Source organism: Adiantum capillus-veneris, chromosome 21, assembly GCF_014529385.1.
Source record: "Adiantum capillus-veneris isolate H3 chromosome 21, ASM1452938v2, whole genome shotgun sequence".
In the NCBI taxonomy this organism is placed as follows: Eukaryota; Viridiplantae; Streptophyta; class Polypodiopsida; order Polypodiales; family Pteridaceae; genus Adiantum; species Adiantum capillus-veneris.
The window spans coordinates 8,960,912-9,105,090 of record NC_140951.1 but is presented as its reverse complement, the minus strand read 5'-3'; the positions used below and the strand labels follow the sequence as shown (position 1 = coordinate 9,105,090).

General features: G+C 42.8%; 1 protein-coding gene across 1 annotated transcript; it reads right to left on the bottom strand.

Annotated features, from left to right (window-relative positions):
* Positions 1-79,501: 79,501 nt before the first annotated feature.
* On the bottom strand, positions 79,502-133,297 carry LOC147430514 (mediator of RNA polymerase II transcription subunit 4-like). Its single transcript, XM_086493136.1, has 2 exons — positions 132,285-133,297; positions 79,502-79,854 (listed from the first exon to the last, which is right to left on the bottom strand). The coding sequence occupies exon 1, from the start codon at positions 133,189-133,191 to the stop codon at positions 132,310-132,312; it is 882 nt and encodes a 293-aa protein (XP_086349262.1). The 5' UTR covers positions 133,192-133,297; the 3' UTR covers positions 79,502-79,854; positions 132,285-132,309.
* Positions 133,298-144,179: the final 10,882 nt, after the last annotated feature.

Here is a 144,179-nt window from a genome sequence, read left to right as displayed (position 1 = left end):
GCATGATGGCGCTGGCACTGTGATAAAGAGAGCCCTTACACATGAACAACTCAAGAGTAATGGAGTTGTTCTTAGGCAAGCTGCAGACATGGTTGCATTTTTTACGAGAACAATGTCCAATGCTGCATGCAGCTCTTATGCACAATCCACTAAAGCAGGTCCTACTATAAACAGGAAATTTTGGCTAGTAAAAGAGACAGAAGTGGACAGGTCTAATCTATGGGGTTGTGAGAGAGTACCAGGATCTCAATCACTCCATTGCATTTCAGGCTTTTGTCGTCATGATCCTACTCAATTAAGGACCAGGCGGCTTTCTTGTTTTTGTGATGCTTGCATGAAGGGCCATTAGAGGACTTGTTCCAGCAAATCATATGCAGGCAAGTTGACACATAAGGCATTGAAACCACTCTCTGAGGTAGCAGAAGAGACTGAGGTACCAGAAGATGAAGCTGCAATGTTTGAGGGATCCCAGGATATGCTGAGTGAGTATCTCATTGAAGGTGATAACTTTGCAGTCAATGCAGACGCTGGCAACGCAGAAGGTGTAGAGTTCTTTCTTTTGAGATGTACAAAGAGAAAGTGGATGACAGATTGCATCTTAAGAGATAAGTGGAAAAACAAATGTGATAAAAACACTTATGTTGCCACAGGGTGTTATTATCAACAGCAAGAGGGGGACCCAAATCACTACACTCTACTTGATGATAGGGGAGTTACTAACCTGTACTCTCACCTTGTTCGGGCAATCAAGTTTGACATGCCTTTGGTAGATGCTACCTCAAAGACATATTATTTATCTCCGGAACTACATGAAACCATTTACAATGCCATGCCCTATGAAGCAGCATGATACCTATTTAACATGCTTATATTATGTTCTATATAGCCTTCACCATTCAGTACCTCCTTACACATGTCCATTGTGCTATGTATCACATAGCACACGACCACACAGAGCACATAGCATAGAATCACAGACATTTCAGATAATGAGGTTACTATTGTGAACATGTTGCACCTTGAAAAAATTTAGCCAAGATATTTGTCGGAAACGATTGGGAAGAAAAAATTATCAAGAGCATCGCATTCACTTTCTTGATGAATCTCAGGTAAACATGTCTCATTCTTACAATCATCTCACTCTTATGAATAGCTACCCATTGGGTGTTATGGAGTTGTGTACATGCTACTATATGTGATATGTAGCCAAGTAATGTGTCAAGATAGTCCATTATCTCTACCTAGGCTATTATGTGTGCTATATTGTACAAGTGTGTGTAATAATAGCCCAATGTCCCTGTCTATTCTATAAAAGGACTCTATTGTAGTAAGATAGCAACATGTGTGCTATACAGTAAAAGTGTGTGTATCACATAGCACAATGTTCCTGTCTATGATATGATGTGTGGTATGTGAAAGAGCTATATTACATATTGAGAGCACTATGTGTGCCATATAGCGTAAGTGTGTGTAATAAGAGGCCAATCTCCCTATCTATGCCATTATGTCATAGTATTTCTTGCAGTATGAGTGCTATATAGCATAACTATGTGTAATAATAGCCCGATGGTCCTGTCTATGCTATTATGTGTGCCATGTAGCAGGACTCTATCAGAGTATGATAACATCATATCAGCAAAATAAAATTACATCATATCACCAAAATAAAATTACATCATTCAATCATTAAGTTTAGAGAACTTTGAACAGGTCAGTTTTTTGTATAGTAATCGCAAGTACATTCAGTGCACAAAATGTTGTATACATGATTCCATAACCACAATCAACCTTCCTTACATACTTCTCGTTGACTTCTATAGTGGCTGATGACACGAGCAGACACACTGTCTGAAGGATTTTCAAACTGGTTCATCTTTGCATAAGCATTAGGGTTGGGTGAGACTATCCACTTGACTAACCAAGGGAACAATGTGCTAACCAGGTAAATTGGGGACTGACAAATATCTGGTGGTTCAAATGAAGTAGGACAGACACAAGTCCCGAGAGGGTTGAGCAGACACTTGTAGAGTGTGTCATCCACCACCAGTGTATTATCAGAGTTGAACTTAGGATGGTGCTTCCAAAAGTCTTTCAAACACTTGAAAAATATGGGCTTTGCGTTATCTCTACATGGAGGGATCCCAAGAACTTCATTTAGATTGAAGCTCGCCTCTCTACACCCCTCTTGACCGATAATATCGAGTAAATGTTGTTTGTTCGGCCTAGGAAAGCATGCACTCAAAGCAAGTGCTAGATTGTCCTGGGTCATGCAGCTCCATAGTGCAACTTGTGCTCTTTGCAGCAGTGCATGCAAAAAGATTGATGCATTGGGCCTGACCACATATTCAAATTGCATATTTCCTGTAGCATTTGGCGCAGTGACTACATGATACCTTGATCTTGCCCAATCAGGAATACTGCTGTAGAAGGATACCTTATACCTCCTTATGAGAAGCCCATTCACATCCAGTATGATGCATAAATATTCCCTTCTCTTCTTGTCCTCAAAAGACGCAGGAGGCAGTACAACAATTTGTACTGGCATTACCACAAGACACGGACTCTCTTGCCTCTCATATTCATGTCCATTTTTGGCCTCTTTATCAACATTCTTTGTACTTGCCTCATCTGTATCTGTAGTAGTCGCTCGACCCATAGGGACCTTTGGACTTTTACCTTTGGTATTCCCAACAGTGGGATCTGTACAAGACTCAGTTGTATCATGTGCAACTACCTCTTTCGTGTCCACAACAGCCATGAAATGTTCTCCCATTGCCTCTCCCAATTGAGCTGCTCTGTCAGTGGGCACCTCTACGCCTTTCCCTGCCTCATTGTTTTGCTCTATACATGCCTCAGTTGTATTATGTGTATTTGCCTCTTTCATGTCCATAGCAGCCACAAGAACTTCTCCCATTGCCTCTCCCGATTGAACTGCTCTGTCGTATGCCTCAGCTGTGTCGGCAGAAGCCGCGACATCACCGTTACCCATTGCTGATCGAGCCTATTCCAGGTACTCTCTTAGTGAGGTCCTCCTAACCCAAGCCTCCCATATCTTCAACAGCGGCATCTGTACCCTTTGCCTCCTCTGCATCAACAATGTCATCAACTGCATCACTTGGACAGACCACCTGGGCTTGAGTTGTGACATCACTTGCACCCACTGCCTCACGTGTTCCAGCTTCTCTCTCAATGAGGACCTCCTCACCCATGCCTCTGGTATCCTCAACAGTGGCATCTGTACCCGTAGGCACAACTGCATCAAGAAGGGCATCCATGACATCATGAACAATACTTTCTGTTTCACCATCATTAACATTGCCATCAGCAGCAGCATCTATGCTAGCATCAACTTCCATAGCATCCACAATGTCATTTTTGCAAGCATCAACTACCGTAGCATCAGCAATGGCATCTGTGCAGGCATCAATTGTGGTAGCATCATCAATGGCATCTGTGCCAGATTCAACAGTGGCATCTGTACCCATAGCCACAACTGCATCAAGAAGGGAATCTATGACAGCATGAACAATACTTTCTGTTCCACCATCATTAACATTGCCATCAACAGCAACCTCTGTGTGAGCATCAACTTCCATAGCATCCACAATGTCATTTGTGCAGGCATCAACTACCGTAGCATCAACAATGGCATCTGTGCAAGCATCAACTGTGGTAGCATCATCAATGGCATATGTGCCAGATTCAACAGTGGCATCTATACCCATAGCCACAACTACATCAAGAAGGGCATCTATGACAGCATGAACAATACTTTCTGTTCCACCATCATTAACATTGCCATCAGCAGCAGAATCTATGCGAGCATCAACTTCCATAGCATCCACAATGTCATTTGTGCAGGCCTCAACTAGCGTAGCATCAGCAATGGCATCTGTGCAGGCATCAACTACCATAGCATCATCAATGGCATCTGTGCCAGATTCAACTGTGGTGGGGGTGGGTAATGTACCCTTTTCAAGTTTAGCACGGTCAACATCTGTATGCACATCATCATGCACAACCTGCACATCAACTGCATTAGGCACATTTGGAACAAATTCAACAGTACTAGTAGGTGTGCAGGGATCAACTGTATCAAAAGACTCTTTTTTTTTTGCCTGTAACCCCCCTGGAAGATGTAGTACCCCCTCTTGGATTCTTCACAGGATAAGACTGAGCCAGTGAACCTACAGACCCCTCAACTGTATCAAAAGACACTTTTTTTTTGCTTGTAACCCCCCTGGAAGTTGTAGCACCCCTTCTTGGATTCTTCACAGGATAAGACTGAGCTAGTGAACCTACAGACCCCTCATCTAGAAACCCTGAAGAGCGCGTGCGTCTCATGCAAGTTCCTCTTTTTTCAGCTTCTTGATTATCTACGACAAGAGAAAGTAGAAACATATTACTAAACATGTACAGAAAATAAATCAAATAGTTTGCAACTACTCAATGCAAAGAATTAAGAGACATATCACTAACAAATTCCAACACTTGATTCATCAATGAGCATGGATACAATAGGGGTGCAATGGATTGCACATGCCTTCTAAAGACATCTTCTAATTGCATGAAGTTAAAAAAAAAACACACTCATTGCTTTGCATTTGGTTTCTTTCTCTTCCTAAATGAATCAAGAGGTATATCCATTGTGGGACTTCCACCTAAGTTCTTGGGAGTCGATTTCTTGCGCTTTGGTGCTGGCTTCTTCCCCGCTGGAGGGGGTGTTGCTTTCACTGCATCTGCAACTGCCTCATCTGATGCATCATCTCTAGTGTCCACACTTGGTGATGCTTTGGCACTCAACGGAGAACGCAACAGCCTTCTTGGAGTTAGTTGTTGCCTAGGTGATTTGATTGCAGAAGACTTTGCCATCAAGATGTCTTCAACTACTCCACGTACTGCATCCCCTACCGCAGACTCCGCTTCAAGGGCTGGCTGCATCCCGCGGGTAGAATCCGCTTCAAGGCCTGGCTGCATCCCTGGGGTAATCAGGACATTCTTCCTTGTGGAATGCATCGTCTTGTTGGAGCAAGCATGCGATGATTGTTCTACAAAGCAAGCTATTTACAAAGTCTCACTTGGAGTATCCCAAAATACACACATAAATACTGATTTTGGTACCTACCAGTGGCCTGCGTAGAGACTCTCTCTGTTTTTTTCCTCAATGATTCTTGTATACAGGTCTCTACTACAATGTCTGTACCTGCAAATGATTTCATTAAATGCAAGAGTTTAAACTACCAATGGAAAGTGGGCTTGCAATAGTAGTAGTAAATAATTGACACAGTGACTACCTGCACTTGATTCTTTCATCTCACTCTTCACCTTCAGACCAATCATATGCTTAGCTCTAGGGGGAACAGACATGTTGCAATCTAGTGCAACACAATAGCCATAGACACTACATACATGCGCAAAGCATAGCATATGGTACACATGGGTGCAAGGCAGGGAGAATACATCCAAGCTTCTGGCATCGAACGGGAATCCACATCCTACACAATGGTAGAACCCATTAAGTGCCACCTCGCTAATGCTCTACTTAAGTCCACAGGAGGAAAAGGCTTCATCAAACTGGATCCCACGTTATGTGAAGTCCTCTCCATGGTAACACAAAATTTAAAGTGCTCTGATTCCTATGCTATGTTGGTCTCTACTTCTGCAAGTAGTGCCTGTGAAACAAAGAAGACAACACATCTAATTTAAGTCTCAATAACCCAACAAAAGCAGATTGCTGAAAAGAATATGCAGCGTGAATCTTATCCCTTATTTGCAATACCACATATAAGACAAGCACTTACTCTATATGCTATAAACACAAGCTTGATGTGGTATATGATATGCACTGTGCTATATAGCACATAGCACAGTCCAAGTATAATGTGTTATAAGTGCTACATAGAGTATGCACTGTAGATCATAGCAGAGAGACTTTTTAAAATACCAGATATAGTCCAAACATTTTCTCTATATGCTATATAGCACAAGCTTGTTGGGTATATGATATATATGCAGTGGGCTATATGAGACATAGCACATAGCATATAGCACAAATATTGTGCTATGTAGCACATATCACAATTAGAGATGTGCTATGTAGCACATAGCAAAAATAGAGATTGTGTTGTATAGCACAATTCACTGTTCCACACACTCCAGGGCTATATTGTGAACATATAACACTCAAAATGTGCTATTTAGCACATAGCACATAAAAAGATTGTGCTATGTAGCACATATCAATATTTAACACACACTTCAGGGCTATACTGTGAGCATATAGCATACAAGTATGCTATATAGCACATATTACACATGTCCATTGTGCTATGTATCACATAGCACATAGCCACACAAAGCACATATCATAGAATCACACACATTCCAATAGATAAGGGTACTATTGTGAACATGTTGCACCTAGATTGAACTATAAAGCACATAGCACATAACCACACATAGCATATAACCACCCACTCCATGAAGATGATGTCTATGTTGTGACCATATAGCACATAGCATATAATCACCCACTCCATGAAGATGATGGCTATGTTGTGGCCATATAGCACATATTTTGTGCTATATAGCACATAGCAGAAATAGAATATGCTCATACAGTACATAACCATACAATCCATAACACTCTAACCACATAACCACATGGAAGTGAACCACATACTCCAAAACAAAGTGAAGCACATGTAGGAGGGTATGTACCTTTGCTTTAGCCACATTGGCTTCTAATTCAGCAACGTTCTCTCTAGTAGTACTCGAGAACTGTCCAATCAAATCAATCAGGCGTTGTCGAGCTACAGGGTCTTGCACGCAATCAATCTCCGTTTGCAACTTTATGGCCAAAGTGTTTGAGCTTTGAGCACCCTCAGCCCTATGCAATTCTCTGACTTGATCCTCTACCTGGTTCTTTGCACCCTCAAGTCTTGACTTATAGTCTTGCAATCTGCCCTCTACAATATTCTTCATTTCTGCAAGTGCCCTGCTATCCTCCTCTGCCAATTGTACCAGGCATCCTCCTGTAGGCACGCTTGACAATGGTACAGACGTACCTTCTGTTTTCAATGATGATCTGGTAGAGGCAGCAGTGGTTTTGGAACCTCTCCCTCTACCACTCATCTGCTCTTCCCACCTCTTGATCTTGTTTTGCAAGTTGTGTCTTTCTTCTGAGGCTCTCATTGCCCTCTTTGCAAAGATAGCCCAAGAAATTTGATTTTTGCCAGATTCACTGCAGTTTTCCAATGCAAAGGCCTTTGCAAATTGAGTTCCTACTTCATACATGAGGGGACCCTCCTGGTAGACATCCCAGTGTCTCCACACAAGCTTTTGTAAGAACTCCGACCGAGCATGGTATGCCTTCACTTTCTTCTGGCTACTCGGAACAGGATTTGGGCATATAAAGACAGCTTCCCAGTCCTCTTGAGAGATGTCATTGTTTCCTGTCAAGCTATGCGGATCAACTCCCTCCAATGTCAATCCACGCTCCATATGAAATTCCTTGGCAAGACGACAAAACTTCGTATGCAGAGGTGGTTCAATGTTCCTTACTAGAGTACTGCTTGCTTGAATCGGATGCTTTGAGGAAGGTGCCATGATGCAGTCTCAAGTGATATACCTGCACATCATCCAATGAACTCATGAGACGTGGTGTGCCCTCGCTTATCATCCCTGCTAAAAAGAAACAAGAACTTCATGGGCCTGCTCTTGTAAGCAGGGCATTCAAGGTGATGTGCTATGGGATTTGCCCCAAGATTGCATGCAGCTTGTGGACTAGCAAATTATCTCGGGAGCTCGCCTCTTGTTGCAAATGAGCAAGGTGTGGCACTCATGCAGCTCCAAATGCAGCTTAATGTAGCTAAATGATCCCTGGTGGGGGGCGCGTGCTCAAGCAGTAGAGAGTGTACATGTTCAATGGGAGAGACATACCTCGAAGAGAAGAGGGCGGTTACTGCAATCGTCCTTGAAGCAGCCAAGCTTGCACAGTAGAAGCTCTAAGCACAGTAGACCTTGAGCACGCGCCCACGAGAGAGAGAGAGAGAGAGAGAGAGAGAGAGAGAGAGAGAGAGAGAGAGAGAGAGAGAGAGAGAGAGAGAGAGAGAGAGGCGGGGGGTCGGGGGGCACGGTGTTTGAAACTGCCAACTACTCATGAAACAAAGTGGGTGTGTGAAGGCTGAATTTTTTAGTAAAACATTTTTTAGAATATAAATTTGGACGTCTGAAATATGGCACCAGTGACCACACCCCCAATGTCATGCTATGATATTTAATTATATCACATATATAGCTTTCCACCTATTCATGCTTTCACCCTATAATCTTGAGGTATTGATAGCCATTTTTTGACTCTCCGTAATTGCCATAGTGAGTTACCTCACCCTACCAAAATCACCTAAACACTGTGGCTATTCTTACCTTTCACTGTACATAGGCGTGTGTGAGTTAGGAAATTTTTCTCATATCTCCTTAAAACCCTCAGCTAGCTAGTACATTGGGCTAGTTGAGCCAAAAAAATAAAAAAATAAAAATAAAAATATATTATGGCCCATTTGTGTGTAAATATATCATTGTATATAGGGCCTAGATATAAGGAGTTTTCATAATTATTTTGGTATTTATATTTCTACCTAGGTGTGCGTTATTTGCCTATGTATGCTATGTGCATTGACTCACCATTACCACAATTTTCTTACCATTTTGCATACTCTTTATTCCATTAAAAATTATCTTCACACAAGCTTTTCTTATTTTTGGTGTGAATACACTCCAAGGAAAAACCTCAAAAATACTTTCCACCATCATTCATTGCCTTTCACTAAATTCCTATTTCTTACAGGTATTATTTCTTACCTCTTGTAAATAAATATACATCAATAAAACAAATGAGGGCCCTCCTCATTTGATTCCCTATATTTTTATATATTTATAGCCCACACTATTCTACATTCCATAAATTGTTTATATATACTAGCCTGTTTTTTCCCATCATATCCATGTATTATATTTGTGCATAATCCACAACCATGCACATTTTCAAACCCCTAGGAATCAATTATGTCATGATCTCATGCAAGGAGGGACTCACCTTTGGAGCCATATGCAAATTCAACAAAAGGGAGGCCACTAAAGACTTTTTTGTGAAGAAAAAACAGGTATTTTGGTGGGATTTTTAATATCCATCTCCATTTCGAATTTGAAGTGGTGGTCAAATCCAAAAATGTGGAACAAGAGCTGCATAATCACCTCAAAAAATTTGGTGATTTTTGGAGCAACCACAAGTGAGCTAGGATTTTTTGAGTGGACCCCTGTCTGCCCACTTTTCTCACAAGTAGCCCATAGTTGGTACACACACTCATTCCTCTCAATCCCTCACTCAAACCTACACCTTTCATGGTTTCTCTCACCTTCTTCACCATTAACCTCCCCTCTTACTCCCATAGCTCTCATATGAGCTCCACATGTACATACACCATCTCTATGCCTCTCTCTATTACTTCCAAAGTACAATTCCATCTTACCCCTTCTCTATATACATAAAATTTAGGTTGTAAACCATGCTTAACCTCTGAAAATTGAGAAATCTCATCAACCAAATTTCCATTTTCATCGCGAAAATCAACCTTGACGGCGGTAGCATAAAGAAGAGAAGAAGAAGAAGATGATCGATAGTCATTTTGGGAACCTACACAAGTAAGTATTTCTTCAAGCTTCACCATCACAAGGATTTCCTCACTTCATTCAACCATCTTACTTCAATCATCCACCCCATTCTACCCATTGTAAATATATCATTAACTTTCTAGTGATTACTAACACTAACCACTAACATACTAACACAAAATAGCGGTTGACCTAACCATAAAAGACACCTAACCTCAAGACATGTGCATAGTAACTCTCTCTCTCTCTCTCTCCCTCTCTCTCTCTCTCTCTCTCTCTCTCTCTCTCTCTCTCTCTCTCTCTCTCTCTCTCTCTCTCTCCTTTCTTTAAAATCTACTTTCACCTATCTACCATCAATAATGCTCTCTTTTGAGCCCACATCAATGACTCAAGCAGACAAAGAAGGCCCGCAATGCTTTGATATTCAAAAAAAATCATAATCCTCATTTGTTAGCTTGTAAATTAGGATTTTCAAATAATCTTAATGAGGGTCTCCAACCTATAAATAGGCCCCTCTCTTTCTTGTAAAACAACCTCCAAGATCTCACATAGCACCCCAACACTCTATGCGTGAGGAGAGATTTAGGTATAGCAACCACTTTGTGAGCTTCACTTTTGGTGTAAGAGAAGCTTTCAAGCTACACATTTCAAGTGAGAGAGCGTGAGTTCAAGAATCTCAAAACCACTGTTGTATATGCTCCTCCATCATCAATAAATTGAGGTTTGGTGGATCAAAGGCGTGATTCGACGTTCAAATCTTCGTCCTTCCATTTATGCAATACGGTTTGGTGAATTCAAGGTGACTTGTGTATTTTGAGTTTCTATCGGTTGATCTTGTTTTAGAAAGTGTTTTAGTGTGTTTTTCATTGCCAATTTTGTGTCCATTGTAAGAGGGTATTGTGGTGAGAGGTCTCCCACACCCTAAGACAGTGTGTGTGTGTTGGCAATGTTTAGTATTCACTAAGCATTGAGTGAGTTTTGTACAAGCTCTACGATAGCATCATAACGAACCATATCCATTTTCAAGTCACAAATAAGGTATTACGCAAGATCCATTCCTCTCTCTCTCTTCCCTTTGCTTTAGCTCTCTCTGGGTCCATTTTGTGGGTGTCTTGGTGTGAGGTTGCTTGTGTGTGTTTTGTAGCACATCTTCTTGGTTGCCAAAATCTCTCTTGCATCCTAGTTCGCATACCATAACTAGGTGGTGCTCCTATCTTGTTTGGGTTTGGCTGTAGGTTTGTTGTTGTGTTTGTGCTTGTGGTTGCCCCAGCCCCAATTGAGCAGCACAGGAGCCTTGAGGGGTGTTTAGAGGCCGCCTCTCTTGTTGCCCGCCCCGGACCGCCTCAGTATGTTGAATTCCTCACTGGAATTTTGTTGCAAAAATCCATTGGCATCGGCTTCGACTACACAGAAGTGGGTGCGGTGGCTTCCTTGCTGGGTTGCTCGAACCCGCTTGAGAGAGTATATTCACTTGATGAATGTGTGCCTTTGTGGTATTCACCCTTAACCAAATTGGATTGGCCAAATGATATAGACCTTGGATGTCCAAGATGTGAAAAAAGAATGATGGTGATGGTAGACTCGTCTGCTGTAGAGTAGCATGAGGTCAAAAAGGTGACGTTGTGTCACTCCCATGATCATGCAACAGAGTTGAGTTTGCCTCCTCTTGGCACTATGAAATTAGTAAGCCCACCCGCGATGGGTTTTGACAAGGTCAAAATTTGGCTCTCTCCCCGTCTAAGCGACCTTGCCCATGGCCGTACCATTCCTGCATACGGTTGGCCTTGGCCCCCTTCTCCACGGTTTGCATGCTCATGCAGTTCATGCACAAGAAAATTAGAAGCAAATAGACCACTTTCCCTCCTTTCCCCAAAATCAAGGATCAAAGCCTAGCTCTAATACGAGTGTAAAGCCCAAGGAACTTCCATGAGGTTTCATCCGCCCTACCATCCTTTAAATAGGCCCTTGGTCATTCATATTTAGAAACCCCTATCCCTGATAAAATAGTAAAATGTATTAGAGAGGATCAATTTTCATAAGTCTTATTCTTTTTTTTATAGCAAAACTCAAAATTGTGAGTTAGTTATATTGAACAGCCCAAATAATTACAAGGTCTTGTCATGCTCTTGTTGAGCCATGACATCATCCAGGGACTATAATTACATCGGCTATCTGGGTAGCCACTCCTACCAACCCGCCCCCTCCTCCTTGGTACACAAGATCCATAATCTTGTCCTTCTGAGATCTTTTATTTATCGATGGTAGAAATTTTCCCCCGTCCTAGGCATTCCATCTGGTGACAACAAGGCACAAGTTGTCCTAAACCAATCCTCCAAGTGTTTCTTGCGCTCGAACGTCCATATGAGCACTTTGCTTTCTTGAATAATTTTTGCAAAGCTTACCACCTCAAAACCTCCTTCAAACACACGGCAGTTCCTTGTCTTCCATACATTATAAAAGAAGAAGTATCTGACGATTTGAGTGCTGGCGAGGAGGGTAGGACTACCTGAACTCTTACCTCCAAGGAAATAGGTCAGTCTGTTACCATATACATGTGGGAGTGATGTGTGTGAACACACTAGGACCACCGGGGCATTTTTTCCCTCTTTAGGAGGTTTTTTCCCCCGTGCATTGTATATACGCCCATCACTCTAGGGCTATCTATCTTTCCATTGCACACTAAGTAACACACTCTCTATTTTGTGCCTTGAGCTTCCTTCATGTTCTCCAAGCTGTGTGGGTTTCTCTGCAACCCTAATTCCAACAATTGGTATCAGAGCAGGTCACGTCCTCCCGGGCTTAGTCGCCAGCTTCTCCAACACACGCCTGCTCACTTTCTCTGATTTCAGTGAGCTTTGGCGAGCGTTCGTAGGTCGACAAATATTTTGGGAAAACTCGAAGAGCTTGGTCTGCTCAGAATTTTGATTTGGGCTCATTTCAGCCTCCGTTTCCACTACAAGCAGTACTGCATAGGCTATTTCGTCATTTTGTGCAAAATTTCTGTCAGTGTCATTTTCTACATAACAGGTGCCTTGTAGTCTTCTACGGTTTGTGCTATATAGCACAGGTTTTTCTCGCTCCGTTTCTCCTATTTTCGGGCAGTTTTCACATCAGGTGCAGCATTTACCATGGCTGACAACAACAACACAGATGTGTTCAAGATGTTTGCTGCTGAGGACAGGTTGGATGGGGACAACTACCCTATGTGGGCTTATATGATGCAACATGTTCTTGTGTCAAAGGGTGTCTGGAACATTGTGCAGGGCATTGATGTACGTCCTGGTTCTGAGGATGTAGGCGATGTTGAGGATGTTGTAGGTCTTGCTGCAACGATTGCTGCTGTTAGAGTTGTTTTGCCTACGGCAGAACAAGCTCGTTGGGATGTAAAGGATGCACAGGCTCATGCATTGATTGCGTTGTCTGTGAAGCACACCATTGTTCCTCACATCCGTTCAGCAAAATCTGCAAAACAGGCTTGGGATATTCTAGCAGGTCTTTATGCAAGCCGCAATGAGGCTAAAATTGCTTTGCTGCGTAAAGAGCTGGAGTCGAAGATTATGCATGATGAAGATGATATGGACACTTTCCTTGCTAGTGTCAAGGATATCAATGAGAAACTCATTTCTACAGGTGAAGTCATTTCAAACAGTTCCCTAGTGCAGACTGTTCTTGATGCCTTACCAGATTCTTACCAGTCTTTTGCTAGTACTTGGAGACTTATGACCCAAGGAAATCCTGAAGTTGTCAAGTTTGATGCATTATGCACATTGCTGTTGCAAGAGTCACTTTCTAGAAAAAACAGGACTAGGCAGCGTACAGTTGAACAGGCTTTTATTGCTTCTCAAAGAAAGGGTGGTAACAGCAATGCAGCCACTTCTTATGGTTCTGCTGCGAGTGGCAAAAATATTGTTCCTAATGTTTCTGCTGGCAACACTTCGTCTGGAAATTCTGGTGATAAGGGCAAAAAGAAGATGCGTTGCCATTATTGTAAAGCTAATGATCACTTGATCAAGTCGTGTCCTAAGTTGAAGGCCAAAGAGGCTAAGAAGAAAGAGGGTGGTTCCACTGCAAATGTTGGTTCCACTACAAATGCAGCCATTGTTGATTCTTCTGTGAAGGGAGACTGTAATGCTGATGTTGATGTAGAATGGGCTTTTAGCGCAGAGTGCACTTACAATCCTGTTGTTCATGATGCATGCTTGTCAGTTGCTGCAGATTCACATGTGTGGTATTTCGACAGTGGTGCTACAAAGCACATTACCTCACATCGTGAATTGTTTACCTCTCTCGAGTCAGTCCCTCATGGGAATTCAGTCACTTGTGCCAACAACTCCTCTTATCCAGTTCAGGGAGTTGGGAATATTGTGCTCACTGCTGCTAATGGCAGTTCCTTCACACTTGTTGATGCACTTTATATACCTGGGATCAAGAAGAATCTCTTGTCTGTATCCGCACTTGCTAGACTTGGACTTGTAGTCAAATTTGTGGATGACAGATGTACAGTTCATGATCTCAGTTTCGGTGATGAAATTGTTGCATCTGGGCTCAGTGTGCCGTGGGTTGTATAAGCTCACTTTGTATGACAAGTGTGGACAAAATTTTGCAAATCTTGTTGCAGATTCAAGGGCTATTTCAGATGCAAAACTTTGGCATGCACGTTTTGGTCATCTGAATTTTGCCAGTTTGCTGCGTTTGCAGAAATCTGATATGGTTGCTTCTTTGCCGCCTCTTGAAGCACTTGTCAAATATGTTTGTGAAGGCTGTATTTTGGGTAAGATGCAGCGTTCTAAATTTCCAAAGGATGGTTCAGTTCGGGCCACATGCAGGTTGCAGCTTGTGCATAGTGATGTTTGTGGGCCCATGCAAACTCCGTCCTTGGGCAATTACCTGTACTTCGTGACTTTCATTGATGACTACTCCAGGCATGCATGGGTATTTCCGCTTAAAGAGAAGTCTGAAGTTTTCATGTGCTTCAAACAATTTTTGGCTATGGCTGAAAATGTCTCTAAATGTACTATGGGTACCCTCCGTTCCGATCGAGGGGGGGAGTATATGTCTCATGAATTTAATGCATTTCTGGCTAGTCGTGGGATAAAACACCAATGTACAGTGCCTTATACACCTCAGCAAAATGGTGTTGCTGAGAGGAAAAACAGGTCACTAACGGAAATGGCACGATTTATGGTCAAAAGTCAAGCTTTACGGCATTCTTTTTGGCTTAAGACCATCATGTGTGCCACTTATGTACTTAACAGGTGTCCTACGAAAGCTTTGCAATCTATTACTCCATATGAAGCATCGCATGATAGAAAGCCTTCTATTGAGCACATGCATGTTTTTGGTTGTTTGGCATATGCTTTGGTGCCACAAGTGCAGCGCAGAAAATTGGATGATAAGGCTGTCAAATGTATTTTTGTTGGTTACAGTGCTGAAAGCAAAGGTTACAGGTTGTATCATCCGCAAATAAAACTTATTCTGGTTTCTTGGGATGTAGTGTTTGTGGAAGATTCTGTTCAGCCCTTGCTGTCATGTACTACAGACAGTAATGTAAGCTCACAGGACATTTATGACACTTTGTTGCCTCTTTTCAGTGGTGGAAATACGCATGTAAGTTCCAATGAGGCAAATGTAAAGCCTATGGGGGTTTTTGAAAATGTTTTAGAACAGCCTATTACTAATGCAGATGTACATGATGTACTTGATGAGGAAAGGGCTGAAAATGAGCAGGCTAGAGGTATGCCAAAATGGCTGGTGCACACTTTGCGTGACAGTAAATTGGATGCACCTTTGTCTAGTCGTACTCGTTCAGGCTCTCGCCATGCATCAGATTGTTATGCTTTGGCTGTGTCTAGTTTACATGATGTTGAGGAGCCTTTGTCTTTTGATGAAGCACAGAATTCAGAAAATTTGATGGCTGCCATGCAATCAGAATATGATGCACTTATAGAGAATGACACATGGACTTTATGTGATTTGCGTCCTGGCAAAAAGGCCATTGGTACGAAGTGGGTTTACAAGTTGAAACGCAAGCCGGATGGTGAGATCGATCGCCATAAGGCTCGACTTGTTGCAAAGGGTTATGCACAGCAAAAAGACATAGATTATGAAGAGATTTTTGCTCCCACTTGTCGTATGACTACTGTGCGTTTTCTATGTGCATTGGCAGCTCATTTTGGTTGGGATGTACATCAATCAGGCATTGTTACTGCTTTCTTGAATGGTGACATATTTGAGGAAGTTTATGTAACGCAGCCTCGCGGTTTTGTCATAAAAGGACAAGAGGACAAAGTGTGCAGATGTAAGAAGGCTTTGTATTCTCATTGTGGTTCTTTATATATGTTGATGATTTGCTGATCACTGGACCAAATGAGAGACATATTTCTGAATTTAAGGCTGATTTGAATGCTACTTTCAAGATGAAAGATTTGGGGCTGTTGCATCATTATTTGGGCATACAGTTTAAGCAATGTGATGGTGGTATTGCCTTGTGTCAGAAAAGTTACATAGAGACATTGCTATGTAAGTTTGGACTTGAGTATTGCAAACCTATTGCCACTCCCATGGAAACAGGTTTGAAATTGAGTCTACATGATGTTGGCGATCGTGCTGATGTCACTCTTTACCAAACTGTTGTTGGCTGCCTCATTTATGTATGCAACACGAGGCTGGATATTCAGTTTGCAGTCTCACAAGTCAGTAGATTTATGCATAGCCCAGGGTCTAAGCATTGGCAGGCTGTCAAGAGGATTTTCCACTACCTTAGTGGCACTTTACATCTTGGCTTGTTTTATCCCAAGGGGGGATCATTGCCGCCAGACTTACATGCTTTTTCGGACTCCAATTGGGTTGGTTGTTTTGACACGCGACTTTCCACAAGTGGTTTTTGTTTCATGCTTGGCAGTTCATGTATATCATGGTTGAGCAAGAAGCAACCTATTGTGGCCACTTTGAGTTGTGAGGCTGAGTACAGGGCAGTCTAAACAGCTACGGTTGAGTGTGTATGGCTCAGACGCCTTATGGCTGATTTGGGTGTTGGACAGGACACTGCCAACACTATCTACACTGATAGTCAGAGCGCATTGGCAGTTGCAAGGAACCGAGTTTTTCATGCTCGTACAAAGCACATTGAGGTGCATTACCACTATGTCAGGGAGAGGCTCTCAGCAGGAGAGATCAGCTTGGCTTATGTGCCGACACAGGACAACCTTGCAGATCTTTTCACAAAGGCATTGTCTCGTGAGAAGCTTGAAGCTTTTCGCAAAGCTTTGGGCTTACTCCCCTTTGTGGATTGATCCTGTCCTCAGGGCATGGCACTTCCCTTTACTCATGTGCCAGCTCTCGTTCACCGCATCACTCCAGGGGGGATTTGTTACCATATACATGTGGGAGTGATGTGTGTGAACACACTAGGACTGCCGGGGCATTTTTTCCCTCTTTAGGATGTTTTTTCCCCCATGCATTGTATATACGTCCATCACTCTAGGGCTATCTATCTTTCCATTGCACACTAAGTAACACACTCTCTATTGTGTGCCTTGAGCTTCCTTCATCTTCTCCAAGCTGTGTGTGTTTCTCTGCAACCCTAATTCCAACACAGTCTTGAAAAACTAATTTTCCTTTTTTTTTGAACCCACTTGCATGTTTTCACTGCGAGGCCTTTGATAGTTGGGCAGTCCATGAATAGGTGGGCCAGATCTTCACTAGCCATCTTGCACCCCAAGCATCGATCTGACCCAATCCCTCTCTCCTGAATCTTCACCTCCATCGGAAGAGCACCCCAAATTACCTTCCATAAAAATACCTTCATGTGTTGTGGAACCTTTGGCTTCCATATGTTCTCCATTAATTGCTCCCACCTTTCCTCCGGCCATTGCTTTTTCCATAGCTTGTTAAGGGGGCTAGACCAATTCTTCTTATGCATCATTGTCTGATAAATGCTTTTAGGATGGGGTTTCCATAAGAGACTGCTTCTGGGCCATTTCCAAGCATTCCAGTCAAACTCCAAATCATAGATTGGCATCACTAAATTTTCAATCTCTTTCATCACTCTGTGGACAAGCAAGACCTCCAAGCTACTAAGTTGGTACTGGGTAACTAGAAGGTCAATGGTTTTCCAGCTCTTGTTACACTGTCCTAGAAGTGGCCAAGTCGCTTCAAACCCTTATTATTCAGTTTCCTGGCTGTCTCAATCCAATAGGGAGTTTGTGGCGAATCTACAACTTTGTAAAGCCAAGGGGACCAATGCAAAATGGAGTTATTGAAGTATCTGACTTCTTCCTCCCACTTTAAGACTCCTACTGCTCTATTGCATTTTCTTATCAATTCTCTTGAGCTGCCCCCAAGTCTTAAGGTAGACCACGCCGGGGCTAACAGTCTGTCATGAACCTCCATCCCTCTCCACTTTCCACCATTCGAGTCAAGTTTAGCTGCTTCTATCATATCTCTGACCATGACAACCCGAACTTGATCCTGTTTAGCCAAGAAAACAACAAAATTGGTGCAACAAGCTTCTGTGTGGGCCATAGGGTTGAGAATTCCGAGGCCTCCTTGATTCACCGGTTGAGCAGCTAATTCTCAATGGGGCCATTTCCATGGTCTGGAGGATTTCGTGTTGTTTTTCCATGAAAACCTTTTTATTGGTTTTAAGAACTCTTTCTAGTGACATTTAGCCATCTTGAGAAGCGGGCTAGTGAAGGCAATATAAGGAATGATAAAGGAATTCATCACTTTTATCCAACTTGGGAATGGGAGAAGAGCATATTCCCACCTACTCATTTTTGTTTTGATTTCATATGTATTATTCTAAACAAAGTAACTTAACAAGGCAATGACATTTTTTAAAATCACTTTTGGTACAACGTACTTGTAATCCATTTTGTTTTGTTGGCCCAAAGTTCTGATCTCTCTCTTTTAACTATGTCAATTTGTTTCGTATTGTCCATCAATTTTTATGTTACATACACTGTACACAATTCTCATATATGGTTAAAAAAGACAAAAAGCAATAAATATTTGAGTTGATAATGTAGAATGATTATAAACTGATTGCTTGAATTATTACAACAATAGAAGTAAATGGCTTTACAACTCACCATGTTGAGTGAGATATGTCAAATATCGCTCAAAGGAAATTCATTAGAGCCAAGTGATGCATAGTTAGAAGATGTAGTAAAAGAAGTGTTGAGGTTGGTTGTGGTAGCTACAACGTCTTCTTTTGCAAGAGGACCAAACTTTTCATTGTAATTTGCGAGCTTTCTTTGAGCTAGTGTAAGCTCTCTTCTAGTGGTATTAAGCTATGTCTCAAGCTTTAACAATCTCAATTGAAATCTTGTAGGAGTTTCACCTTGGCTTGCTAGATCAACTCCATGGATTTACATCTCCACAATGACTTCATGCTCCTCTCTACTTAGGATTATTAGATGCTTTCACGATGGAGGGGGGCTTTTCTTGTTCTGTGTTGAAACCTTGTCCACAATGTGGCCAAGTCCAATGCCCATGTTAGGAAGCTTATCATCCCAACTCACCCTTTTGCCCAGTATGAAATGTAGTTAGCATTGCTGAATGAAGTACATAGAAATTTTCTTATTGTTGGAGACAACTCATTGTTGATGAATAAATCATTAGAGAAGAACCCTCACCAAGGCCACATGTTGCACATGAGAGAGCTTCACTGGTGGATTTCCCTTTGCATGGCCACTTTTTTGAAGAGAGTATTTCAAACAAAATAGTTTGGATACAATTCTTTGTAATGTTGGTGACTCAAGGGCTCACCCTCCAGTATTGATTCATCCTCTTGGATGTTGGCAATAGCTGATAAGTCCGTTCGACCACAAAACCAAATTTAGCATAAGTAAAATCAATGATAAAGTTTAAGCAAGTTGAATTGTCAAATCAATATACAAACAATGATGTAAATGTAACTTAAACCAACTTTAATAATATAATGAAAATTGTTAAACCAACTTTGAAAATTGAGCAATCATCATTATCAATATAATGATAACTGTTAAACCAACTTTGAAATTGAGCAAGTTGAAATTGTCAAATCAATATACAGACAATTATGTAAATGTCACTTAAACCAACTCTAATAAATAAACACAAAGTAATCAAAATTTTAACCCGAAGAGGACATTTGTATTGATGATGTGATACTTAAATTAAATTTAAATTAACAACATAATTTCAACCCAAAAAAGGACTTTATATTCATTCATATTTCGATTGGGGACAAATCAAAAGCTAAAGGTCGATTTTGCAAATTTCTATCTTTGCCTAAATCTAGGGTTTTATGTATTTATTAAAAAAAGGCTCTCTACTTCAGTGGATCAGCTGGCTCTCACATGCAATTAAGTATGCGCTTCAGAACCCAACACAGCGAATATACTTAAGGGTGGTGGAGATGCACTTGGGGGATAGCCTAAGGGTGGTCTCAAATGTGATTGTTTTGACATTACAAAGATAGATTTGTAAGCTTTGGAAATGTCTTTGTAGATGAATCTTATTTGAGACCGATAATTTCTTATGAAGTTGAGCAACAAGGTCTTTCTTACTTGGAATAACAAGCCCTTCTAGCTACTCCATATAAATTTCTTCATTTAAATCACCATTCAAAAAAGTAGCTCGCACGTCCATTTGGTGAGTCTCTTAATCAAACTGAGCAACAAATGCCAATAAGACCCGAATACTAGTAACATAAATAGCTAGTGAAAAGGTCTCTTGATAATCATCACCAACAATTTGAGAATAACCTTTGGCAACTAAATGTATCTTGAATTTGTCAAAAGATCCATCTCCTTTGAATTTTTTTCTTGTACGCCCACTTATATTTAATATTTGTATGATTCTAAAGCAATTTGGTCAGTATCCGTGTACCTTTAGAGATAAGATAATCGTACTTTGCTTCCATAGCCTCTTGTCGTTGATCCTTTTGTGGACAATAGGTAGCTTTAGTATAGGTGATATGATATTCAAAAGTAGAGAGAGCATTATCAATGATATCTTCATCATAAACATGAGAAGAACCATGATTAAAATCAATAGGTGGATCATCAAAACTATCAATATCATCATTGGTAATATTACAAATTTATGACTATTAGCTGAAAAGTTGATGTTTAGAAAGAGTTTCATCATCCTAAAACAACGAAAAATCTTGAAGTAAAGATTTAGTATCATTAATATCATCCATGGACCATGTATGTAAAGACTAGGGGAGACTAGAGCCCTGGAATCCACCCCCCAACCTCCCACTATATAGGCCAAGCTCCTAGCCCCTTTGCCCTAGCTAGATTCCCTTTCCACATTGCCTAGTCCGGCCCTTGGCCTGTCCATGACTCCCTGGCCTTGCCATTGTCCTAACATTACTCCCCCCTTAAGGAAGAGTTTTCGTCCTCGAAAACAAAAGTGGGAAACTTCTTCTTAAGAACACTAATTTTTTCCAAAGTGGCACCTTCCTGAGGTTGATCTTTCCACTTGATTAAATCTTGTCTGCGTACATGATGATGTGTACGTAAATCATGATAGTTGAGAATTTGTTTAGGTTCATGCGCTAAGGTAGGAGGTTCAACAAAATCGACCGAAAACTGTTGGTCGATGACGTTGTCATCCCCATGTAACCGCTTACGTAAACGGCTTAAATGAAACACCGGATGAATACGAGAGTGTGTAGGTAGCGATAATTTGTAGGCACGATCACCCACTTGCTTTAGTATTTTGAAAGGCCCCCAATATCGTGGAGATAATTTAGGTGTTGGCCCAGTTTTTAGACTTTTTGAATGCTCTGGTTAACGTAAAAATACTTCCTCCCCTTCCTCAAAGGTAACTTGCCACCGTTTCTCTTCAGCGTACTTCTGACGAGCGAGTTTCAATAGATCCATGTGGTCTTGGAGAAAATCCTTAACCTGTTGGAGTTTTTCGGTTGCCAACCCCACTGTAACAGGTGACCTAGGTTGAAAACCATACATGAGCATGAAAGGACTGAATCCAGTCATGACATGCTTAGCACTATTGTAGGCAAACTCGAGAATATGTAAATATTCTTCCCAGTCTGACTGTTTCTTGCTAACATACGTGGTAGCATATCCTCCAGCACTTGGTTAACTCGTTCAGTTTGACCATCCGTTTCTGGACAATCGGCAATACTGAGGTTTAGTTGTGTGCCCAATCGTTTAAACACAATCCTCCAAAAATGACTATTAAACTTGGGATTACAATCACTGGCAATGTTACTTGGCAAACCATACAACCTGTATAGGTTGTCCACAAATACCTGGGCTAATTCTGGAGTCTTAATTTTTTATTTGGTTGGAATAAACTCACATAGTTTAGTTAACCGGTCTACAACCACCCATACTGAGTCATGACCTTGTACAGTGGTTGGTAAACCCACAATAAAATCCATAGATATACTTTTCCATTTAACATTGTGAATCTCCAAGGGATGTAAGACTCCTCCTGCTTTTAGGCACTCTACTTTGTTAACCTGACATTTTTGGCAATGCAAGACATAATCTTGAACAAAGCCATGTAAACCTGGCCAGTAAAATTGTCGTCCTACGAGATCATAAGTCTTTCTAATAGCCCGGTGCCCTGCACTTGGACTATCATGACATTCATAAAGAATTTTGGCATCGAATGTCTGTGTCTGTCGGTACACAAACTCTCCCTTATGGAGTAGGTACCCATTGTCGATGGTGAAATGCTTCCATCGCTGTAGTTCATCACTCGATAGAGGAGAACTATGTGCGGAGGTTAATGCTACACTACCATCATTGGAGTGAGAAGGATCCCTCATTTTTACATGGCTCCACACTTTGGAATATGCATCATCTTGATAATATTTTCCCTTAAGAGAATCCAAAAATTCAGTACAAAAGTTTCGTGAACAAGAGAGAATTGATCTCTTGCATACAACTAAGAGCGTCAGCCACCACATTGTATCGTCCTTTACAATACCGGAGCTTGGCGTCATATTCCTGAAGAATCTCAACCCACCTGGCTTTCCGACCCTTCAAATCAGTTTGTTGTGTAAACCATTTGATGATTTCATGGTCAAACACAATCTCAAACTGAGCACCATACAAATAATATTGCCATGTTTTTAAGGCAGAGCACCATACAAATAATATTGCCATGTTTTTAAGGCAGACACTATTGCATAGAGTTCATGTTCATAAGCAGAGTAGTTCTGCTATGCTGCATCAAGCTTCTTGCTTTCAAATGCAATTGGCCGTCCATCTTGTAACAGGACTGCTCCAATAGCATGGTCACTGGCATCCGTTTCCAAAACAAATGGTTTCAAAGGATGTACAATAGCTAGTATTGGAGTTGTAGCTAATGCATCCTTGCGCGTATCAAAACTATGTTGTTGAGCGGGTCCCCACTAAAAAGCTTTGCTCTTGCCTTTCAGTTGATCGATCATGGGAACAACAATATTAGCATAGTTTTTAACGAACCTTCGATAAAAACCTGCAAATCCTTTAAAAAATTATGTGACTCTTATTTTTTTTTAGGAGAAGGCCACTGCCAAATTTTATCCACTTTGGATTGATCCATGTGTAGCCCATTAGCTGAAATAACATGCCCAAGATAGTGAATTTCTTCTTTCAGAAAATAACACTTAGATTCCTTGGCATATAATTGATTTGTTCGTTACAATTCAAACACATGCCTCAGATGGTGTAAGTGTTCTTATTCAGAAGCACTGTATACTAGAATTCCATCGAGAAAAACGATGACAAATTTGCCCAAGTACGGCTTCAAGACACTATCCATAAGTGTCATGAATGTTGCGGACGCATTGGTTAACCCAAAAGGCATAACCAAAAACTCGTAGTGTCCAAACCTTGTTCGAAATGCAGTTTTGGGTATATCAGCAAGTCGAATACGTACTTGGTGATATCCTGACCGCAAGTCAATTTTCATAAAAATAAGAGCATGAGTGAGTGTGTCGAACAACTCATCCACGCATGGAAATGGGTACTTGTTCTTAAGAGTAACCACATTTAAGCCATAGTAGTCTACGCACATGCGCATACTATCATCCTTTTTCTTCACCAATAGGATAGGAGAAGATAACTGGGTTGGATAAACCCTCTGCTTAGGTAGTTAGCAAGCTGACGTTCCACCTTAGTAGCTTCAGAGTAACTCATGCGGTACGATGGTTTACTGACAGGTTTACTTCCTACAACCACATCGATGCTATGTTGCACCAATCATGTCGGCGGTAATCCTGGTGGCAAATCATTAGGAAAAACATCATGAAATTCCTGTAATAATTTATTTAACTCACTAGCAACAGGAAATAGCCATTGGTGGAAGAGATGAGAGAGAAGCATGTGGCGTTGAGGAATGTTCAACAGATTCAATGTTAGAGAGAAAATGAGACAACGAGTAACACAATAAACTTTTTTGATCTATTTCATTATCAAACAAAAAGACTAAGATGACTACTACATGCATAAAAAAGAGTTTCTACGTCTTTGGGTTGTATGTGTGAGAAATATTGCTAACCTTGGTGACGGTGCATGGTTTATAAAGAAGGAGAGGTTCATAGCCGGTCTCTTTCCCACACTCAAGATAAAAGTTGAGGCAGGTGAACTGCTACCTTTGATGCAACTGAAACTAGGGTTGTTGAGAAGTATAGAAAACTGAAGTGTCTAAGAGGAGAAGTTCCAATAGAGGGTCCTAGACCAAAGAGGAAATTGCAAGCATCAACATCTACAGATATTCATGAGGTAGCAGCTGAAGTAATTGAAAAGTTAAATGAATCCTTAAGCAACTTGTCAATATACCTTGCATAAGTTGTAGGTCCCAAGGGACAAACAAAGAAAGCAAAGGAGCGAGAGCCACGACCTAAACAACTTTTGCAATGTCGGAATTGTGGAGAGTGTGGACATGTGATGTATAATTTTCCGTGGCCCGGTGGGGAGCCAGGGAGACCTAACTTAAACTACCCAGTGATAAATACAGGTGAAGGAACTAGTCAACAACCACGCCTTCTGCAAAGACCAAATTGGGCAAGACCACCTCCACGAGGAGTGGAAGGAGTTCCACCTTTGCCATATCCAAATGTGCTTGTGGTAGAGGTGAAAAATTCTAATGAGGTGGACATGGAAGAAAATGGCATTAAGCGTGGCCATGGAAAAGGCAAGGAGAAAGGAGAAAAGAAGGCAAAGGAGACCAAGGAAACCAAGAGGACTCAACATCGTATCAATCTCCAAGACTCCCCTCTTGGACATGGTATGGCTCCGTACAACTTGTTGGAAGACATGAGAGGTAGGGGTCCTCATATCTCATGGCCTCATTTTCTTACATTATGTCCACAAGCTAGAAGGGATTTAATAAGGGCAGTTAGCATAAGGAGTAAGGTAAAAGAGAGTGTGCCTGTTGTAAAAATTGCACAAGCTGAAATGAATGAGGATATTACACCTATGCTAGATTGTTACATCAAAGAAAGATTGGTTAGGAAAGGTCTAGTGGATGGGGGTGCACAAATTTGCATCATGACAGAGGGACTCATGCAAAGACTAGGTATGCACATCCATGAGACACCTGTAATCAAAGTCAAGATGGCAAACAATAGCAAGGCTAGGTGTGTAGGTATTTGTTAAAAAAAAATTGCGAGGCCTTTGGCAAGCCTTTGGCATTAAGAAGGTAGTGGATTTTTATGTTATGTCAACCAAGGGAAGTGGCTATCCATTTATCCTAGGAAGACCATGGATAATGAAAATGCGAGCTTTGCAGGATTGGAAAAGTGAAAATTTGATCTGCAGGAATGAAAATCATAAGAAGGTTGTCTTTGACATGAAGGAGAAACCTCAAGAGGATCTCCATGAAGAATCATCGCAAAGTGAGACGGAGGAAGACGAGACTGATACCACTTCAAAAGAAGAAGGTAGCGGTAGCACTACAGGAGTTTTCTGTTGAAATCATGGGGGTAAATTTTGAAATCATGGGGGTAAGGTTTAAGCCAAGCAACCAAGAAACCTCTTTCCCATGCCTGGAGGAGGTAGGTCCTCAAGAGAACCAAAATGTGGAAGATGAAGGAATATTAGAAGGTATGTTGTCTACCACACTTACAAAGGACAAAAGAGAGGAGTTCAAATGTGTGCTAAGAAAGTTTCCTAAGATTTTTGCTAAAGACTACACCAACGTGTGTGGAGTAGATGATGTTCAACACAAGATCGAGCTAAAGCCAGATGCCACACCTAAGGCTCAAAAGCTATGAAGGCTAGGAGTCATGAAGGAGCACTACAAGAGGTTGTGTGCACTTGTGACGTTTTTAGCGACGGAAATACATTGGGTTTTTATACTCCCCGGCGTCACTAAGACCGTCGCTAATAGCTTCGCTACAGGGACGTTGCTATGAGCGGTGCTACAATTGTCGCTATATGCGTTTCTATATCCGTATCTATATAGCGACACATATAGAGACGCTTATAGCGACGGTGGAAAGGGAGAAATGGGAGAACACCTAGCACACTCAATGAATGCCTCTCTATAGCCCAGTGATTTCACAGCACCCCTATCCCCTAATAATCACAGACTCAGACTCCCAATCTGCAAAAGACTACTGCCTAGGCCCGGTCCCATCCCGACTACACACACCCGATCACAAGCATATCATCATGGCTTCAACATTAACCCTTCAGTGCACCTTTCTCTATATATAGGCAATTCAAAATTGATCAATAACCTCAGACCTTTGCAAAAATCTGTAGCATACATCCAATCTATGCCAAGCCAACATCCACCTTGCATACTCAATACCCACACAAGGAATATTGACACACAATACACAAGTAGATAAAGATGACATGCAAAGAAATATCCTGGAAAATCCTTTCAAAAGTGTATACAATATGAAGATGTATTTCCTAACTCGATGAGACCTTGATGAGCATGGCAAGTCTTCCCTTCATCATAGTGTGTACCACCCTTCAAAAACAATCTGAGGCAGACCATTCAGTTATACTCACTCCCTTGATCTCCCAATCTCTGTAGCGCCACCCTGCTGGTACCTGCGACCTCTTAGCTCTTCAAGTCCCTCCTTACGGCCCTGCACATCTCATGCCGCCTTTGCTCACTGCCAAGCACATTGGATCACCTTTGCACAATAACCCCCCCAAAACTTCTCACAATCGGCTCATGCAGGCCTTTGCCAACTTGCAGTCCATGGCCTTCCTCAGAACCCCTCCTCTGATGTGCAATTGTTATCATGCAATGGCTGACCCTCTATGCAGTAGCATCAGCATTAAATTGTTGCGCTCTTGACCTCCCCTTCTCTATTGCAATATGGCACCCAAGTCTGCAAAACTTAGCTTCACATGATTCTCTTGCACCTTCTTGTAGTTCATGGCACTTCTGTCTCATGCTTTATACAAGCACTTCATAACAGGTTATGGTTGGCTACTTGCACCACCTCAAGCCAGCACCCTTTCCTCCCTCATTGTCGGTCTCTGACTCCCCTTAACTCTTGTAATATGGCATCCCTTCTAGTGAGCTACACCTTTCGGCCCTGCCTCTGCACAAATGGCGTCCCTCTCCTTGGCATGCAGATAGCATCCTCCTTTCCCACATGAATGAAGCTGCAGTTAGCACCCCCTCTGTATTTGACTAGCGGATCTATCCTGACAAAGAAGGAAACCTCCTCCTTGCATGGTAACACCTCCCCACACCTGTCGTGCAACCATCCTCCTTCCATGCGCTGCTTCAGTAGCGCTGCTATTTCCAGGATGATACTTGGGTTTTTTTTCCATATTTTTCTTTAAAGATTTCTTGCTTGGCCACGGTTCCCACACCACTGACTGTCGACTTTCATTTGCCTTAAAAAACCTCCTTAGTCCCGAGTCACACATTCACATAACAATCATAGCTTCCTAAGTACCATCGATTGCAGAAGACAAAAGCCATGTCCTGTCCTCGGTGAAGCACAAATTGGTTACAAAATCCTTGTGACCTTCAAATATGTGCACCAACTTTGTAATCTTGTCATCTTACACACAGGTCTTTGTACTTATCTAGATTGATAATAGGTAGTCAACTTCAATCTGATGGTTACCTTTCCCCAATTGTTTCAAATGTAGAGCTATAAAAAACATGCTTAAAAAAGCATCAAGAGATGCAAAAACATTGATAGGCGGTGTCCTTTGGGCACTTCGAGTAGCTGAGTCAAAAAACCATGCTTGACCTGCTAAAAAACACATTTGGCATACAATTCTTGATGATATCTTTTGTTCTTTGCATCTAGCACCTGCTCAAGCATTTCCCCGTCAGGCTCCTGATTTCCACACCACTGCTACTGGCACTTCCATGGGTCGACACAGATTGGGTGCACCATCATTGCCCACCTCCTCGTTGAGCATTCATGCTCAACAATATCATTATTTAGATAAAATAAGTCCGTATAGAGAGAATAATGTAAAATAGCTACATAGATTGCATAAGAAAAATGATATAGTGGCTTTATAAATAGGATAGAGATAAAGAGAAAAGCGTCTGCTGCATTATTTGCCAGGATCAAATGGAAAGCTTAAGCTTCCCTAAGCATGGTGTAGAGTCCACCTGGATCAAAACAAAAGCATTGGCCACGGACATCCATCTGTAAAGCATGCATATTGAAGTCTCTCTTTGCACTTGTAGGCCAATAGACAGGCCACCCTAACATCTCTTCATAGCATGGAGTTTTGTCACCCTGCATCCATAAGCCTTCGTGCCCATTATAAGCATACATTCCTTCACTTAAAGGACCTATACCATAGTAGCTATCTTGTCATCTGCTATAGAACCCTCCATAGTATAGTCTTTATCATATGAGTAATAAAACCTAGGACATGGCTTTTGTCTTCTGCAATCGATGGTACTTTTAGAGGAAGCTATGATTGTTATGTCAATGTGTGACTCGGGACGAAGGAGTTTTTTAAGGCAAATGAAAGTCGACAGTGGTGCGGGAAACGTGGCCAAGAAAGAATTTTTTAAAGAAAAATATGGGGGAAAAAAACGAGTATCATCATTAGGGAGGGAATGGGGTATAGGAGGGCCTCTTTCTTTAGCAGTTTAAGAAAATGCTTAAAGCTTAAGTTAGGTTTGACCAAGCCTAAAAGAGAGGGCAAAAAGGCCTATGCTGAGATTTTAAAAAATACCATTTGTATATTTTTTATTTTGAAAATAGGCTACTTTAACACAAAAGAGAGGTGGGTAACTAAATTTTAAAATGTCTTTCCCCATCTCTCTCCTCTCTTTTTAACATATAGAACACTCTCTCTCACTTAGTTCTCATTAAAAGAAGCACTTTTGAGCCCCCTGTCCAAAAAGAATATTTTGTATATTCTCTGTGCATTCTCTCTCTAAAATGTGAGCCGACTCTTTCTCTTTCCCCCCCTTTTCTCTCTTGTCACTTCCACCTCCCAATCATCAAGAGGACATTCTATGCTGCCTACATTTGACAGAAATTGCAGATCCTCCAAGGCTGCAGATCTACTCTCTCTCATGCTCTTCCTTTATGTATTTTTCTCTCTCTCTCCCCCCCACTCTCTCTCTCTCTCTCTCTCTCTCTCTCTCTCTCCCCTCCCATTCCAACTTCAGGTGAGAGCAATGGAGAACTCCATTACCTCTATGTGCAGCTGCATTTCTCTCTCTACATCCCTCATGATCAATATTTTGAATTTAAAAGAGATTGAGCTAACTCCCCCTCTTTCTTCCCTCCACAACATAATCCTTCTCTACTATCTCTGAGTACCTTCCTTTTTTTCCCTCCATAGCCAGATTTTCCTGCTTGCAGCAGTCACCATCACACATTCTCTGACTATTTTTCTTGATTAGCTAACAAACATGTCATTCAATCTCCCTCCACTACAAGACATTACTAACAGGCCAAAACCATATCGATTAAACGCTGATTTGGAGCAGGAGTATGCTACTATGCAACTTGGCACATCAAATCCCAATGTTGCAGATAAGCTATGAAGCATTGGGTACAAGGCAATCAACTTATGGGTCGATGGCCACATTTAGCCAGGTGATCCAACAACTAATGCACGACTACCCTTTTGTAATGTCACTGAGCTTCTGCGTTTTATTGGAGATGGAAGAGGCGGACTGTTTGGCTATTGCTCGAGATTGTATTCAGCTTTTATGAATGAAAGAGAAGCAAGTAAACATCTCTTGGCGGCCTATTCATCACTACAAGAGAAGTCTACAAAAGATCTACATCAAGTTAGAAGCCAATAAGAAGATGAAGCAACTAAACGATGAGATGGCGAATCTCAATGAAAAAGTACAGCAACAAAAAAAAGAGTAGGAGCGTCGAGTAGACAATTATGTTCAACTACAACACACTTCACGCAATATGCATCGGCGAATTGATCATCTCACACACATTCCCCTTGGCTTCCACATTCGTAAGCGCAAGAGACAAGTGATATCCTTGCTATCCTCAAGTGGTGGAGCTCAAAAGAAACGTGTTCATCAAACTCGGTAAGAATATTGATACAAGATTCTGATTTCCTATATGTTCTACAGGGTTGTGTAACGGTAATTCAATATGCAAAAACTTGGCTCGAATGATGATGGGAATTGATCCCGATGCTCAAACAACCGGACGTGCTCTGCTGCAGAATATCATCAAGACAAAGAAGTTGGTTGAGATACTAGATGATCCATCCAACACTGGCATTGCTAATGTTTTATGGTAGAAGTATTTCAGTGAGCTAAAGAACAATGTGTCGCCTCAAGAGATGATGGAGGTGTGTGACAGCGCAGGAATAAGTTTCAAGGCCTATGAAGCTTTGTATAAAAGTGTCACACTCGGTCATCGGACAAAAGGTTTGTTTCGGTTTTTTCCAATGCCTTACAGTGTCAGTGTTGCAAAAAAGTGCGCCAATAATGATGTTGCAAGCTTGTTGGGCAGATTTCAGTATGTGAAGGATGACATGCCATTAGATGACAACAAATTATTCCGCTACAACGAGTTCAACAATGTGTATGCTGACTTGTTGAAGCTCCAAGAGTCAGTGATAAGATTTTATGGGTTGACACAAGAAGAGTGTGATGGGAAAGTGATATTTGTTATGAAGCTTGATGAGTGCCAAGTTGTTAAAAGTCAACGGCTCGAAAGGGTAAGTGTTATGTTGATGAGTAGGGCCTTGGTGCGTGTCAATGTGAGGGTGTGTGTGGATTATTGTCCACTGAATGAGACAACAAAAAGAGATCACTTTCCCCTCCCATTTCAAGATGAGATAATAAATGAGGTGGCTGATCATGAGAAGTACATTGTGTGATGGCTAGTTGGGCTACTCTCGAATAGGTATCTCATTAGAGGATCAATTGAAGACAACCTTCATCACTCCGTGGGGTTGTTATGCTTTCAGATTCATGCCATTTGTCCTGACAAATTCTCTTGCAACTTTTCAACGCTTCATGAACATGGTGTTTCAAGCATTCTTTGGAAAGTCCGTTAGGGTTTCTATTGATGATTTTTGCATTTATAGCTCAAAATCGTTACATCTACAAAGGGTATAGAAGAAGGTTTGAAGAAACTCTATGACATGGGAGGTCAACTCAACCCCGAAAAATTCCACATAGGTGAGGATAAAGTGATCTTGCTTGGTCACAAGGTTTCCTATAAAGGTATTGAGGCGGATCCTTCAAAGGCAAAGGCCCTTATTGAGTTACCATCACCCAAGAGTCTTAAGGAGGTCATCTCATTCATTCAAAAGGTGAATTATATGTCACGCTTCATTCACTTAGCCTCGAAGTTACTTCATCCCTTGCAAAAATTGACACAAGTCGATTTTTTTTAGTCTGATGAGCTTAAAGAATATTTTTGTAACATCAAAGTCATTCTGTCAGAACTACCAACACTTATGCCTCCTTGTTGGGAGTACAAATTCTTTGTTAGCTCTAGTGTTGGGAAAGAAACAATTGGTCCTATTTTGCTACAACAAGATCCCCACAACACCAGGATGTGGCCCATCTACTTTTCTAGTCGGGTCATGAATGCTTTGGAGAGAGGCTACACGAAGGCAGAACTCATGATGCTTTCTCTCATGTTTGCGGTGAGAAGGTTTAGATCCTACTTGCTACCAAAACCTTGTGTAATTCTCGCTGTAGAAAATTTGTTCCCTTGGGTGTCATCTCAAATGAATCTTAGTACTAGGATCTCAAAGTGGATTATGGAGTTGCAAGAGTTTCAATACTCTTTCAAGGTAGAAGATAGTGTGCGTGCACAATTGATAAGGATTCTCACTTTTAGGATACATGAGAAGGAAATTAAGGTGCCTAAAGTAAAGACCCTACCATTGCCGCCACCAACAAGTATTCCTAATGCTTTATTATATTTATGCATAATCCACAACCATGCATATTTTCAAACCCCTAAGAATCAATTAGGTCATGCTCTAATGCAAGGAGGGGTTCACTTTTGGAGTCTTATGCAAATTCAACAAGAAGGGGGGCACTGAAGGATTTTTTGTGGGATTATTTATATTCATCTCCACTCCTAATTTCAAAGCGGTGGCTAGAAGACAAAATGTGGAAGAAGAGCTGAATAATCACCTCAAAACTTTTGATAATTTTTGAAGCTACCACCGGTGAGGTATGATTTTTTGAATGGACCCCAATTTGCCCACTTTTCTCACAAGTAGCCCATAGTGTTCTCTCACCTCTTTCCACACTTCCCCACACACACATACACACACATATTCCTCTCAATGTCTTACTCAACCCTGCACCTTCCATTGTTTCTCTCACCTTCTTCACCATTAACCTCCCCTCTTACTTCCATAGCTCTCATATGAGCTCTACATGTACATACACTAGCTCTATGCCTCTCTCTATTTCCAAAGTACAATTCCATCTTACCCCTTCTCTATATACATAAATTCAGCATGTAAACCATGCTTAATCTCTACAAATTGAGAGATATGATCAAGTGAACTGCCATTTTCATCGCGATAATCAACCTTGGCGGCGGTGGCATAAAGAAGAGAAGAAGAAGAAGAGGATCGATAGTCGTTTTGAGAACCTATACAAGTCCTTCTTCAAGCTTCACCAACACAAGTATTTCCTCACTTCATTCAACCATCTTACTTCAACCATCCACCTCATTCTACCCGTTGTAAATATATCATTAACTTTCTAGTGACTACTAACATTAACTACTAACATACTAACACAAAATAGCCATTGACCTAACCATAAAAGACACCTCACCTCCAGACATGTGCATAGTAACTCTATCTATCTCTCTCTCCCTCTCTCTCTCTCTACTTCCTTAAAACTCTACTTTCACCTTATCTACCACCAATAATGCTCTCTTTTGAGCCCACATCCATAACTCAAGCAAACAAAGAAGGCCCGCAATGTTATGATATAAAAAAAAAATCATAATCCTAATCTGTTATCTTGCAAATCAGAATTTTCAATAATCTTAATGAGAGGTATCCAACCTATAAATAGGCCCCTCCTTCTTGTAAAGAAGTTGCAATATCTCACATAGCACCCCAACACTCTATGCGGGAGGAAAGACTTAGGTGTAGTAACCACTTTGTGAGCTTCACTTTTGGTGTGAGACAAGTTTTCAAGCTACACGTTACAAGTGAGAGAGCATGAGTTCAAAATCTAAAAACCACTATTGTATATGTTTCTCCATCATCAATAAATTGAGTTTTGGTGTATCAAAGGCGTGAATCGACGTTCAAATCTTTGTCCTTCCACTTGTGTTATACGGTTTGGTGAATTCAAGGTGACTTTTGTATTATAAGTTTTTATCATTTGATCGTGTTTGAGAAAGTGTTTTAGTGTGTTTTCATTGCCAATTTTGTGCCCATTGTAAGAGGGTAGTGTGGTGAGAGGTCTCCCACATCCTAAAATAGTGTGTGTGTGTTGGAAATGTTTAGCATTCACTAAGCATTGAGTTAGCTTTGTAGAAGCTCTACGATAGCATCATAAAAAACCATCTCCATTTGCAAGTCACAAACAAGGTATTACACAAGTTCCATTTATCTCTCTCTTTTCCCTTTGCTCTAGCTCTCTCTACTCCATTTGGTGTGTGTCTTGGTGTGAGATTTCTTGTGTGTGTTTTGTGGCGCATCTTCTTGGGTGTGACAAAATATATCTTCTTACGTCCTAATTTTCATACCATAAGTAGGTGGTGCCCTTTCACTTGTTTGACTCTGGGTTTGTTGTTCCTGTTTCCTGCTTGTGGTTGCCCCAACCCCAATTGAGCAGCATGGGAGCCTTGAGGGGGTGTCTAAATGTCACCTCTCTTGTTGCCCACCCCGGACCCCCTCACTAGCTAGCATAATGTGTATGCTTGTTAGCATACCTCTATGCTAGTTAGCATACATTTTGAGCTAGCTAGCATAATGTGTATGCTAGTTAGCATACGTTCTAGTTATCGTAATGTGTATTTTAGTTAGCATGCATAGTATGCTAACCAACAAAGATGGTATGCTATTTAGCAGAGACATTATGTTAATTAGCATAACCTATCTTCTAGTTAGCATACCATCTATGCTAGCATATATGGTATTCTAATTAGCATACAATTGTGTACAATAATTAGCATACAATTGTGTATGCTAATTATCATACCATGTATTCTATGTGTGGTGTCGATGAAAATTAACGAGTGAATGGAATGCACAGGTATCAATGATGCAAGATGCAAACCTGACAAGACACCTGTCAATCAAAGGATAGAAGAGAAGCTTTATAATTATGAATTTGATGAGCTAGATAGACAGCATCAAAGGGCATATGTAATGCCACAGCATGCAATAGCGCACAAGGCTGTCACAGATGGTAAAGAAACAGATGATGATGATGAAGGTTTTATCATGATTACTCATCCCAAACCCAAGTTAGGAGTGTGCAAGAGGAAGGTAGGAGTGCTCAAGAGGAAGGTTTTAGGACTAACAGTGGGCTGACTGCAAAAGACGTCGGTGATGACAGTCCCCTGTAGGGTTTTGTAAACAAAGTGAAATTAAAGAGAAAAGGTGGCTTGGAACAGATTATGGAAGCTTCTAGGGACGAGATATTTGCTGCCCCTCCGAGCACCCGGAATGACATAAGCAAATGCAGTAGAGGTGAAAATAAATCCATTCGTTCACGTGCTTGCAAGAAATTATGTTGAATCTATTCCCTGTTGTGTCCAAGTTATGTAGTGTTAGCAAGCTCCACACCCTGTGGCATGTATCTCTCTGGATATTTATAATGGAGAAACTCTTTTTGATATTATTTTACTATGCAACAGTTCATTAGTTTTTGCTTGTCCTTTATTATGTCTTTATTTGATACCATTTCTGTGTCACAAGGCAAGAGAAATTGAAGTTAGTTTCCCTGCATGATTTGAATTATGCCATGGCATGCAAAAACATACGAAAGCAGCATATTACCAAGCCAAGACAGCTTACGAAAAGAAAAAGACGAATTGAGAAGCACTTGGCTAGCTATCTTAAATGCTTTAAAAAAATTATTGAGTACTTCAATTATGTCCATCCCTCGGGAGAAGTTATTTTTGCTGAGTGGTATGCATTGCCAGACCCAATATGCATGCCAAAGTCGTTGCCAGACAAGGGGCGTGCTTAAGTTCTTGATTTAAATGGCCTGATTGCTCAAGTTTTAGAGCCAATGCACGGTGACATCCCCCCTAAACATGTAGGGGAAATTAAAAAGTACAATGTGCAAGGTAGGAGGTATGTATTTTGTTGGAAAGACAGCCATAATTTTTTGGGTTGGTGCCTCCAATTTTCCCATGTGTATATATGGAGCACCAACATGGCACCTAAAGTGAATGAAATATTAGAAACAGTATTCAAAGAGCAACGGACTAAGCTAAGAGGTGTTTTTTCACAGAACCATTGTAGTGGCCAGCCTTGGCAGATATATAATAAGCGTGTATTCTTGAAGGATTTGAGATTGTTTTGGAAGGACTACAAGTTTGGGTCCCAAAATAGTTTAATTATTGATGATAAGGAAGTTGTCTTGTTACTCCTAAGATAGATAACCACACCAAAGAACAATGACAAAACTTCTTGTTAGATACCTTGAGCAGCTCGTTGTTCCTATAGCTGCAATTAGAGGATGGTGCAGCGTATACAATTGAAAATGCATTTGATACTGCCCTAGATTTGTTTTCACAAGGAGTGATTAGGAAGCACAATGAGGCCCAATGTAAGGAAGCCTTGTGTAGGAGACAAAGGGAGGTTGATGAAGAAGCCAAAAGACATGAGAGGGAAGTTGCAAAAGCGATTGTACAAGCGCCCTAAACCACAATCTTATCCAGAGTAGGAGGCTCTCTGTATTTTGTAACATTATGAGGGAAATTTGTAAATTTCCTTTCCAATGTTTGTAACTTTTTCGACATTCACTTCATATAGTAATGATCAGATCATGTACTATTCTTTTTTTGAAGACAATACTATGTGTACTATTGGCATTCTTTTTTGTTTTATAAACATTACAAGAGGTTATGTGCACTAGCTTGTGATGCTTTTAGTGATAGAAATACATTGGGTTTTTATACTCCACGGTATGGCTAATAGCGTCACTACAAAAACTTTTCTATATTCGTCGCTATATTCGTCACTATATGTGTCGCTATATGCGTCGCTATATAGCAAGGCATATAGTGACGGTTATAGCGACGGTTATAGTCCTTTTGTAGCAACTCTTATAGAAACATTGCAAAACCTTATATAGAGACGCTAATAGCCATGCCCGAGAGTAAAAAAAATTGGGTGGCAAGGCATTCAATTCCCTGCCACCCATCAACCATTTTGAATGTTTTCAGAATAGAGTAAACCTAAATGAATCCAAGATAAGCCCAGATTTACCTTTGAAAGAAAGTGCAAGATATAGACCCAAAATAGTCACCCACAAGACAATATAACCATTAACTCCATCATGTATAATATTGTTTGCAGAATAAAGATACAGAACTGATAAAAGTAATTGGACTTATGTTGCTTCCACTTGTCAGGATTCTTGCGTGATGCTTGCCTCACATTCTTCCAATATTCTTTTGCCATCCAATTTGGTATGTTCCATCCATGCTTTATTGCTTTTTGTACTTCAGAACGCTTGTGCTTGCAGTAGTTGCGCATTCGAACCTTCATCAATTCTTCATTGAAGTGCTCATCCCAACTTGACACGGGAAACTCGTCATGCAACATGCTAATGACTCTATCTTTTAATCCATTTGGCACTTCACTCCAGGTGTTTAGTATGTAGTGTCTAAACACCTGAGAGCAAAGACCGTGCATGCGTGAGATCACCTTCTTGCCTTCGTCATCCAAGATGATGCCGTCGCTGATGTTGATCGAGTACGGCAAGCCCTCTTGCCAATGATGCATGAACCTGGGTGTCTTAGCAGAGGTCTCTAGAGGCATCTTGATGGGGGTACGGATGTTAGGTGTCTCCACTGGATTTTGGGCCTCAAAATGAGGAGTGTTGACTGGGGTGACTCCCAAAGGAGTAGCTAGTGGTGTGTAGCCAAGAACGGTCGATAGCCGCGCAAAACCTGGTATAGATGGTGATGTCGTGGCTGGCATAGGGGAGGGCAAAGAAGGGAAAGGTAAGGAGCCTCTTCAAACACGAAGTGGTATCAAGGCATCAGCGGTGCCATCCCCACAGCAACCGCCGCCACCACCACCAGAGCATCGGTGCCTAGACGAGTGTGAAGATTGTCTCGTTGACACCAAAGCTTCGGAGCACGCCAAATGCTCCAAAATAGAGGGAGACATTGAAGGAGTGGAACGACGTGATGGTGCTCCAGAGCAATGATGCTCCTTGTACCACCTCCTCTGCTGGGGTGACAAAGAAGAAAGAAATCATCATCATCCATACCTGCATTAAACACACGAACATTTAATCTTAATATTGAATGGAGAAGAAAACATGGACAAGTTATAATATATACTACAGATAATAGGGAGAGGGATTCTTGTGTAGAGAGAGAGAGAGAGAGAGAGAGGACTCATAAAGGGGGAGGAAAGGAGCATATCTAGAGTGGAATCAATGACGATTAAACACAATTTAAATTTCTCAAGTATAGCATATAGACAGGAATGGACAAAAAGCCATGTGAATACAATATATATTATAAAATGGAGCAAAATTGTTCAAATACAATGTTTATGGCATTAAGAGGTCTCTCTCTCATCCTCGCATAGGTCAGCGTAACTCCCTATGTCTATATAGCGCTCTCCGTTTAGGCAGATGTCCTCCGTTTCGTGTTGTAGATCCTCTGCATGCACCCCATAGAGAGTAGCAGCTTGATGCTCGTCTGGCACCACCTCAATGGCTTTTGACTGAGCATCTTATCCAATCTCCTTCATTGTTGCCGTTGTGATTGGCACATGGTAGCCCTCATATGTCCGTGCCTTACGAGGGGCTACCTCTATGACGTACCACTAGTTTGATGTAGACTTTGTAGGATGAAATATCACATGCTAGAGCCACATAACTTACATGAGAGCTTCCAAGCACATAAATTCTAAAATTGGATGTTAAATATTTACAAACTTACTTGTTCACAATGCTTGGGTAGTACGAAAGTGTCTCTTAGGTCGGTCCATTTTTTAGTTGAATCCACCTCAAGGAAACCAGACTCTCCTCTGCGCATAGTAGCATTGCAACCCTCCTTGTTTATCTTGAACCATTGCACGTCAAACAAGTCGACAAAAAATTCTCTATAATCAATCCTCAAAATCTCTTGTAGCGTGCCAAAGTAAGTGAGTTCCAAACACCACAAGATCTGCATCAGAGGACTGTCCTCGACTAGACTATTCAAATTTTGCCATGATTCCACAATCTTGTGTAAAACGCTTTTTGTCGATCCGTTCCATCCTCAAGGAAACCAGACTCTCCTCTACGCATAGTAGCATTGCAACCCTCCTTGTTTATCTTGAACCATTGCACGTCAAACAAGTCGACAAAAAATTCTCTATAATCAATCCTCAAAATCTCTTGTAGCGTGCCAAAGTAAGTGAGTTCCACCACCACAAGATCTGCATCAGAGGACTGTCCTCGACTAGACTATTCAAATTTTGCCATGATTCCACAATCTTGTGTAAAACGCTTTTTGTCGATCCGTTCCATCCTAAAATGTCGACCTTTACACCATCCTGCTATGTATGACTTATACTACAACCAACAAAGATTATGAATAGCCGTTCAAACATCTAGAAAGTGATCGGTCATACATTGCAAACTTACCTTGGTCGCACAACCCCAAGATTAATCCCACTCCTCCTCAGTCACTTCTTCATCGCACTGTTGTGCGCTTTTCAATTGGTTGTGCAACCACCTTAAGCTCATGAATGTTGGTAGGCTCTCCAGACCCACCGGATAATGCATTGACGGTCGTCTTCCTCCCCGTGTCCACTTGATTTCCCTTTGTCACTCTTGCTTTTCATCCTCGTATTGTGAAATCCACTTTTGCATCACTGGATTGTGAAGCATACAAAATTGGTTGATTTTAGCCTCTAGATCTTTCATTATCTTCTTCTCAACACCGAGATTGCACATGACAATCCCAGATATGTGCTCATCATCTATGGTTCACCATAGCGTGTCTCAGGCTTTATCAAATCCGTCTAGCCACTCTCCAACGTAAACTAGGGACTTTGATACCAGCCAACCTTCTACCATGCTACCCTTTTGATGTGCCTTCTGACACACATATCCCTTGAGCATTTTCATAAATGTTCTAAAAAGAACATCCATTTGGAATGTACTGTGCCAGCTATTTCCACCTCGTCAACTATGTGAACAAGAAGATGCACCTAAATGGTTAGCATGGTAGTAGGAAAGTGTTTCTCAAACATGCAGACAACCTCCACAGCATTTAGTTTGGCAAATTATATGGAGTCTACATTGATATCCTTTTGTGAGATCCATCGCACCAACTTCGCAAGTTCGTAGATTGTGTTATGGACGTCAGGAGACAAACATCCCTCACTGGCCACCACTAAAATAAACTGCAAAACATGTCTATCAATGATATTAAAGTCCATACACAAATTTGTTACACAATCCCACTATGATATATTCCACTTCAAACATACCTAACACATTTTATGCCAGTCATGTGACTTCAAACTGGTAATCTTTCCTTCTTTAGTGAAACACGTTCAGAGCAAGTGCATTACGTCAATGCAGGTCTGCACATATCAAATGGTCTCTTTTACTTTGCATTCTTGGGCTCCTGTCCAAATCCATGGCGCTTTAGGGAGTTTTAGTGATCCATCGGGTGCTGTTTGCAGCCAATATTGCTCCATACGATCCACATTTCTAAGGTCAACCCTAGCTCCCAAAGTATCTTTCTTGCCGGTCAGATGGTCCCACAGCAGATTACACATTCTTGAATATGTGCATTGGATCGAGCAAGTGATTGATCATGAGTTTACACCAATATGGTAACTTGTACCATACAGAGAGTCTCTTCATCCCTAGGGACAAACCGTCATCACACATCTCCTTCTGCTCTACCATGCTTGTGCAGACATCCTTGGTGGCTTTCTTCCCAAAAAGCCATCACGTAACTCATGATTCTCTGGAAGATACGCTTGATGACCTTCGTAGATTTCCTTCTTTAGTGAGGGCGGTCGACATGCATTAAGTCTAGGTCCACATGTGACACATGCTCTGTATCCACTTGTTTGAAGCCCAGCATGTATACACATGACAATAGATAAGCTTGAGAAAAACCAAGATTTATAGTGTTTGAGTTTGAGTGTAGATCACATGAGCATTCTGTTAGTCCGGGATAGTCATGCATGGTCCACATTAGAATGCCTATGATCAAAGCATTCCCTTGACCTGTGTGTCAGCTCATATCCACCAATTGTATGCCAATCCACAATTGTTGTAGCTCTTCCAACAATGGACAAAGATACACATCCCTATTCTTCACTTTATACCACCCCAGCACAATTAAGCTTAGAAACAGGTGCCCCTTCTTGGTAGTCAACCACCGGGGAATGTTGTAGTTGACGATGACAACGGGCCATACACTGTAAGATGTTGATCTCTGAAACGGATTTACAGCATCCATAGCCAGGCCTATGTGCAAATTTTGAGCTTCCCTGGCAAAATATGGTCATGTATCGTCTATATGTTTCCAGGCTGCGCAATTTGTAGGAATCCGTATCACACCATCGGAAGATCTATTCTCCTTGTGCCATGATGCTAGGGTAGCCATGGACTTACATTCAAAGAAATGCTTGATGCAAGGAAGTAGAGGAAAATGTCGCAAAATCTTTTGTGGAATTTTTGTCCGTGGAGATCTACTTGATATCTCTCAGAATCACATTTCGGACACTTCTCCATGTCTATGTATTCCCCTCTAAAAATAATGCAGTCGTTAGGACAAGCGTGAATCGAATTGTAATCCATCCCCAAGTTTTGCAAGATATTTCTTGCTTTCTCTCTTGAATCTAGCATCACATTATCAACTGGCAGTATGTGCTCTTTGAGCAATCTACACGGCAAAAAAAATATGGTATACTTGTGTAAATAATCTATCAGATCATTATCTCTCTAGAGTTTTTTATTGAAGTAAACACATTGTAATAGATCACCTGAAAAGCGTTGTGATGCTAGTGTCACTCCATCCAGACTTTTCCTGCATGTTGAGAAGAACCAGGAGCACCTTCAACCTAGACACAAGTGCTCTATCATACAATGGCGTATTTGCTTCACTTTTCATATCATCATAGATAAGCCTTTTAGAATCCATGATTGTCTCAATCATTTCATCAATCTCGGGCTCAAACACTCCCTCCTTGGGAATGTGGTCTGCATGATCATCCCCTGAGCTGTTAGAGGCTACATCTTGTGGCCTCACATATGTTGCTTGACCAAAGCGTCGTCGAACATGTCTATTGGGTTGCAAGATTGCTGCATGTTGGCTAGCATCAGAGTCCGATGAGTTATAATTGGCAACAACTTGATCTATAATAGATGGATAAAACTCAATAAATTTGCAAACGTGATGCAAAGAAACACGTCTTGTCCGTCGCATAGCATGCTTGCATTAATTACAAGGGCATAAGCTCCTTGTTGGAGAGATAGGTGTTTCGGTTCGACAGCCCACATCCTTCTCACTACTCATAATGAATGTAAAAACCTCATAACTTGGACATAAATTTAATCTTCTATTGGCATCTTCTCTCTCTCTCTCTCTCTCTCTCTCTCTCTCTCTCTCTCTCTCTCTCTCTCTCTCTCTCTCTCTCTCTCTCTCTCTCTCTCTCTCTCTCTCTCTCTCTCTCTCTCTCTCTCTCTCTCTGTTCACACTGTAAACTACCCCACATTCTCTAGTCATGTCCAATCCCCACACACCTCAGTCTAGAGGTGCACGGAGGTTAGATCCATTGTGTTATAATCTCGTCTTTATTGGTCATAGCTTATATTTGTGGGTACGAGAAATCTACACACCCACGTCTACATGATAGTGCATGTAGTGGACAGAACCCATTTGCCTCTTCTCTAGCTGTAGCGATTCACAGCATCTTAACATCTCTTCACAGCAAATCCTTTTTTGAGCGATTACTTAGCACATTACATGTTGGCCTCCAATCTGAGTATCATGTCGTTAAAAGCTTTCCAACTTAAGGCCGCATCCATAGAGAGGAAGAGAGGGATCACTGTGCGCCTAACTCTAATTTTTTTCCTTAATCCCGAAGGTAGAATTTAATATAAAAACTAAATCCAAAATCTAATCTTAAATCTAACCATTGAACTCTGGTGATTCTGAGCTAATTGAACATGGTTAGTGGGTGAGTTAATAGGTGTCAGATTCTAATGGGAATATACATCTTGTTGTGTACCTAGTGTTTGCTCTTGGGGAAAATCCTTCATTGACATGCCCTAAAATCTAACCTAAATCTAATCTTAATCTAACATAAATCTAGATCTAATCTAATTTTAATCTCAACATAAACCTAAATCTAATCTAATCTTAAATCTAACCTAAACCTAAATGTAATCTAACTTAAATCTAAATCTAATCTAATCTTAAATCTAGCCTAGTTAATCTTCAATCTTGTCTTAATTCTAAATCTAACATATATCTAAATATAATCTAATCGTAAACCCAACATAAACCTAAATCTAATCTAACCTTAAATCCTAAACCTAAATATAATTTAGTTTAAATCTAACCTAGCTAATCTTAAATCTTGCCCCAATTTTAAATCTAACGTAAATCTAAATCTAACCTAATTTTAAACTCAACATAAACCTAAATGTAATCTAACCTAATCTTAAATCTAATTTAAATCTTAACCTAAGCTTAAGCCTAACCTAATTTTAAATTTAGCATAAATTGTAAATATAAGTTAAATGTAATCTAACTTAATCTTAGATCTTAATCTAACCTAATGAGAAGGTATAATAAAATAAAATGATAGAAGGTCACAACTATATTTTTTTCCTGGTGTTTCAAAACATATTATTTTTTCAACTTTGGAGGATGTACGAAACAAACGCTATAGCTTAATGTAGTTGTTGTTTTGTGTTATTTAATATGAAAGTGCTCTAAGTTTTTAGCTTTAATATGTTGATTGTTACAAATTGCTTAAGTGATAATTTCAAAATTGTCCTCAAATGGACAATAAGCATAGGCATCTGCTTGCATTTTTTTGGGGGGGATTCCGTTTATGTTGGCGAATATATTTTTGTATTTTGTTTGTGTGGATTCAGCATACAATTTGTAGGTGGCTTTGATAGGTATGATCACTCATGTCCATGGAGAAGGTCATTATGGTCACTTTGTCTTGAATGGTTTGTGGCTAGCTGATCCAAATCTTACAATTGGCTCATTTGCTAATTGTTCATAACTTTCAGAGGATAGATAAGCATCCTCTTGGTGATCTGGCAACAAATGGACTACCAAGGAGTAGTATGATCTCTCTACTACATGCTTTGAACTCAAGGGATGCTTTAGACCACCACAACTGGAGTGATGGAAAAGAGCCCATCCTGCAACCATCGCAAGCTACAGAAGCGGAATCGGGGTCAACATTTTGCAAGTTGCCAGAGAACTTGTTACTACAATTGGATAATTGTGCAAGGAAAAACAAAAATTGATACTTATTTGCCTATTTGTCAATGCTTGTTGCAAGGGGTGTTTTCAAAACCATCCAGCTAGGATTTTTGATGGTTGGGTATACACATGAGGACATAGATACCATGTTTAGTAAGTTTTCAGAGAAATTGAGAGTTACACAAACATACACTTTGCCACACTTGATGGATACATTACGAAATAGCTCAGCTTCATCTCCGGGCCCATTTTTGCTTGAAAAGGTCCCCGATTTCAAGCAATATTGTGATGGTAGATCTAATCCTTTTAAATCGGTATGTTCCCACACAAACACGATTTGTATTTCTAGAATAGTGCCTTTGCTTTCTCTGATCTCTAGCTTCAGAGGTTTATTAATTTTGATAATTTGAGGGTTCTTCTTTGAGCCAAGGTTCCACTCTTCAAATTTTTGATCATCTGGAAGCAACCAATTTGGGACTCCTCCCTTTTGTTTAGCCAGTGACTCAACTTCTTTTTCAGTTCTAGTACTAGCAACATAATCATTAAATGGGTTTCTCAACTCTAGTATTTATTTTGAGTTTTTGTCTTATCGATTACCGGGCTTTCTTGATCCAAACTTGCTTGACTAGTTTCCTCTACTGGTCTAAAGTCTCTCTAAAGTCAAGATTGTCTCTTTCTTGTTGTTCTAGTGGTTGCCCATCTAACTGAACTAACCTTTCTCCAACGTTCACCTCTCTAGCTACTTTGGTTGTCACCCATCTAATTGAACTGAATTGGCCTTTCTCTGACGTTCATCTTGGTGAATTTCTCTAGATTTTTTTTTCTACCTTTTTGGTTGTTCTTTGTCCATTAGCAAAACACTCTGATATATTTCTTGTTGATTAAAAGATGTTCATTGAAGCAAGAATTCTCTCTATCTTCTTTGTTCCATATTTCTTGCACAAATCCTCGAGTACTAGGGATTTCTTCTAGCTTCTTGTGTTATTACTCTTTATCTGAATTTTCATGGTGTTTTGTTGGCATAGTCATGTTGAGGGCTGCTTTTCAAATTTTTGGTCCACCTCTCTCTTGGTATGTACTTGATGGGAAGGCTTCAAGACTTCATGGAGGAGGAAGGACCTGATGCATGAAAATCACAAAAAATCTATGTATTTATTTTGTACATAGCTATTGTTCTGATACATTTGGTTCTTGGAAATAAGGAGAGATGGTAGGAACAAACCCTATGAAAAAAATAAATAAATGGATGTTGATTCTACCTAACAATCACTACCTGAGAGTCACTACAAGGGTGGAGAATAAGAGTCAATAGTGAAAGGGAGTAGAATCTTATGCATTATGGAATTGGAGTCAACAAATTATTATCAAATTCAATCATAATTCACTTGACACAAGGCTTGCACATGAGATCAAGAGGGGACCACCTGGAAGTCTTTTGGAAAGAAAACGACGGACACATACTTTTGTGGGATTTTCTCTATTTTTTCCATTTGGAATTGAAAAAAGATTTCAACAAAAAAAGTTGTAGGCATCGAGCTGATCTTTCTGCTCCTTTTTTTAAAAATTGGAGCTACAATTTGGGAAATTTAACCAAAATGGTGGAGCCTATCTGTCCACACATATATTTCCTATAGGTTTCTCTCCATTATTGCTTGATTTTCTTATTTTATCAAGATTCTTGCAAATATTATAAGGAAGCTCTTGGACTCAAGCTATGGAAGGAGGCCTGGAGACAAAGTTTGCCATGATGAAGGTGATTAGGAGGAAATTGGTCAATATGCAGGGCACATGGAGCTCTCTCATTGGGGGAATGCCTCTAAAATTGAGGTTACTTTGTAGTAACCCCTCTTTATCATAATCGCTTCCCTAATCACTTTCTTGGCATATAAAAGGAGGCATTCTCTTTTATAAATGGACACATAATCAATCTCTAGCACTCACTCTCTCGTATGTACATCCTTATGTATGCACCTCTACGCACACATAGTTCTACTATGGCATAGTATTGATTATGGTCCTTAGATTTGGTTTCTTAATGGCCACGAGGTTAAAGTTACCATGCATACATGAGTTTGTGAGATATTGATTATGTGCAATTCCTCTCATAAATATTTTTATGGTGTCTATGAAGCCTATATTAATGAATCTCACATGATCTCTTCCTCTCTCTCTCTCTCTCTCTCTCTCTCTCTCTCTCTCTCTCCTTTTCTCTCACATCCTCTTTGTGTTACCTACCATGCGTGCTAGCCGCATTCCAAGCTAGGTGGTGCCCCTATTGTGTATCTCCCATGATGAGTCTATTGTGCATAGTCTTGGTGTAGAGGCCACCAGGTGTGTTTTGCACTTCCGCCTCTCATTTGGTGCCCCACAAAGGAACGGCTTTGCAAAGATCTTTAGCCAACAAAGAGTAGTGATGTATGCCATCAATCATGAACGAGTGGCTATAGGATATTTTCAATTGGAGGATTGAAGAAGAGGAGACTGTAGAAGCACTCAACACCTTCATTGAAGTGCTACTACCAGGTTGTAGCATCATCAATATCCTAGAGGTAAGCTCTCCATCTCGCATTGCTCATGCTAATCGCAAATCAAGAGCATTAAGAGGGAGGGCTATGGAATGTCATCACTATTGTCAACCAAAGCATTATGTCAATGAGTACTGGCAAAGGAGGGGTGAAGAAAGAACAACAAGTTTTGCTTTTAAGAATCACATGAGCACTCTCACATCATTCAGATTTTGTGTAGCACCAAGTGTTTTCTCTCCAACGGTCATGCTGTCTACTTGTGTTGGCATTTTTTCTCATTGATAAGCATCACATCTTTGAACATATTCTTTGGCATCTGCAAAAAGTGTTGGCCACCATATGCCTGCCATCAAAATCGCTCTTGCGGTGGTCTCACTAGAAAAGTAACCTCCAGCTAATCCAGCATGTGTTTGTTCTATAATCAGAATATATTCATTTTCATTTGTACAAAGACACAAATGTTGATCTTTACCTCTCCAATACAATTGGTTTCCAATAAGAGCATAGTCTCTTGCTTTATTTTCAATTGCTCTTTGATGGTGTTTACTCATATCCTTAGGAAATGTTTGGTTCGATAAGTAAGTAACCAGATAATTACTCCACTTAGGAACAGGTGACATTTGAAACAATGTTACATGAGAAATGGGTGTTTGTTTCTTACATTGAGGGAAATCTTTTACAAAAGATCTAACATCTCTCCTCATCGTCAGCCAAAATACTCCAAGTCTCAAGATTCGTTGCATAGTTTGGTCTTTCGCAAAGTGAAGTCCCACTATGGTAACATGTGCTTGACTTAGGTATTGTTCTTTTTCTTCAGGGTTAATGCATAAAAGCAATAACCCATCCCGATTTCTTTTGTATAGCCTTCCAGCTAGCAATTGATACATAGCCGATTTCTTGATTAAACCAATTGTGATAGGAAGTGGTATTTGTGAATCCACTTGAGCTATTGTCATCAATGACACAATGTTTTCCGACCATCTAGGTATCATTTCCATGGAGAACAAATAGGCATCTGGTAGATCATCGTCTACCCCTTTCGGTGATTCCCCTAAAACAATCCTTGACAAATGATCTTCTTGTTGATGTGTAGTGCCTTTTTTTACAACCACGGTGAAATCAAATTCAAGAAGAATGATGAACCATCTCACTATTCTCCGTGTGCTGCATGGCTTATTGACCAAATACAACAAAGCTTGGTGGTCCACAAAGAACACAAACTTGTTGGCTAATAGGTAATGTCTATACTTTTTAATGGCATAGATCATTCCTAGTCCTTCTCTTTTGGTGGTGGTGTAATTTTTTTCTGCCATGTTCAATTGTCGGCTAGCATAAGAAATAGGAAAGTCAATTTTCCCATCTCCTGGTTGAGCTAGTATACAACCAATAGCAAAGTTTGAAGCATCTACATGTACGTGGAATACATTATCCCAATCTGGTGCTTTCAATATTGGAGCTGAAGTGAGATCTTGCTTAAGCTTCATGAAGGATTCTTCACATGTCTCGGTCCATTCAAAGTGCATAATCAAGCTATACATGGGTTTTGTAATTATAGCATACATGTAGATGGACATTCGGTAATACCCACAATGTCCCATGAAGGTTTGTACCCCCTTGACTGTTGTTGGTCTAGGCAAGTCAGCAATGACAAGAATCTTCTCAATATCAATAGCTATGCCATTTCTAGACACTATATGTCCAAGAATTTTTCCTTGTCTTCCCATGAATGTGCACTTTTCAGGATTTAAGCAAATCCTATAAAGTCTACATTTCTCGAATACCTTTTTGAGGTGTTCAAAATGATCAACCCGGATTGACAAATGTACACATAGATCATCCATATATACTTCTAAGAATTTCCAAAGATACTCTGTGAAAGCATGGCTCATCAACCTCTAAAATGTGGCTGGAGCATTAGTTAACCCAAACGGCATAACCCGATAGGCAAATATATCCCATTCTATTGCAAAAGCAGTTTTATGCTAATCTTTTGGGTCAACCAAAAGTTGATTGTATCCCGAAAAGCCGTCTAAGAAGCTATAATCTTCTTTTCCTGCAACTCGTTCTAAAACATGCTCAGTTATCGGAGGAGGAAAGTTGTCTCTAATGGTAGTTGCCTTCACCTTTTTCAGATTAACACACACTCGTAATTTCCCATTCTTCTTGGGTACTACCACAATTGGAGACACCCAATTTGTGTGTTCAATTTCGTAAATGAATTCAGCTTCCTTTAGTTTTTCAATCTCTTCTTTGATCTTCCTGGCAAATGTTTCTTTATAAGTGTATGGTCTTTGTCTACTTGGTTTCGCATCATCTCTCATGGGTATAGTATGTTGACAGATTTTTGGATCAACACCCTTGAGATCCTTGTAAGACCAAACGAAGATATCTCGGTATTCCTTTAACAAGCTCAGCAAAAGCTTTTCTTCTTCTTCTGTTAGGTCATTCACAATGTAAGCAGGTCTAGGCTCTTCTCCTACTTCAGCCAAGTCTACCCTTTTAGCGTTTTCAGGCCCTTCGTAAGATTCGCCTTGTTTTTGTAGTTCCCTAACACGTTGTTCAATTGTGATTTTCCGATCTTGGAGAGTATACTTTTTGTAATGGGATGGAACATGCATTACATCCTTACCATCCTCTTCCGTGGTTTCCATTTTGGTTGTGTATATCTCCTTTAGAGCTTTTTTCAACTCTTGATATTTCTTTTTCCACTTGACTCTAGTCATGAGTGGTTTTTTATCTTGAGATTTTTCTTGAGTACCCTTCCTTGTTTTTCACAATGTCTGAGATATTTTTGAGCTTTTGTTTAAAGGATATCTGCCACTTATTTTGTCCTTGACACAATCATTAGCATCTATCTGCATCAGGAATTGTGTTTTACTGGAGACTGATGGTATAGGTCATGTTTTCACAATTTTTGGTGTCTCTCTTTCGTCTATACCATTTTTGTCTTCTTGATTTCTGGTTTGGAAAGTCAAAAAACTTTTCCGCCCCTCCCTTTAACACTAGTTCTGTAATTGGACACTTAAGTGTCCTGTTTTTCTACCATGTTTTAGCAATTTATTTTTCAAGCTGAAAAGAAATTTTTTACACCTTGCTTCTACCATAGATTGGTTATGAGGGAAAGAAAACACTGGATTTTTCTCCATATCAAAATACAATCTGTATGGAGAGAATTCTCGTAAGTTCTAAAACATAAATTTTAGTAAAATTTCAAGCTGTTTTGCCAAAAAAATCATAAAATTATTATATCTTTTTGTAGAGATGGCCTTTTTTATGTTTATAAAAGCCAAGTGCTATCATTTAGTGTTACAAAACAATGGAATTCACTTCAAAGATAAATTTTCAAGTCACATGTAAGCTATCGACATGATTTCATACTTAAGCACGTGCTGAATAAGAGCATAATTTTGATCTTCCAAAGGTCCCCTCATGAAATTGGTATTATTCTAGTGCAATTTGACAACTACAAATGACTTTATATGTTTAAACCAAGAAACTACATATTTTTTGGGCTCCCTAACTCAAGTAAATCTCGTTGCTTGAACTCTATCTTGAATTTTTTATCGTGTAAAAACTCTTAAAAATCTTGAGTTCTCCATAATAATATTGAAACCAAGGTTTTAGGCACCCCAATTGTGTATGTACCATGTACTTTGATACATTTAGTTCATCTACATGGAAAGTTTGATATTATTTGAGGTTTTGAATGCTTATGCCTCAAGAATGAAAATATGAAAGTTTTATCTTATGCAGTTTTGAATATTTAAAATGATCCAATACTTGTTGCATACCAAAGCCCTTCTACTTGCCACCTTGAGTGCTCAATGGAAAGGGCAAGCAATGTATCACTTTCTAAAACTCACAAATACATTAGAAACATATTTTTCTTTGTATACAATGATATGCTTGAAATGACCATATCAAACACATGGAACTTTCCATTATTTTATAGACTCCAAAGTCAATTTTTTTGCACATGAAACTTTCAATTATATATAGAAAAATTGTGGAAGAGTCACCTAAAATTTTCTACAAGGTCTCTTTATTTTTTATTGAGCTTATAAAGGAAGTTTCTTCAAAGCGTCAATCGCAGTCTTACGAGGATCAACTTGATGAGTATAGTTCTTGATCATGATAGATTCTAAAATGCAAGGTTATATTTTTAAAAGATCCTCTAGCTAACATATATAAGCATATCAAGAGGGTTTTCTTAAATAAACCATCTAATGCAAGTAGCATTTAATTAAAATTTGTTAAAAAAGGACACTTAAAGTGTCCTGTTTTGGTACAAAACTAGTGTTAAGAGTAACTTAGCTCTCGTATGCTCTTTTTCTGACCCCGAATCTTCTGAGGTAGCTGAGTGTTCATCTAACTCATCAGTTGCATCGTAATAGAGGTCTGAAAAGACTTGTTGATCTTTCATCAAGCCCTTGGGTTCCTCATCTTCGTTCTCAATGTTGAGGGCCGACATCATTTGTATGGGAATTATGTCATAGCCGTCCTCATTGCAAAATTGAGTAGGCATAGACGTATTCACACATACATCCATTGTCGCTAAAATTTGAGTCCACTTGAATGGCTCAAATAAATGCTCTAGAAAGGATTCAAGTATGTAGACTTCGTTTGTGCAGTCCCTTTCTAGGATATATTCTTCTCGTCTTAAGCTTCCATTTTTTGAAGCTCCGCACATCCAAATAAGAGTGTCTTTGTTTAACCAGGATGGCAGTTTAGTTTCAGCCGAAGAGACTGAATCAAACTCTTGGATGGGTGTTTTCAAGACATCTCTATAAGTCACTGATCTTTTAGATTGACTCTTGTTATAGATCCCACCTGCTTCAAGTACAGATAGTTGTTTCCCCAATCTTGGATAAGTTGTACCTGTTGCATGAAAGGTCTTCCCAATATGATTTCATAGTTGAGTTTTTTCCCAAAGTCTACTATGGCAAAAGTGTGTTGATATTCAATTCCACAGGAATTGACTATCACTTTTTCAAGCATCCCTAGTGGTCCCTCAATGTGTCCATCAACCAACTGCAATTTCATTCGAGTTTGTCTAATGGCTGGCTGTCCCCAGGATTCCCATACGGCTTTAGTGGCTATGGCTATGCCAGCTCCACTATTGCCATGGTTTCAATGTCATTTTATTTCACGGGGAGGGTGGTGTTCCCTTCTTCCCCTTCATAATATTCTCCGACCTTGTTCATAGGAACTAATCGAATCTCTTTTTTTTCCATTTCATTTTTTAATTTTACCAAATTCTTAGAGATTAACCCCGTTATCCCCATCTTCTCTAGGCTTTTTGGTAAATCATTCCACAAGTATGGTTTGAGTTTCAACCGTTATCCCAAAGTAAGAGCACATTGGATGGGTGTAGACATGATTGAATGAATGTTGTCTACTTCTAGGGTCTGGTCAGCTCTTTTTACTTGAGTGGTCTTGCAAACGATGGATTCATCTTGATTATCTCCCAAGTAAGAAGGTAATGTTTTTAATGTCACTGGTTTAGACATTCCTGAAGCTTCTGATCCGCAATCCCCATACAAGGATTGTAAATCCATGTTCATATCAGAAGGTAGGTTATCCAACCAGACTTCCTCTATAGGAGACTTTAAAGTTAGGCGTCCATCATTGATCTCTCTCACTTTTTCCCATAAGTGTCCTGGCCAGTCTTCCTCTATGAATGGAATTTCATCTAAGGCATCTTCGCTGTCAGGCACTATAAGCTCTGGTTCATTTTTTTCCAGGTGGGGTTGTACCACCACATCGGATTTTGCTTTCGTTTCTTGTACCGCAAGCTCATCAGGTTTTGCAATACTTTCAAGCTTGGCTTTTTGTTTATCCAATATTTCTTGCATGATTCTTACCAAACTTTGATAAGCCTCCATCTTTGCTGCTTCCATGTCTGGAGATGGATAGTTTTTCCACTTCTTTTCCATGTTTTGGCCTGCTTTAAGTCCTGCTTGGTAGGCTTCCAAGGCAGCATTAATAGACTTAAAAAATTCATCAACCAGAATGGATCCTCTAGATTTCATGGTTGTTTCCTTGAATTCAATGCCAGTTTCTTTCAACTTATATTGGGCTAGCATTTTTGCTTTCTCTTTGATTTCAACCCGTTGTTTTTGTTTTCTCATCTCATATCTTTTGCTTCTACTCTTTTTGATTCTTTGAGAAGAAACTTTCGTGTTCTCGAATCATTAGAGGAGTTGTGTTTCTTTTTCTTTGCCTGGGCTCTAGTGACTGCCTTGAGTGGAACAATCGGTTCACTCTCCGATGAGCTACTAGGCATCACTTGGACTACGTTTACGACAGTTTTTTCCTTGTTCAAATGATTCTTAGGACAATCTTAGGATAATCTTCCGGAAAGTGTCCTCCGTTTTTGCAACATTATATGCAATAGGCTTCAATTGGTTTGAGTTTTTTGTCAGGCTCTGGACATTCGTTCTTCCAATGGTCATCAGCACCACAGTTATGACAGTTTCATGTTCTAGGCTTCATCATGGGTCATCCCATGGGAGGTCTGACACCTTGATTAGCTACATAATACATTAGTGCGAGCTCTAGTGGAGCATAAGTCATGGTTTCTTCCATTGGTGGTGGATGTGGACTATACCAATCTCCTTCTACCAATATTGTAGATGGACTAGGCTCTACATAGGGTGTAACAGGTACTAATGCTTGTTCATCTATGAGTCATTCAGAGTGCATGTACTTTACAGGCCCTGAATTATATCCTGGATATCGAGGTTGTTGTCCCAACATAGGTTGAGGTCTTTTCATACCCATTGGTGGTATTTGAGCTTGGGCCATATTAGGCTGATATCTGTACATGGGTTGTCATTGTGGCCTCATGGGCACATACTGAACATTCCCATCATACTTTGGTCTGAAGTAGCACTCGTCGGTCTCATGGTTGGTCCATTTACCCTCGATTGCACACCATTTTTGTGGCCTAATTGGTTGTCCTTGTGGACGTATCCCTTGTCTTGGTCCTCTCATAGATGCTTTTTGCATATTGTTTATCATGTCGTTCATCCTTTTTAGCATATCTTCTATGGCTAAGAGTGGTGCCGCAATAGCCGTTCCCACTTGTGCTGGTTTTATGGATGTTGTTTCTCATTTTGGTTATCCATAGGGACATCTTCTTTGTTGAAAATCTCGCAATTGTCTCCTAGGTCAATCGCATCTAACACACACGCTTCTAGGGTTGTATGCTTTTTACTATAGAGTATAGCATGAAGTTCTTTGTTTAGCAGTCCTTCCAAAAACAAAGATACAAGTCACTCTTCTGCAGGTATCTCCATCTCTGGGCATCTGGCAATGTATTGTTTCATTCAAGTTGCACAATCCCTAACAGACTCACCATGTTTCTGTTTAAAGCTATAAATTTGAGCTACCATATTATGTTTAATCCCCGTTTTGGAACAAGCAGCTATAAATCCTTGAGCTAATGTGTTCAAGTCCATGATTGACCTTGGTGGAATGTTTTGGAACCATGTCAAAGCTTTTCGTTCTAATGTCATTCTAAACCCCTTGAATTGAGCATGGAAATCGAATATATGCTCTGCTCTTAGCACTTGCTTAAAGCTTGCTAAGTGGTCATATGGATCCCCAGATCCACTGTATTTTCTGATCCATTTTGAAAATCATCTATTCTGACACGTCTGTTTGGTTCAACTCCAGGTCTTCTAGAAGTTGTTCTTGTTCCGAGTCCTTCAAACCAGTCTGTTGGAAATAGTGACTCATGTAGCGCTGGTCTGGCCTTAGTGTCACCCGGTTTTCTACGTGATGAGGTGGTTTTTGGTTTCTTCACATTACTCTCATATGATCTCTCACGGTGTTCATCCCTTGGAATTGTGTCTGGTACTTGCCCCAATATCCAATCCCGTATGGAATACCCTTGGTATTTGGTTTGTTCTACCTCCACAGGAGTCATCATAACAGAGTTTTTGTTATAACAATCCCTAAACAGGTAGGTTGGTAGGTCTGTTGATCCCTTATCTTTGATCTTGAAGATATAGATGATCTTCATGGGCGTTAATTGTCCTGGTTTGGCATGAGAAGTCCACAAAAGATCTTTTATGTTTCTATCTTCTCAATAATAGACTCCGATCCTAGGATTATCCGTACTAAGCCGTTTCAAAGGCTTCAAGTCTACTTGATCGTATCCCTCGAATTCTAAAGTTGGTGGTCCTTCTTTTGCTGACATATCTGGGATTATAATGTTTACTTCTAGCCCCATTTGTCTATCACTTTAGGGTTTTCGACCTGTAAATATTGAGTTTCGTTTCGATCCATGTACATTTTTCCTTGTTTGTTTGCCCCCGGGGTTTGCCCTAACCTCTTCTTTGAACTCAATACCATGGTCATCAATGCGAATAGCATACTCCTCCTTAGGGTCCAAGTAAGCCTGGGCTCCATGACGATTAGTCTTGTAAAAACATAGTATATGCTTATAGCACACTGTCGTTCCAGTTTCCGAGTGAGTTGAGTAAGAAGACATTTTGGATGTTGAATTTGAAAAAGTGTCTGAGACTTCTTCAGGAATTGTGTGCAAGGAATTGCCTTGATTCACACTTTCTTCGGTAGATACTCTACTGGAGGCTTCTTCGAGTATGCCCTGATTTCCTAGTACACGACCAGATCTAAGGTTCATATAGGCTTATGAAGCCCTGGATAGAGTACTCACCTTTGGATTGACTTGTCATCAATTTCCACTCGATTCAATTGCAACTTTCTGTCAAGCCATTGATTCCTCGTTTGCAACCTGATTCCTGTACAAAATTTGATCAAGTTATCTATTCTTCTCTAAAGACTGTAGAGTTTTTGCTATTCTCGTGATTGGTCTCTGTGTATTACTTCAAATCGAGCTATGAGAGTCAAAATTTGACTTTCATATTCGACTTTAGCAGAATTCAAAGGGTTGATCTGCAATTTGGAAACTGAGTGTATATGTACCAATTTTGATCTGATTGAACCCAAAATTGCCCTGTAGCTTTATATTGTGTTGGTCTATCACTATATACGTTCAAAAGTCAAAAATGATGTCTCTGGATAGCAAAAGTAAATAATCATGATTATTTACTTTTGTCAATTTTTTGTACTTTTTTGATAGGTTTGGCAAGTATACAACTTGTTAGAGTCTCTGGGAAAATTTCAATAAGTTTGGACCAATTCTGATCAAGTTTATCAACTGTTTGGTGTCCGCAGACTCTGATTTCGAGAATCTGGCTTGAATCTCACTTTTGGGATCCAAATTTCACCAAAATTGATTTGTAAGGTCTACTTGATGTGCTTGACCTTGTGGTATACTCAAATTTGCAAAATCATCAAGTTTTGAAGCAGATGTAAATAATCGTGATTATTTACTCCAGCTAAATTTTTGCAAGTTTTTGCCCCAACTTTGACACAGATCTGTTAAGCACCTTAAGTTAAGGTCCCTGGGCAAGTTTACACAAGTTTGGACAATTTTTTGTCAAATGGTCATCTCTATCCATAGACTAACTTTTCAATTTTAGTCACAAATTTCACTCCAGTGGTTCAAATCTTACCAAATTTGATTTGTGGGCTTATTACAACATGGTGAAGCTAGTGGTATGTAGACTTGGTCAAAAAAATTTGAAAAAAAAGGACAGATGTAAATAACCGCGATTGTTTACTTCTGACAATTTTTTGCAAAGTTTTGGTCAACTGAGCATATACACATGCTTATCACATTAAAATAAGCCTATGAAACAACTTTCAACAAGTTTGGATAATTTTATTCAAATTTATACTCAAGATTCAAAAAGTCAGTACAAACTTTAGTTTTTACCCAATTTTTTGCCAGTTTAGTGATCCAAATCTTTTGGGCCTTTACAAAAGTTGTTGGTACACATGCAATGAGTCAATGGTATGAACCTTGGCCAATTTAGAGCAAAAAGTTAATAATCGTGATTATTAACTTTAGGCTTGAAATGAGCACTTTTTTACAATTTTCTCAAAGACAGTCTTTACATGATGTATTTTAAGCCTATGAATCAAGTCAAAACTTAATTTGGCATAAAATTTCAAGAAAAAGTAAATAATCTGAGTTTTGGCCAACTCTTGAAATTTTTACCTTGAAGTGTCTTTGAGCTTACCCACTGGTTCGGAGAACTCTTAGGCTTACTCTCCAGTCGGATTGAGAGGATTCGAGTCTTTTCAAGATATTTCTAGCCGTAGACCTGAAATTTTGCAACTTCCAATAACAACTCACTTGATTCTTTCAGAGAGAGCAATGTTCTGAAATCCACCTCGGCTCCTACTTACCCTACTCCTAGATTCTCATGCAATGGGATTGTGAAAAGTATCCACAAACACTCGTTTTCTTGTGTTTTTTATGTTTTTCAGAGTCTTGATCTTAAGATTTGTCTCGTCTACCAATCGTTCTCCAAATCCTAATCTAAATCTACAATCCTATAGTCCAAAAGGTACTCAACAAGTACGATTACTTCCAAGCTACCTCTACACAGCAAAAGACGACAATCTTAAGCTATGTGGTTTCTAAAAGAAAGCTTTGAACTCTAGGCGCGAACCTAGAGAAAGTTAAAGGACAACTATACAAGACGCTCGTGTTTTTCCCTAGTTTAGGTCTCTTCGATCCCCGGTAGTGGTGCCAAATGTGGGACGCATGTCTAACCTCACCATCCTATCTTATTGTAGTATTAGCAAGAACCACGATTAATTTGTCAAACCATGGGACAAAGCGGACTCGACTAGTGCATAGAAGCTACAAGAGGTTGTCAATCTCTCGGAAAACAACTAACAACTCGCATCTAACTCAAGCTACATTCAAGTGACTGACATCACCAAAAGCCAATCGCTCATCGGCAAGCAAATCACATCCGTTACAGCATCAAATAACATCCAAACGTAACGAAATTTCTATGACAAGTTTACAAGACCTAAGCACACATGTCTATGGTCTCAAAACCCCACTTTAGGTCAAGTTTCGAAATCGTGATCATTAACAGCAGTGGATTTTTGACCTAGTCGTTTTCGACCCAGAATGTATCTAAATGCTTAGCAATGATGCCCCAATACCCTGCCTATGCTTAGTTTTCAATTTAAAAGTGTAAATTCCTAGTTATGATGAAATTAGGTCGCGGATCGGTGATGCCAAAAGCTACAAAATAATGTGAATGGCTTACGTCAATGTGTAGAGCTCTTACCTGCACTTGCAATGCAACAAACGCATTCGCAATGTGACAACCGGAGAGGGAGTAGGAAGCGTGAGAAGGAGATAAGTGAGCGTCGTTAGCTCACGCTATGTATTTCTTCTCCAAAACTTATAAAAAAACTTACAAAAATTGGCTTTTATACCTTAGCCAAGGTTTTTGGGTGGCCAAAACCAATAATCTGGAGTTCTACCAAAGCTGGGAAATGACTAGCTGATACAATCTGGAAGCTTCTAGCCCCGGCTCATTAATTACAAAGTTGATCCAAAAAAATAGGATTTACAATATTCCCGATTTATCAAAATAATAATTGTTTTACAAGGAGAACTCCGAAAAATGGTGTTCGTGTTAGCTTGTTGCTAACAGTGATCTTGAGTATTGAGCTAAAAAATGGAAATTTATCAAAAGATTATTAACTTTTGGTGTGTTTGTGATCGTGTTTAAGTCAATTTGCTACATTAGTGACAAATTAATGAAAATATAATTCAGAGGTAGTTTAATGATAAACTTGTCTAGAAATAGCATTGATTATTGCAACATGGTTTATTTTAGATCAAAAATAGGACTTTAGGGACACATAAGTGAGAATTAGAACATATTAGTATAAAAAATGGACTATGTTAGTGAGACTTGGAAGGCTTAGTCTGATATTTGAGCTACGGGGCACCCCGACGCATAGACTTTGCACGCTGACCGTACATTGGGTTAGACCTAGATCCCTGAGTGAGATATCAAACGTTATAATTTTAGTTATTGAGTGAGTGCACAAATAAACGTTACCACGGGGTCCTTGGACTTAAAGAGCCGTGGATGTTTGTCTGTGAGCAACAACTAGATTTAACGAAGTGTACTAATGTCTGTGGAACTTAGGTTTTTGTAGTTAGGTTTCTCGACTGTAGGAGTTAATACAATTAAAATCTAAGGCTTTATGTCATTAGAATGGGTCAAGGAATTGCCTCACCTAGTGAAGTGGAAGATACCAACTAGCCGAAGATCTGGGGAGGTGCAATAATAAAGCGTAGCAGATATTTTTGTTCATCCAAGACGACTTCACATTGAAGTCGGGGAGGAATGTTAACCTTTGAATATTTTGACATTTTGTACCAAAATGGGATTATTCTTGGGATATGCTTGGGCATATTAGGAGCATTTTTATACAAACCACTGCATCATGATGCCTCGGATGATGCCTGTTTAGCATGATTTTATGCCTTTTGCATATAAATGATTAGATAGGATTTAAAACATTTGCTAGTAATTTCATTAATGTTTGAATGATTTGCTAGTACTTTCAAGTCAGGTTTAGGAGTTTGCCTAGCATTTTATGATTTGAGTTAACTATTTTCCGACTTGATTGTAAGCTTCGAGCTTCAAAAAGTCCTAGAGTATGTATCTTAGTAGGAAGGCTCAAGTTTGAGACTTCGACATATGGGTTTTTGAGATCTTACGGGATTGTCAAGAGTACTAAGCAGATTGAGAGTGATAGCATTGGTAATGAGTTCAAGACTTGCCAGAATAGATCTCTAAGGTCTTTTGGGATTGTTTTTACGAGGTTAAGATGTCTCTTTCATGACTGACTTTAGGAAAATATACCAAGCCGTAATAGAAAAAACGGGATACAGTACACTTTAACCGGTTGAAATTAAAAAACCCTAGTTATATTTTGAACTTGCCTCTAAGAAAAGGAGAATTTACATAGTGTAGTTACCGATTTTGTTATGGGCCGCCAAAGAGTAGGTGGTTACCAGGAGTTTGAAGGTGTCGTTTGTGAGCCTGGAAAGAGTGACCAAGAAGTAGGTAGAGAGGGAGCATGTTAAGAAATATGACGTAGCTAAATAGATATTTGAGTAGCTTACTTAATGGAGATAGACAAATGTTCACACACGAGAGATTATAGAGTAGAGAGAGAGAGAGAGATCACACATAATATATGTGGTTCACTCAATGCGGGCTACATCCACGGGAAAGCAGCCAATCAATTTCTTAGTACTTCGAACAAGAAGTAGGTTACAGAGGGATTATACCCTTAATAGAGCTCCCACCTTGCTTCACTCTCACCGCCTCACACCCACCTTGTTGCATCAGCTTCACACTTCAAAATGTGTGTAGAAATGGCCTCCTTTTATAAGCCAAAAGGATTGCCCTCTCTCATGAGAGGCAGTTATGTGTAGCCCTGGTGTAGACAAGTCCAAATGGACTCTTCAATCCACCCGTGTGTGTCTGTCCTTGAGAAGACAAGTCCAGCTTTGAAATTGGCCACCGTCCATTGACTTCCAACCACCGGCAACCGGCCATTGACTACCCGCTAAACGACCGGCCATTTTTCGACCACTTTCTGGCCGCCGTCCGGCCATAATATTCGGGCAAAAAAGAATATTCCGATAAAAATTTTGATTCTCGATGAGTGATTTTTCTTCACGCATGATGGATTCTCCTCATAACGGGGGGGCATACAAATGTGCATTTTTAATACAAAAAATTACAAGGGGTAAATCAGGCTCCATACTTAACGGAGCGGAGAGCCAAGGGGGCATGAGTGTAGATGGGTAGCGTTGATGAGATGAGAGAGAATTTCCTCTACAGATCAGACAGAGAGAGAGAGAGAGAGAGAGAGAGAGAGAGAGAGAGAGAGAGGAATTTTGTTACTATAGCGCTACATAGAGGAGAATAGGGCCCAAGACAGTTGCATGGTGAGGGCCACAAGAAGAGAGAGGAGGAGCGTGAGCATGAGGCATAGATAGAGAGAGAGAGAGAGAAATAGAATTATTACTATGTGTGTGTGTGTGTGTGTGTGTGTGTGTGTGTGTGTAGGGAGTTAGAGAGGGAGAGATTACTCGTGTGTGTGTGTGTGTGTTTAGGGAGTTAGAGAGGGAGAGACTATTGTCTGCAGCACTAGAGAGAGAGAGAGAGAGAGAGAGAGAGAATTACTACTTGTATGTGTTTTGCATCATTGCTTGTAGTCAGAGAGAGGGAGAGCTTTGCTTTCCAATGCTGATAAGAGAGATTCATTGCATGTGGAAGATTATAGAGTGAGTGCATGTGTATGCGATTGTGATTTTTTGTGTGTGCACATTATCATCAAGTGTGTACGAGAGTTAAATAGAAGAAAAATAATGGTTTTGTAGGAAAAATAATGGTTTTTTTGTGGCACCAATTTAGAGCGGGAAAGAGAGATTGCCTTTAGTGATACTATGTATGTTTGCAAGTTGATTGAGAGAGAGAGAGAGAGAGAGAGAGAGAGAGAGAGAGAGAGAGAGAGAGAGAGAGAGAGAGAGAGAGAGAGAGAGAGAGAATTGAGAAGGAGAGAGCTTTGAGTTGTGAGCTACCGAAGAGTGTACGAAGAGAGGGGGAGATTCTAATTTTCAAGCGGCCTCAATTTGGAGATTGAAGACAGAGGAGAGAAAATTGTTGGCACCATACTGGTTGCAAATTCCGAGAAAGCATCCCAAATCCTTAGAAGGTTGTTAAAGCACCATTGGTCTGTTTAGTGCATTTCAAATTTAAAAAGCTAACTAAAAATTTTCATTTTGCTGAAAAAAATATCAAGATTTTAAAAAAAATCGTATCATTTTTGTTGCTTAAAAATATTGAAAATTAAAAATATCCGAAATTTTTATGCATTTTATTTTCATACAAAGTCTTTGAAAATGAAGAATCTTGCATAAGTTTTACATCTTTAGTTGCATTTGGGAAACACAAGAAATGGGGATAGTCATATTTGGAATATTTTGAATGGAAATATATAATTTGTTGAAATTCGCTTGATTTTCCAAGTGGTAGAATAGTAGCTTTTTATTAAACAATTTTAGCAATAAAGTAAAAATATTTAAAACTTGTCAAGTAATTGTTCCATTTGATGAGTTTGGAAACATGTGGTGCAGTTAATTGTCATGTTAGTTTGAAACACTGGTGTTTAGAGTAAAATTGACTAAATTTGCTGGACTTTGTGCTACAGAAGTGCAAAGATATTTGGATGAGGGTGAAAGACTTGAAGAGCAGTTTACTGCAGATACGTTTAGTATGCATGTCATATGTGGAAATCTTGGTTTACCGCAACAACCGAAGACGTGCAAGATGGAGGAACCTTCTCTAGCGGTGGACCTAGACCTTATGTGCTTATTGGACGAAGCTTTGGAAGGGTTCTCAAATACATATGCTAAGGATACCAATCAATCTATATTCATGCATGAGAAAGTTTGTTCAGATGCAATCGATGATGATCTGATGCAGCTGTTGGATGATGCTCTACTTGATTTTGAGCTTCTAAAAGATAGAGAATTGTTTTCAGATGCATCTTTTGAGCCTAATGAAGAGGATTTTACCAAAGACTTGATGTATTCAGATATGCATTATTGGGATTCTAATACTAGTGAGAGTGAAGGTGCACTACCAATGCTTTTACCTGTGATTGATGATCGACAATTGGATGAGCCAGTTGCACAGGGAATATGGCAGTATCTGGTGCTACCTGATGCTATATGGAATCTGATGTTACCCTATGATGTAGGGATTTTGAGCTAGCTTTTGACCCAGGAGGTGACAGATATTGCATGGTCCTGGGCAATTGACTTATATGCCACATGATCCAGGCGGTTTGCATGAAGATTTATGGGTTAATATATGTTTATGCTATACTGATTGGAAATTCTTGTATTTTCGCTATGATCTTGGAGGATAGTGCAATTGTTTTAAAGGAATGCTCACAGTGGGACAAATGATTGGGTTCCCGTTTGATCCTGGGGACTATTAAAGTGCAAAGTTGCAAATTTGAAGAGTACCAGTTATCTGTTGTAGCAGGTTGCATGGTACAAGGTTTTGTTTCCTAGATTTATGCTAAGTTAGAAGAGTTTTTTGTTATATGGTCAATAAGCTTACATGGCTGGCTTCCAATTGACTTCTTTGGACAATTGATGAAGTATCCTCACATCTTTTAAGTTGGTTTTTCTACCAAAACTTGAGGTAAAAGACTTGATGGCCATTCCGTGTGCAGACAGAGTAAGGCATACTTGAGCTTGACAAGTTTCCCTTAAGAGAGTCTGGCGGGGTTCCCTAAACAGGTTTTCCATAATTGAATGCTTTGAAGATACGACAGATACAGTTCAAAGATTTTTGATGGGCAGCTACCTAATGATTAAACTAGAACATTGATGATAGGGTATAAGCCTTATTTCATTTTTCGTATGTTTACCAGTTACATGAGTCTGATGATGGGTAAGGAGCTTAAGGTACCTAAAGCAGATACAGATTGAAGTGCAGTTGGCACAAACCGGAGGCTGTGCAGGTTCAGAGGAGGTGGATGTCGTGTAGCTCCACTGCCATGAAGAGAAAAAGATCAGAGAAATGCAAGCTAAGCTTCTTTGAAGCCTACACATTTAGTGAGCAGTAATCAGGGCTTGATAACAGGTCAACTTTAATGATTAATGTATGCCAAATGCGGCTTAAAAGGGCCAACTGATGCCTTAATGATGCTAAAAATTACTATGCTTGAAGTGAGCACAGATGGGAGTTTATGATCTAGACTTGTAGTGCTTGATGTGCTCTATCAGCCTGTCTTTACAGCTCGTCGATTGGAGCTACGGTGAAGAAGTTATGGCATATTGAAGTTTGAGTCCATTGCATATCCGTACCGGATTGGGCAACTACAACTGAGGTAACAGAAATGAAATGAATGCACGGGCCTAAAGTGCTCACTTTGTGGAGCACGTCGATCTTTACAGATCAGTGATCGGATTTACAATTTCCAAGATATTGACCGTTAAAGATTCATCGGGGGCCAGTTCCGTACCAGTCCGGTCTACTCGGTCGGTGTGCTATCTAGGAATTTTGGCCTCCTCAGCAGGGTTTCTATGCGCTCTATGCAATTTGAGAAGTCTAAAGGAATTAACGGATTGTCAGACTGAGTTCAGGCTCATGAGATAATATGGCTTGCGGTCAGTGTCAGTTGCCGGCACAGCTGAGCAGGATGAATTTTGGAATCCGGATAATATTGTCAATCAAGGGCTTCTTTGGCTGGTATGTCACTCTGAACAATGATTTGGCCGATGCGTATACCAACTAAGGTGCCGTTACAAAAGCACGATGTTTTTTATGAGCGTTCAGTTAAAAAAGTGCCTTTTAAAGAGCATTAGTTTCGAGATATGCCCAAAGCTACGACAAGGAGCTCTAGGCTATTTTCATCGATTGCGAGACGGAGCCTTGGTTGATACATATGTCAAATATGATGCCCATTAGGAGATGTGGTGGCCGCTCATAAACCTAAAGGCCGCCCATATTAACCAAGGACCCAAGCTTAAAGTGAATCTGGCCGCCCACCAAAGACCAAAAAGCATGGCCACCCAATTAAGGCGTTAAGTGAGTGTGAAGAAAAAGAAAAAGAAAAGCGTGAGCAGGTGTGCAGGTAGCAAGCGAGGTGGCAGAAGAGATGGACTCGCAATGGCGGCTTCGGGCCTCAGAAGATTGCGAGCAAGAGCAACCATTGCTCAGTTGTCCAGGGCGCCACCATTCGGCACCATCCCTGGTTGAGTTGCTTACCTACCACATCATCAGGCCGAGTCCCGCGCCACATTAGTCACGGCACCGTGACTGACGGGCAGAGGAAAAATAGAGTAAGAATTTGAGAAAGGGCATAACAAGAAGAGGGCTATCAACGAGGGGAGTCGAAGGGCAAGAAGGACTCCATGGCATAACGAGGCAGGGGAATAACGAGTGCAGCAAGGGAAGAAGGGAGAGGAGGGAGTCGAAGGGCAAGGAGAGGAAGAGATCCCTCTCTCTCACTCTCGTCCTCCAGGCAAGCAAGCTTTTCTCTCTCCCTCTCGAGTTTGAACATAGCAAGCAAGGCAAGCCTTGAGAGCTCGGAGTAAGTCGAGCATGAAGGAAAATTGGGAGCTTAAACTCCTAGTTAGCAGACGATCCAAGTGACGGTGTTGTTAACAGCCCGCCTTGGCTAAAGATTAAGTTGTACTCAAACATATTAATCAATTAATTGATGATTACGGCGATTGCCAGAGTCAATTGCATCAGTTGTTCTTGTTCTCTCTCTCACACACCTCCCATAGCCAGAGGCCCGACGCCTGCCCGGCTCACATAGCGAACACATATCCCCCGACAATGGGTGGCCAAAAGCTGCCGCATACGGAGTTCGACCAATGGCAGAGGAAAAAGAGTCATTCAAAATAGCCTGAACCAATGGGAGATAGACATTAGGAAAAGTTTGGACTCAAAAATGGGCCTTGTAAGAATTGTTGATGTGGCATAGCTTTCAAAAAGTGGGGACCGGTAATTTTTTTGTAAATAAGATCCAAACTTGTCGGAGGTTGGTTATTTAGAATCTACTCTTCAAATGCTATCTATTGATACATAGCATGCATGTATCGGACATTGCCTTCATGTAGATCTAGAAAAAGGTGATTTTAGATTACCGTAACGGTAACAAAACCTGGCTGATTGAAAAAAAATGGCATAACTTTCATAGAAGTCATCCAAACTTTTCGGACCTTGGCTTTTTAGAATCCATTTTGCAAGAACTTTCTAATGATAGGTCATATCATGGGGTTCTAAGCAATATTTATAGGGGTCTACCGGGTTGCTTTCTTTTGTACAACTTTGATGATGTGGCACTCTTAAAAGGCCCAAAAATGAGTTCAAAATTTTCCTAATGGCTCCCACTGAGACTGTTGATCATGCACATATGACTTTAAAACATCAAAAGTCAATTGATTGTAAATCTATGTCTAACCATCAGACTGTGGATGAAAAGCCGATGAAAAATTTAACTTAGTGCCAAAATTTTCAAAGAGCGCGCCAAAAATTGGACGTGAACTTAACATTCCTATCTGAAACAATTGATTTTGGCAAACCACAGAGGGGGTACCAATGCTTAATGAACAACCGTGCTACATCTTGTGCAGGGATTGTGGCTTTACAAGGAATCAACATGCAACACTTACTGAAACGATCAGCAATTGTCAAACATTGAGTGTTTCTTGAATGCAAACTTCGTGGAAGGTTAGTTACCAAATCCATGGAAATATCTTGAAAAGGTCCATCGAGAATAGGTAGCGGAAGCAAGAGGCCTTGCTGCTTACCCCGAGGAGCTTTTACCTGTTGACATATACTGCACTGTGTGACATAACAAAACACATCCTTTCGCATTTTAGTCCAATAAAAGAATCTTTCCATTTTTTCCAAAGTGGTGTTCATTCCCCTATTCCCACTCGTGAGAGAATCATGTGTATCATGCAATATGGTTGGCCTGAGAGAGGGCAAGACACATAAACGTTGACGAAAATACAACCACCCATCACGAATGAGATAGTTTCTTGGCCCTTGGGAAGCAAGAGGCTGCAACCAATGCTTACCAAACTCAGAATCCGTATACCGATTCTTCATGCTGTCGAAAGACACACACTGAATAGAAAATGTGGATCTTGACTCAAGAGCCAAAATGTCTCCTTTGCGACTCAACGCATCTACAATAGGGTTAGCTTTTCCAGGCACAAACTCAATCAAACCTCCAAATTTCTCAAAAAATTGTGACCACCGTGCCTGGCGATCACTCCAATGTGCACTAGGCATAGACTGGATCCACTTGAGGGCTTGATGATCTGTGCGAACTGTAAACTCTCTACCATAAAGAAAATGCTTCCAATGCTTAAGAGAGAGAATGACAAACAAAAGTTCTTTATCATAAACTAAATAATTCTTTTTTTCACTATTGAGCTTACGGCTAAGGAAAGGTACAGGACGACCATGCTGCTGACGCACAGCGTCTATGGTGACATTGCTCGCATCCGTCCATACCTCAAAGGGATCATTCCAAGAGGCAAGGATAAGACACGGTGCTTCTATCACTACAACCTTGAGAGCTGCGAAAGCCTCAATGGCTGCTTCGAGCAAGTCTACGCACTGACGGCGGTGAGTCTTCACCCCTTTCAAAACATCAATCATAGGTGTGGCAATGCGTGCAAAATTCTCTATGTGTGAACTATATGCTTGACATAAACCAAGAAAAGAACGCACATCATATGTAGTTTTGGGCAATGCCAATTACGAACATGTTCCACCTTTGTGGGATCTAGCTTGACGTCTTCTGCAGAAATGATATACCCCAGATAAGTGACTTCAGTAAGAAAAAATTTAGACTTCTTAGCTGCAATGTACAACTGACACTCATCCAAACGAGTTAGTACCCTTTCGACATCCCTTTCATCTTGTTCCCACGATGTAGAAAAAATGAGAATATCATCAAGAAAGATGAACACACATACACCGACCATATCACCGAAATGGCCTACCATGAGACGATTAAACGTACCCACGGCACTTGTCAATTCAAAAGGCATAACAACATACTCCCATTGCCCTCGCTTGGTGCGAAAAGCGGTCTTGAAGATGTCGCCTTTGAATACCCGTACCTGATAGTATCCACTCTTGAGATCGACTTTGCTGAAAACCTTTGCCTCATTGAGCCTATCAAGGATATACTCAATGCGAGGCATCGGAAACTTGTTCTTGACGGTCATCTTGTTCAAAGCTCTGTAATCAATACACAAATGAGACGAACCATCCTTCTTGCAAACAAACAAAATAGGAGCAGCAACAGGACTTACACTAGGACGTATGAACCCTCTGGCCACCAACTCCATGAGTTGTTGCTCTAATTCTTCCTCATGTGTCTTGTTCAAACGGTAGGGATTCTTACTGACAGGTTGTGCTCCCTCCATAAGCTCGATGCGATGGTTCTCCGGCCGCTAGGGTGGGAGACGGGGTGGAAGATCATCTTGCAAAAAGAGATGCTTAAACTTGGTAAACAAATATGAATACTTAGTTGGAGCATGAATGCTTTGGGCACTGGAGCAACATAGATGAATGCCACTTGTGCTCCTCGTCGTAATTCACGCTTTACCTATACATGGGAAATGAGAGGCACAGAATACAGACCCTCCTCAGCACGAATGATGATGGGGGGAGTCAGTCTTGGCATTTAATGTGAGAGTGTTGGCCTCCCAATCAATGAGAGGGTTATGCTCACAAAACCATCTAATGCCCAAAATCATATCACATCCTGAAAGACGAGAAATTTTCTACAAAAAGCAGCTTGCTGAACTGTAAACAACACATCAAGGCACTCTTTCGTGAGAGAGTTTCCATACCAGGAGCGAAGCCAGAACCTTGAGAGGAGATTTCTGACTAACCTCTAGGTGGGATCTCTCAACAAGAGAGGCACTAATCACATCATGCATACTTCCTTGATCAAACAATATGATAAACCACTGACCCTTTACATGACCATAACACTTCATGAGGGACTCATCAATGTGTGTGTCAGAGACATGAGAAGATTCAGCTTGGTTCATTGAAGTGCTTGTGGTTGTTGTGGGTGCCTTTGGTTCTTTAGGTGCGATTGTCTTAGCAAGACTTCTTAATGTGACCCTTGAAGTGACATTGATAACATCTACCTTCCTTAGCATAAATCACTTGTTCTTCAGCCGTGATCTATCCTCCTATAATTCCTTGTGCAGCTTTTTCATCCGGGTTAGCTTAGGTTTTGCAGGTGCTTTAGCTTTACCCTTAGATTCATTTTGAGAGTTCTTTTCCAAAGAATTAGAGGAAGATGGGCTAGAAGAGTTACCATTCTTACTATTCTGCAAATTCTAAGAAGTCTGAGAGTTTCCTTAGGCTTTCCCTTGTTGTGCTTCATCTCCTTTGCGAGAGAAATCGCTACCACCTTGTTGAGATCGATTGGATTGAGTACATCATACTTGATATACTCGTCCAATCCATAAAGGAATGCCTCCTTGCGCTTCGCATCCAATTTGCATAATTGAGTGCCAAGCTGCAAAACACGATTAGAGAAAGACATAACAGGCATACCATTTTGCTTGAGAGCGCGCCAATCATCCTTTAATAGTGCAAGGTACTGAGGTGGCATAAACCACGCCTTGGGCTTGTCTTGGAAATCAGCCCAACTGAAGAAAAGAGGCGTGAATTTGTCGGCTTCCTCTAGGTGCACAGCCAATTGTGCCTCTTGCCATGCGTGGTACCAATTTATGGCATCACCGGCAAGGTACAGAGCTGCCATCAAAAATTTGCTATTTTTCGTCTTTTTAGTTGTCGCAAAATAAGCATTAAATTGATGCAACCGAAAATGAATAACCATGGTGTCCATCTTACCATCATACTTACTGCAAGTCAACTTCTCTCTAACTGGGTTGTTGGAGTGCGAATCTCGACTTGCGCACTTGAGGAACTACCAACATCTTTGACTGGCTCGGACTTTGAGGCGAGAACATGTCGTACAAACTCTTGCGTGTGTTGTTCACTCAATGCTTCACGCTCTGTTTGTCGTTCTTCAACCACCAACAAGCACGCTTGATCACTCTCACGCTCAAAGGTGTCTTGTTTGAGTTGGCGTTCACACTCCAAAGGCTTCCTGTCATTCTGCTTTTCTTTCTAGGTGTGCCATCACAACGCGATTCGTTTCTTGTTGTTGTGCTATCATCTCCATCATCGACTTGAACATCGCCTCCATAGGATTTGGTACAACTCGTGGCGTAGATGGGGAAGGGGGAGGGTCGGGAAAACCTCTTGGTGGAAAAAACTCTTCTTCGCCACTCCCATGCTCACCACCTCCATGCAAAGTATCCAATCCACTTTGGGTGATGACCATGCACTGTGATCTTTGCTTCTTAAGTTCACGAGGAACTTAGGTTCTTCTGGGTCTTGGGTTCTTGGGTTCTTGAGGGTCTTGAGTTCTTGAGGGTTTTGAGGTTCTTGAGGTTCTTCTTTCGCTTGCAATCTGTGTTAGAGAAGGATCTTCTCTTCACCCGAGTTCTGCTCTTTTCCACGGGCGCACCCCTTGGCGGCCTTACACTCACACCAAGGTTTCTTTTTCCCACCTCACCTCGATTGGCTGGCCGCTAAGTTCACGGTCCGATCTCAATGAGAGAAAAGAGGCACAAGGGGAGGTTGGACAAGCCCTTCTTTCTTGGGTTTCCTGTCACTCTTCAAAAACACAATTAGGAATCGGCACGCCCAAGTGAACTTGGGTTCGTGCAAACTCAGCAAGAAAAAAAAAAAAAAATCTTGTGGTTCTTTCCTTGAATGATACAGAACATTGCCAAAGCTCTGATACCAATGTAAGGTGCAGCGGAATGAATATTAAACTTTGCTCAAGATGAGTGCTCCATACTATGCTCAAGGTTCCTTTTACTTAGGGAAGGGAGAGCCTTTTGTTCTGTTCTTTAATGAGAGAGTGCAATGGACACGAACAAAGTGAATGGACATTGTGCATGAAGGTGCATGAGACTGAGAGATAGAGAGAGAAGAGAGTACAACACCAAAGACGTAAAACCCTCCTCCGAACGCCCTATTTTCGATGGCGAGAGTGGTGTACTATTGATTTCACAATCTGATACAAGATGTCGATGCAAATCTAATGGCTATATTGAGGCCGGCGGTGATGAGACTATGGCTGAAAACTGAATGCTTGATGAATCTGTAAGGGGCCGAAGTCGACGGGTGGATTTTCTACTGGTTTGCTTGCTAAGTTGTTCGTTGAAATTGCTGCCTAAAAACATTGGCTTTGGCTGAAACAAAACGCTGACTTGGGCTACTTGTAGGCGCTTTTGGGACTACTTGAAAATGCTGCAACTTGTGTAGTTGCTGGTTAAAATCGTCTTGCTGAAAACGTTGGATGGTTGTTGCAAAAACATTGAAAGGGCTGTCTGAAAAACGCTATACAGCAGGGCTACAAAAACGCTATCAAAAGGGGTCTTTGTTGTTGCAGTTCCTGACTAAAAATGGTGATGGAAAACGCCAGGCAAGGCTGAATTGGCTGATGGGAATCGCCAATGCAAGGCTGGTGAAGCTTGGTGAAAAATGTCAGCAAAGGGGAGGGGGGGAGTCTTGCTGAGAGAGAGAGAGAGAGAGAGAGAGAGAGAGAGAGAGAGAGAGAGAGGGGGGGGGGGGACCTGTTGCACTTTGTCCTGTGTTCTCCTTGATCTTCTGCCAATTAGCCTAATCCTAGGTTTGCTTATATATTATCTTACCCAAATTGCCATACTCAGTTCAAAAGTCACTTGAAATAATAAGTGAAAAATGTCAAAAATAGGAAAAATAGGTTTAATGCACTAGAAAATGCTCCTGATGGTAATGTTGGATGATCATGTTGTGTGCAACCAGAGGATATGTATCTATCCTACATGCCTGGGCATGTATGGTTTGCCAACAAACTCACAAAAGTGCCAGAACACTTCCTAAGCTAGACTGACTGGACTGATTGAACCCTTGTCATGTTGTAGCTTGTCCACGGACACATAGACTGGATGTGTCACGTGACAGCAAAGAATTTTGGGATAGTAGTGTACAAGATACATTTCTACACCCTGCAATTATAGATCTACATGGTAGGGTTTCACTTGGCACATGTTGTTAGTCACAAGGGGTGCAACATGGTCTAGGAACTCATGGAGTTTGGTTTAGCCAATGTGGAGTAAGAATTATTAGGATCCCTCTCACTCATGTCACTGAGTGTTTACAGTTACCACCACACACAAGTACATCTCATACTTGAAGGATGTCATTTTTGCATACATCCTTATCTGAGACATATTCCACATGTGAAGAAAATGAGTCTCTAGAATTGACACTGGCATATATTATCTTCATTATGTGTTGCGAAAAATTCCCTAGGTGCTGGTTGCATCCGTTAAGTAGACCATTTTTAGCACTTGTATCAGGAGCAATTTCAATGACCAAAAATTGTCAAAGACTTGTTAACGTTAAAGGTATTGTTAAGCAGTTTTAACAGATGGTTGTTTATACATGTAGCAAAGCTATGTTTTGTTAATTCACATGTTTCACTTGGTACCTAGATGTGATTTAAGTACATTCTATTATGGTACAAATATGTTAGCCAGTTTTCACGTGATTGTCATAGAATCTATTGAGTTCTCTCTCTGTGTGTTGTGAGCATAACATTTTCCATAAGCATTGGCAATCAAAGTCATGAAAATGCAGGTTCAAAATTTTGTTAAGTGCATGCACATTAGGTTGTATAAACCCTAGTGTTATATATTAGTATATGTGCAATATCTCTATGAGATAAATTGTGGGTCTACCAATCATCATTAGAGGTCATGGATCAATTTGGATATGTGTAGATAAGTTGACTCAACTTTGTACAATTTATTCAATACACTATTCCAATACCTAAAGTTAAATTAATTGTTTATAATTTGTATTGAATATATGAATTATCCAAAATATTGGGCATTGTTGTGGTCTATATTTTTTTACGAGCCATTTTTTAGGAATGTATATAAACGATTGGGGAGAAACAACTCAATATCTATACTGCACTAATCCACATATGGATAGGAAGTTCACAAGTATTAATCTTATGCTAAAGGTTATGTTGAGGACATACGTTAGCGGGAAGCAATCCAATGGAAAAATTTATTTCTCAGGTTGGAGTTTGCTTACAATAGTGACAAGCATGTGATAACTGGTTTAATTCTATTCATGTTTGTATATGATTTCCAACCTAGATCACCAGTTACGATGGGGTTGGCATCTGAGAAGCTTCAATGGGTCAAGGAATTCCTCAAAGAACATCACATGGAGATGCTGACTCTTGCTTATTAAAAAAGTATATTGATAAGAAACCTCTGCAAGTTACCTTCATGGAAGGGGAAGAGGTAGTTTTACATGTGCTAGAGCATTCAAAAAATAGTCTGAAGAGTAGGTCAACACCTAAATTATCCTCGAGATTTTTTCTAGGCCCTTTAAAATACTCTAGTGAGTTGGCTCCATAAAATGTGAAAAATCTATGCTGACTGGGATGGTATTAGGACTCTTGTGCAACTCACCTGCCACGTGTATGTGCCTTCACATGCTAATTGGACTCCTGACTGTACAAGAGATGATTCTCACATGCCAATTGTTAGTGCTAGGTGTTGGGGTGCGAGTTTTGTTGCACCACAAGAACTCCTTCCATCCATGTAGATAGCATGTGTGTAGCATCATGTGATAGCCCATGTGTGGGCATGTGATGTCCCAAGAGTCATGCCTAGCGCCAACTAAAAGGGTCAAGGGTCAAGAGGCATATTGCCCTTTCATGAAGAGTCAAGTGACCTTTGGATGAGTGCAAGCACTAGGTGCTATGCCTATATATCAAGCTTTGTAATCATTTTCTTATGTTGAATAATCAAGTGTGTATCTACATTCTATTCTCTTGTGCATTGGTTTGACCCTTAACTAATCTCTCTCTCTCTCTCTCTCTCTATCATTATGATCACATAATGAATGCCACACTACGCTACCCACCATAACCTTTCACGTGGTATCAGAGCTTCAATGATGATTAGCACCTACTAATCATCATGGGCATTCTACCACCTCTATGCTAGATTTAGTGTGCACACACACACTTTGATCATTATTCAATTTCTCTCTCTCTCTCTCTCTCTCTCTCTCTCTCTCTCTCTCTCTCTCTCTAATAAACTCATAATTGAAAGCTCCTATTCAAGCTTGGGCAAGTCATTGGAAGGGCCAATTGGCCACTACCCTCCTTGGTTAACGGGTTTTTTTCTTGGTATGAGTAATTAGGCCATTATTTCTCTCTCGTTGAGCCCTTTTTGTTTAGTAATCAATTTGCATTAAGTATCCCATTTTGGTTCATTGAGTACGCCATTTGATAGCCCTTTGCAAATGCTACCCAATGCATCCTCAAGTTCACATTTTGGCCAAGTTTAAGCTTTGCTAAGGGCTTTGCTATTATTAGGTGTTTGTGTTCTTGTGCACCACTATCAAAGTTCGCTTATAGCGCTCTTCTTTGGAAACTCTCCACGTGCAAAGGTCAACGGCCAAGTGGTGTGGGGCGCTAATATTAGAGTGTTTGGTGGCGGGTCTTGAGCTCAATCCATACAGACTACTTTTCGTAAGTGAGCAAGCCCGGCAGACACGAATATAGACGCTCAAGTGCAATTCATGACGGTTTCGGGTCCGACCGAACTCATCTATCTATCAAAATAAAAAGAAATTTTTTTCTCTGATCATCTCCCAGCGGCCCTGCCACGCCCGGTCATCCTCCGGCTTCCACAGGTGCTTCCTGTCGCTAATCGACCAAACTGCCTTCTCAATTCTTCTACCAATTTGCTCCAATCACACCACAAAAGTGAGGGGCCTTTCCGACCTGACAACCAATCATCCACCTAGCTCCTAGCAAGCCTGATTTCCCACGCTGCCTTTTAAGCCTTGTTACTTTAGCTAAGAGCATTGTCCCACTATAGAGAGCCACAAAGCAAGCAAACCCCTTGGAGACTCATCTTCATCGAAACAAAGACACTGAGTTCCAACTGTCTAGGATCCAATCAAAGTTTGCGAAGATTTGCTTCTTGTAAGAGAAGAGTGACTTCACAATCTAATAAATTTTGTGAAGATTTCATTGCATAAAGCCACAAATGATGCACTAACCATTGCACAAGTTTTTTTTATCTTCTTGTAAAAGGAGATTAGACACTGCCCCAAGATGGTAAGACCTTCTCCACACTGCACATTAGGGGTGCACCACAATGGGAGAAAAGAGCATCGACAAATTTACCGGCCAAGGCTTCCACACATAGCAAGCCAAAACCAAGGGGTACTTGATGAAGAAACAATTGTGGAGTGTTGTCAATCCATTGGGGGAGAGTGAAAGGGTAGAGACACGTCAAACCCTTGCACAATTTAATGCCACAGATGAACAAGCACTTGGAATACTTCTCACATCACTCGGAGACAACTTCGTGCACTACTTAGATGAATGCACCACAGCACACGAGGCATGGATTACTTTAGAGCGACATTTTGGATCCATTGCAAAGCACTCCAAAATATCTCCAAAGATGCAGCTATATAGCCCAATTATGAAGCATGGTGAGGATATTGCTTTCCTTGTGAAGCAGCTCAAAATCATCTGCACCCAACTTGGCTACATTCGATGTCCTATAGAAAATGAAGATCAAGCAGCCATTTTAATAGTCATCGTGCTAAAGGAGAAAGAGCCCATTCCCAACCTTGAAGATGTAATTAATTCACTGCAACAACATCAGAAGAAACTAAAGGGAGGCACAAGTGAAGCTAGTGGAGCATATGCAATAACATCGAGAAATTTCAACAAACAAAAAAATCTCAAGTGCACTCACTATGAGAGAACCAACCAGCTTTCCAAATATTGTTATATAGTAAACCCTTGCAAAACCTGTGGCCAAAAGAATCATGCTACCAACTATTGCAAGCTCAACGACAGCCAAGTAAAGTTTTCCAACAACACCAGAACCAACTACAAAGAGCGGTACAAAGACAAAGGCAAATCCAAAATCAATCTTGTTGCTGCTAAATATTCCAATGATAAAGACACCAACAATCAAGTTAGCATAGTCTACGACGATATATTGTGAAGCACTATCATTTGTACTTCCCTCATTTGTGTGTAGAGAAGGATTTGTGGATCCCACCTTGTGTCTGGGGATCATTTGTGTTTCATACCTTGCTATTATGTTTAACGGGAGGTTTGTGACCTTATGTGCCTACCCCATGTCTATTCTCTTGTGCATTGGTTTAACCCTTAACGAATCTCTCTCTCTAGCATTATTATGATCACATAATCAATGCCAGACTACACTACCCACCATAACCTTTCACCGGGGCAAAGACCACAAACCCAACAAATATCCTCTTGGAATTTGGACTAAACTAGTGACCAACTATTAAGAGTAAAACTGCCACAAAGACCAAACCACACAAGTTATAATGACTCAATGGACTATGGTGCCACAAAGGCTAAAAACACAAGGCTAAAGACACCTCCCCTCGAACATGAGTCTCCTAGGACCAAGTTGTCCACCACATACCAGGCTATTCACCAAGATGACTCCAAAATGAGGCAGGGGCTCTCCCATATTTTGCCCCTACAAGTCACCACTGTCACTACCCAATTCTGCGACATTGGTTTCATATTCATATTTTGTACGGTGTTGATGTCTAGATGCTACCATTATTGCTACGTGCTTTAATCCTCAAAAAATCCTTTGCTAAGTATCTGAGCTTTCTACAACCGTAGCATTTCTTGATGCCTTTATTTGATGTAAGACTAGTCGCGGTGCAAGAAAAACTAGATGCCATGCAGGTTGATGAAGTTGATGCTTCTCCTCTTGAAGACGGATTTTTCTTCTCTCTCATAGTGCTTGATGGATCGGTCTTATCACTTGGAGACTCTCGAAGGATAGTCTCTCTCCTTACACATGCACAAGATGATATCATCTCCATAAATGAAAATGTGGGCATATATTTCAATGTATTGTGCTTTAGATGCAAAAGAATTTAACTTTGAAGTATATATACATACACACACACACACACACACATATTTTATATATATATAATATATATATATATAATATATATATATATATATATATATATATATATATATACATACAGAGAGAGAGAGAGAGAGAGAGAGAGAATTATTATCCTTTGCTTGAATTTTTAGTGAAGCTTGAGAAAACCTTCTTCTTGAGGCTCTTCTTTTCTACTTGATAAACTTGCCTTAAGCTTGAAGCTCTAGAGAAGATGTTCAAAGTTCAAAGTCAAAAACCTTTTGGAAAGCCTTTTGGAAGCATTTGCTTGGATTTTCCTTGATGGCTTTGAAGTTCAAATGAGCAAAAACTTCTTGAAGGATTTGGAAAAATCGGCTGCTCATTGACTTTTTCAGCTTGTGGAAAAATTGCCCCTATGTGGGCATGAGGCTTGTGGGCAAGCCCTTCTTCTCATGCTTGCGGGATCACCCCTAAATAGGAAAGAGGGCCTTTGTGTGAAAGTACTCGCGGGACTATGGGAGCATGCCCCTAAAGGGATTGGAGCCTTGGGGAGTCCACGAAAAAGGGGACCTCATAGGGAAGGGTAGCCGAGCCAATTCGAGTAGCCGAGCATGGGTAGGGGGGCTTGGGTACACTCAAAAGGGTTCATGAGATTTTTGCAAAAAACTGGTCACGTATGGGTTGGGCTCTAAGAAGGAAAAACCTATGTGAGGGATCGGTTGTGCCTGGACCCACCATTGCATAGAATGGAATTTAACCACGATTTTCATGTTTGTCCGACTTCTCCAATGCTTAAGGGATGATCTTATCTTGGTGGCCTAGCCAACACACCCCAAATGGGTGACTTGAGGAGAAATCCAAAAATAGGCAATATAAGCTCGTTTTTCCATAGCCTCGCACACACATAGAACTCCACACCCCCAAATATAGCATAAATTGGGGATGAAGATGAGGGATCACCTAGGCTTCAAAGGCAAATATTGAGGGCTTGTCGGAAAGAGCTCAAAGAGTATTATCTCCACACAAGATTAATGCCGCAATTCATGCTTCAAGCAAACTTGTCTAATGCCGCAAATTATGCAAAAATAACACAAACATAAGACCTAAATGAAAATGCAAGCACACACTAACTTGAATGTGATCATACACTAATCATGCCAAGTCCGTCAAGAAGGGTAGTGGCTCTATGGAATGGACACGTGGCGTGCCCAAACTTGATGAATTAGACAATAATTAGAGCTTTAATTTGAGACGTGCAATTAGGAGAAAACGATCAAAGAATGCTAATCATACCATCTAATATCAATTGTTGAGCTAGGGTGGATCAACGAGACTAGCATTCATGATTGTAGCATTGATAATTACACTAGTAATTAGAGAGAGATAGAGAAAGGTAGCATGTAGACTCAAAGCATAACTTGATTAATAATAGACTGACAACATGTATACAATGAATGATTGTGTTGCAAAGTGTGTACAAGAGCTTGTTACTTATATGGTAATAATTACACTAGTAATTAGAGAGACAGAGAGAGGTAGCATGTAGACTCAAAACATAACTTAATTAATGATAGACTGACAACTTGTATACAATGATTGATCAGGTTGGAAAGTGTGTACAAGAGCCTACTTATATGGTAGTTGCTAGTGGCTAGGTGCACCTCTCAAGGGTCGCATGTACCTTTTACCAAGGGTCAAGGGGCAACTCTCCACCAAAGGTCAAGCGTGGCTCCATAGAATGTGGAAAAGCTATGCTGACTAGAATGGAATTTGGACTCTTGTGCAACTCACCTGCCACATGTGCTAAGCCATGTGCCCTAACATGCTTTAATGCTTATTGGACTATTGAATGTACAAGAGATGATTCTCACATGCCAATTGTCGACGATAGGCCAAACCCAAGAGGGTGCATATAAGGGGCAGAGGTTGTGTGGAGAGACCAGTTAAGTACTTCGTACAGTCTCAAAGAAGGGATCTAGTGTTCAAGGTCATCAATGACACAATCCAATTCTTTTTAGTCAAAAAAAGTGGGATAGGGAGGGGCTTGAATTTAGAAGCTCTCAATTTCAAATCATTATCTTATTAACTTGCTACCAAATGCAATTTGGCATCAGGCAGAGACTTGCAATGTGCACTTTAAAATTTTCCCTTTTGGCTCTTGCAATCATAGTTCACATTCGCAACTAATTCACACTATAAACATGTAGTGGTGTGTACACACCTTGCAAAGTTCATCCATAGTTCGCATGCTTGTTGACACTAGACAAACTTACACCAAATTCAAATTAAGATCAATGGTTCAGATTCTTGAGGTGGTGCTTTGCTTACTTCAACTATAGATCCCCTCCAACACTAAGGTGTCATTTAGTGACAAGGACGACCTCCTCTACGGGTCCAACCTTAGGATGCTTTTACAAATGGGGATTTTAAGTCTAACATGGGTCCCCTTGCCCACAAATTACCAGCTTATTTTATGGCCACTTCGCAAATCAAATAAACAAATAAACAACTTCCCCCCATCACCCTCAACAGATTTGAATGCGAGTACTCTTTTTTTGAATTGAGTCAGCACTTTCTTTTCAAAAAAATGTGTACCCTTATGTATATAACATACAAGGGTCACCATATGGTAGAATGTGTTGAGGGTGACTTTAGAGTCAATGATGCATTCCGTTGACGGTTGCCTTGAGGGGATTGTGTGTAAGGATATCATATGGTAACATGTGAGTTTAAGGAAGGGGGTTTATAGGGGAGAAAAAATGCATTTTATTAAGAATGATCCCATACATAGGGGTGAAGAAGGGGAGTTTCTTGCATGCAAGTCATGTCCCCTTGTTATTACTAGGGAATGGTAAAGACACAAGCAGAGCTTTAGTGTCAAAAAAGGCTCCCCACTCTTTGATTATCAAGATGAGCCAAATCCCAACCAATTTTGACTAGCTATCTTGGCACGCAGAGAGAGAGAGAGAGAGAGAGGGGGGGGGGGGGGGGGGGGGGGGGGGGGGGGGGTCGTCATTCTAGATCCAATTAAACCAACAATAACAAGGGCAAGGGTCACATTGGTATTCGAAAACAAGCAAGTGCTAAAATCACAAGGCCTCCCTTGGATTGGAACAACTACAAGGCCTAAATTAATGTCATTAAAAATTAATATACTTTCCATTTTACACTTTTTAACAGAATTTATACTCTACTTATATGAGCAAAAACTTAGATGCATATAGAAGAAATTAACATACAAATGAAAACAAATTTAAAGTTTTAATTCAAATTATATGTTGTCGCTAATGAGAATAAATGAAAAAGTGTAGGTGGAATGCAAGCATTTTACAAAACTATTCATATGCTTATTATGAGGTCAAAACAGAAAATATGAACACACAGTGGTCATGAAAAAGTTGATGAGTAAAAAGATGCCTACGTAAGAAATGGAAGAAAAATGATTTCATTGTTAGCTTCGCCATGTGACACCGACTTGTATCTGATGGGTCCGATTGCTCCCTAGAATTAAATGCCTTACTAAAGTTTTATGCAGGCCAAAATCATATGCAGTACAAAATGCATGTAGCAAATCACTTGATGTACAACTAGGCATCAATACTCTGTGTGTGTGTGTGTGTGTGTGTGTGTGTGTGTGTGTGTGTGTGTGTGTGTGCACGCGTGCGCATTAAAGGAGGGAGTAGACACTCTGTATACTATAAGCCTGATAAACTGAACTGGTAGTAAAAAAAACCTGAAAGATAGTGATAACAACAAACCGAAGGACAAAACCAGTGATACAGAGTTACAAAGATGGATGATATATCAAAGGCCAGGGACGGAGGAGTAAAGGATGACTGTAGAAGAGAGTTGAAGCAAGCACCACCATAACCTGCGACAAGGAGGATGAAAACTCCACCAAAGAGTCTCAAATATAAGACTCCGAATCAACAAGGCCCAGCGGAAGAAACATCCCCACTGCACATCCACTTAACATCAAAACTTTAGGGCAGAGAGAACCTCAAACCATCCCTGGCAGCATCAACAGAGGTACGACGCTCTTCAACCTGTGAAACATCATTATGAAGGGTTGAAAGCCAAAGACAAGGCTAAAACCCAAGCACCAGAAGCGCACCAAACAAGAGAGAAAAGCATAGATGTAGAAAAAAGAGAACTAAATCCATGCGCTTCGGATGTACACCTATCTACTTGCGATTCTGCACTTCATCAAATGTGTGATGGCAGTACACATTCCTTTCATCACATGTGTCTTTTGACCTACTGTGTCTCATAATTTGCAGGACTAAAATGTACAAAACCCCGAGTCTACCAAAACAAACTTCTTTGAACATCCATAACTTGTATACTGGACTTTCTCTATCTGTTTACACTGTGAGAAAATATCCAAAACTAGTAGATCTATGTATTTTGGCATTTGGAGGCACACCACACAAAACCTCTAAGCAACTTCAAAGGTAATCTAGTGTCAGGTGCAGCCAAATTGAAATGGTGAAGATTTAAATTTCACACTTCCACAAATCCTTTGCTTTTTTTCCTTACGTTAATGATTCCTTTTAACTTGAATGGTGATTCTTTACGTTTCCCTCAAGAGAGGGAATGAGAGAGTACGGTACAGATGTGTAGAGGGAGAGAGAGAGAGAGAGAGAGAGAGAGAGAGGATAATGATACCCAATGGATCCAAACCAACCCTCTCAAGGTCCCCGGGGCCACACCATTGCCGATGGGGAATGGAATGTACACACATGCAATACCTCAAGTGCAAACTCCACTGACTCGAATGGGGAATGTCGCGCACCTTTGGATATTTCTCGATGTGGGATTGTGGATGGCCACCAAGGGGTAGATTTGGGGCTGAATTGCGCTCCCAATGTGAGAGGAATGAAGGGCTGAAGCTGGCTGCAAAAACGCAGATCTGGCAAGCAAAACGCAGCAGATTTATCACGTAAAGCAGGGCTGAAAACGCAAATCTCGACGATGCTGATGGCGGACAGCAATGGGATCACTTGATGACGGCGAGAAAATGGCCAAGGTGAGGCTCGATGGGCTGCCGAAGTACCGGACCGCAAAGAAGATGCTAGCAATGGGCGATACCGTGCACACAAAAAGGCTGAAAACTGAAAGCGCTGGCTGATATACTGACAACTGCATGTCATTTCTATCCATCATAGTAGTGAGCATGCAATACCTCAAGTGCAGACTCTTCTGATTCGAATGGGAAATGTTGCCGCAGCAACTCCTCAAGACGAGGCACCTCAGGACAAATTTGATGCACCTTTTAATCCTGCTCGATGTGGGATTGCAGATGGCCACCAAGGGGTAGACCTAGGGCTGAATTACGCTCCTAATGTGAAGAAAAAACCCTAATCTAAAATTCCCCAAGGGACTTGAAAAACATCAAAGCCTAGAATAAAACAAAACATGAAGGTAGAGAAAAGAGAGCTATATCCGTGAGCTTCAGAAAATGTGCATGCATCTATCTATTGGTACTTTCTAGAACGCGGGATAGTGGTACTCAATTCTTTTTATCACATGTGTCATTTAACCTAGTGTGTCTAATAATCTGCAAGACCAAAATGTACAAAACCCTAAAGACTATCCAATCAGACTTCTTAAAAAACTCCATGACCTGCATATTGACATTTACTATTGCTTAAAAGCGTAAGCACGTCTCTAAAACCAGTAGACCCGAATATTTAGCGCTATGAAGCACAACACACGACTTCTAAGGTGATACAAATTGCAAGTTTGAGAAAATTGGCAAAAAACAGCACCCATTTCTTGACATAGTGTGTGTTTGAAAATCTTTTCAAAGCATAGTGTTGAAGGTGGAATCCATAGCCCAAAACAATGCCAAAACTCATTTGCCTTCTTGAGATCCCAATAAAGGATATTAAACAGACTTCCGAATAATTGTTCATACTCTTCTATACAGACAACAAACTACACATTCGGTAAACGAAAAAGCATTTGGTACAAAACCAACATGCAGAAAAACAGACAGATCAGACATGCACACACCCACATGCCCCCCCCCCCCACACACACACAAACACAAAACACACTCGAAATCTGAAATGCTTGCACATGCAACAAACTCATGCCAAAAATTGAAAGGAAGGCAAGTATTACAAGAAACCGGGTCTTCTATAGAATGTACTCAGCGGTTACCCTGCAAAAGGCTCTCTGATTTAAAATGCTGCTACGTTCACTAACTGTCCATGAGCAGCTTTCAGAAGATTAGGTAGATTCATGAGTATAACATAAAGAAACCAACAGCAAAATGGATCTAAAGTGGCAGACCCAACCTCAAGGACATCTCATTCTCTAACTCTCCCTCTATACAAACACCAGCAACCCTGCCAAGTGGAGTGCCCAAATACCAACAGGAGAGCGCATCTGGACGCAGAGTCTCAGAGAGAGTTGGACCCTCAGGGAGTTGTACCTTTGCGAAGCAATAATAAAGGGGCACCAATCTAAGGGGCCAGTGCGTCTAGGAACGGAACTCCGCCATTCCATGTCGACTCTCTCTCTCTCTCTCTCTCTCTCTCTCTCTCTCTCTCTCTCTCTCGTCAAGTTCAGTTATTTGCAGATTTTGTTCGTGTGTTGCTATTGATTTTCTCGCTTGGAGTGTCTAAGCCTATAACAACAGTATCACAGCTCAAAATGATTCTTCTTCTACAGAGGATCCGATCCTTTCTGTAATGCACACAAGTTCTCGCGGAGAATCTAACAGAGACGACACCTCTCTGACCTTTAGTCTGCAAGGAGATGAAGAAAAGCTAAGTCCCACCGTGGGCATAGAAGAAACCAACGAATATATGGCAAATTTCTGACGGGGAATCTCGGGGGTAGTACAAATGTCAACAGCAGGTTGACACATGTATAAAAAGATTGATCAAGTACTCCAAAGACCCAAAATATGTGAATCACTTGAAGAATTACCTGCTTGACAAGGTTCACTCTAGATGGCGAGAGGCTGTCCATCTCCTGTCAAGTCCGTAATGAAACAAAAAGCAAAGCCAAGTGCAGAAAATCAAAAATTGTACTCATATAAAGTGTTTGACAAAGCTCTTGAAAAGAAGACAAACCAGTTGATGAAAGGCTTAAAAGCACTCTCGGAACAAGAGGTAATCGACAAATTTCCCAAATTATTTGGGCTAGAAGTGGACTTTCGAGATAATAAGCAGATCCAAGAAGTATGTTTGTTTTGAGGATGGCAAATTTTTTCTTCCTCTTTGAAGAGTTCCAATAGTTCATCGTCCTCTAGTTCCAAGGAGGATGAGAAAAAACGAAAGAAGCCGTGAAAAAGCAAGAAAAGCAAGAAAACACATTTTTGAAAAAATCTAGAAAGCGCAGGGAGCCTGTAGGGTGCAGTGGAAGTGAATGTTGAACTTTGCTAAAGATGAGTGCTCCGAACTGTGCTCAAGGTTTCCTTTTACTTACGGAAGGGAGAGTCTTCCGCAATGGACACAAACAAAGTGGTGAACGCTGTGAATGAAGGTGCTGAGAGTGAGAGATAGAGAGAGAGAAGAATACGACACCAGAGACGTAAAACCCTCCTCCGAAGGCCCCACTCTCTATGGCGAGAGCGGTCTACTATTGATTGTACAAATCTCTACAATGCTTGGACTTGCCGACGATATCGACAATGATGAGGAGGAGATGAGACGGGCTGAAATCTGAAAATGCTAAGGGCTGAAATCTGCAAATCTTTATCTGCTGAATTCTGACTCTATGTCGGTGACGACGGTGTCGGGGGATATGTGTTCGCTACGTGAGCCGGGCACGCGCCGGGCCTCTGGCTGTGGGAGGTGTGAAAGAGAGAGAACAAGAGACACTGATGCAACTGACTCTGGAAATCACCACAATCATCAATTAATCGATTATTACATCTGAGTACAACTTAATCTTTAGCCAAGGCGGGCTGTTAACAGCACCGTCACTTGGATCATCTGCTAACTAGGAGTTTAAGCTCTCGTTTACAGGATTAACCGGGCCGTTAACGACACCGGACTTAACAAAATCTAAAATGAATCTCTAGCTGATGACGGTGATGGAAACTTCCTCATGTCGCTTTATCTGCTTCAAATACCTCGTGGATTCTGCAAGCTTCGACTCTGCTCACTACATCAATCATCAAGCTTCAGTTATTACCATTTCTCCTGTATCTTCCTGCTTTATGCACTTTGGACTAACTTATCTGCCGTTCACGAGATTAATCTTCACCTCTACTCGACTTGCTCCGAGTCCCTTAACCCCTGCTTGGCCGATACACTTGCTTTCCTCTTTGGAGCTCATGCCAACTTCATGCAACGCTCCAAAATACTCTCCTTCTCAAGCATGAGAGAGTGAGAGCACCTTTCTTTCTTGCTCATGTCCGAGAGCAAGAGAAAGTGCCCCTTCCTTGCCGACTCCTTGCTCCCCTCTTCTCTATCTTATGCATGAGAGGAAGAGATCTTTACTCTTCTTTGTTTGTCAGAGCCCTTTCTCGAGAGTCTTGCTTCAAGACTCGGTTCCGAGAGCCCTTACTTTTCCTCCTCCTTTATTGCTCGCCTTAACATGCCGAGCTCCGCCTTCTCCAAGCCTTACTCCCTTCATTCGCTAACCAAGGACGAGAGGACGAGAGAGCTTGAGAGAGATTTTCCTTGGTCCTTCCTTCTTCTTCGTTTGCTCACCAAAAGAAAACCTCTCTTGCTTCTCCTTCAACTCGAGAGAGAAGAGAGAGCTTTGCTTGCTCAAGAGCGAAAGAGAGGAGAGCTTCGTTCCTTGCTCCCCTTGTGTCGGTTGAAGATCGAGAGAGAGAGATTGCTTCGACCTCCTCCCTGCAATCCTCGTTTTCATGCCCTCGTTCCTGCTCCTCGTTGGCTTTCTTTCCCCCTTCTTCGTTATTAGCCCTCCTCGTTATTGCCTCTATTAATAGCCCTCTCTCCACTTATGCAACGACGGCGCCGTCGTGGTGGGAACGGCGCCGATGACGTGGCAGGGCCAAGTTTCCACCAACATGAAAATGTCCGAAACCAAGGCCGAACAGCGGCGCCTTGAGCTCCTGAGCACAACTCCTTACTATTGCGAGGTCATCCGAAGCCTGCAACGCATGCTATGAACCCATCTTATCCTCCTGCGCATTCGTTCTCGCTGCTGAACACTTTCTTCCTCTTTTTTTTTGGTTCTTTTTCCCACTTACCCTTATAAAACAACCCTGGGGCAGCCAAACCTCCTTTAAGCTCATAGGTGGGCGACACTTCATTCATAAGGGTACCACATTTGGCATGCAATTTAACCAAGGCACCCGCAAAGTCAAATTCTCTACACTCAATGCACTTCACGATACGTCATTTCGGATGTTGAGCTCATCAAGAGCTTTTTGTGCTTTCATATCATAACGGCACTACATTTGGCATACATATCGGCAGAGCAAGACTCTCAAGAAAGCAAAAGGTCATCACCCAGAAGAGGCATGGTAGCTTCTTGTGAGTTCTAATGCTCATAACATCATTGCAAATAACGCCAAAAGTTGCCCAGTTCAATCGCGTCGGCAACTAACACCGACCTTAATCCAGATTATCCGATCAACCCGGACTGTATCTGACGAGCCGTAAATTCCTTTAGACGTCTTGAGTTGCATAGAACGCATACAAAACCTATTGGGCTGTAAAATTCCCAGATGGCACACTGCCCAAGCCGACCTAACTGGCTCGGAGCCGGCCCCCGGTGAATATTTAACGGCTCATATCTTGGCAACCGGGACCCTAATCACTAATCTGAAAAGACCGACGCGCTCCACGAAGTGAGCACTTCAGGCCCGTGCATTCATTTCAATTCTGTCACCTCAGCTGCAATTGCCCAATCCGGTACGGATCTGCAATCGACTTGAACTTTAAACTGCCATAACTTCTTCACCGTAGCTCCAATCGACGAGCCGTAAAGACAGGCCGGTAGAGCACTTCAAGCATTGCAGTTTTAGATCATAATATCCCATTTGTGCTCACTTCAAGCATACTCATTTTTGGCATCATTGAGGCATCTGTTGGTCCTTTTAAAGCCGGATCTGGCATACACTAATCATTAAACTTGGCCTGTTAACAAGCCCTGGTCACTGCCCAGTAAAAATGTAGGCTTCAAAGAAGCTAACTTGTATTTCTCTGCTCTTTTTCTCATCATGGCAGCGGAGCTACACGACAACGATACGACGACGACGCGCTGAAAACGCAGATGCTGAAATCTGCATTTTCCGGGCTGAATCTGCAAACTTTGCGGGATCTGACCATGCGTGGCCAGGATCTACTGCAGGAAGGTAAGGTCTGCGAGGTTCGGGGGTTCTACTGTGGTACTAACTGCTCAAAACTGAAAACACTGCTGTTTCTTGATGTTCCGTCGCGGTGAACCTGCAAAACACTGAAGTGTGATGCTGATGCAAAACGCTAGGGCTGAAAATGTACTGCTGGAGGAAATCCACTAACGCTAGGGCTGATCTGCTGTGGTCAAGTGGATCTGCTATGTCTGCTAACGCCAGGATTCTGCAAGATCAAAAACGCTGGCTGATCTGGTCCAAAAACGCTAGGGCATCTAGGGGTTTTGCTAAGAAGTTGCCTGTTGAGCGGTGCTCCTGCTGCCTCTTCTGCCAGAAAGTGCTAGCGCCAGGTTTCTATTTATACACACTTAGTAAATTTGCCTACCTACTTTCCAACAAAAGTCACTTAAAAATAATGAGTGAAAAAATGTCTAAAATAGGAAAAATAGATCTATGCACTATAAAAATGCTCTTGATGGGTTCTGATGGAAATCTGATGATCATGCTGTCTGCAACCAGAGGATATGCATCTAATCTAAGTGTCTAGACAAGCAGGGTCTGCGAACAGACTCACAAAAGTGCCAGATCACTTCCTATTCTAGACTGGCTTTACTGAACTGAACCCTTGTCATGCTGTAGCTTGTCCACAGATACATAGGGTTAGACGTGTCACGTGACAGAGCCATCTAGCAGTTCAAAGGAGAAAACCTCATCCTCTGCTAACAATTTAGGAAGTGAGAAAAAGAACAAGAAGACCAAGGAGTTCAAGGATGGGGGTCAAGCTATCAAGTTTGACACGTTTTCATGCCGTCGAGCCGTTGAATTTATACAACAATTTGACGTTTCCTTTTTGGAAGGTCGCGCTCCAAAGTACGAAGGGCGGTATCTTACTCGAAAGGAAACGCACAGACATGGTGGTCTACTCTGTTGTTGCGTAGAGACGCACTTGAGAAGTAGGTAAAATTCAAGAGAGATTTTACTTCTGCCTGGATAACATAAGAATATGAAGAAGATGTCATCACATCTTGGTATCATTTGAGAATGACTAAGAGAGACACTTTAGACGACTACTGTCAGAGGTTTTGTGATACCTGTCATCACATCTTGGTATCATTTGAGAATGACTAAGAGAGACACTTTAGACGACTACTGTCAGAGGTTTTGTGATACCTATTTGCAGTGTCCTCGTTTCGGAGGATCACTTTGAAGGTCCAGATTGAGCGGTTTTGTTGTGGATTGCTAAAAGAGATTCGCCAGTATTGTCTACAAAAAAAGTCTAACATTCAGGACTTATGGGACAAGTCGAGCAAGGTCTTGGTATGCATGTTAGCTCATTGACCTATCCTACAGACAAGCCAGTGTCCACCCCTTGCATTCCCGCATACATTCCCCCTCCCCCTCCCCCCCCCCCCCCCCCCCCCCCCCCCCCCCCCCCCCCCCCCCCCTTTTCTTTCTTACCTCGTAGGAGTCTGTCCCTACAGCCTTCTAGGAGCTTTGCGTCTTTTTCGCCTTCCTCGACTCAGCAACAGACACAGAATGGCGGCTTCTGCTCCACCTGAGAGGGATTCCACTGAAACCCCCTCGCCCGACACTGCGGAGCCGACCCTTCGACTTGCTCTTTCGTTAGAAGAGCAAGCGAGCTTGATGGCTGAAGTGGAGCGCTTGTAAGCCACTTCGGTTATCTGTAAGATCATTGGCACTCGGCCCAGTCGGGGCGAGGTTCGGGATTTACTACAAGCCCGTCTTCTCTCCGATGTGGGCAAGATCACCGATGTCCAGATCCTCAGGAGAGGGTACTACCTGGACGAGTTCGAGTCTACAGATATGACGACCAAGGTGATTTCAATGGGCTCATTCTGCATCAGAGCAGCTCGAGCTTACTTCCGACGTTGGCATCACAGTTTTGACCCTACTATAGATGTGCTCGAGGAGGAGGCAGACTTGCCGATTTCGGTCTGTTTCCTAGGCCTGAGGCGCGAGTACCATCCCCTCCTCCCAAGATTGGTTCCATATTCAGGACAGTTCTAGAGTCTCCACGCACGGCATCTTCAGTTGTGCCCAAGGCCGCAGGTCTACCTGCTGTGCGGGTTCTCGTTCGTGACACGCACTCCCTCCCAAGGTGGTACTACTGCCTAGGGTGAGTGAGGAATGGATCAGACAGAGGGTGGAGTATTCAGGTCTTCCGAACCAGTGTTTCATTTGCAGGCAGATGGGCCATATGGCAAAGGCCTGTCCTCGCAGGAGACCTCGACCCACAACGCATGCGTAGCCTCCCAAGGATGAGCATGCCAAGCAGCCAGATACACAGAATGCACAGGCTGGCACATTGACAGAGACCAATGATCAACCAGCTGATGGTTGGCAACAGGTGCCTGTTGGCCACCGCCGCGACGAGGGAGGGCTCGCCCCACTGCTCTCCCTGGTGACCGCCATTCTGCAGCTCAGCAGCAGTGGGTTCCGACTGGGAACCGTTTTGACCCCCTTCAACGGGACCTGCCTGACGAGGCCCCGTCCACTTCAGTTCCTCCACCACCGCCTCCTCCTCCCTCAGCCGCTGTCACCACCCCCCCCCCCCCCACCAACCTCCACCTTCGCCTCCCGTCCCTCCTCTCTCCCCGATGGGGCCCACAGTCTCGCCTCCCGACCCATCCGCTACTCCTCCTCAGATGCAGGGTACTTGGACACGCTTCTGCCGCAAGGCGTTCTCTTGGTAGTGCTTTCGCTACGAGCCGTGTGGCTCGAGAGGGACTGAGGCCGCCTTTTTTGGTGCACACTTCTCCCTTTGCAAGGGTCCCTAGAGGTATGACCAGCTTCGACATTCGCCGACGTTGGGACTTCTTCCACTATAGCTTCACTCGGTTTCTAGGTGACTCCTCTCCCGCGACTTGGAGGAGGCCAGCTTTCGAGTCCACGTTCTCTTTCTTGCAGCTAGAGGCATTGAGGCCCTGGACACAACAGTGGGTTTCTCCTTTCTGTTGTGTGGTAGGGATCTCACAGAGTGGACCCAGCACACAGTCCTTGACCGGCTCCAGATTCAGGCTACTGAGTTCTCGCACCACACAGGGGACTTAGCGGTGACAGATCTGGTGCAAACACTTTGGCCTCTTGCCAAGTTCAGTGTGACACCTCCAGATGCAGCGGGCTGCAGGCACATTGTGTTGCATTTGTTTGCTGACACTCAATGCCCTCCAGGTTATGTATTTGGGCATGAGGATTCTTAAATAGAGGATGTAGCCCTTCGAGATACATGCTCCGCTTGGGCTTGGGGGGGACAGTCACTTCTTGCGCGGCTTGTCTAGAGGTGGTTCGGATGCGGATTACTTCCCATCCAAACCGGCCTCAAAGATAGCGAGGTTGGCTGCTGTGGTAGCATCAGTTTTCTCTCACTGACTCCATGAGGATCATCTCATGGAATGTGCAGGGATTAGGAGGGCCCCAGTTTCAGCGTCAGAGGGGTCGGTTGCGTCAAGAGCTGCAAAGATGCCTTGTGGGTGGTGAGATTGACATTCTTATGCTACAGGAGCATCATCTTTGTGAGAGCCGCATTCGGCGATGTGGTCAGATTTTGCGTGGTCGCTATGAGACGTTTTGGTCAGCTGCTTTTGGACCTGGAGGCATCCAAGGTGGGGTATGTATGACCATTGCATACTCTTTGCAGCAGGCCATTGTGGGCAGAGGGTTTATTGTGCCAGGCAGGGTTCAGTGGATTACTAAGGAGGTTCAGGGTTGCCTCATGGGCTTCCTGAACATCTACGCGCCCAACGTGGCGAGCGCACGTGCAGAGTTTTGGGCTCACATTGCAGAGTCTCTGCCGCACGCAGAGGAATGGTGCATTGGGGGAGACTTCAACATGTTGTAGGACCCAACAGACAGGATTGGAGGTAGCCATACTATTGTGCATGGTGATGAGTTGGCACCTTGGGAGAGGTTATGTATGACTCTGCAGATTTCAGATGTGTGGCAACATTCTAGCTTTGTGAGGCCACCTGATAGCCTAGCCTTCCCTCATTCGGACCGTAGAGTGGGAGGAGTGAATCTATCTAGGATAGATCGCTTCTACACTAGTGATCACTTCAGTGACTTGGGTGGGACTGTTGGCATTTTGGCAGAGTTGTAGTGGGCAACCAGGTGTTGTTGGCTACTATGTGGTACATCACTTCTTGTTGGATCTTTTCGAGTTCTTGCATCAACCAGGTAGAGAGGCTGATCAAGAACTTTCTTTGGTCAGGGCGTGACACTCAGATAGCCCGGGCCAAAGTGGCATGGCAGGTCATCATCATTCCTTGTTCTCAGGGAGGGTTGGGGATCATAGACCCAACACAACAAAGCAAAGCCCTTTTAGGGAAGTTCATCGTTAGAGGACTTCTTCCAAGAGAGGAGCCCTGGAAGGAGTTCTTGCTTCAGCGGCTTAGTGCTAGAGTGCCTCAACTGGAGGCCCCTGGCGACCTTCAACCAAATGGATTTTCACAGAGATGCGCGGAGTTGGCTTGAGCAGGAGACTAGAGGATCCCTTCGCTGTGAGTCTGCTCCGATCCTGGGAGCAGCTACGGAGAGGCCTAGAGCAACGACAACCTACTTGCACGGAGGAGCGCCTAAGACAGCCCCTTGTTTGGAACCCCATGGTTAGCACTCAGAGAGGCCACTTGGTTGGTAGTAGGCCTCTGTGACGTGACACATCCAACCATGTGTGTCCATGGACAAGCTACAGCATGATTAGGGTTCAGTCAGTCCAGTCAGTCTAGATTAGAAGTGATCTGGCACTTTTGTGAGTCTATTCGTAGACCGTACATGCCCAATCACTTAGTGTAGATGCATATCCTATGGTTGCACACAACATGATCATAAGCATTCCCATCAGAATCCTTCAGGGGAATTTTCCAGCGCATTTAGCCTATTTTATCTATTTTTGACATTTGTCACTTATTATTTTTAAGTGACTTTTGTTGGAAAGTAGGTAGGGCAAATTGAGTAAGTTTGTATATAAGCAAACTAGAGCTAGCACTATTTGGCAGAAGAGGCAACAGGAGCCAAGCTCAGCAGGCAACTTCTCAGCAAGACCAAGCCTTGGTGGTTTCCCTCCAAGCAAAGACCCCCATCATTGGCGTTTCCCAACAAGCATCATAGCCTGGCGTTTTTGCATCGGCCTTGCCATCGCCAAAAGTCTCATCCCCTAGTGTCTAAAGAAGATCATCGCCACAGATTTCCTCAGCCAGCGTTTTTGCAAGCACCAACATACCTAGCGTTTTTGTTCCCCATCAACCTAGCGTTTTGACAAATTACAACTTGGCGATTTCATGAGGATTTGCATTCAGATCTGCAGCAGTAGACATCGCAATTTTCAATATTAGAAGACCTTCAAGTTCAGCCCTAACGAGTAGCAGATTCAGCCCGGTAAGAACCTCAGTTTTCAGCCTTAAGGAACCTCAGTTTTCAGCCCTAAACCTGCAGATTTTCAGCGTCAAAGACCCACAGAAAAGAGCCCCCAAGTCAGCGTTTTTGGACTAGTTGCAGATCTCAGCCCATAGCGTTTTTGGACAGCAGTAGAAAGATTGCAGATTTCAGCCCTAGTGTCGACCTCGTCATCCCCGTCGTCATCGTCGACATAGCCTAGAATTGCATCAATCACATGCATTCAGTTTGTACCAGTTTGTGCAATCATAAGTAGACCACTCTCGCCGACGAGAGTGGGGCCTTCGGAGGAGGGTTTTACGACGTCTCTGGTGTCGTATTTCTCTTCTCTCTCTATCTCTCAGAAGGCTCTCCCTTCCATAAGAACAAAAGGAACCTTGAGCACAGTTCGGAGCACTCATCTTGAGCAAAGCGCAAACATTCATCCCGCTGCACCTAACATTGGTATCAAAGCTTTGGCAGTGTTCTGTGTCATTCAAGGAAAGAACCACAAGAATCACAAGAATCTTTTTTTACTTGTTGCGGTCGCACGAACCCAAGTTCGCTTGGGCGTGTCGATTCCTAATCGTGTTTTTGAAGAGTGACAGGAATCCCAGGAAAGAAGGGCTTGTCCAACCTCCCCTTGTGTCTCTTTTCACTCATTGAGAGCGAACCGTGCACTTAACGGCCGTCCAATCGACGTGAGGTGCGAAAAAGCAACCTTGGTGTGAGCGCAAGGCCGCCAAGGGATGCGCCCGCAGAAAGAAGTAGAACTCGGGTGAAGAGAAGATCCTTCTCAAATACGGTTTGCAAGCGAAAGAAAACCTCAAGAACCTCACGACCCTCAAGAACCAAGACCCCCAAGAACCCAAGTTCCTCGTGAACTTAAGAACCCAAGACCACAAGAACCCCAGACTTCAATGGATGGTCATCACTCGAAGCGGAAAGGATACTTCGCTTGGAGATGATGAGCATGAGAGAGGCGAAGAAGAATTTTCCCCACCAGGAGGTTTTTCCGACCCTCCCTCTTCCCCATTTACGTCAAGGATTGCACTAACTCCTATGGAGGAGTTGAAGCAGTTGTTTCTGGAAAGAAAGTTAGAACGCGAAGCAAGAAATGCAGAAAGAAAAGTAGTAATGGATCGCAGAAATGCAGAAAGAATGGCAGAAATGGAACGCAAACACGCAGAAAGAAGAGCAGAAAGAGAAGCAGAACGAGAAGCAACAAGGAAGGAAGCCAAAGCAATACAAGAACAGAGCGACCGACAGAACAAAGAGTTATGGCGACTCTATTCTCAAGTTCGAGCACAGATGCAAGAGATTTGGGGAAAGGAGACTCTCTCAGTCTCTTCTTCTCCCACGCATGATACACACGATTTGCATGATGATTTGCATGATCAAGATGTGATTTCTCACAAGCGTGATGAGTTGCATAAAGATGATGTGATTGTTCACAAGGATGATGTGTTAGTGAATGCTTTTTCTAGCGAAGCTAACCTCGTTGTAGATTCGATCAATCACGAAGAACCGATCTTGGCTTTTGAGTCGAGGTCCAAAGAACCCCCACAGGACGATTCGATCATTCAGGAAGAACCGATCTTTGCTCTCGAGCCTAGGTCCACAGAACCCTCACAGGAAGTATTATGTGTTCGCATGATTGATACGCACGCATTGTTCGAGTGTTTCATTCGTGATCATTTCCTGTATTTTACTCAGCGTCTTCGTGTGATCCCTTTTATTAGGCATGACATATTGTACGTTGAGCACGTTTCACTCATAGATGAGTACGAATGTATGCGGATTTTTTTCAGGAAAAGCTGAAAAGTATGTATGTAAGAAAGTCACATTCCATGTCTCTTCCTTGGCATGACACAGTACCCAAAGAGCACATAAAAGTATGAGCACCAAGAATGGGCATTTCCATTGTGAATTTCCACAGTTGATTGCTCTAGATCAAAAGAGAAAGATTAGATTTCATTGTTTACGTGTGTGTGGTGAAAGGTTTAGCACTCCGTCTCTTTGTTCATCTACATTGCATGCACAGTCTTTGAGGAAGACAAGATTTTTTCCACTCACTTTACATGGAATAGAAATGTTCATGGTTTTGTGTTGGAAATGGTTTCAGGAATTTTCAGCCATGGAGATTCTTGAAGAAGAAAGAAGCATGACTCTCGACGAAGTTAAAGCATCGAAGGAAACACAGAAGACTTTGTATCGCTTTCGGCGCGGCCCAAAGAAGCAAGCGTTGCAGACCTTTATGAAGTTCAAGTACCGCACAACCCACACATCAGAGTGGGCCGGCGAAGAGTCCCTTCCAGGATTCTGGATGCTATTGGCGATCTCCCTCGGCACCATACAGTTCGGTACCAGTACCTCACTTTGAAAAGGAGGGGATGTCACGTGACACATCCAACCCTATGTGTCCGTGGACAACCTACAGCATGATCAAGGTTCAGACAGTCCAGTCAGTCTAGATTAGAAGTGATCTGGCACTTTTGTGAGTCTATTCGTAGACAATGCATGCCCAGTCACTTAGTGTAGATGCATATCCTATGGTTGCACACAGCATGATCATAAGCATTCCCATCAAAATCCTTCAGGGGAATTTTCCAATGCATTTAGCCTATTTTACCTATTTTTGACATTTTTCACTTATTATTTTTAAGTGACTTTTGTTGGAAAGTAGGTAGGGCAAATTGAGTAAGTTTGTAGATACGCAAACTAGAGCTAGCACTATTTGGCAGAAGAGGCAACAGGAGCCAAGCTCAGCAGACAACTTCTCAGCAAGACCAAGCCTTGGTGGTTTCCCTCCAAGCAAAGACCCCCATCATTGGCATTTCCCAACAAGCATCATGGCCTGGCGCTTTTGCATCAGCCTTGCCATCGCCAAAAGTCTCATCCCCTAGCATCTGAAGAAGATCATCGCCACAGATTTCCTCAGCCAGCGTTTTTGCAAGGACCAGCATACCTAGCGTTTTTGTTCCCCATCAGCCTAGCGTTTTGACAGATTACAGCCTGGCGTTTTCATGAGGATTTGCATTCAGATCTGCAGCAATACACATCGCCATTTTCAGTATTAGAAGACCTTCAAGTTCAGCCCTAACGAGTAGCAGATTCAGCCCGGTAAGAACCTCAGTTTTCAGCCTTAAGGAACCTCAGTTTTCAGCCCTAAACCTGCAGATTTTCAGCGTCAAAGACCCACAGAAAAGAGCCCCCAAGTCAGCGTTTTGGACTAGTCGCAGATCTCAGCCCATAGCGTTTTTGGACAGCAGTAGAAAGATTGCAGATTTCAGCCCTAGTGTCGACCTCGTCATCCCCGTCGTCATCGTCGACATAGCCTAGAATTGCATCAATCACATGCATTCAGTTTGTACCAGTTTGTGCAATCATAAGTAGACCACTCTCGCCGACGAGAGTGGGGCCTTCAGAGGAGGGTTTTACGACGTCTCTCGTGTCGTATTTCTCTTCTCTCTCTTTCTCTCAGTCTCATACACTTTCACGCATAGTGTCCATTCACTTTGTTTGTGATCATAGCACTCTCTCATTAAGAACAGAAGGCTCTCCCTACCATAAGAACAAAAGGAACCTTGAGCACAGTTCGGAGCACTCATCTTAAGCAAAGCGCAAACATTCATTCCGCTGCACTTAACAGCCTCATGTTTCCTGGGGTCCCATGGCAGAGGGTCCAGCACGCACTTTAGGTGATTGGCTTCAGTTTTCACGCTTGTCAGAGGAGCTCAGGACATTCAGCTACAAGGCATGAGAGGGGTGCAGAGCATGTGTCAGGACATCGCAGAGGCAGTACCTGCTGAGTGGCTCACACATCTCGAGTCAGCAGCAGATGGATGGGGGCCTTCACACGACTGGAGGTTCTCATCTCAGTTCGGGCTTGCTCAGAGACTGTACCCTCCCTGTTCTTCGAGCTACAGGGTAAGGGACGCTTACACCGAGTTGCAGTAGAGCCCCACAAGTGGCAGAGTGGTGTTTTCATAGGGTCTGAATGGTGGGCATCCGCGGTAGAACTTGTGTCATTGATCCTGACCCAGCAGCTCTTGCGACTCGCCACTGGAGACTGTGGGCTTGGGAGAGCTGCCCACTGGCACGGGTGCAGTGGGACCCTAGAGAGTGGTTCTGGAGGGACCCTTCTCCTCAGCAGATCATCCAGGTGTCCCATTCTTTCAGTACACTGTTCAACTAGGACGTCACATACTGGCAGCGTAGAGAGAGGCTCGCCCTGCTGCAGCACCTCATTGGCAGGAGGAGGGTCTCACATCTGAGTTCTTGGTAGCTTTTTGGGAGAGGTTGTGGGACTCCAGACAACCGAGGGGAGTCACTCTGTTCCAGTGGCTGGTTGCACATCGAGCTACAGCAGTTGGGAGTTGGCTAGTACATAGTGGTCTCTCAACAGCATGTGCAGCTTGTGACAATCTTGTGGAGAGTCAGCGGCATTGTCTTTAAAACTGTCCTACGGCACAGCAGGTTTGGCTTCGTGTTCTCCGGCTGATGCCAGCTCTTTCCACTGCTCAGCACTACACTTGGGGGTGCAGCTGCTTGGTTCACTCTCACGGGTCTGGCACTTCAGTTTGAGCTATCCTCCACCAGCACGATGATAGTGATGCAGGGGGGTCGACTTACACTCCAGCCTGCTACAGAGCTTACGCCACAAGAGTCGTGCAGTGAGAGAGAGGAATGTTGGGAGCTCATCTACGGCCTAACACTTTGGTTCATCTAGCAGGCCCGTTGCTTCCGCATCTTCGAGGCTCGCCAGGTACCACTAGCAGAGACTGTTCGGGATTTTTGGCTAGAGCTGATCCATACTCTCAGTGGACACTCCGAGAGACTCCAAGGCAACTCCGACCGCATGAGGGAGCGCAGAGAGGCTTTTCTTCGACTCTGGCGCCCTGGGCCTTTCTTCACCATGGTCCAGGGTGTGCTCAGATTGTATTACCGTTCACCTGTGTGGCTTTTCCCTCCTCCCATCTCTTGATTTAGCCTCATTGTACATATGCTGTTTTTTCATTGGGAGAGTCTCGTGTCATGATTGTTGTAGCCCTCTCTAGTAGAGGTGGTTGTAGCCCTATGGGCAATTTCATTAACTAATAGAAGGATCCTTTCTAAATTTTTTTTTAAAAAAGAATTATGAAGAAGTATCGGAATCAGTTCATAGTGCATCGGAGGGTTCCAAAGAAGCAAGGGAATCAGTTGATGGTTCATCAGAGAATTCCGACGATTCAAATTGAGGTGCCAATGGATTAGGGAGGCCAGATGGGGCTACCAACAAGCCATAGGGCACAAGAAAAGAACAGAAACGTAAGCTAGGTCCACCGGCTAATTTGGTCAAGGGAACTTTTTTGGCTCTCGATGCAATGTGGATGGGGAAGGAGAACCTCGTAAAGTTTTGAGTTGAAGCTTTTGGATTATTAGCATTGTCGATTCCGAAAGTTACCGATGAATCAGCAGGTTGAATCTCGTGCGCTATGGACTGCATACGAGGAGAGCCACTCCACTCCTTTGTCATCGATTGCCTAGATCAAATAAAGTCACTAATTTCTCCTTGAGATTTTAGAGATACTAACCAGGCTAACAATATATGTACATTGAATTGGAAGTTTCCGTGATTACAATTCTTTCTGGAGAGAGAGAGAGAGAGAGAGAGAGAGAGAGAGAGAGAGAGAGAGAGAGAGAGAGGAGAATGACACCCAATGGGGTCCCAACCAACCCTCTCAAGGGCCTCCAACACCGTTGCCGATGTGGTATTTTCTTTCAATTGCATAAATGGAATGTACACACATGCAAATACCTCAAGTGTAGACTCTACTGACTCGAATGATGATTGTCGCCACGATAACTCCTCAAGATGAGGCACCTCCGAAGTTGATTGGATGCACTGTTGGAACCCTCTCGATGTGGGATATCACGTGAAAATGGCTTTGGGTGCAAAGGACATGCTAAGCCAGTTTTCCCCTTCTTCCTGGATAGGAGTGTCTAGAATCCTAAGAGGATTAGTACCAGCAAATTTTTTAGCATGTTCCCAAGACTTGCATGTCCGGACAAGTCCATTAGGTTAGGTTTTCCAGTTTTGGAACCCTCTTGCATAAATGGTTTATACATGCGTTTTGACCATAGTTACCCGGAACGGGAAATCGGAACGTGGAACGGGGAACGGCAACATGCATGAAATGCCATTCCCTGTTTCGGATACTCACGTTTGAAACATGGAACGGGGAGCCAGAACGGGAAATTGGGATGGAAACGGGGAACGGGGACCTAAAAATGGCCATTCCCTGTAACTATGGTTTTGACAGATGTTATTACACTACGGTGGGCGTCTGGCACGACATGCATGTAGTTTTAGGTTAGAGGTGATACAGTCTTGGACACTCCAAGCAAGAAATCAATAGCAACACACGAACAAAAACTTCAAAATCAATGAACGTTAAGAGAGAGAGAGATAGATAGTCGACACGGCACGACGGAGTTTCGCGCCTAGAAGCACTGACCCCAAAGACCGGCGCCCCTTTCGATATTTCTTTATTATTGCTCATATCAAAGTACAACTCCCAAGGGTCCTCTGCTCTCAGACTTTGCGTCCACTGCTCTACAAAGTGAGGCCCCAAGGGCTCTTATAAACTGTACAAGGGATGCCCAAAAGCAAAGCCCCAAAAACATCAGGTTCAAAAGCACTTTCACCCAAAAGCATCTAATCCCAAAAGCTAGCACTGAAGCTGCCATGTCATCAACTCAACGCAAATCGCGAAATTTGTTTAGCCTGCCGCGTGGCACCAACAACGCAAAATCCATACAACCTGCCACATCAACATGTCAACGCAATTTACAAAATTTCTCCTACAGTCCAAGCTTCTGTCTTTTAGGGTTTTGGGCCCCACGGCCGATGCTCCATCAAATCATTCATCAGATAAAACGCTGCAGACATTTCATCTTTCTCTACATGTCTCTAACAATGCTCATATGAAAGAGCATATGTTTCATTTCAATCAAGGAAATTTCCTAATTCAGTGCACACAGTTCATAAAGTCATTCCACAAAATACTGTAAGCCCGTCAATACCCTAAAATCTCAAAGATAAATTAGTGACTGTATTCAATCTAGGTAATCTGTGACAAAGGAGTAGAGTGGCTCCCATTTTGTGCAATCGGCACCACACCAGATTCAACCTTGCTAATTTATCAGTAACTTTTGGCACAGACACCGCTAATGGCCCAAAAGCTTCAAGGTACAGCTCTCTTTGAAGAGAATTTGCGAGGTTCTCTGCCTCCATCCACTTTGCATTGAGCGCCAAAAAGTATCCTTGACCAAATTATCCGGTGGACCTAGTTTACCTTTCTATTCTTTTCTCGTGCCCTTTGACGTGTTGGTAGCCTTGTTGACCTCCCTGTCCTTGGCACCTCAATCTGGATCTGTGGAATTCTTTGATCTACCAGCTAATTCCATTTCCTTTCTGTAGTCGGTTAAAGGATGTCTGCAAAATCTGGATCTGTGGCGTACTGTCTACCATATCCTCAAAGTTGTGGTAATTAACTGCCGAAATAGCCAAAACCAAAGGCTTACGAGATAGTGCATCAGCCACCACACTCTTCTATCCATGATCACGCAAAATTTGAAAGTGAAATTATGACAAAATGTTTGCCCACTACATTTGCTTGTCCAAAAGACAAACAATAGCGCAAACTCTAATGATCGGTGAACATTCCAAAATTGACTCCAAGTAGAAAGTGTCGCCACTGAGTAAGAGCATGGATAACTGCCAATAGCTCCTTCTCATTAATCTGTGTAACCCATTCTGGTCTAGAAAACATTCGGCTCTCATAAGCTACAACATGGCCTTCTTGCAATAAGACCACTCCCAGACTGCGACCACTGTCATCACAATGTACCTCAAATGGCTATATTGTCACAAACTGCTGTGTCACGTGACACATCCAACCCTATGTGTCCGTGGACAAGCTACAGCATGACCAAGGTTCAGTTCAGCCAAGTCACTCTAGAATAGGAAGTGATCTGGCACTTTTGTGAGTCTTTCGCAGACCGTGCATGTCCAGTCACTTAGAGTAGATGCATATCCTCTGGTTGCACATAGCATGATCATCAGATTTCCATTACTACCCATCAATAGCATTTTTACAGTGCATAGACCTATTTTTGACATTTTTTATCTATTATTTTTAAGTGACTTTTGTTGGAAACTAGGTAGGGCAATTTTGCTAATGAAATATATAAGCAAACAGAGCTAGCACTTTCTAGCAGAAGAGGCGGTAGGAGCATTGCTCACAGGCAACTTCTCAGCAGGACCCCAAGTTCTCTAGCGTTCTTGCATCACAGCAAAAGAGCTAGCATTTTTGGACAAGAACCCAGATCAGCCAGCGTTTTTGCATCTACATCAGCCTAGCGACAGCAAAGGAGAATTCAGCCCTAGCGTTAGCAGTTGCATCAGCAGATCCACAACAGATTGCACCAGACAGCAGAATTCAGCCCTAGCGTTTTTGGTTTACATATCAACTACAACATTTTTGCAAATCTTCACGACGAAATCAGCCCTAGGACCAGCGTTTTCAGTTTTCAGCCTTTAGACACCGCACAACAAGTCTCAAACCTCGCAGACCTCACCTTCCCGCAGTAGATCCTCGCCACACGGTCAGATCCCACGAACTTTGTAGTTTCAGCCCGGAAAACGCAGATTTCAGCATCTTCGTTTTCAGTGCATCATCGTCGTACCGTCGTCATCGACATAGAGTCAGAATTCAGCAGATAAAGATTTGCAGATTTCAGCCCTTAGCATTCTCAGATTTCAGCCCATCTCTCATCGTCGTCAACATCGTCAACAAGTCCAAGCATTGTAGAGAATTGTGCAATCATAAGAAGACCGCTCTCGCCATAGAGAGTGGGGCCTTCGCAAGAGGGTTTGACAACATTTCTAGTGTCGTATTCTCTTCTCTCTATCTCTCAGTCTTATGCACCTTCATTCACAGTGTTCATCCACTTTGTTTGTGTCCAGTGCACTCTCTCACTAAAGGAACGGAAGGCTCTCCCTTCCCTAAGTAAAAGGAACCTTAAGCACAGTCCGGAGCACTCATCTTGAACAAAGTTCAACATTCACTTCCGCTGCACCGCAAGCGAAAGAAGAACCTCAAGGACCTCAAGAACTCAAGACCCCCAAGAACCCAAGAACCCAAGACCCACAAGAACCCAAGTTCCTCGTGAACTTAAGAACCAAGATTATAGTGTATTGTCATCACTCGAAGCGGAATGGATACTTCGCTTGGAAGTGATGAGCATGAGAGAGGCGAAGAAAAATTCTCCCCACCAGGAGGTTTTTCTAACCCTCCCTTCATCTACGCCACGGATTGCACCAGATCCTATGGAGGCTTGGTGCAAGACGATAATGGACATGATGACAACGTGGCACGAAGCAAGAATGGCAGACATGGAGCGCGAGCAATTACGCTTGGAGGCCAAAGAATTTGATCACAAGTACGCAGAAAGAAAAACGGAATTGGATCGCAAGAACGTTGTTCATTCTTCCTCTCTCATTTCTAATGTGCACGCGAATTTTAAAGAGATTCGGGAAAAGGAGACTCTCTTAGTCTCTTCTTCTCCCAAGCATGACACACAAGATTTGCATGATGATTTGAATGACAAGCATAATGATTTGCATGATGATCAAGATGTGATTTCTCACAAGCATGATGATTTGCATGATGATCACGATGTGATTTCTCACAAGCATGATGATTTGCGTGAAGATGATGTGATTGTTCACAAGGATGATGTGTTAGTTGATACTTTCTCTACTGAAGCTAACCTCATTGCAGATTCGATCAATCACGAAGAACCGATCTTGGCTCTCGAGTCGAGGTCCACAGAACCCCCAACGGACGATTCGATCAAACACGAAGAATCGATCTTGGCTCTCGAGCCTCGGTCCAAAGAACCCTCACAGGAAGTATTATGTGTTCGAATGATTAGTCAGCACGCATTGTTCGAGTGTTTCATTCGTGATCGTTTCCTGTATTTTAGTCAGCGTCTTTATGTAATCCCTTTTCATAGGCATGCCATATTGTACGTTGAGCAAGATTCACTCATGAATGAGCACGGATGTATGCGGATTCCTCATGAAAAGATGAAATGTTTGCACCCAAGGAATTCACATTCCATGTCTCTTCCTTGGCATGACACAGTTTTTGAAAGAGCACAAGAAGGATTGAGCATCAAGCATCGGCATTTCCGTTGTGCATTGCCATAGTTGATTGATTTAGAACAGCAAGACAAGATTCGATCTCATTGTTTGCGTGTATGTGGTGAACGGTTTGGCACTCCGTCTATTTGTTCATCTACATTGCATGCACACTCTTTGAGGAAGACGAGATTTTTTCCAATCACTTTACACAGAATAGGTATGTTCATGTTTTTGTCTTGGAAGTGGTTTCAAGAATTTTCAGCCCTGGAGATTCTTGAAGAAGGTAGACGCATGACTATAGACAAAGTTGATGCATTGAAGGAGCCACAGAAGACTTTGTGTTGCTTTCGGCGTGGCCCAAAGAAGAAGGCGTTGCAGACATTTATAAAGATCAAGTATCGCATGACCCACGCATCAGAGTGGGCCGGCGAAGAGTCCTTCCCAGAATTCTTCCAGACCCTGTTGGCGATCTCCCTCGATGCCATACAGTTCGGTACCAATACCTCACTTTGAAAAGGAGGGGATGTCACGTGACACATCCAACCCTATGTGTCCGTGGACAAGCTACAGCATGACCACAGTTCAGTTCAATCAAGTCAGTCTAGAATAGGAAGTGATCTGGCACTTTTGTGAGTCTGTTCGCAGACCGTGCATGTCCATACACTTAAGAGTAGATGCATATCCAACAGCTGGACATAGCATGATCATCAGATTTCCATCAAAACCCATTAGTAGCATTTTTACAGTGCATAGACCTATTTTCCCTATTTTTGAAATTTTTCACTTATTATTTTTAAGTGACATTTGTTGGGAACTAGGTAGGGCAATTTTGCTAATGAAATATATAAGCAAACAGAGCTAGCACTTTCTAGCAGAAGAGGCAACAGGAGCATTGCTCACAAGCAACTTCTTAGCATGACCCCAAGTTCTCTAGCCTTTTTGCATCACAGCAGAAGAGCTGGCGTTCTTGGACAAGAATCCAAATCAGCCAACTTTTTTGCATCTGCATCAGCCTGGTGACAGCAGAGGAGAATTCAGCCATAGCATTAGCAGTTGCATCAACAGATCCACAACAGATTGCACCAGATAGCAGAATTCAGCCCTATCGTTTTTGGTTTGCAGATCAACTTCAGCGTTTTTTGTAAATCTTCGCGACGGAATCAGCCCTAGGACCAGCGTTTTCAGTTTTCAGCCTTTAGACACCGCAGAACAAGCCCCAAACCTCGCAAACCTCACCTTCCCGCTACAGATCCTCGCTGCACAGTCAGAGCCCGCGAAGTTTGTAGTTTCAGCCCGGAAAACGCAGATTTCAGCATCTTCGTTTTTCAGCGCATCGTCGTCGTACCGTCGTCATCGACATCATCACCGACATAGAGTCAGAATTCAGCAGATAAAGATTTGCAGATTTCAGCACTTAGCATTCTCAAATTTCAGCCCGTCTCGTCATCGTCCTCATCGTCTGCAAGTCCAAGCATTGTAGAGATTTGTGCAATCATAGGCAGACCGCTCTCGCCATAGAGAGTGGGGCCTTCGGAGGAGGGTTTGACAACATTTCTGGTGTCGTATTCTCTTCTCTCTATCTCTCAGTCTCATGCACCTTCATTCACAGTGTTCATCCACTTTGTTTGTGTCCATTGCACTCTCTCACTAAAGATCTCCCTTCCCTAAGTAAAAGAAACCTTGAGCACACTCCGGAGCACTCATCTTGAGCAAAGTTCAACATTCACTTCCGCTGCACCGCAAGCGAAAGAAGAACCTCAAGAACCTTAAGAACTCAAGACCCCCAAGAACCCAAGAACCCAAGACCCACAAGAACCCAAGTTCCTCGTGAACTTAAGAACCAAGATTATAGTGTATGTTCATCACCCGAAGCGGAATGGATACTTCGCTTGGAAGTGACGAGCATGAGAAAAGCGAAGAAGAATTCTCCCCACCAGGAGGTTTTTCTGACCCTCCCCCTTCCCCATCTCTGCCACGGATTGCACCAGATCCTATGGAGGCTTGGTGCAAGACGATGATGGACATGATGACAACGTGGCAGGAAGCAAGAATGGCAACCATGGAGCGCGAGCGCAAGCAATTACGCTTGGAGGCCAAAGAATTTGATCACAAGTACGCAGAAAGAAAAACGGAATTGGATCGCAAGAACGTTGTTCATTCTTCCTCTCTCATTTCTAATGTGCATGCGAAGATTGAAAAGATTCGGGAAAAGGAGACTCTCTTAGTCTCTTCTTCTCCCAAGCATGACACACAAGATTTGCATGATGATTTGAATGACAAGCATAATGATTTGCATGATGATCAAGATGTGATTTCTCACAAGCATGATGATTTGCATGATGATCACGATGTGATTTCTCACAAGCATGATGGTTTGCATGAAGATGATGTGATTGTTTACAAGGATGATGTGTTAGTTGATACTTTCTCTAGTGAAGCTAACCTCATTACAGATTCGATCAATCACGAAGAACCGATCTTGGCTCTCGAGTCGAGGTCCACAGAACCCCCAACGGACGATTCGATCAAACACGAAGAATCGATCTTGGCTCTCGAGCCTCGGTCCAAAGAACCCTCACAGGAAGTATTATGTGTTCAAATGATTACTCAGCACGCATTGTTCGAGTGTTTCATTCGTGATCGTTTCCTATATTTTAGTCAACGTCTTTATGTGATCCCTTTCAATAGGCATGCCATAATGTACGTTGAGCACGATTCACTCATGAATGAGCACGGATGTATGCAGATTCCTCATGGAAAGATGAAATGTTTGCACCCAAGGAATTCACATTTTATGTCTCTTCCTTGGCATGACACAGTTTCCGAAAGAGCACAAGATGTGGGGGAGCAGGAGAGAGAGCCCACTTGCTATCCTATGCAATGAGAGTGAAGGAGAAGAGGAGAGTGGCGCAGAAGAAGCTCACGCAGAGAGAAAACGTGAGAGAGAGAGAGAGAACGCTCGTCAAAATCTGGGAGAAGTCACAATTCTTTTGGGCTTCACCTTCGAGTATATGAGTAAGTGACTAGGGGGCCATTCACACTTGGGCCCCCTCACTTATAAGTCTTTTAACTTATAAGTTAATAAGTACAAGGCACTTAGGCCTTTATTCCCTAACAACCTCCCACCTAAAGGCAATGTACCTTGGGAGAGCAAAGAATCAACTAACTATGATACATCAGCTGATCATGCACTTACTCATCCAACACCCATCATCTGTCGGCAATATGCAAACCGCTCTGCTGGAAGACTCTTGGTCAAAAGATCTGCAGGATTGTCATCTGTGTACCTTGACAAGTGTAATGCTCTTGTCATCAAGCACACTCCTAATAAAATGATACTTCACCTCTATGTGCTTTGTCTTGGCATGAAAAACAGGATTCCTTGCAAGCATAATAGCACTCTGACTATCACAGTGGAGCACAGGAACCGGTGACTTAATGCCAAGCTCTTCTACCAAACGCATGAGCCACAAAGCTTCTTTGCATGCCTCAGTGGCAGCCACATACTCAGCCTCAGTGGTAGACAAAACAACACATTTTTGCAGTCTAGAAATCCAAGAAACTGCACCTCCTGTGAATGTAAACACATATCTAGAGGTAGACTTCCTGCAATCTGGATGTCCAGCAAAATCTGCATCTGTAAAGCCATGCACAGATATCTCACTCTTCCCAAAACAAATGCACAAGTCTTTAGTGCCTTTCAAGTATCTCAAGATACACTTCACTGCTTCCCAATGCTTTTTGCCAGGATTGCTCATGTACCTGCTTACCACTCCCACCGCAAATGCAATGTCCGGACGTGTAGCAACCATAGCATACATCAAACTGCCAACGGCTGATGCATAAGGAACCTTGGCCATTTCAGCCCGCATATCATCTGTGTTTGGGCAGTCATGTGCAGTCAGTTTTACATATGGAGGCAGCGGAGTACCAAGTGCCTTTCCCCCATCCATATGAAAACGATGTAGCACCTTATTAACATAATCTCGTTGAGATAGATACAGACGCATGTTGGGTCTATCTCGAGAGATACGCATGCCCAAAATATGATTAGCTTCACCAAGATCCTTCATGTCAAAGCGATTCTTTAAGCTTTGTTGTAATGCATCCAACTTCGTGACATTTTTACCCGCAATAAGCATGTCATCAACATACAAAATCAGCAATAGACGAGATCCATCACTTGCCGTTTTGATATACAAACAGTGATCACAATTACTTCTTTTGTATCCTTGAGACCTCATGAATGTATCAAACTTGTGATACCATGCACGGGGAGACTGTTTCAAACCATACAAGCTCTTCAAGAGTCTACATACTTTCTTCTCTTGCCCCTTTGACACAAAACCTTCTGGCTGCATCATATACATCATCTCAAGCAAATCGCCATGCAAAAACGCTGTTTTGACATCCATTTGCTTTAACTCCATATCTTCAGAAGCAACCAGGCCTAAAACAAGACGTAATGTGGCAAGCTTTACAACAGGAGAAAAAATCTCATCAAAATCAACACCATGCTTTTGCTTGTACCCTTTAGCAACCAAACGTGCCTTGTACTTAGAAGAAGCATCAGATGTGACCTTGGTCTTGTAAACCCATTTACATGGCAGAGCCTTATGCCCTTTAGGCAAATCAACCAAGTCCCATGTATGGTTTTTCTCCAAAGACTGCATTTCCGAAACCATTGCTTTGAACCATTTCTTACTGTCTTCTTGTTGCATAGCCTCTTTATAGCAAGACGGCTCACCACAATCAGTAAGCATGACATAGTCCAAAGACGGTTCATATCTATCGGGGGGCCTTGTCACCCGAGTAGACCTACGCACCCAATGATCCATAACAGGTGGATTTTCAGCCTGTAAACCATCAAAAACAGCAGGCTGTTCAGCCGGTTGCATCGCAACAATGGGCGGTCTACGAGCATCAACCTGTTCCCCTACCTGTGGTGCATCAATGGCAACTTGTTGGGGCTGATTTTCAACAGCTAATGGCTGATTTTCAGCACCATTTTCAGCATGTAAAGGCTGCTGAACATTGGGCCTTCTTGGTTGTCCATATGTAACATCTTCACGAAAAACAACCCGGCGCACTTCCTCGACCTTTGTGGGCTGTTTGTGCATGCAATTCTCATTGAAGATGACATCATTGCTGCGTATGATTTTCCGTAATGCGGGATCCCATAATCTATACCCCATTTCACCATCCTCACCATATCCTAGGAAAATGCATTTATGAGACTTTGGTTCTAGTTTGGTGCGCAGTTCACTCCGGATGTGAACATAGGTCTCACAACCAAACACTCTTAAATGTGCATATGAGGGTGGCTTGCCAGACCACACCTCCTCAGGCACCTTTCCACCCAAAGCCTTGCTAGGCGAGCGATTAATCAAGTGAATAGCTATTTGTACAGCTTCTGCCCAAAAACCATGAGGTAATGCAGCATGTGACAGCATACTCCGAACTTTCTCTTGGATAGTCCGGTTCAACCTCTCTGCAACTCCATTCTGAGAGGGATTAAAAGGAGCCGTGAGCTCTCTTTTAATACCTTTAGTAGCACAAAAGTCAATAAATGCTTTTGATACATACTCCCCCCCATTGTCTGAGCGCAAAGACCTAAGCTTCTTGTCAGTTTGATTCTCAACAAACGCAAGAAACTTCTTGAAAGTATCCAAAACATAGCTTTTAGCACGTATTGGATACACCCACACCTTACGTGTAGCATCATCGATAAACGAGACAAAATATTTCTTTCCCCCTAAGGACAACTGTGGCATTTCACATACATCGGAATGCACTAAGTCTAACCTGTCAGACTTCAAAGAAAGAGACCTTTTGTGCGGTGTTTGACTGTGCTTACCATAAATACAGTGCTCACAATGAGAAAAATCAGCATACCTCAAACACGGCAAATAACCACAACGAAACAGAGTTTCCATTCCTCTTTTACTCATGTGTCCCAACCGGCCATGCCACAAAGAAACACTTGGCTGCTCGGTTACAGCAACAACATGGTCACGCACACTAGATACATGCAAAGGATACAAAGTGTCCGATTTACAACCCTTGGCTACAATCCGGGCCCCTTTACAAATTTTCCACTTGCTATCACCAAAAGTGGTGTGATAGCCTGCATCATCTAGCTGCCCTGTACTAATCAAACTCTTCTTGGGTTGTGGCACATGGCGCACTTTGTGCAAAACAAAAGTCATACCATCAGCAAAGGAAAACTGGACACTGCCAATACCTGCAATGTCACATGCATAGTTATCTCCCAAATAAACAGTACCCTGCACCTCACCTGAGTACTGTGTAAACCAATCCCTATGAGGTGTTACATGAAAGGAGGCACCTGAATCAAGAATCCAAGTATGCATGTCCACATCAGAACCCATAGCAAGGGTATGTGCATCCACAGAAGAGGCATTGAGTACATCAGTGCTGCTGTCACTGTCACAACTACTAGCAACATTGATTTCCTCAATCAACACAGTGCTCTTCTTGGCATTTCCCTTGTCCTTTGCATCAGTTTCAGCACCCTTGTTCTTCTCTTTCTTCCACTCATAGCATTCCCGTTTATAATGCCCTTTCTTTCCACAATGATGACACACAACATCTTTCCTACGAGATTTGCTGCGTGCCCTGTCCTTACTGTCAGATTTCTCCCTCTGTTGAGACCTGCCTCTCAAGTGCAATGCATTAGAAGACCCACCTGTGGTGTTCTTCCTGTTCATCTCTTCCATCAAGAGAGAACTCTCTACATCTGCATACTTAAGTGACGCACTTGAGTTACTAAGAGCTGTCCGGAATACATCCCAACTCTCGGGCAATGTGCATAGCAGAAAAATAGCTTTGAACTCCTCATCAATCGTGAATTTCAGCTCTGTCAGTTGGCTGAAAATAGAATTGAATTCATTGAGGTGCACTGACATGTGCGTGCCCTCCTTCATGCGGAGATCCATAAGCTTCTTAAGCCAATACACTTTACTGGCAGCACTCTGCTGTGCATACAACTCGTCTAAACGCTTCCACATGCCCCATGCTGTCTGCTCATTCTCTACATTGAAGAGTAAATTGTCAAACACCGAAAGCATGATCGTGGAGCGAGCCAACTCGTCCACTTCTTCCCATTCTTCAACCTCCATATCAACCGGTTTCACACCCTGTAACTTAATAGGTTTCGCCTGTTTCTTCTGCAACATCACATTATAACATTGCTTCTTCCATATAGCAAAGTTATGGGCACCTTCAAGCTTGCGAATGTGCAACAAATTGCCACTTTCACTGCTAGAAGCCATTCTGAGTGATTGCAAACACTGAAACCCTGTTTTGCCGACCTAAACACGCCCAAATGTGCGCAATCGGGCAAAAAACAGCTTGCTGTTACAGAAAAACAGCGAGCAAATTTCACGCGAAATCACCCCAAAACGGCGTACATTCACTGCCAAACCCTTACCAAAGGTTTCCACAAGGTGTATACATCATTTGCTTGCTGAAATTCCCTGTTTTAGGGAAAAAATCAGACCTGTAAACACCTGTTTTGCTGAATTTTCAGAACCTCGTTGGTGGAAACACCTGTAAGATTGACCTGTGAGACTTGCCCTAATGAAATTGCATCAAATTGACCCCGAAATTGGTCAATTTCAGCAGAAATAGGCTGCTGTTCGCTAGTTTTTGAAACCCTAATTTTGGGGAAACTGTCACCGGAGGTCGATTCTACACGGTGAGAGGATCCCTTCGCGACAGAGTTGATCAAAAACGGTTGAATATCCTTCCCGCAGCGAGCAAGAACAGAATTCTGATCTGTGTTGCGAAAATGGCTCTCTTGGAAACCCTAAAGCTCTGATACCATGTGTGGGGGAGCAGGAGAGAGAGCCCACTTGCTATCCTATGCAATGAGAGTGAAGGAGAAGAGGAGAGTGGCGCAGAAGAAGCTCACGCAGAGAGAAAACGTGAGAGAGAGAGAGAACGCTCGTCAAAATCTGGGAGAAGTCACAATTCTTTTGGGCTTCACCTTTGAGTATATGAGTAAGTGACTAGGGGGCCATTCACACTTGGGCCCCCTCACTTATAAGTCTTTTAACTTATAAGTTAATAAGTACAAGGCACTTAGGCCTTTATTCCCTAACACAAGAAGGATTGAGCATCAAGCATCGGCATTTCCATTGTGCATTGCCACAGTTTTTTTTTTCCCCGAGAAAAAGATCTTTCTATTAGTTGATAAAACTGCCCATAGGGCTACAACCTCCTCTACAACAGAGGACTACAACAATCATGATGGGGAAACGCTCCCAATGAAAAAACAACATATGTACAATGAGGCTAGATCAGGGGATGGGAGGAGGGAAGAGCCACACAGGTGGACGGTAGTGCCATCTGAGCACAGCTTGGACCATGGTGAAAAATGGCCCAAGACACCAAAGTCGAAGGAAAGCCTCTCTGCCCTCCCGCATGCGGTCGGAACTGCCCTGGAGTCTCTCAAACTATCGTCTGAGAGTATGAACCAGCTCAAGCCAAAGATCCCAAACAGTCTCTGCTGGTGGTGCAGGGCGAGCCTCGAAGATGGGGAAGCAACAGGCCCGCCAGATAACCAGAGTGTCAGGCCACTGATGAGCTCCCAACAAACCTCTCTCTCACTACACCACTCCTGTGGAGTAATCTCTGTGAGTGTAGGTCGCCCCCCCTACATCACTATCATCATGCTGGTGGATGATAGCTCAAACTGAAGTGCCGGGCCCGTGAGAGTGGACCAAGCAGCTGCCCCCCAAGTGTACTGCTGAGCCGTGGAAAGAGCGGGCAATAGCCGAAGAACACAAAGCCACACCTGCTGTGCCAACTTCCAAGGGACAGTCCCAAAGACAGTGACGTTGACTCTCCACAAGATGGTCACAAGCTGTGCATGCGGACGAGAGACCACTATGCACCGGCCAGCTCCAAACTGCTGTAGCTCTGTGTGCGACAAGCCACTGAAACAAAGTGACTTTCCTCAACAGTCTGGAGTCCCACAGCCTCTCCCAAAGAGCTGCCAAGAACTCAGTTGTGAGACCCTCCTCCTGCCAATGAGCCTTGAGGTGCTGCAGAGCAGGGCGAGCCTCTCTCTGTGCTGCCAGTATGTGACATCCCAGTCGAACAATGTACTGAAAGAAAGGGACACCTAGGTGGTCTGCAGAAGAGAAGGGGTCCCTCCAAAGCCACTCTTCAGGATCCCACTGTACTCGTGCCAGTGGACAGTACTCCCAAGCCCACAGTCTCCAATGTCCAGTCGCAAGAGCAGCTGGGTCAGACACAAGTCCTCCCACAAATGCCCACCACTCGGATCCTCTGAAAACAACACTCTGCCACCTGCGGGGCCTCTCCTACAACTCGCTCTAAGCGTCCGCCACCCTGTAGCTCGAAAAACAGAGAGGAAACAGTCTCTAAGCAAGCCAGTCATCTAAAGAGCGTGCTGGACCCGCTGCCATGAAACCCCAGGATACATGAGGCCAACTACCAACCAAGTGCACTCTATGAGTGCTAACCATGGGGTTCCAAACAAAGGACACCCCAGAAAACATGAGGCCGACTACCAACCAAGTGCACTCTCTGAGTGCTAACCATGGGGTTCCAAACAAAGGGTTGTCGCAGGCGCTCCTCCTGCAAGTAGGCTGACGCTGCTCCAAGCCTCGCCGCAAGTGCTCCCAAGATCGTAGCAACCCGACAGCGAAGCGATCCTCCAGTCTCCTGCTCAAACCAACTCTACACATCTCTGTGAAGATCCATCTGGTCGAAGGTTGCCAAGGGCCTCCTGCCTGAGGCACCCTAGCACGAAGCTGCTGTAACAAGATCTCCTTCCATGGTGTCGTGCAGCTCCCCTTTCATGAAGAGAAAAAGAGCAAAGAAATGCATGCTAAGCTTCTTTAAAGCCTACACATTTAGTGAGCAGTGATCAGGGCTTGATAACAGGTCAAGTTTAATGATTAATGTATGCCAAATGCGGCTTAAAAGGGCCAATATATATCTTAATGATGCTAAAAATGAGTATGCTTGAAGTGAGCACAAATGGAAGGTTATGATCTAGAACTGCATTGCTTAAAGTGCTCTACCAGCCTGTCTTTACAGCTCGTTGATTGGAGCTACGGTGAAGAAGTTATGGTAGTTTAAAGTTTGAGTCGATTGCAGATCTGTACCGGATTGGGCAACTGCATCTGAGGTGACAGAAATGAAATGAATGAACAAGCCTAAAGTGCTCACTTTGTGGAGCGCGTCGATGTTTTCAGATCAGTGATCGGAGTCCCTGTCGCCAAGATATTGGCCGTTAAAGATTCACCAGGGGTCGGTTCCGTACCAGTCTGGTCCGCTCGGACGGTGTGCCATCTGGGAATTTTGATGAGCAGCAAGGGTTTTGAATACAGCAAAATAAGTGCTTGAGATAACAATGCTTTAATCGATATGTACGCCAAATTTGATGCCTACTACATTTGCCTGGCCAGTATGTACACCAATGACTGCCCAATGTTGGCCGACGGTAGTCGTAATTGGCAATGCCTGGCTAGTCTGACACTCTTTGACTGAATGTGATGGGAAGACCTTACGTCAAATGTAATCACTTATACTTGCATCTTAATGGCCAGTGGCAAAGTCCGCAACACTGAGATGGGCAACAAAAACCCACGATGATAATGTTAGTCGGTAGCTACTGTGGGGAAAGTTGTTGAGCTTGGTGATGCTTTGCCCAACTTGTGCGACTGTGGCGCCTTTACAAGAGCATGACATGCATATCAAATGTGGTGCCATCCACTATGTACCTATGGCCGCCCAAGGTCAAACAAGTGAGAGGCCGCCCACTAAGGGCCGCCCACTTAATAAATTAAGGGTTGATAGTGTGTAAGGGGAGAAAGGAAGAAAAAGCAAGGCATGCAAGCAGAGGCAGAAAACGACGACGGGGGAGAGGAGTGTTGTGCTCACGTTGGCGTGCACGAGGCTCGGACGAGCTCGCGGCATGAACAAGAACTACGCGGATCAGTAGGGCGCACCATTTTGGCACCTATGTCGCCAATTTTGGCGCTGGTCCGCAGCCGGCCCTGCCACGTCATAGAGACGATTCATGCCACGTCAGTGGCGCCGGCACTACTGAGGGAAGGCTATTTTTAACAAGCGAGGAAGGAGGAGTAGGGCATCAACGAAAAGAGATATAGAAGGCAAGACGAAGGAACGGGGAGAAGGGCAAGGCGAGGTGGAGCAGAAGGAGCTTGCACTAGGGCGCTCTCTCTCTCTCTCTCTCTCTCTCTCTCTCTCTCTCTCTCTCTCTCTCTCTCTCTCTTTTTTTTTTTTTGGAAAAAGTCAGGGCTGTATATTACTGAGTACAATATAATCCCCAGCGGATGCCAAAATAGCCTATCACGTGGGGTGTACAAGCTGAATGTAAGGAGGAGAGCCACTATAGTGACAACTCGACTAGAACAATCTCATGGTGGTCGGTGTGATGAGTGGAGGAGAAACCACCGAGGAGGGGCATAATGCCACGTAATCTGGCCACCTGTAAGTGTGAAGAAGAGTGGGGATCGTGCCCAACGCCGAAGGAAGGCAAATCGGCGAGCCTCGGCTGCTCGAGATATACCTGAGAAAGAATCCCACTGTCAAATCAGGGTATGAATGATGTCCAGCCAAATGGCAGTGAGGGTATCCTGAAGGAGCTGTGGAGCCGCACTTAGAATGTGGAGACAACAAGCTCTCCAAACATTCCATAGTATAATACTAGTGATGACTAAAAAAACTTCATCACGTGTCTGAGAATCCCCCTGCCAAGCAATCTGTGGTAGCATAGCCAAAGTCCCTCGTCGATAACCAGCCGATGTGAGCATAAAGGCTGGATCTGTGTCTGAGCCCTGATGTGAGCATAAAGGCTAGATCTGTGTCTGAGCCCTCGTAGAAAAGATAGGGGCCGGGCATCAGCATCAACCATGAGACAAATCCCCAAGTAAGAAATCCATGTTGAACACCTACTCTGCTAAGTAGAAAGCAAACTGCAAGCCACACTACATGGGAAGCTGAGCATGACCAAAGACAGTGTGCAAGTGACTCAAGTAGTCGCAAAGGACAACGAGTACATAACGGATCATGACCCATAGTAGCTAGCCAAGTCCCAACTGGAAGTCCCGCATGTGCAATCATCCACATGAAAAAAGAAATACGACGAGCCGCATGTAAATCCCAGATGGCGGACCAAAACTGTTGCAGATAGGCATGGGAGAGGCCTGAATGTAACCAAAAACGCATACCAGTGGGCTGCTCTGGCTGCTGTCTCATCAATGCTAACCGTCCAATCATGACAGTGTACTCAAAGAAGGATACAGGTGCACCAGTGGGGCAGAGTGAGGCCAATGCCACTCGCCTGGGTCCCAATAAAGCTGAGATAGGGCACGACCCTCCCACACCCAAAGCCTCCAAAGTGCAGCATCAGCGGAAGCGAAACGAGGGTCAACACAACGCCGCTTCCCGCGGGAGCCAACTACTCTGATGGCCTCCCATCGAGCTCCGGGAAGGGCAAGGTGCGGAGAGGTGGCATCATATGTCAATCTAGCATGAATCCCCTGAGACTAGTCAGTATCAACTGTGAATAGCATGGTGTCTAAACGAGCTAATAAGAGAGTGCTCTGAGCAAAGAGGCCTTCCCAGCCACAATGGGGAGGCATCTGAACCGTGCCTCTCATGACTGCATCCCACTGTGAAGGAACGGCGGAATCAATCTCAAGCAGTCTGTCTGTCACCCCGCGACCAATGTCATAATGTTCTACCACAAAATCAGCATCCAGCATACGTGTCTCATGAAACAACCGCATAGAGGCAGCAGGGCCATTGTCACAGGCAGCCCAATCAATGTGAGTCCTCTCTCCAAGCTGACGGGGTGGATCAACCGAAGAATCAAGATCTGCAGCATTCCAAATGAGAGGCTGGCGCTCAATCTCCTCACGACATGAGGGAGCTGAGCGTATGATAGCCCGTCGCATGGAAACCCAAATCTGAAGGAGCGATCGGATGAAGGGTGAGAGGGAGGCGGTGGACAAGGGGGCATCAGTAAAGAGAAAACGATACCCTGTCTGCCAAGTATGACCATCTCTAGTGCCGAGTCGTGGAGTCACTGCGCAAAGAGCGGCCTGAAGAAGCATCTTCCAAGGTTCTTGTCCGGGAAAAAGACCCCGAACAATAAGCTTGGTAAGAAGGGCGCGGCTCTGTAACTCTGGATCAATAATGCCAAGGCCTCCCTCTGACCTAGGACGAATAATCGTGGACCAACGAACTCGAGCATGGGTATCAGTAGTCCCATCGCAACTCCATAAAAAGTTCCGCACTAAGCGGCGGAGCGGAGCTATCACACCAGAATGTAACATCCAGCAAGAATCCGTATACCATACTGTAGCCAGAATGACCTGGTTGGCGACCAATGCACGGCTAGCCAACGACAGATGACGTGAAGACCAATGGCATAGCTTCCTGCAAATAGATTGTAGTACGGGTGCAAACTGCTGCTGTGAGGTAACATCAAATCCAACCTGAAAGCCCAGATATCTGCATGTCTGACCCGGTCGCAGCCATGTGAAACCATCAGCTACCGCACAAGTAGGTATGTCATCACTGCCAACCAGTAAGCCATAGGATTTATGCCAATTAATGCATGCGCCACTAGCAATGCAAAAAACCTCTAGGGCCTCCCGCATAGCATCAAGAGCAGCTAGCAAATAGCGTAACATGAGCATAGTGTCATCAGCAAACTCCTGATCGATAAGGTCTGGAGCTGTAGGTACTGGCATGGTCAAGCCACAAAATGCATGACTCTGAGCACGAAGAAAGTCGGACATAGTCTCTCCTACAAACAGATATAGATATGCTGCTAGAGGACATCCCTGACGGACAAATCGAGAAAGCTCAAAACTGCGACTGACACGGCCACCAATAGTAATAGCACTGCTCGCAATCCTGAAGAGAGCGGAAATGCCTGAGATCCATCTCGAAGGGAAACCCATCCTGGCTAAAGTTCCTTCAAGAAAGTCCCACTCAACACGATCGTATGCTTTCTCGAAGTCAAGGATGGAAAAAGCGAGAGGCTCAGAAGATGATCTGGCCCACTCTACTGCCTCATAAAAAGTGAAGATATTATCCAGGATGCATCGATCCATGACAAAGCCTGTCTGAGAAGTATGAATAATATCTGGTAAGAACGGCCGCAAGCGATGGCTAATCATTAACGCTAATATCTTATAGACCGAAGGGAGTAGGGTAATAGGTCTCCACTGTCGGAGCTGAGTGGTGTCACCTCTCTTCGGAATAAGAGATATGAGACCTGAACAAAGATCCGGATGCATATATCCTGATGCAAAGATGTCCTGACAACCACGAAGCAATGGTATATGCAATACATCCCAATATGTCAAAAAGAAAGCTCTAGTGAGGCCATCCTCTCCTGGACAGGAGGATGGATCAAGACTCTCTATAGCAGCATGGAGCTCTGCAAGTGTGAAGGGTGCCAATAAGATCTTTGCCGTAGTGTATGTACAACGGTGTCGCGTGTGATGCCAGATCTGCTCACGGGCAAGTAAAACCTCAGTAGTGCATACATCAGCAGTGAACAATGTCTCAAAATAATTTGCAGACATATCAAGTATAACATCAAGATGCATATGTAGTGTCCCCTGAGCATCGCACAAAGTCCGAAGGGTGGTGCCAGGAGGGCGCTCTTTATGCGCAGCGAAGAAGTCTTTATTCATTCGATCAGCTTTAGCTATCCAATGAGATACTGAAGCATGATGAGTGAACTCAGACCTAGCATCCTGTACGCGACGAATCTCCTCTATGAGCTCAGTCTGTCTAGCAGCAAGGTATGCATCCTGAGGCCACTCCTCAAGCAAGCGCTGAGTGGAACCAAGAGGGATGTGAAGATCAGACTCCCGTACTCTCAACTAACGATGAATAATAGCGGTCTGATCACGGCAGTAAATAGTAGACTGAGTAATGCAATGAGCAAGAAACTCTCAAGGGGGTCCACAATAAGAAGCATCCGTGGACCATAAGTCACGAATCTGCTGCTGCAATACTAGGGTGGTGAGAACACTGTCAGGGATGCGGCAGCCTCGTCTCTGTGCAAAGGATCTAGTGAAGGAGATAAACAATGAGATGGGTAAATGATCTGAGAGGCTGGTCCCTCTCCATATAGTAGTGAATCCGCCTAGAGCTGCTGCCCAAGGGCCAATGTAAAAATGATCAAGTCGCTCTAATAATCTCCCCTGCTGTCTCTGAAACCCCCAAGAGTAATGAAGTGTAGCAGGGTGATGACCAAAAGAGGGTATGTGCCAGGAGTCAACACCTTGAATAGCTAGAAGAAATCGATTCCAAGCTGGCTGCTCATCGGGAGAGATGGATGACAGAACTGGAGGTGTGATGGCTCGCCAATCAGAGTCGCTCTCAACGTTGTTGAAGTCACCTCCAACAACCCAAGAGTCTACAGCAAGTAGAACAGCAGCCAAAGAGGACCAAAATGTAGCCCTCTCCCGAGGAGTAGTGGGTGCATAGACTGACATAAAACCAATGATAGATTCCCGAATCCGAATAGAAACATAAACTGCTCTGCCAGCGACAAGGGTGCCATGCTGTTGAACTGAGGCCAAGTAATGTGGTCCCACTGAGATGCATACACCGCAACTCTGTCCATGAAGGCCCAGAGCACGCTCCCAAAAAGTACGGGCGCCCGAGGGCATGAGATTGCCAAAGGGAGTGGCAATCTTATGCTCCTGTACTAGCAATATATCCACAGTGCCCACTACATGAGTGTGTAAATCTCTGCGAAGTAAAAGCTTACGGGAACCTTTTACCCGAGAAGTCCGTAAACCATTAGCATTCCAAGAAACTACATGTAAATCCATAGACTGCATGAAAGAGTTTGAATAGCATCTGACTAACTGCGCATCTTCTTGGAGGCAGCTGGGCCATCCAAGGGGTGAGCTTCAGGCGGTAGGAAAGCTACCCGCAAGCCCTCTCTAAGATATGGTGTCTCATTGCACCAATTGCGTACCTCACCTTGTTTACATTGCATTACCGATGCTGTAGCTTTGACACCCCAAATGCGCATAGACATAGGAAGCACCACATCTGAGGATACATGAATGACCATAGGCAATGAATAGCAAGCATAAACATCACTCCACTCCATAGCACCAATACATGAAGGGTAGTGAGGATACAAAGCATCAGGAGCGGAAGTAGACAACCATAAATGAAGCTGAGCCATAGTCTGTGCGTGCACAAAATGTAGAACCTTATCCTCGGACCATTCCTGAGCAACGTGGAATGGAAGGAAAAAGGAATGGGTAGGCTGAGAGCGACTGCCTATTAAAGAGGGAACACAACCTGTCTTGTGATGCATAAGATAGAGTTGCACCCGCAATGGCCCTTCTGAGTCACCGCACATCTTAGCCCGATGAGTGCCCCAAGAAAGAGGGCAAGAGCTGAGAAAACTGCGTGAGACGTAGGTATGAGCTGCTGAGGGAGGGGGAGGACCAGAAGGCGGAGGGGGGAGAGTAAGGGCGAGAGGAAGAGGAGAAGGGAGAGGTAGTAGCGGTGAATGATCCATCTGCATGGGAACAGGGACCTCGGGAAGAGGGGAAGGAGCGGGCGGGGGAATTGCAGGTGAAGGAGGAGCTGGTAGCAGAGGCAAGTGATCTTGTCGCAAAGAAGAAGAATGGCGAGGAGATGCAGGGGGTAAGGGGGTGGTGGAAACTTGAGAGGGAGCAGGAGAGGTAACACTGGGAGCTGGCTGCGTTGTTGGTTGCTGACGAGGACGGAAGGAATGATTACGACCCACTGTCTGCCATGCTACCTCAATGGGAGCTGAAGTGGAGGGAGAAACATGGAGGACAGGAGCTCGAGGAGCGCTTGTAGGCTGTTGAGGTGCTTGAGTAGTAGATGGGAAAGAAGAAGGAACCAGCTGTTGACGCTGATCACATGGCTGAGCATGACTGCCGCGGGCCGGCTGTTGTTGCCGCCGATGTCGTGGCAGGGTGGGGCAATCTCGCACCAAGTGTCCCATCTCGTAACAACGTAAGCACTGTCCTGGGCAGCCAGTGATTACCATACGGAGAGAGTAGTCTCGATCACGCACAGCCACAGTAACTCTATCTGGTAATGAAGTATCCCCAAACACCAAGACCTGAATGCGAGGTGGGCCAGATGAGAAGATGCAGGATCCTGGAACTATCGTGCCAAAATGAGCAGCAATCATCTGGAGGAGATGTTCATCGATAAAATGGAGAGGCATATCCGGGAAGGAGAGCGTCAGAGGGAATCTGGGAATAAGGTGTCGACTGTCAAACTCCTCAGTGGAAAACTCGAGATACCACCTAGTCAAGTATATCATCTTGCGATCAGAGAGTATCGAAGAGCGAGCCAAGAGAGCTGAGGCGGTGGCGGGATCCGAAAGACGTACCATGAATATGCCTCTGCCAAGGAGTGTAAGCTCTCAGATCCGTCCCTGAGTAGTGCCCAATGCAGTCTGACACCAATCACGAATAGAAGATCGGGGTGGAGACTGTCCAATCATCCGGCCAACTAAGGCATGCTGAGCCAAGTGTTGTACTTTGGAGTCAATGCGTGTCAATAGGTCGCCAGTGCAATCCACGCGACAGGTAAGTGGCGATGGAGCGCCGTGAGGAGCACTCGAGACCGGCAAAGCCGCCATGAAGAATGGGCAAGACTGGCAAATGATAAAAGTAGGACCCAAAGTGAAGCTTGGACTCTCTCTCTCTCTCTCTCTCTCTCTCTCTCTCTCTCTCTCTCTCTCTCTCTCTCTCTCTCTCTCTCTCTCTCTCTCGCAGGCAGTAGGCAAATGCACGCAGCCCACAGTTAGGGTTTCGGGCAAGCGGCAGTTCGCACAGTTAGGGTTTCGGGCTGGCAACAGCAGCTTCGCACAGGCAACAGGTTCGCCACGCGCAGGCAGCAGAGTCGCGCGCAGCCACAGTTAAGTGCGCAACTCCTGCAGCGCTCCACACCTGCAACCCCTTGCGCGCCAACAAACTGGTATCAAACACGCACACAGCAGGCAGCAGCGCGCAGTAGGGGGCAGAGTTAGGATTCTCGCGCAAAATTAGGGTTCGCGCAGCAGAGGCAGGTAGCAGCAGATTCGCGTCAAAACTCTCTCTCTCTCTCTCTCTCTCTCTCTCTCTCTCTCTCTCTCTCTTCCTCGGCAAGGAAGAAGCATCGTGTGGGAAGTGGATGAGCAAGAAGAGCATTGCAAGGAGAAGAAGCTTGGGGAAAGGAGGGCTCGGAGCAAGAAAAGATCCCTCTCTCTCGCTTTCGTCCTCGAGGCAAGCAAGGCTTTCTCTCTCCCTCTCGAGCTTGAACAAGAAGCAAGCAAGGAGAGTGGAAGCGAAGCAAAACGAGGGAGAGGAAGTAGAACTAAGGAGAGCTTAACAAGGGAAGAAAGATAGAGCTTGGTCGAAGCAACCAAGGGAGCAAGCCAAGGCAAGAAAGACAGATCGAGGTCGAGGCTTGAGCAAGCCAAGGCAAGAAGGAGATTTACAAGAAAACGAAAAACTTGAAGCAAGCAAGAGCAAGCTTAGCAAAGGGTTTCAAGTTGAAGGGGATCAGTGCATGCAAACAGAGTAGGAGGCTGCATATCATTTCTGAAGCCTGAAGATTGAGACAATGAGTCGAGATAAAGTTTACAGAAGTTACTTCATCGTCATCAGCTAATGTTTGATTAATCATTCTGTTAAGCCCGGTGTCGTTAACGGCCCGGTTAATTCTGTAAAGCGGGAGCTTAAACTCCTAGTTAGCAGTTGATCCAAGTGACGGTGCTGTTAACAGGCCGCCTTGGCTAAGGACTAAGTTGTACTCAAAGTAATATTCAATTAATTGAAGGCTACGGTGATTGACAGAGCCTTTTTCACCTATTGTTCTTGTTCTCTTTCACTCCTCCCACAGCCAGAGACCCGACGCCTGCCCGGCTCACGTAGCGAACACATATCCCCTGACATCTTTGGTGAACCCGACGCGAAATGAGCCGGGGTGGGAGGTAAAGATGGAGAATTTAGAGCACATGATGAAGATGATTGCAGAATTAAGTGCGAACGATTTTGATGATAAGTCAACAGTTCCCGATTTTTTGAAGATGCTTCAATTGGTTCAAGAATCTCTGCTTGAAATAGAGACCGTAAAGAAGAAAAATCAAATCGATGAAGCTTTGGATGCAGCTTTAGGTGCAGTATACGATGAGAGACGACTCTTTGATGGATACGATCCAGAGGGCTACCTAGAGTGCTACGAGATGGAGACCAAGGTAAGAGGGATACCAGAAGAATTGACGATCAAATCTTTTGAGCAGTTAGTGAGTTCAGATGTGAAGGAGCAAATTCAAGAAGTTACCAAAGCTTGCAACGATGATTGGGAGTATTTCAAAGAAGCTATTGTGCAAGTACGTTATGAGCAGTATGAATGCTATCAAGAACAGAGTGCAAGTCTACCGGGCTACGGAGATATTCGAGGACAAGTACGATCAAAGTTAGAAGCTGTGATTGATGAGTTTATTGTGCAAGATGCTACTTTCTTACAAGCTAATGATGAAGACATAGTCAAAGCTGTGTATGAAAAGTTGGGTTTTGCAGATGCCTTGCATGAAGTAGAAGTCCTTGAGGGAGAGTCTCTACAGCCTCAAACTACACAGGGTGAATTTTTCAAAGAACATATACCTGTAGTACAAGAAGAAAAGAAATCAGGGGATCAAGACAATGAATTGGCTAAAGATCAAGAAGAAATTGTGCAAGTAAACGAGTGAAGACATATTCAGGTAGACATGCGGGAAGATTCAGTTACAGCTAATACTTTTGCTACTGAACCAGAATTAGAGCAAAAATTTTCTGGTACAAATTCTCTCGTTGAGGTGATTGAAGATACTGGTATAGGTTTTGCCAAAGAGTTGATTAATGATACAGATGTCATAGGTCAAAGCAGGGCTATTGTTAAGAGTAGCAAGATCATGGATTTTGATATACCAGGTTTACTGAATTTGGATGTACCAGATTTTGAGGACTTGGCTAAGCAAGAGTATGTGCTTGAAGATCTGCAAAATGTTGATTCAGAGGAGGTGCACACTCCTTCATTGACAAGTTTTTGTGAAGCACAGCTACAAAAGTGGAAAATTGGTCTTGAATGTGATGATAATGAATCAGAGGGGGTGCAAACTCCTTCTTTGAAAAGTTTATATGACCTAGGGCTACTGATCTGGCAGACTGATCCTGAATTTGATGATGGTGATTTAGAGAGGGAGCAAACTTCTTCTCTATCGAGAATTTGTGACACAGGGATTACACTATGGCAAAATGATCATGAACTTGATGATGCTGATTCAGAGGGGGTGCATAGTGAAGTGCAATCTCTTGTTGATGACTATGATTGGTTTCATTGTGCCGATGATACAGACAGGGCAGTAGATGAAATTTTCAATGTGCATGCCGAACTTTGTGCTACAGAAGTGCAAAGATATCTGGATGAGGGTGAAAGACTTGAAGAGCAGTTTACTGCAGATGCGTTTAGTATGCATGTCATATGTGAAAATCCTCGTTTATTGCAGCAACCTGAGATGTGCAGGATAGAGGAACCTTCTGAAGCAGTGGACCTGGACCTTATGTGCTTACTGAATGAAGCTTTGGAAGGGTTCTCAAGTACAGATGCTAAGGATACCAATCAATCTATATTCATGCATGAGAAAGTTTGTTCAGATGTAGCAGATGATGAACTTATGCAGTTGCTAGATGATGCACTACTTGATTTTGAGCCTCTACGAGATAGAGAATTGTTTTCAGATGCATCTTTTGAGCCTAATGAAGAGGATTTTATCAGAGACTTGATGTATTCAGATATGCATGATTGGGATTTCAATACTAGTGAGAGTGAAGGTGAATTGCCAATGCTTTTACCTGTGATTGATAAACAACAATTGGATGAGCCAATTGCACAGGGGATATGGCAGTATCTGATGCTACCTGATGCTATATGGAATCTGATGTTACCCTATGATATAGGGGATGTTGAGCAAGATTTTGACCCAGGAGGTGACAGATATATGCATGGTCCTGGGCAATGGACTTATATGCCATATGATCCAGGCGGTTGACATGACGATTTATGGGCTAATTTATGTTTATGTTGTAATGATTGGAAATTATTGTATTTTCCCTATGATCCTGGAGGATGGTGCAAAATTTTTAAAGGAATGCTCACAGTGGGACAGATGATTAGTTTCCCGTTTGATCCCGGGGCTACTGAGGTGCAAGTTCCAGATTTGAAGAGTACCGATTATTTGTTGTAGCAGGTTTCGTGGTACAAAGTTTTGTTTTCTAGATTTATGCAGAGTCAGTATAGTTTTGGTTATGCATTCAATAAGATTACATGGTTGGCTTCCAATTGACTTCTTTGGACAATTGATAAAGTATCTTCACATCTTTTGAGTTGGTTCTGCTACCAGAACTTGTGGAAAAGGACACAGTATCCGAAAGAGCACAAGAAGGATTGAGCATCAAGCATCGGCATTTCCATTGTGATTTGCCACATTTGATTGATTTAGATCAGAAAGTCAAGATCCGACCCATGGTTTGCGTGTTTTTGGTGAATGGTTTGACACTCCCTCACTTCGTTCATCTACATTGCATGCATAGTAGTCTTCATAGATGACTAGAATATTTCCAGTCACTTTACATGGAATGGGTATGTTCATGTTTTTGTGTTGGAAGTTGTTTCAGGAATTTTCATCCACGGAGATTCTTGAAGAAGGTAGGCGTATGACTATAGACGAAGTTGAAGCATTCAAGGAGCCACAGATGACTTTGTGTTGCTTTCGGCGCGGCCCAGAGAAGCAAGCGTTGCAGACCTTTATGAAGTCCAAGTATCGACATAACCCACGCATCAGAGTGGGCCGGTGAAACCGGCATGTGGGGCGGTAGGCGTTAGCTTTCACCCGAAATTCTTTACTTTAGACACACACACAAAGAATGTGCAAAGGAAACCTACGACGGGAATTAACACTTGAATACACACGGCTCGAAAGCTAGAATGCCCTGAGCAGACGCCGACAACCTGTAGGCCCCAAAATTGGCGCCCCTTTCGGTATTTCTTTATTCTTTAGGAGGGTAAATTACAAAGAAGAGTCCTGGGAATCCTTCACCTGTATCCAGCTAGATACCATCTGTTTTGGCCAAAATTCGGCAACAAAACAACCCCAAAACTTGCACGAAACCAATTCCCCTGCTAGAACTCACTTCTACTGGCGTATACCCTCAGATTCCTGCCCAAAAACAACAAATTCAGAACGCTGCATTTACTGGTTTTTGCTCTGTTTTCAGCCCCAAACAATCCCCTAGTTGTCCTCTGCCACTGGGGCACGATTCCCAAGGGTTCTGGCGTTCGTATGGCTGAAAAACAATCAATTTTCTGTGTATACACAGCGCTGATTTCGCACATGTATGGTAAGGTTATGACCCTCACCGGTGCTGCTTTGGAGTAGCAACTAGCTACCCCTGTTCCTGCACATTTCACGGCCCAAAATAGCAATTCCCTAAATTTTAGGAAATGATCCGTTGGGCTCCCACTGGTCATCTGACCATCTATCCTCATTGGGACCGCATCCAAAAGTGCAATGTGGCCCAACTGTCGGATACTTTCTGTCGGTAGTCCCACCTTGACTTTATGCCTTTATTGAATTCACTTCCTAGTATCCACCAACTTGCTAAGTGCGATGGGGGGACCTACATGATCTTGCTCTGAGCCTAGACATCCTCTTACTATACGAATTCCAGTGCCGACCACTTCCCGTCTGCGGGTGAAACTACCGTTCACATTGGCCATACAATGTCCGACCGTTTGCTACTTCAAAAAGAGGGTCTCAAAAATAAAACAAAAATCATTGGAAAGAAACCAACAACTAAGGTTAGCAGTTGCCACGTCCTCGTGACATAGTTAACAACTGCCACATCCCCATGACATAACCCCCCTCTTGAAATCGCAAACGTCCTCGATTGCATACCATAAATACACGCCACTGATGATCTTGTGCTATTAACACTCTTTTATCATCGCATGTATCCGCAAGAAAGGTCGTAACACATAGATACAAATGACTTAATGAGACCTTCATACTTTTGTCATTTCCATCTATTATTCATATGTACATTTGATGTGCCAGCTCTATCATTACCCCTCCTTTGCACACGTTGGGTTGGGGCATAAGTAGGTTGTAACCCAAAGGCTTCAAGGTAAAGCTGCAATACATTTGGTGACTCTGACAGTTCATGCTCTTCCATCCACTTTGCATCCATAGGTGAATAGTTCTTGAACTTCACCAAATAATGTCTTGCAACTTGTCCTTGAACTTTTCTGTCTTTATGTGCCAAAATTTGCTCAGATACCAGGATCTCATCAAGTTCCTCAACTGCTTGTTGATCCTCATCTGGCATATCTATTGGCACATCACCCACGAAGGGTCTTAGAAGACTCACATGAAACGCATTATGAATCTTCCACACATCAAGCAATTCCAGTCTGTAAGCCACATCGTTGATCTTGTCAAGCACTTGAAAAGGCCCATAGTAACGCATGTTGAGCTTAGGAAACAGCTGTTCCTTGCCCTTCATCTTCTTTAACCTTGCCTTTTCGAACCTTAACAGTACCCAATCACCATGTGATAACAGCAATTCACGACGGTGATGATCAGCAACCTTTTTCTGCTTTGCTTGAGTCTTCTCCAAGGCAACTTTAATTTTCTTATACATTTCATCCATGTTCTCAACATATCGATCTGTCTCAAAGATCTTGTCCTTTGTATGCAAAATGGGAGGAACTTTTTTGCCGCCTTCAACAATCTCAAATGGTGCCTTGCCTGTGGACGAATGCACCATATTATTGTACGCATACTCAAGCATAGGCAAATACTGTTCCCACTTGCCCTTATTATCTGATACATAGCATTTCAGCAGATCTAAGATAGTAGAATTAGCCTCTTCTGACTGTCCATCAGTTTGTGGATGAAACGAAGACGAGAAGTTGAGCGTAGTGCCCATGTTCTCAAATAATCCTCTCCAGAACAAATTGGTCATGCGAGGATCACGATCACTAATAATCGATTGTGGCATACCATAATAACACATACATAAACAAGCAGATTTTATCTTCTTCCTGATAGCGATAAAATGGGCCTGCTTGCTGGACCTGCAAATAATGGTCCATATACCATCATTCCCTGTTGGCGTTCTTGGAAGATCAAAGATAAAGTCCATAGCAATGGTTTCCCATGGCTTATCCGGAATCGGCAGTGGTGTAACAACCCTAGTGCCTTTTGCCTATCAAACTTGACCTTTTGGCAAATTATGCATGCTCACACAAAGGCAACCACATCTCTCCTCAAGGTAGGCCAGTAGAAGAATGTCTACGGCTTTCGTTGTCGCATCAATACCACAATGCCCTACATGCAGTGGGACATGACTCTCTTCCATGACCTTATGTCGCAATGCCCTAGTGACACAAAGTCTGCCATGCATCATCATAAAACCATCTCTGAGGAGGTAGTGCTCATGATATTGCCCCTCTTGCAACTATTCAAAGATCCTTACAAAATCTTCACCAGTAGTATATTGAATCTGATTGCTAATGCAGGCAAGCTCCATCTTCTCCAAAAAGTCTTCCACATCTTCATCACTTCTTCCATGAAACTCCGGATAAGAGAAAGCCATGGCTACCCAAGTTTCAATGCTTTGAGAACCCCTTTGAACACACGTGCAAGAACCCAAAACTTTTGACTTACTCAATCCCCAGAAACTTCAATGGTGCTTGTCTTTAGATAAGAACAAACACATGCACATCAAATGAGTTTTCATAGTTAATCATTGGAATTACAACAGGCAAAGGGCATTCCAGTATCTCTCTTAATCTTCTTGGTCCAAACATAAAGACTATGCGCTGTTGCAAAAAAATCTTCCTGGACACATGAACATTTATCTGGATTCTTTGTGTTAAGTCAAAAAGAGTGAATGAAGGTCCATTTTGATCATCCATTAAAGCCAACCATGCAGCTCCCAAGAAGGCACCCCTTACTTATCCTCTGATTTTGCCAGAATTTCAGCAACATAACAACATAAATGGGTCAAAAGACCAAAAAACCAGTCATCATAACTTGGAAAAATTTTGGAGAGTTTCCCCAGAAGTAAAGAGCAGTGAGAACCCAAAATATAGACTGTATATGTATGCATAACTTGCCAACAATAGAACTCGAGCATCAAGTAAAAATCACTAGTACATTGAATATGGCGAGGTCACGAAAAGGGTGCTCCAACCACCTGTATCACCGAAAGGATCTCACATTTGAGAATCCCCCAGCTCAATAAAACCTCACGCTATCGACCCTCTTACGAAAGCTTATACAAATCTCGTACAGTCAAGTCTCAGAAATGACTATCTTCTAGACCAAGTCTCAGAAATGGCTGGGACTGCCAAATAAAACCAAGTATGGCTCCACAAAGGCGTACAATGGCAGTATCCACAAGTAACGTACAATACAAAACAATGCACTCAAACAGGCGCCAAATGATGCATACCCACGGCAACTCCAAGTGACTCCCACTTGCCAGTGCTGTATCTGTACTTGTTCCTGTAATCTGTAACCTGTAATCTGTAACCTGTAATCTACAACCTGTAATCTGTACTCCCGAAGCTGAAGGTACTCGAAGAAGATCCTCCATGGGGGCACCAAAAAAATGTGAGCCGGATGAAAACACACACAATGCCTCTATAATGACCCGACACACACTCTTGGGATGATACACACACACTATGGGACACCACTCGTCTTACACAACCCGCCTGGCCGAGACAGGAAACACACCGATGGAGTGAGAGGAGAGAGACTACCCATTTACCCACTCCACACGGAGAGACACACACACTGTTTTTGCCAAATTCCTCACTGTTTATCCATTGACCCATCGCGTCTGGAACGGCCCAAAACCCTAGTCTACAATGTCAAAGTGCTCAAATCCGACCTCAGATGAGCAGTTTATGGCCAAAACAGGCTCCAAAAACAGCAAAAACACAGTTGCGGTTGTTCCTCCTCTTCTCTCCACGTTTTTTCTGGTCTTCTCTCAATTTTTTCAGTTCCCACACTTAGCTTTATTACTTAGGCACCCTTGGCCTTTTAGTTGACCTCAAACGGACCCCGAACAGGCCAAAAAGTGGCCTCGCAGTGCATAGTTGTCACCCTGCTGCATCCATCCGCACACCTGGCACTCAATTCTTTCCAATAATGCATCCCGCCACCACGTGAAGTGGCCCCAAAAGATGGTCCTCATGATGACTTTTTTTCATAATTATCACAAGAAAACACCCACGTTGTGTACGTACTTATCCAAGTGCAAGTATTGACCCCATTCTGTGAGGATTCTAAGTACTAATCCTTTACTAAGTACTTAAACTCATGATTAAGACTTAAGAAACTTGAATTGTACTCGAGACGAGACTTAGAAGACTCTATGTTTGATTGATTGAATGTGTGATACAAGGGTTCCTTTATATAGGAGACGAATAGACAGATAAAAAGGCACGTCTCTTGGTGAAGAGACATGACTTTAGACGTAAAGACACATCCTTTCACCGAAGAGCTGCAACCATTGGGCGAAGAGTCACACCCATAGAGCGAAGGGGTGTGACCAGTCGTCGAAGGAGTGTGACTTTTGGCAAAGAGACACGTCCTTTGGGCGAAGGGGTGTGACCATCCAAGCGCAGGGGTCCTCCTTGGCATGGCACTTCCCGTATCTGCAACTAGGAGTAGATGTATTGCTGTTAACATAGTCACAATCGTGACACATTCGACCTCCTGACGCCACTAGATGTCATCTGACGCACCTACTTACCTCATGTCTTCGGCCCGCAAATAGCTTCCTCGAGAAGTTTTACGCGCTACCAACTCCTCATTATTATAGAAAAAACACTCATACTGGTGATAGTGAAAATCGATGTACTATGTACATGTTGTCCTACCTGTACACATGTGGGCCCCACGTAACCACCTGGCTCTGGAAAATGGGCAATCCTTTATTTGATGCACCATGCATGTGTATGTACATATGCGCAATCCCTTGCTCCAAAAAACTCCTAACAACTCGTCACACTGGACCACAAATGACTTCCTGAGATCTGGCAAAACAATTACTGGATCTGAAGTCAATTTTTCCTTTAAGAGACTAAAAGCTGAAATCTCTTTTTGGGTCCATCTGAAAATGACCTCTTTCTTTTGCAAAGCGTGAAGAGGCGATGCTATGTCTGCAAAATTTCTGATAAACCTTCTATAGTAGGAACACAATCCGAAGAAGCTTCTGACATCGTGCACAATCTTCAAGTCTAGCCATGTCTTAATAGCTTCGACCTTGCGGGATCCATTCTGACACCATCCTTTGAGACTATGTGGCCGAGAAAGTGGATCTCTTCGGAAGAATTCACTTTTCTTAGGATTGACAAGTAACTTGTGACTGCGCAGCTCTTCAAACACAATGATCAAGTGACGCCTATGCTCCTCTTCATTCTTCGAATAGACTATCATGTCATCGAAGAACGTCCCAACAAACTGTTGATGTGAGCGAAAAATCCGGTCCATCATTCTGTTGAACGTGGCAGGAGCATTTGTTAGCCCAAACGGCATCACTAGAAACTCATAAAGACCAAACGTCATTCTAAACGCAGTCTTGTGCACATCCTCTGACCTTATATGAATCCGATGGTACCCACTCTTAAGGTCTATCCTGCTGAAAATTACAGCACCTTGTAAACGATCGAGAATATCATCAATTCTAGGAATAGGAAACCTATTCTTGATGATATTCTTATTCAACGCACGGTAATCAATACACATGCGCTACGAGCCAACCTTCTTCTGCACTAGGAGCACTGGGGAGCAAAAAGATAAAGAACTAGGCTGAATCAGCTCCTTCTCTAATAACTCCTCAACCTGGCCCATAATCTCTTTCTGTTGGGCCGCAATAACCCTGTAGGGAGGTCTATTCGGTGGGCTACACCCTTAGTGGATGCTTTTTCTAGCGAAGCTAACCTCGTTGTAGATTCGATCAATTACGAAGAACCGATCTTGGCTTTCGAGTCGAGGTCCAAAGAACCCCCACAAGACGATTCGATCATTCAGGAAGAACCCATCTTTGCTCTTGAGCCTAGGTCCAAAGAACCCTCACAGGAAGTATTATGTGTTCGCATGATTGATACGCACACATTGTTCAAGTGTTTCATTCGTAATCGTTGCCTATATTTTAGTCAGCATCTTTATGTGATCCCTTTTACTACGCATGACATATTGTACGTTGAGCGCGTTTCACTCATGAATGAGCACGGATGTATGCGGATTGTTCATGAAAAGCTGAAAAGTATGTATGTAAGGAAGTCACATTCCATGTCTCTTCCTTGGCATGAATAGTTATAGAAAGAGTACATGAAAGTATGAGCACTAAGCATGGGCATTTCCGTTGTGAATTGCCACAGTTGATTGATTTAGATCAGAAAGACAAGATTCGATCTCATTGTTTGCGTGTGTGTGGTGAACGGTTTGGCACTCCGTCTATTTGTTCATCTACATTGCATGCACAGTCTTTGAGGAAGACAAGATTTTTTCCACTCACTTTACATGGAATAGGTATGTTCATGGTTTTGTGTTGGAAATGGTTTCGGGAATTTTTAGCCATGGAGATTCTTCAAGAAGAAAGAAGCATGACTCGACGAAGTTGAAGCATCGAAGGAGACTCAGAAGACTGTCGCTTTCGACGCGGCCCAAAGAAGCAAGCGTTGCATACCTTTATGAAGTTCAAGTACCGCACGACCCACACATCAAAGTGGGCCGACGAAGAGTCCCTTCCAGGATTCTGGATGCTATTGGCGATCTCCCTCGACGCCATACAATTCGGTACCAGTGCCTCACTTTAAAAAGGAGGGGATGTCACGTGACACATCCAACTCCATGTGTCCGTGGACAAGCTACAGCATGATCAAGGTTCAATCAATCCAATCAGTCTAGATTAGAAGTGATCTGACACTTTTGTGAGTCTATTCGTAGATCGTGCATGCCAAGTCACTTAGTGTAGATGCATATCCTCTGGTTGCACACAGCATGATCATAAGCATTTCCATCAAAATCCTTCAGGGAAATTTTCTAGTACATTTAGCCTGTTTTACCTATTTTTGACATTTTTCACTTATTATTTTTGAATAACTTTTGTTGGAAAGTAGGTAGGGCAAATTGAGTAAGTTTGTATATAAGCAAACCTAGACTAGCACTAAATGGCAGAAGAGGCAACAGGAGCCAAGCCCAGCAAGCAACTTCTCAGCAAAACCCCTTGGTAGACTTCCCTCCAAGCAAGACCCAGATCTAGCGTTTCCTTCATCAAGCACCATCGCCATCCACAAGCATCCCCCGCGTTTTGCATCAAGCATCATCGCCCAAGCTTGCATCAGCCATTAGCCTAGCATTTTTCGTTCAAGCAAGGATCGCCAGCAGAACCAGCCCCTAGCGTTTTACAAATTCCAATCTCTAGCGTTTTTGGTCCCCACCTCAGCCACTACATATCTCAGCCTTTTCCAGCCTTCAGCCCGGCGAATTTCAGCAATAGAAGACCAGCAAGATTCAACCCTAAAGCGTAGCAGATTCAGCCCGGAAAGACCACTAGTTTTCAGCCTAAAGAAACCTCAGTTTTGAACCCTAAACCTGCAAATTTTCAGCAACAAAGACTCACAGAAACAGCCCCCCTAATCAGCATTTTGGAGTAGTCGCAGATTTCAACCTATAGCATTTTTGGACAGCAGATAAGAGATTGCAGATTTCAGCCCTTAGCTCAACTTCGTCATCACCGTCGTCATCGTCGACATAGCCTAGACTTGCATCATTCACATGGATTCAGTTTGTTCCAGATTGTGAAATCATAAGTAGACCACTCTCGTCAGCGAGAGTGGTCTACTGGTGTCATATCTCTCTTCTCTCTCTATCTCTCAATCTCATACACTTGCACGCACAGTGTCCATTCACTTTGTTTGTGATCATAGCATTCTCTCATTAAGAACGGAAGGCTCTACCTTCCATAAGAACGAAAAGGAGCCTTGAGCACAGTTCGGAGCACTCATCTTGAGCAAAGCGCAAATATACACCTGACACTTCTGTAGGGGAATCACATGTGCAATGCTAACTCCAAGACTCTAGGTGTGTCCATGTTAATCTGTGGCTAGCAAATGAGTATAACCATAGCCTGCGTCATGTCATGGACACAAGATCAACCTCGGTGGACATTAACATCAGCCTTGTACCATAAAACTCTCACAGATTTTTTCTTATTCTTCATCAAACAATTGTGCAAATCCAAAATATCAGACATAAAGCATTGTATACACAAAAAATACACTAGCACCTGACATAAACTTCCCTTCAATGAACATGTTGCAAAACACAGTTTTTTTGTACAGGAAAATATGGGTACGAGTTATATAGGTTTGAAGGAATTATTAGCCCAAACATACATGACCTTGATTTTCAAAAACAATACAGCTTGCCAGATTACCATAACATTCTTCACGCCTTTGATGTTAATCTTCGTCCTCATCTGAGCTTCCATCCTCATCACTGTAGTCACTGCCAAAGTCTTCTTCAAGCTCAGGGTTCAAGTCAAGCTGGACAAAAGGCACCTGAATAACATTAGAGGGAGGTGTTGGAGGAGGAGCAGCAGAGAGGGGTGCCACAGGCTTTTGGTCTTGTGATCGAGGGCCCACAACAGAAGGGGGAAGCACAACCGCATCTCCTGGCTTCCATCCAGGTGGCAAGGGTGGAATGCCCAAGCCTGGTGGCAAAGGAATAGGATCACCAGGTTTCCATCCGGGTGGCATTGGGGGCAGATCTGTTGGGAGCTCTATTGGCAAGCCAGGACGCCATCCTGGAGGTGGTGCAGGTAAACCAACAGCTGATGGCAGCTTCAGAGACTGAGGGCTTTCTTCCCCTTTCACCTTGGCCACATCTGATGGCTCACGTAAAGGGGTGGGTGACAATGCCACAACTAAAGGTCTTGGTATACCTATATCAATGTCTGCAGTATGATAGAGTTGTGAAGCTCTCATTTGCTCGTCCTGAGGGGCAGGCGGAAAAGCCCCACGAAGAGGAAACTGACCGGTTGCATACTCTGGAGGTGCAAATGTGGTATAACTGATGCGATGCGCATAAGCAACAAGCTCTGCAACATCGATGGGTATGCCCAGACCAGCACCTACTGTGGCTCTGCCCTTGATGCGTTTAAGGTTTCTATACTCCCCGTACTCTTCTAGGGTATTCTCGAGAAGTTGTTCTGCTTCTCTCAGCCTCCTGGCGAACTCCCGCATTACGAAGTCCTTGTCAGGAAGCCTCTCCTGGTCCAAGTCCTGAAGTTTCGTGATGTCTCCGATCGAGTCAAACAGCATATCTTGATGAGGGTCCATCATCGCTCCTGCTCAGACGGCCTGCCACGTTAATGCCCTGATTCTTGAGAGAAAATGGCAGTGGCTTGCCATGAGGGATTCAAGTTGATAAAGATTAGGTGGAAATGAATATCCATTGTTGACAATAGTGTTGCTTTGAAACCTTCGTGGGATATGGGGTAGAGGAGCCAATTTAGAGACGTCAAAAGAAAGATCTCTCGCTGATCAAGCGAGTCTTGGAGCAGTCGATGGCTCATCAAATTTGACAAAGGCATTTAGAAGACGTGGGTTGGAATCTTTTCAAAAGCTTTCATAATCTAGTGTAACAAACAAGTCGATATAAAAGGAGACAAACTTGAGCCAAAAGTGAGAAATGTAGCCATGAGGGTTTGAACCCAGCACCAAATCAAAGGAGCGCTCTATTTAAAAATGCTTGCCCGGATTACACATTGAAAAGGTGGTTGAAAATTTTCTTTATATAGGAGGGACATGCAGCTCATCACAAGGGACCGTCCACTTATTGGTGCCTCTACCCTATTGTCGAGTCATGAGTTTTCAATGCTAGTTTGGAAAACCTTGTGTTCTTTTATCCCAAGATGAGAGCATTATTGCAAAATTTACATGCTCTTTTATCGCAAAATTTACCTTGGGTTGTTTTATCCTAAGACAAGAGCATTACCACAAAATTTACATGCTCTTGTAGACTCGAATTGGGTTCGTTGCTATGAGACACGAGTGTCCACTATTGGGTTTTGTTTCATGCTTGGCAGCTCATGCATATCTTGGTTGACCAAGAAGCAGCCTATAGTACCCACTTCTAGTTGTGAGACTGAGTACACAACACCTTTCACAAATGTTGTTGAGTGTGTTTGCCTCATTTGCATTTTGACTGACGTGGGTTTTGGACAACAATCTGTCGCCCACATTTATGCTAATAGTCAAAGTGCTTTGGAAATTACAAGGAATCCAGGAGAGGTCAGCTTGGCTTATGTGCCTATGCAGGACAATCCTATTGATCTTTTCAAAAAGGCTTTGCATGAGGTCAAAGCTTTCCGTAAAGCTTTGGGCTTACTCTCCTTTGTGCATTGACCACATAGGGTCTTACTCTTCCCTATACATGAGCATCAACTCTTGTTCACTGCATCACTCCCAAAGGGAGTTGTTACCATATTATGGCAGTGATGTCTATGAGCACACTTAGGACCACCATAGCACTTTTTTCCCTCTTTATGGATTTTTTTCCCCTTGGCTTGGATATATGCCCACATCACTCTAGGGAAAGCCTTGTCTTTGTATTGGCCCCCTTAGTAAGAGTACTTCTTGTGTTGTGTTTTCTTGAGCTTCTCCTTCATCTCTCCATCTTTGTGTGCATTCTTGTAGTCGTATTTCCAACTAAGAGGAGGTGGATGTTGAAGCTAAGAATCTATTCGATGAAAGATAGGTTGAAATAGACTATGAATTATTTTCGTGGATAGATCTAGGGGGGTTTATGTGAATAGTCTTGAATGTATGGCAATTTTTGAAATTACTTTACGATCCAAGTGAAATTGATAGACAAGTTATGGTCTACACAGGTCTATCAAGGTGTCAAACATTTATTTGGAATGCATTTAGGATGATGCATAAAGCACTTGATCCGGGAGGTTGGATGTTACCATGGGTTCCTATCTTGAATTGTGCACTTCTCCCACACGTGTCGGAGGCTGGGTGTAACATTTAATGTCCTAGTAACTTGTGTGTAGCGGAAAATAGCATGAACATAGTGAGCATTTCATTAGAATAGTTTCCTAATGAGAATAACAAGAGTGCTTGGGTGGAGAGAGCAACAAAAAGCATAACACCTAGTTAGATAGCATGAACAATACTTTCAAAAGAGAGAGAAATTAAGCTATTGACAATAGTTGAGGACCGGATTTGCATGGAGCCGGTCCCCCCTCCAAAAGGATTTGTATTATGGTTTCTCCCATCAAGAGAGACATTGTACAATACAATTCTTTGTGTTCCTTCAAGACTAGCTAGTGCAATGAAGGATGGAAACTTCATGCACTTAGCAAAACACTTATCAAACACAACATTAATTCCCTCATGGTCTCAGACCCAAGACCTCACACACCTTCGAAGATGGTGAGAGCTAGCCGGGTATGAGAGTAGATTGAGAGGAAGAAGGAGTATTCTCACGAGAAAGATGTACATCTCCTCACATAATCACTCATATTAGCATAGCTTAGCTTAGTAATTAGCATGGTAGAGGAGATGAGCATGCATTGAAGCTTGGCTCTTGGTTGGATTTGCATCACAAAGCCAAGAGTTGTTGGTGTAGGCCTCCCTTCTCACAAGCTTGGAGTAGGTGATAAGCTTTCCATTAAAGCTTGAGAAGAGAGAGAGAGTCTTCTTACTTCCACACATGAGTTGTGTGTGTGTGAGAGTCAATAATGCCCTTGAAAATTCAGCCCCCTCTCTCTCTTGGTGTACCCCTCTTGCTATTTGCTCATGCTACAGCCTCATTGGACCTCCCCAGAGCGAGCCAATGATAATTAAGCAATATAAGTGATAGCCTTCTGACATGTGTCTCCCTTTCCCCTTTTGTGAGAGCTTTAGGTAATTAATAAATGCAACTAAACTCTCATTGGACCCCTTTGCCTCCTGGCCAATAGGAATCAGTCAAACCATTGGGCTGCTGAATGCTCATTGGTCCCCTTGGGAGACTATCTAATAGTCTTCTAGAGAGCTTAATTCTCATTGGTTCTTTTATTAAGTTCTTTTAAATTAATTAAACTAGATTTACTCTAGCCTAATTCTCATTGGTCCACCTCCAAGGCCATCCAATAGGATTTGAGTACACCTTGTGGGAATCTAGGCTAGGGAGCTGACATGTGTCCCTCTTTCCCCTTGTGTACAAAGGGAGCTTGTGTGTGTGTGTGTGTGTGTGTGTGTGTGTGTGTGTGTGTGTGTGTGTGTGTGTGAGTTTCTCGCGCATCCCCTACTTGCTAGGCTCGCCCCCTACTATGTAGGCATTGACAAAGACTTTTGGGACACACACAAAGCGTCCAATTTTCCCAAAGTTTGACCTTTGGACACAACCTTTGAATTTTGGAACCTTAGCATTTTGGAAGTCTTTTGGGCTGAATCTTAGGGTCTTTTAAGCCCATTGTTGTACATTGCTCTTCTGCAGATGGCCCCCCCTTTGGATCCCTATTTTCCCTCCTTTGGATCCCTACTATGGCCGGTCTGCTAGCTTAACCAATATTCTAGTTTTTTCTCCCCTGGCACTTCCCCATATTAAATGATCAGTTTAACATGAGAAAATCATTTAGGAGAATTAGATATTGATTATTATGACATTACCTCTCTCTTGAAATCATAGTCGTCCTCGACTATGGGGTAGAGAAGATAAAGCATATTCATGAGTCCTTTTCTTAGCGGGTAGAGGATCCCTATGTTACCCTACGACATCATTCCACAATGGATGACTAGTTCATTTGGCGCTTGAGAGCCTGAGGCTGCCGCAAGCATGTCTACACATTATTCCTATCAATCTTCCATAGTAGAGTGACAAGCTCTACTTGGTATTCGGGAGACGTCGTCTCCGCAAACTTGATCTAAGCATGCATACTACTTCATTTTTGTGCACAATAAAGAAAAAGACAGTCTTATAAGACGAAAATTTTGTTCATTTTTAACATTTGTACATTTGCTGACTTTTGGGAAGCATTGTAAGCATTGACAAGGTTTAGGTTATCCTTTAATTGTATGCCTTGCATCCATCTAGCATCTTCAAAAGGATAATTCTTAAACTTAATAAGATATCGTCGAATAGTCTTACCACCTCTTAATACCTTGTCTTCATGTTGGAGAATGGACTCGGGCTGGAACACCTCTTCTTGGTCCTCGATCTCTGGTGGGTCTTCAGTAGTTGGTTCTTGAGGTGGCTCTCCTTTGTAAGGATTTAATAGGCTCACATGGAAAGCATTGTGTATGAACCAGTGATTGGGCAATTTGAGTTGATAGGCCATCTCATTGATTGGCCTAAGAATCTGGAAGGGACCATAGTACCTTTTTGCTAGTTTAGCAAAAACTAGCAAAAAGGTACTAGTTTAATAGGCTCACATGGAAAGCATTGTGTATGAACCAGTGATTGGGCAATTTGAGTTGATAGGCCATCTCATTGATTGGCCTAAGAATCTGGAAGGGACCATAGTACCTTTTTGCTAGTTTAGCATAGTACTTTTGGTGTCCCGTAGGATTCTTGCCCGTTGTGTGCCTTAGTCGAGCCTTGGGAAATTTTAATAAGACCCAATCATTTTCTTTAAAGGCTTGGGCTCTTCTGTGCTTGTCAGCAGCAGCCTTTTGCCTTTGCTGTGAGATAGAGATAGCATCCTTAATCTTTTGAAAAGATTCTTGTAGGTCTCGGCTATACTCATCTACAACGAAGATCTTCCCATGTACCTTAAGTAGCAAGGGACTTTTTGATCTTCCCTCTATTACCTCGAAAGGTGCTTTTCCCGTGGAAGTATGTACAGTGTTATTGTAAGCATACTCCACTAAGGGTAAGTACTTCTCCCATTGGGATCTTTGATCTACTTCCGTCACATAGGCTTTTAGTAGATCGAGAATTGTTAGGTTAGCTATTTCACTTTGGCCATCCATTTGTGGACGATAGGCCGAAGAGAAGTTTAGCCTTGTCCCTAAATTCTCAAAGAGACCCTTCCAGAAGTTACTGGTCATTCTAGGATCTCTATCCGACACTATGGACATTGGCAAGCCATGGTACTTGAAAATTTGTGAAATGAAGAGGGTTGCCATTTGATGGGCTTTGATAGTCTTTTTGACAGGTATAAAATGAGCTTGTTTACTGAACCTGACTATTATCGTCCATATTCCCGTATTCACATAGATACACTTAGGCAATCCAAAGATAAAATCCATGGATATGCTCTCCCATGGTGAATTAGGGATTGTCAAGGGTTGAAGCTTCCCTCTTGTATGTTCGCTTTCATGGTAGGCCAATAGAAATATGTTTCAATTCCCTTTAGGGTAGACTGAATCCCTCTATGCCCCGCATAAGGAGGAGCATGAGATTTATACATTACTTTCTAACGTAGTGAGTTAGTAACGCATAGTCTATTGCCATAGAGAAGATAACCATCTTGTAAAGTAAATGGTTCCTCTTTCTCCCTAATGCAAGGGCTGAAATCATATCTCTAAAATCGGGATCAATAGCATACTCATCTATCATTGAAGATAGATCATTGTGAGTTGCTATGGAAACTGCATTCACTCTCGGCCGTCTTGAGAGTGCATCGGCTACTTGATTATGCTTGCCAGCAATGTGAGCAATATGAAAATGAAATTGCGAAAGGAAATTTGCCCACCTCATTTGTTTGTCGGAGAGCTTGGTCTGCGTCGTGAAGTACTTAAGACTTTGGTGATCCGTTCGCAGAATGAAAGGAGTCCCCAATAAAAGTGTTGCATGTAGAACTGCAAGGAGTTCCTTTTCATATACGCCTAGAGATTGCTCAACAGGGTCGAGCCTTCGACTTTCATAGCCTATGGCGTGCCCTTCTTGAAGCAAAACAGCTCCAAGGCAATCACCACAAGCATCACATTGGACCTCAAATCGTTTTGAGAGATCCGGTAGTGTAAGCACAGGTTGAGAGATAAGCGTTTCTTTAAGCTTTTCGAAAGCATTGTTCTCCTTAGCAGACCATGTATACCTAACGCTTTTCTTTGTTAGGTCATGTAATGGTCCCACAATTTGTGAGAACTTTTCTATGAAGCGTCTATAGTATACACACATACCTATAAAGCTTCTTAGTTCATGAAGATTCCTTGGTTTAGGCCATCCTTTTATTACCTCTAACTTTGATGGAACCATTTGGATGCCATCTTGAGAGATAATGTGACCTAAATACTGAATCTCTTGCAAGAAAAATTCACTTTTCTTTCGATTAACATAAAGTTTATTCTCTCTTAAAACTTGAAATATTACCTGGAGACGTTGCTTGTGTTCGTCTAATGAATCAGAGTAGATGATAATATCATCAAAGAACACTCAAGTGAAGGTTCGGTGAGGCCTAAATAGCTTCTCCATCAAGCGGTTGAATATGGCTGGTGCATTGGTCAAGCCAAAAGGCATGACAATGTATTCGTAAAGACCAAACGCGGTGCGAAATGTGGTCTTTACAATGTCTTGATCAACTATCCTTATTTGATGATAGCCACTTTTTAGGTCAATCCTACTGAAGTAGGTCGATCCTTGTAGCTTATCAAATAGGTCTTCTACCCGTGGAACGGGAAACCTATTCTTGATAGTGATCCTATTTAGTGCTCTATAGTCGACACACATGCGATATGTGCCGTCTTTCTTTTGCACTAATAGCACAAGTGAGCAAAATGGAGATGAGCTAGGCCTAACCATGCCCTTCTCAACTAACTCATGCACTTGCCGGATAATCTCCTCTTGTTGAGCTTGAGAAACTCTATAAGGAGGTTTGTTAGGTGGTGAACTTCCTGGAAGAAGTTCAATTGCATGGTCATCATTACCTCGTTGAGGAGGTAGCTCACAAGGGATGTCGTCAATAAAGGCATCTTGAAACCCCTTGAGAAAATTGGATAACTCTAATTCCTTTTGGTTGCTTTTATTTTCTTTTGCTAAAGCATTATGTTCATTTTGAGAATCTTTAACAAAAATCATGTACACGGAAATAGAGCTCTTTATTGACTTGTTGAAAGCTAGTGTATGTACAATGGGGATAGTGTTACCCATTTCCTTAGCATCTATATATATATCTTTTTCCTTGAACTTAAAGGAGATTCTCCTTTCAGGGAATTTAACATTGGCAGCCAGGCGATCAAACCATGGTGCCCCTAGGATTACATCCTCATGCTTGAGAGGAGGGACAAAGAAGTCCTCTTTGTCCACATAGCTTTGGACATGGAGACTCAATTTCCCGATTAAGGGAGTGACTGAAGCTTGTGCCCCTTGAAAGCACTGTCTGCGGGTAGAACATCTCCCATCTCGTAGGCTTGTATGCCTAGCTTGGTGGCCAACTCTATAACTATAAAATTGTGAGTAGAACCAGGGTCAAAGAGAATAAAAGCATCATGTTCTCTTACCTTTCCCCAAGCATGGCATAGAGGAGATCCTTTGTGGTGAGTTTCCTCCTCTTGAAATTCGACCAAGGTAGCTCTAGGAGGATCACGGCGGGTGTTATTTTGGGGACAAGCGCGGTACGCATGTCCTTGTTCACCGCACTTGAAACACCCATTATCCTTGTGATAACGCTCAAGCTCTTCAGGAGAAAGTTTGTTTTTACCTTTGTAAACTCCCTTCTCTTTAGCTTTGTTGGAGTTGCCCTTAGGAGGCTTTTGGACATTTTCCTTCCCCTTAGGCTCGTTGGAACCCTTGTTTTCCATGGGATTATTTCTTTTAGCCCCCGTTTGGAAATTGATTCGAGAGGCCACCATAGTATGGTGTATTACCGCCGATATGGTGCGTGGCCTTTGGGAGTTGACATACTCCGCCATTTCTTCGGTTAAGCCAGCACAAAATTGTTGCTTTTGCTCTCCAAAATCCAACTTTTTGAAGACAGTGGCTTTGAGTTGTAGGTCCCAAAACTTGTCTACATATTTGTGGATGGATTCATAGGGAGAGAGCTTCAAGCTTCGCCACTCGGTGAGTACTTTGTCTTTGGTATCGATGGCCAAAAACTGCTTCATTATGGAAGCTCTTAAAGCTTTCCATGTTCATGGAGCTTCACCGTTGGCCCCTAGGCTAGACCACCATTGCCTGACTGACTTTTGAAAGTGCATAGCTACATGGCGTAGCTTAGAGAACCCTTCGTTCAACACCAAAACAACACCGGCTCTTGTCAAGCTTCTAATAGCTCAATAGTGGTTAAGCCGTAGGCAAGCCCCGTAGGACTCCACTATTAAGACCATAGCTCTCGACGGTGATGCCCCGTTAACTGCATGAGGGCAGGCGCACTGCAAGGCTGAAAAATCCCTATTCTACTTACTCACATGCAATTAATAATACCAACCATTTATAGCTAGCTTGAGGACCTCCCTTCTTGAGCAAGAAAAGAGAAACCTTGTGCTCTGATACCAATGTAACATTTAATGGCCTAGTAACTTGTGTGTAGCAGAAAATAGCATGAACATAGTGAGCATTTCATTAGAATAGTTTCCTAATGAGAATAACAAGAGTGCTTGGGTGGAGAGAGCAACAAAAAGCATAACACCTAGTTAGATAGCATGAACAATACTTTCAAAAGAGAGAGAAATTAAGCTATTGACAACAGTTGAGGACCGGATTTGCATGGAGCCGGTCCCCCCTCCAAAAGGCTTTGTATTATGGTTTCTTCCATCAAGAGAGACATTGTTCAATACAATTCTTTGTGTTCCTTCAAGACTAGCTAGTGCATTGAAGGATGGAAACTTCATGCACTTAGCAAAACACTTATCAAACACAACATTAATTCCCTCACGGTCTCAGACCCAAGACCTCACACACCTTGTGGGCATCTGGGCTAGGGAGCTGACATGTGTCCCTATTTCCCCTTGTGTACAAAGGGAGCTTGTGTGTGTGTGTGTGTGTGTGAGAGTTTCTCTCTCATCCCCTACTTGCTAGGCTCGCCCCCTCCTATGTAGGGATTGACAAAGACTTTTGGGACACACACAAAGCATCCAATTTTCCCAAAGTTTGACCTTTGGACACAACCTTTGAATTTTGGAACCTTAGCATTTTGGAAGTCTTTTGGGCTGAACCTTAGGGTCTTTTAAGCCCATTGTTGTACATTGCTCTTTGTAGATGGCCCCCCCTTTGGATCCCTACTTTCCCTCCTTTGGATCCCTACTGTGGCCGGTCTGCTAGCTTAACCAATATTCTAGTTTTTTCTCCCCTGGCACTTCCCCATATTAAATGATCAGTTTAATATTAGAAAATCATTTAGGAGAATTAGATATTGATTATTATGACATTGGGGACTTGCCAAACATTGTGTGCAAGCCACAAATGGTTGCAAGCACACAACCAGACTTAGGAAGCTTAAAGGGGGCAAATGGTGTGTCACTCACCGTTCTATGCTTGCCATCTTGAAGGATTCCGTGCCACAAAGAAGAGGGAGCCGTCTTTGCCGCTCTCAACCGTCTCGCCACCTCCGATGCCACCACAATGCTCGATCTCTCTCTCTCTCTCTCTCTCTCTCTCTCTCTCTCTCTCTCTTTCTCTCTCTCTCTCAAGCATACACACACACACACACACACATTCGTGAGCACACAATGGAGAAGAAGGTAGAGGAAGAGCAAGAGCACTTCTTGAGCATGCACCTCAAGAATGAGGATGTTAGGTCAACATGGACCTTTTATATGAATCTGATGCATTCACACATGGGAGCCCACATGTTGGAATTAGGGTTGCAGAGAAACGCACATAGCTTGGAGAAGACGAAGGAAGCTCAAGGCACACAATAGAGAGTGTGTTACTTAGAGTGCAATGGAAAGATAGGTAGCCCTAGAGTGATGGGCATATATACAATGCACGGGGGAAAAAACCTCCTAAAGAGAAAAAATGCCCTGGAGGTCCTAGTGTGTTCACACACATCACTACCACATGTATATGGTAACACCATAATGGCCGGTCATAGCAAAAATAATAAAAATGAGATAAGTGGTGCACCTCTCATCGGTGATCACCTACACGTCTATAGGACCGACAAGCCACGTCCATGACTCCAATAAAGTGATAAGGCATCCGTCAAAGGTGATAGGGTGTCCATAAGTGGTCAACATGTCCCCCTTCTTGATGTAGATTCCGTCCTCGGAAGCTAGTGAGGTGAATCCTGTTCGTCAAGGTGGAAGAGCATCTGAGATTGAATGTCTTTAGCTTTGATCAAACACTACAAAATCAACCAAAAATGGCATAGTAATTGCATTCTCATAGAACATATATAATTAAAAAGCATATGCAGTGAATAGACACATAGATTGATTGGTAACAAAATATTGAACAATTTTTCAGCAATAAACATTAAACTATAATATAATCACAATCATAAGCACTTATAAATGTCAAAAAATAAACAAGTTGTTAGAAGCTAGACACACCCCACGAGACTAACTACTCGGAGGATTATCATTTTTTGTAATTATTCATTTATTGAGAAACCTGATTTTTCACTTTGTAAATATTGGGACTTACAGAAGTTTCTAGATTGTATCCTAGTTTTGATAGATAGATGGAGTAGTTGGTTGATTTTGGAACTTTAGGGTTTGAGAATTGTAAGGTATATATACCACTTTTTGACCTTAATGAAAAACCTTTTGTCATTTTAAAAAACAAGTTTTGAAGTCTGTGAGTGAGCGTACTGTGTACGAGAGAGAGAGTGTGAGCTTCATCTTGACGCTACGTGTGCACCGGTGGTTGGAATCGAGTGCGGAGAAGTGCAGCGTGTTGCCCCGACGAGAGCTACGCGCCGATACCTACATTGCGCGCATACGGTCCTGTTCTGCGAGCTCCTTCTACGAGCTTCATCGGGTGATTGGGTGAGCATACATTGTCCGATTTTGCATTGCAGCATATCCACACGTTCACATTGAGTAGAACTACACATTAGGCACTTTAGATTTTGGAAACGAAAACTTGCAAATTTCGGCCAGATATCCTACGTGATTTTGCACCGGGTGTTTTGGGTTGGGGTTTTGGTTCATAGACCTTAGGGAGAGCGACCTATTGGTATTAGTAGGGTCTCCTTCAAGTTCTATGGTGTTTCGAGATTGTTTGATGGGTGCTCGGCTTTAGAAAGCGTTGTAGGAAGTTTCCTCTTATGCACTTTTGAAGGCTGTGACTTAGACAATTGGTAGAGACCTCTGTAGGAATTAGTTAGGAGTCGATCGAGTGTAGGTTGACGCCTTATGCTTGCTTCCACACGTCTGCGGGTCGAACTTTGTCCTTAGCTGACATTTATGTTAGGTGAGTTCTCGCTGTGCAGACGTTCGTTGCGGTGTATCCG

Excerpts from the sequence above, each read along its gene's own strand:
- LOC147430514 (XM_086493136.1), bottom strand. The coding sequence starts at position 133,191 with ATGATGGACCCTCATCAAGATATGCTGTTTGACTCGATCGGAGACATC.